We start from the raw sequence: 144,179 nt of genomic DNA on the forward strand, positions 1-144,179 counted from the left end.
CAGGTAATGCTTCACAATGGGATGTCTGAACCATAGTTTGAAGCTTGTTTTCTTCTGTAATCCAAGCTGAAATTTTGTGTAAAGAACACCTGTCCTGCTTGCTGAGCAAGGCAAGGCCTTTCCCCAGAATACTTTGTTGCTCAGGGGTGAAGACATGAAGACTTCTCTAGTCAGCCTGTGCAAGAAACACCAGTTTTCTGGACTGTTGTGAGTGGTGCCTGAATCCTTCAAGAGTCCTGCCTAAAAAATCTGGGGAATTCAGGTCAGCATTTAAACAGGTCAAAACTACACTTTTAAACAGAAACCAAAACCAAAACCAAACCAAACCAAACCAAAAAAACCAAAACACACACACACACAAAAACCCAAACCAAACCAAACAAATAAACACACAACAAAAAAACCAAACCAGAAATATTTTTGGAACAGCAGAGATTATGTCCTGTCAAGCGCTATTTTCCAACAAGATGACAGAAATACTACCTTCAAGACTACTAGCAGCAAGACTGGCATTCTTCCAACAAGTTTTTATTCCACAAATACGTCCCTTATGGTCTAATTTTTTTCTCTGTGCCTGTGTTTCATACTTATAGAACAGTTCGGGCTGGAAGGAACCTCTGGAATCTAGCTCCAAGAGACCTTCCATCAGACCAGGTTGTTTAAAGCCCTGTTGATTTAATGAACAAAAAATAACAAAAATAAACAAATGAAAGAAACACACTCTCTAATCCTCCAGATGTTATCAGCAACAGTTTAAAAGAAGCGGGAGATATTTTCATTTGTTTCTCTGGTTTCAAAAGCATTAAGGAAAGATCTTGTATAGGAAAAGGAGAGGACTTATGGAATCAGAAGGCATTTATGGACTGCAGGGAGATGTTCTCAATTTTTATTTGTAGAACATACCTTAATGGAACTACACTAATGTGGTTTTACTTGTGGTTCACAGATTGGGTGTTACTCATATGTGGTAGACACTATGAGGCTGACTTGGGCAGGAGCCAAACACTTCAGACTGCTCAGCCTCCTAACATGCACGATATGGCCATGGAAAGCATCTTCAGGTTTCTTCACAGTACCTAGACAGAGCCCAGAAGCTGTTTTGTTTCTGAGGAGGGATTTTCAGGCTTAGATATTTGTGGTTAGAAGCAGCACCAATGTTCCAGACTTAAGGTCAATGACCACTATTTAAAGTTAGAGGTTCAGCAACTTTTCTGGCAATAGTACTTGTCTGTTAATAACAAAAGACCTCAGAGTAAGATCCTGGGGGGAAAGAAAAAAAATAAAAAAGAAAAAAAAAAGTTTATAGTTGACATAAATCTTCAGGTATTTTTAAAGAGGACATAAGGGAATATGTCCTAATCCACTGTTTGCTTATACCTTTCTTTGTATGATGCGATTTGCGAATGCTAGTTCTTACTCTGCTCTTTGAATTCCCTGTGAGCTCAATTCATCTTTGTAACTGCAAGTATATAATTCTTGATTTTTTTTTTTCTTTGTATTTTGTTCCCAGCTTTTCAAGTCCCTTCTCAGTGGTATCTACAAGGATTGGTATTGTTGGGGCAGAGAGCAGGAAGGAGACTCAAGTCAGTGGTAACTTCCCCAATCCACTGTTCTTGAAGAATGTGTATTCTGAAATGCATGAGCATCAGCACCTGCACCCTGCACCTCGCAACAGAGCCCTGTGGGTTGGCTTACAGTCCAAAACCACAATCTTATCAAAAGGAGAAACAAAGAGCAGGGATGAGACTGGTATCTGTCCTGTAAGCTCATTCATGTTCTACCCTTTTTCCCATGGAAAGCTCATGGGCCAGATGTGTTGTGAAACTGCTCCTTAGATGTTTCATCTGGATCGTCACCAGTTCTGCTGTGATGTTATAGTAACAGCTCATTCCTACAGGCTCAGTGGTTGCAATTTGTTTCTCCCAGAGCTTGGAAGAATCTCATTCTGCCCCTTGCACTCTGCTTTGGGCAGGCTGCCAGTAACCCACCAGACTGACACAATGTTGGCTCCAGCAGCCACAGACCCTACTTCTAGCTCAGCCTGGCCTTGGAGCCACAACCCAGCATGTCTCCACCAGTGCACGACAGCGGTGTGACTAACCCTCCACCTCCACTATGATTCCAGTGGTGAGGGGACTGACTGCACATCTGCTGCTGACTCTGTCCTGTTTCACCCTTTCTTGCCCTTTAGCACCCAGGACCCCATTCTGCCATGTCCTGAAGACAACCCAGAGGTGGGAAGTGGAGAGGCAGGCACTTCAGCTGTTTCCATAGAATTGCAGGAAATGGAACAAAGGGGCCTTTGGAGGACCCTGAGTGTAGCATCACTTCTGGAGGAGGATAAGCTCTACCTACCCTGCATCAGTTAGGTGTTTAGCTAATCGGCTCCTAAGCTCCTGTGATGGAAATCTCACAGCCTTTGGCCCCCTTGCAGACAACTACAGGCTGAGCAAAGTTCCCTTGCGGATACGTAAGGAAAAGCATAAGGAACAGGTCAAGAACAGAACAAGCTTCTCAACAAATGCTTCCAGCTTCAGGCAGTCCCTGAAGGTTTCTTGAGCTGGAGATGGTATCCAGGTTCTGAGGTACAGTAAAGCTCAGTAGGTATCTCACCCCTTCTAGGACTAATACCTACATTTGGCTTCCCTAATAGCCTAAGGTAACTGGTCTCACAATGTACATGTTTATCATAGACGCAACTCTACATGTTTGTCTTAAACCTGCTCCCTGATAATTTCATTTGATAGTATGTGGATCTTATATCATAAAGAACACTTAGTAGTTTTGCAACCATTCTTTACAGACCATTCCAACTATTTTATAAGCTTCTATGATATAGCTGCTCAGTTATCTCTATTTCTAAGCTGAAGTGTTCCCCACTATTTGGTCTTTATTTGTAAGGGAGCTCTTCATTTTCTTATAAAAAATGCTGTTTCTCTTCAGTGGATAGTTGTACCTCTCATAGCGAGCTGATCAGAACTCAACCTAACATTCACAGTACAGGAGCTCTTGAGGCCTATGTACAGTGCAAATACTAATTGCTTTTTAAAATATTCCTCTCATCTCTGCTAACTTTGGACTATTACTGAATGCTGAATCAATGGTTTCAGATTACTTTGTCCAAGGTCTTTTCTGAATGCCAGTAAAGAGCTGACAGCTTACTGTTGTGACCCCGCAGCTGACTGGATTTTCCTGCCTGTCCCTATTACTTTTCAGAGCTGATGTGCCACTGCCATGTCACATCATGTCATGCTGACAGGTGTCACTTTGTTATCTATTCAAGTTTACTGAATTGTCCTACAGCTCTATGCAGCCTTCTTTATTTTTCACTTTCCTGGGTGATTATTTATCTTTCCAAATCAGTTACAAATATATGGAAGTGCACAGCATCCGTAAGAACACCCACATTCGCCACTTCCTGTCAGAGTAACTGCCTATTGACTGCCACCCCTTCTTTCCTGTCTGTAACAACTTAGGAACCCACCAGAGGACCTCTCCTCTTACCCCTGAGAACTGACAGGAACCAAGCCTGTCTTCCAAGCAAAATGCAAGATATAGCATTAAGAGCTTTTCAGAAAGCCAAGTACTTCGAATTGTTGGCATACTTATGGGTATCTCAAACATGGGACACTTTCTATACAAGGAGTTACCGAATAGTTCAGCACTTAGTCTGGAAAAGAGACAACTGAAAAGGGTTATGAAAGATATCTGCAATATCAAAAGCATCGTCACAAAGAGGATGAGAAGCAAACAGCTGCCTCACTGTTTCCTCAAAGACAACAGCTGGAATGAAGCTCAGGTGAAGCCACAGAGCCAGGCACAGCATTATCAGTAGGAAGTATCACAGCACGCAGTGGAAGTAGATGTGGAAGCAATAATCTACAGGCTTCAAGGGGTAGCTGGAAGAGTATACAGAAACCCTTTCCAGCTAAGGCTCTTTCCAAGCTGAATGGTGCTGGTAGCTTGTTGAGTAATAGGCAGAAGGTGCTGCTGCAGGAACATGTCACTTGTCCAAGTCAACATGGGCTACACCAAAACTATGCACTGCCCAAAGAAAAGCTGCCTGAAAGGAAAAACAACTCATCTGAGGTTGCAAATGTTCACAGCATTTTTGTCTCTCCCCAGGTGCTCTGTCAGCTTGCAATCCCATTGCCCTTGTCTAATCCTAAAACCATGGAAGAAACCTACACAGTCACCTTCAGATGCTGAAGCTGTTCTCTGGGGGAAATTATAAAGCCTTCTACATATAAAGCCCAACTACAAATGGCATTTAAAACCTAACTTGTTGCTGACTGTGGCTCCAGTCATCTTTGTGAGCAGGATCCACAGAGTTTCAAGGGCACAAGCCACACAAAAGTAGACTCTGCTGGTCTTCTTTAGCTCAGAAGTAAATAGAAGAAAAACAAACAAACAAACAAACAAACAAACAAACAAACAAAAAAACAACCCAGCATACTGTTCTGGTTTTTTATAAATATTTTTTAAAGTTTCTCTTTTAATCCTCACAATTTGTATCTTCCAGAGAAAAGGATGTCTTTGATTTAAATTTTTAGCAACAGCAACTGGGGACAGGGATGTTTCGACAAATACAGTCTCTATATCACCAATTTCAGAGCAAGGAATACACCTTTTTTCCCCACATTCTGTTTAAGGCAGAATTTATTTGCATTTAACCACCTTTCTGGTGTATGGTGTGCCATACTGTCAGGAAATCAAAGATGTGTAAACAGTCTTGTCCATCAGAGCCGACCAAAATTTCAGCTCCTTCCCACAGCAGTTAAGACAGCACTCTGACAGAAACAGTCTGTGGATTTGAAAACTTACACTTTCTAGAATCACTGGATCATGGAATGGTTTGGGTTGAAAGGGGCCTTTACAGGTAACCTAGTCCAACCTCCTGCCACAAGCCTGGGACATCTTCAACTAGATCACGTTGTTCAGAGCCCCATTCAACCTGACTTTGAATGATTCCAGGGATGGGACATCCATCATCCCTCTGGGCAACCTGTGCCAGTGTTTTATCACACTCATTGTAAATAACTTCTTCCAAACATAAAATCTAAATCAAAGCTCTTTCTGTTTAAAACCATGACCCCTTGTCCTATTTCCACAGGCCCTGCTAAAATGTTTGTCCCCATCTTTCTGCCTCTGTCCTACCTTGTTCTTCTGAGACACTGTCCTCATCTCATGTCTTCTGATTTTGGGACCCACCACAGCACATACATTGGGAATGTGTGCGAAGTGATGGAACAGCAGAAATCTTACACAGCTTTCAGTGTTTTCCTGAATCTTCATTCCACTTTGGGAAATTATTTGGCAACCAGGAAGTGGGCTTGTGAAAAGCATACAGCAGATCTGGTTTCCCAAGGGGAGCACCCTGCTGGACTTTGTCCTTTGAAGCAGAGTAGACACCATGGTCTGCTCTGCCCAGCCACCTTTAGGGGCCAGGGCAGCAGCTCTGAGAGCCAGGCAGTTCTAACACCTACACAGCTACGTCCCCTTACCCCAGCATGACAGACTCCTTCCCCTCAACAGCCCCCAAACTGACAGTAAGCCGGGCAGTACCTTGTCATTGTCACAATAAACATACAGCCAACATCATCTCAACACAGGCAAAGCTCCTCCAATGCCAGCAAGAGTGTGTCTTGCACCAAAGCAGCTGGGTCAAGCCCATTGTTTTGGAAGCTGTGTAGATGGAAAAGACAAGATCTGCAGGTGGAACAAAAGCCTGAAGAAAATGAATTGAAAAAAATTATTCAGTAACAGTTCAAAGCCTGCATGTGGGATGAAAGCTGGCTTATGCTTGATAATTCTAAGAAATGATTCAGTAATAGTTCATCCTGCACAATGTCTTCTCTGTAATGAATGCAAACAGCATCCACAGGAGCCAATAAAAATGACATACCCGTCATTCAGATTAGCTCTCTCTGCCTTTGGCTTGTTATGTACCCAAGTAAGAACTTCCAATCGAGAGAAAACGATCACATGCTAGTTTAGTTCACCCAAGATACAGGTCTGTTGTTGAGGGATTTGGAGCATGGCACCACAGCTCGCTCACATGTTATCACTGCTTCTCCAGTTAAAACACATGAGATCCCATTGACGTAACAGAATTTCCCTCCTTCAATGCTTGAAATCCACATGCAAAACAGTGTTCAAAGAAAATGGAATAGCTTTTAAATTTCTTGCTATTATCTGATTTAGAAACTGACTGAAGTACCCCAAAATAGTTACTGTCCCTTGTGAATTTATATCCTTCTGTCTTAGGGCTTAATACTCCTTTCTGAACCCAGTGGCCATCTTTACTTTTATAGACCCTTAATATTTATGGAAGAAAGTTAAATCTCCTATGGAAAGTTTTGATGCTATCACTTTTCAGCTTGGTGGTGAGGAACACTGCCTAGGATCCACTGGAAGCCTGTGGTACCTTGCTGAAATACTGAAGATATTTCTTGATACACCAGCTTTAAAATGCACTGACTTACAGAAGGCTTTCAAGAAAGAGCAGGAAGATTTCTCAGACAATGCAAGTAGAGGGAAGGCTGGAGGCACGGATGCTGCCAAAATCTTAGGACAGCCTCATCCTGAGGACTTCTGAGCTATGTTCAGAGTTTCAGTACATCTGAACTCTGAGCAAGCCCGCAGGCCAGTCCCAATTCTCATCTTAGCCAAGAAGCAGAAAATTTGACCTGTGGGAGTAACACAAGCTCATAAAGTGAAAGTTGGTTGGCTGTACAAGTACCTTACACAGTAACAGCTCCTTAAGCCCTTCTGCCTGTTTTGTATCTTGAAGTTAGTTGTATAGATGCCCTAAAATGCATTACTCAGTGCTCAGCTACATGAAGTGATACATGAAGTAAGCCAGAAGTAGAGATGTCCCAAATTCAGAAGCTCCAAGGCTTCCGGTGATTAAGAAATCATTTCCACTTAGCTCCTATCTGTTAGTTGTGGTGGTGTGCAATTGGTTTTATTTGTTTTATATGAGTTTAAACACATTTTTATGTAATGGTTCGTTCCTTGTACCCCCCCATCTTGTATAATGGTTTCAACTTGTTTACAGTTAAGAGGTCTCTGTTCCTTTTATGTCAATCATCCCTTCCCCCTTGTCCCGAGTTGTCAATCCCCTCTCTCTCCCCTGGGGCACCCTGTCTATCACTCCAGGACCCTTCCCTGGCTTCTGGAAAGCTCCAGGGAGGGCGTCGAGTGATAGGCTGGGGCCCTGGAAATCCCCTCCCTCCATTTTGTGATTGGTCCCCTGTTGTGAAGTTTACACCCCCAGTTGAGCCCATTTTTATGTAATTGGCTGACCGGTTGTCGCCAGCCCTGTTTACACCCTCCCTTATAAGCTCTTGCACAGCTGCTCTCTGTGCTCTTCTGGGCAGCAGGTGCAGAGGTGCAGAGCTCCGTGCTCCCCCTACAATAAACCAGCTTATACCCTGCACAGAAGAGTCGGCCCTTCCTTTCGCTGCCGCGGTCGCGTTCAACATCTACCGCCTGTCGCTGTGTGGGGGAAAAGACCCCACTGGGAGGAGGTGGCTTGCGTGGCTTGCCGCCCCGACCTTCGACTTTGCTGCAGTGCCAGGGGAACTGAGCCTGTAGTAGTGCTGGTCAGCGCTCACTTGTAGAAAGGCACTGCGACAGTTAGTTGTCACCAAATTCCAACTACACTAGGGAAAACCAGGATTGATAATAATTTTCATTCCTACTATTCCTACTTAGTGCAGAAATTGTTTTGCTGTTAAAACTTATCAGCTAAAGACAGACTGAAAAAATGAAGAGGTTGTCTATCAGTGGCAGGTTGACCTGTCTGGACACCAGGTACCCTCAAGCTCCTCTATCACTGCCCTCCTCAGCTGGACAGGGAGGAGAAAATATAACAAGAGGTGTCAAAAATATGTGTACGTAGGAGTAAGGGAAGATAAAAAGGGTTCAGACAGCCCAGCACTTTAGCCTTTGTGATTAGATAGTACCCAAATATCTAACCCCCAATAACTCCAGATGTTGCAGGGGAGGGGGGCAGCAGAATCAGAAAAAAATGTTTGAAAGAGTTTACATTACTATTTCTACCTGACCAGCTGTACCAACCCTGCCATTCTGGCTGGTAGAATCCAGTTTTTAAAAGACTCTGAAGTGCAAGAAACCACACCAGGTCAGGACAGAACTGAAAAAAGGGAAAATGGCAATAAAATTAAAACCTGAAAGTTTTCACTGAAAACCCCAAATCAGAGCAGATTAGTTTATTAGTTTCAGCTCTCGAAAATTTGAAATTTACATTGATAAGCTCTTTTTTTTTTTTTTTTTTTTTTTTTTTTTTTTTTTTTTTTTAAATTTGAAAACATTTTAAGAGAAACATTTGGCCAAATCTCAAATGATTTTCCACACTTCCTCTCTACCTTTTTTTCCAGCTGCTTTACTGACTGCCTTACTAAACAGTGACTTTTTCTGTTATTTCCTTCTATGAAAAATTCCTTCAATTTCATGGGAAATGGACTCTTTGAAGGAAAGAGCTCTGATTCCCCAGATCTTCAGAGGCAAGGGAAAACAGTATGTCAAAACTGACACTGGAGGTCAATTACTTTTCTGTGATTAAGAGGAAGCATGTAAACATCACTAGAGGCCAAGGCTGACATCTGCTTTTGAGCATTACTTTCTAGAAATGGTTTCAGTAGATATCATGTACACATAATTTAAGAAGGGAAAGAGAGATCCTCAAGAGGGAAGGAGGCACCTGCCTTGACTGTTTGGTCATTTCAACCTGCAGCACCCTGAGGCATAGATTTCTCTCTACATGGGAGTAATTCCTTCTTACTTTGGTCACATTACATATCCAGCATATCCCGGCAGCCCTGCCCTCACATCTATCCCAAATGCCATCACCGAAGCAAGCTTTCATTCCCACCACTCCAGGGACAACAAGCATTTCTTGAATACCTGACACAGCCTTGTGCCTCACCTCTGCTCTGGAGAAACTTCCATCTTCTTCCAGTTTTTAACTGGAACCTTTCATGTTTTGGGAGATGGAGTACAGGAATAAAGGATTGTCACATTCAAATTCTCCTGAATAACTGCCTCTAAAGTTACCAGTCAATCTAATGTCTTCCCTTACTGGCCAAGTTGCAGACGAGTGACACCATTCCCCAACCACACGCACACGTGAGATGTTACACAACGCTCCTGGTTGTGCCTGTACTTGTAAAGTGAACAGTGTCAGGCCCTGTCCTAAGGACTGGAGAATGATCATCTGCACTCCTCTTCTTCTAGTGATACTTAAATTGCAGCAATGCGGTTACTGTGACATTGTGCAAAAGTCATTTGTTGAAACCTGTCAAAATAATCTCTGATAGAGGCTATTTATTTGCTGCGGAGATCTGTTTAAAATATTGCCTCATTTTCAGTGCAACAGTGTCATAGTCCCATTGGGCAATCTACAATTTACATCTGGGAAAGGAGGAAAAAAAAAGTACCTATGATGAAACTTTCCTTTTGATTCAGTTTACAAGAATATTAGCAGAACCCCAACAGACAAGATAATTACTTTTCACAACACTGTCATTTGCATAAGTATTAAATCCTCACAGGTAGGCATGTGGTCTTTTATGACCCTTGCTGTATGCACTCCACTTGTGGCAATATTATAAAGGTTAAAAAACAGAAGAAAATGCATCTACAGAAGAAATGCTGGTAAATGGAAAGGACATAATATTCATAATTGAAATCAGAAAATATATAATTTGGATACTTTTGAATGCTAAACATTTAGTGTAATTGTACATAATGTAACTGCATGTATATAACTGTACATTGCAATTGCACTAATGCTGCAGGTAAAATTCTTTAAAAAATATAAAACAACCAATCCAAGTCAAAACACCCAGATCTTAGTGAAGGAGAGCTAGCACAGCAGTACAGATACATACAGAGCAGAAGTGGATTTTGGGGGGTTTAAAGCAACCCTGCACTGCCTATTGCCAGTAACATGTACAGGAGTGTGCACCAGCTCTCTGACTCCCCTCTGGTGCCACAGCTCCCTGTATCTCCAGGCTCACACAAATCCTTTCTGCTCAAGATGTGCCCATACACAGCCAGTCTACTATTACCATTTTAGTGTTCATTCTCAAATCTGTGCTCTATCTGTACAAATTTGTACCTGAGATCCTGATATTAACAGAAAAAAGTGGAGTGCAGAGAAAGGCACTCCAGAAGAAAGAGGCAGATGTTCAAACGAGATAATAAGTATGGGAGAGAGAGAGCAGTTTTGGCAGAAACTGCTGTAGGGAAAGGTGGTTCCAGGAATTGGGAGTATAAATTCTGATTAGGGCTGGGCTGGTATTTCCCACTTCAACTGCCTAGTTTTCTCTTTAATGAGGAAATGGATTTTTGCTTTTATCCCCTCACAATGAAGAATTAACTGGGAACAAGGAATTACCTTCCTAGGTAAGCTGACCCAAATCTCAGCATAACCCCACTGAATGAGAACATTTCAACTTGTACCTGATCTTACTGCAAAATTATTGGCCTTCGACTTTAATTATATATAGCTGTCAAAGGAAGTTCAGCACTCAACCCTTTTCAAAGAGTATGATAAAAATTACTCCTTTCTGAACATGTTCAGGGTGGATCTTCTTGGATATACTCCATAGTCTAAAACACTAAGCAAAGAACAGAAGATGAAGATCCTGAAAAACAGTCAGCGACAGGCAGACGTATTTCTGAATTCACACTAATATGGATGGTTGTTGTGGTTTTCATTCACTTGTACAAAAGCCCACTTATTTTAGCTGTGCTGATACATGAGTGCAAACTAGTCTGTACCACGGGATACTTACAAGTATTTTGTATGGAAATGCCCCTTACAGGACAAACACAGAGTAATGTGTCACTTTATCAACAGAAATTTGCAACTAGGGCCCATGTGGATTAAGGATCTGAGTCAAATTGAAAAACAAAGAGAGCCACTAAGTTGCTCTCAGGGCTGGAACATCTCTTAGGAAGACAGGCTGAGAATTAGGGTTGTTCAGCCTGGAGAGAGAAGGGTTGGGGTGACTTTAGAGCACCTTCCAATAGAAGGGGGCCATCAAAAGAGACACAGAGGGACTTTGCACATGGGCATGTAGTGAACAAAGAGATAGGACAAGGGAGAAAGGCCTTAGGTTAGATATTAGGAAGAAATTACTTACTGTGAGGGTGGTGAGACACTGGCTCAGGATGCCCAGAGCATATGTGGACTCCCCATCCCTGGCAGTGTTCAGGGCCAGGTTGTGTGGGGTTCTGAGTAACATGGTCTAGTGGAAGGTTCTCTGCCCATGGCAGGGGGCTTGGAACTAGATCATCTTTAAGGTCTCTTCCATCCCAAATGACTCTATGATTCTGTGACCTGGAGATCCTTTAAAAGTCAGGAATTCCTTTTCTTCCAGGTGTGTATACTTTAAGTGCTGCTAAATCTGATTATTTTCTCCAGGTTCTGTCGTGGTTTGAAAAGACAGATGTCTGCTAGGGAGAGGCAGGCCTCCCTAGGAATGAGGAATTCAAATCCTTCCCTCTGTGTTATTATAATTTGGAAGATTAAAAAAAAAAAAAATTCAGTCAGAGCTATGGGGAAAGGAATAACAGTCCTTTACTAGTAACTATAACAGGACAGACAAACAACAACAGCAATTATAATAACAGTAAAACAGAACTAAGAACTCTGAGGGGCAAATGGTGGGAACTCCGGCGCTGATGGCTGGAAGCGGTGGATTGTCCCCAGCAAGCAGGGGGTGTCTTGGCAGGCAAAGTGAGCAGTGCTGGAGAACCTGCAGCGGCTGGACCCAGGCTGACCCAAAATCCAGCAGGGCAGCGAAGAAACTCCAAATTCCTGGGCACTCCAACAGATGATAGAATTCCCAGGACCAGACTCCTCCATTAACCAAGGACTCCACGCAGCTACCCATCGCCCGACCGCCCTCCCCGGAAAAACCGAGAGCAGATGAGTCCACCACCCTCAGCTCTCGGGAGCCTTTTTCCTCCCCCACAACTAAGTGATCAACTTCCTTTGTCCGGGCTGAGCACCATTTAACTATCAGTATTTAGTCTCCTAGCAACTTATGGGGGGGGAAAAATTCTACAGGAAACTTAACCCTCAACATTATCCACCCCAAATTTTTTCCCATACCAACATAGTATATTGAATTTAAACCTTTAAATAATATACATATATATACATGTGAATATAAATACAGACACAGTCACAGTGTACACCGAAAAACAAGGTCCCCTTGGTATGCAGCGGGTCTCTCTATCTTTTTGCACATTACGGAGACTTTCATATGTCAGGGACTCAGTGATGATCTCAACCTCTGACTCCTCCCCGGGTTGTGAGGGCCCTCCTTTCTTATCCTTGTTGCCTGGGTGCTCTGATTTCACCTTATACTTCTTTGTTTCCACAGGGGCCACTGCTGCTGTCTGTGGCTGCCCCTGTGGTTCAGCTGGAACCTGGACGGTTGTAACGTCTGTGGGTTCTGCTGCTGCACCATCAGACTCTCCTTTGTCGGGGCAGGGGGAGGGTTTCCCACCAGCTGGGGCTAATGAGGCTACTACAGGGGAAAGGTACTCCCTCAGCACCTCACGGATCTCCTTCACCCAATCTGGGTGGTTTATTCCTGAGGCAGGCTGTGGGACAGTGTCAGGTTGTGGGACGGGCTCAGGCTGTGGGACGGGCTCAGGCTGTGGGACGGGCTCAGGCTGTGGGGCAGGGTCAGGCTGTGGGACGGGCTCAGGCTGTGGGGCAGGGTCAGGCTGTGGGGCAGGGTCAGGCTGTGGGGCAGGGTCAGGCTGTGGGACAGGGTCAGGCTGTGGGGCAGGGTCAGGCTGTGGGGCAGGGTCAGGCTGTGGGACGGGCTCAGGCTGTGGGGCAGCATCCTTATTCTCTAGGGTAGGTATCAGGGTGGTTATGCAGGTCAGTCTCCCCTTATCTCTAAATGCTAAACAGAACAGGCATACCAGCAACACCAGCCACTGTATGATGTCATTAACATTCAGAGATTTGAACCCTTCAAAGACTGGTGGGGTAGGCCCAAAGAGCTGGGTGAAGGGTTGTGAAAAAATTTCCCCCGGTGTCATTTCTTCACAGTAGGTACCGTTGTTAAAGTAACTCCAGAAACACACCGTTAGTGTATGATAGCCCTGAATCCATGTGCCTGCCTTCCAGAGGAAATTAAAAATCCACGATTTCCTCACTTCGTTAACCCATATAGCAAACTGGATGACAGCCACAGTAACCTTAGTTACAGGGCCCATGTTTAGAAAAGGGCCTGCAAATGGGAGAAATACGGCCACCACCACATGCCACCCAAACCAGGTTAAGCCAGACCACATGATATCCAGTACACAACAATGTAGGCACTTAAGAACTGTTATTCCTTTTTCTCTCAATGCCCTCGTGCCCCACTTTGGGCACCAAATTCTGTCTTGGTTTGAAAAGACAGATGTCTGCTAGGGAGAGGCAGGCCTCCCTAGGAATGAGGAATTCAAATCCTTCCCTCTGTGTTATTATAATTTGGAAGATTAAAAAAAAAAAATTTCAGTCAGAGCTATGGGGAAAGGAATAACAGTCCTTTACTAGTAACTATAACAGGACAGACAAACAACAACAGCAATTATAATAATAGTAAAACAGAACTAAGAACTCTGAGGGGCAAACGGTGGAAACTCCAGTGCTGATGGCTGGAAGCTGTGGATTGTCCTCGGCAGGCAGGGGGGTGGCTGGGCAGCGAAGAAAACTCCGAATTCCTGGGCGCTCCAACAGATGGTAGAATTCCCAGGACCAGACTCCTCCGTTAACCGTGGACTCCACACAGCTACCCATCGCCCGACAGTCCTCCCCAGAAAAACCAAGAGCAGATGAGTCCACCACCCTCAGCTCTCGGGAGCCTTTTTCCTCCCCCACAACTAAGTGATCAACTTCCTTTGTCCAGGCTGAGCACCATTTAACTATCAGTATTTAGTCTCCTAGCAACTTATGGGGGGGGAAAAATTCTACAGGAAACTTAACCCTCAACATTATCCACCCCAAATTTTTTCCCATACCAACATAGTATATTGAATTTAAACCTTTAAATAATATACATATATATACATGTGAATATAAATACAGACACAGTCACAGTGTACACCGAAAAACAAGGTCCCCTTGGTATGCAGCGGGTCTCTCTATCTTTTTGCACATTACGGAGACTTTCATATGTCAGGGACTCAGTGATGATCTCAACCTCTGACTCCTCCCCGGGTTGTGAGGGCCCTCCTTTCTTATCCTTGTTGCCTGGGTACTCTGATTTCACCTTATACTTCTTTGTTTCCACAGGGGCCACTGCTGCTGTCTGTGGCTGCCCCTGTGGTTCAGCTGGAACCTGGACGGTTTTAACGTCTGTGGGTTCTGCTGCTGCACCATCAAACTCTCCTTTGTCGGGGCAGGGGGAGGGTTTCCCAGCAGCTGGGGCTAATGAGGCTACTACAGGGGAAAGGTACTCCCTCAGCATCTCACCTATCTCCTTCACCAAATCTGGGTGATTTATTCCTGAGGCAGGCTGTGGGACAGTGTCAGGTTGTGGGAGGGGCTCAGGCTGTGGGGCAGGGTCAGGCTGTGGGGCAGGGTCAGGCTGTGGGACAGTGTCAGGTTGTGGGACGGGCTCAGGCTGTGGGGCAGGGTCAGGCTGTGGGACGGGCTCAGGCTGTGGGGCAGGGTCAGGTTGTGGGATGGGCTCAGGCTGTGGGGCAGGGTCAGGCTGTGGGGCAGGGTCAGGCTGTGGGACGGGCTCAGGCTGTGGGGCAGGGTCAGGCTGTGGGGCAGGGTCAGGCTGTGGGGCGGGCTCAGGCTGTGGGGCAGGGTCAGGCTGTGGGGTAGGGTCAGGCTGTGGGACGGGCTCAGGCTGTGGGACGGGCTCAGGCTGTGGGGCAGCATCCTTATTCTCTAGGGTAGGTATCAGGGTGGTTATCCAGGTCAGTCTCCCCTTATCTCTAAATGCTAAACAGAACAGGCATACAGCAACACCAGCCACTGTATGATGTCATTAACATTCAGAGATTTGAACCCTTCAAAGACTGGTGGGGTAGGCCCAAAGAGCTGGGTGAAGGGTTGTGAAAAAATTTCCCCCGGTGTCATTTCTTCACAGTAGGTACCGTTGTTAAAGTAACTCCAGAAACACACCGTTAGTGTATGATAGCCCTGAATCCATGTGCCTGCCTTCCAGAGGAAATTAAAAATCCACGATTTCCTCACTTCGTTAACCCATATAGCAAACTGGATGACAGCCACAGTAACCTTAGTTACAGGGCCCATGTTTAGAAAAGGGCCTGCAAATGGGAGAAATACGGCCACCACCACATGCCACCCAAACCAGGTTAAGCCAGACCGCATGATATCCAGTACACAACAATGCAGGCACTTAAGAACTGTTATTCCTTTTTCTCTCAATGCCCTCGTGCCCCACTTTGGGCACCAAATTCTGTCTTTGAAATTTGAAAAGACAGATGTCTGCTAGGGAGAGGCAGGCCTCCCTAGGAATGAGGAATTCAAATCCTTCCCTCTGTGTTATTATAATTTGGAAGATTAAAAAAAAAAATTTTCAGTCAGAGCTATGGGGAAAGGAATAACAGTCCTTTACTAGTAACTATAACAGGACAGACAAACAACAACAGCAATTATAATAATAGTAAAACAGAACTAAGAACTCTGAGGGGCAAACGGTGGAAACTCCGGCGCTGATGGCTGGAAGCTGTGGATTGTCCTCGGCAGGCAGGGGGGTGGCTGGGCAGCGAAGAAAACTCCGAATTCCTGGGCGCTCCAACAGATGGTAGAATTCCCAGGACCAGACTCCTCCGTTAACCGTGGACTCCACACAGCTACCCATCGCCCGACAGTCCTCCCCAGAAAAACCAAGAGCAGATGAGTCCACCACCCTCAGCTCTCGGGAGCCTTTTTCCTCCCCCACAACTAAGTGATCAACTTCCTTTGTCCAGGCTGAGCACCATTTAACTATCAGTATTTAGTCTCCTAGCAACTTATTGGGGGGGGGGGGAAATTCTACAGGAAAACTTAACCCTCAACACCAGGTTTTACCGTAAATTGGGCTTTGAAATACAGAGATAATGATCAAGAGGTAAAATGTATTAATAGATTTATGTGCTTTCATTCAGTTTAAAATCCCCATGCTTCTCAAGATCAGACAAAATATATTAGCTATGGACACATGCCAAAAGAAGTACTTAATCTTTAAGAAAGAGATAAAAAGATAAAACTAGTAAATGATTCAGTGGAAGGATGAGACAAAGGGGGGAAATTACTCCAGTTAATTAATGATACACATTTCCTCCTTATGCCCTACAACATTCATAAAGTAATGAGGCTGGAGAGGTCCTCTAAAGTTCATTAAACCATTCCTCTTTCTCAGGGAAGGCTCTGCTACACCTGAAGGTACACAGACATCTATACCTGCAGATGTTTAATCCAACATCACATGTCTTTTTGTGGACATTGTATAACGTCCCCAGGCAAGGAGATGCACTGCTTCACTGTACTCCTGCATCTGAAATATAGTCCTTTCTTCCTGGAATTAAATTATATTCCACATTTTCAAACCTGGAAACATGAAGACTACAAATATAAAAGGTTGCTGCAAAACAAGATGGAGTAATCTGAAAACTGTTCCATCCTCTCTCACAACTCCTCCTGAAGCTTGACATCTCAAACCTGCTTTAAGCTCCATACATACACTGCATGTGTACAAAAATGTGCATATACATTTTACACACACTTGCTATGTATGTAGGCTAATATTCTAAAATCACATTTCTTTTGTTCAGATATTAAAAACCAGTAGTGTGGGGAACATTTATTTTTTTCACTATTTTGTTTAAATTGGTAGATGCTCTTATTTTAAGACAATTATACCAGTCACAGGAACACAAAATGATTCTTGGCTTGGTAATAGAATTGTGGAAAGAACATTAGATAATTACTTTTGGTTCAATGTTGTTGAATGACTAATAGCCTGATATAAATCATATTACCTGTGGAGTAAAAAAGTACTGAAGTACAGATGACACATCAGACCTAGGTCATTCCTTTATCTCATCAGCATTTCACTCACATTTAACCACTATCTGTACATTTATTTATAGTGAGTTTTTAAAAATAGTTCTCACACATGTGAAACAATCAGGGTTTCCATGAGGCTACAGCATCTGATCACACTTACCTTAAGAGTATGAACCTTAAATGTCACAAAGGATCCCAGTAGCTGCTCAGCTTCTAGGAACTGCAATTCTGGATAAATACTGATTCCTGTAGTATGGAAAATGAAGTGACTGCTGACTGAAAAACATTAATGAAACTGAGGCTAACACTAAAAAATGCCAGCTGTGGTTGCATGATGAAGTTAATTCATTTGCAATAATGTTGCACTAATACATCAGCCTCTACTGAAAGGTCCAATCTTCCCCAGACAGCTGTTCAAGAACAATTTTAACCTGCTGTTAATCTGCTTAATCAATCTCAACAATCTAAACATGCTTCATGGCAGGTCCCTATATGGAAAGTGAAGTAGATTGAGAACTGGCTGAACGGCAGATCCCAGAGGGTCATAATCCATGGCACAGGGTTTAGCTGGAGGCGGTGACTAGTGGTGTCCCCCAAGGTTCAATATTTACCTTATTCATCAGTGATTTGACTTGGATGAAGGGGCAGAAGCCTCCTCAACAAGTTCCCTGATGACACAAAGCTGTGAGGAGCAGCCAACACCCCAGAGGGCTGAGCAGCCCTTCAGAAAGACCTCAACAGGTTGGAGAGAGAGGCAGAGAGGAACAGTTTCAAATTTAACAAAGGCAAATGCAGGATCTTGCACCTGGGGAGGAATAACCCCAGATACCAGCACAGGCTGGGGCTGTTCTGCTGGGATGCAGCTCTGCGGAGAAAGACCTGGAGGTCCTGGTGGACAGCAAGCTGTCCATGAGCTAGCAGTGCCCTTGTGGTCAAGAAAGACAGTGGTGTCCTGGGGCATATTAGGAAGAGCATTGCCAGCAGGTTGAAGGAGGTGTTTAAAGTGTATTCCAACTTTCTTTGAGGTGAAATAAACAGTATGCTAAAGGCAGTCTGCATGTGCCTTCTATCTAACATTATGAAGCATATTCCTGTAATCACACAGGCTTCAACCTAAATACATGATCAATACTATCACAATACTTACATTATGAATGTAAGTGCATGAAAGGCAAAACACTGGCTTAAACCAGTCAGTCAGAAGAATCTCAAAACACAAGAAATATACTAATTTTAAGATGAAAGTCAACCATTTCCAACTCAGTGCATTATCACCCCGCAGATCAACCACATTTAGTTTTTTACTGCTCTTGACAGCCCAAATCATTGCTGAAATACAGGTGCCTTCAACCATAAATGCAGCTCTAGATCAAATATAATGGAATGTAGGCCCACCATGAGAAGGAGCAAACTCTGCCAAATTCCTGCTCTTACAATGCCAGTCCACTCAGTCCCCAACTCTCTCTGCATCAACCATGATGGAGGCCAGTTTCCACTGTTAACCTTTCCACATTGCATACAGATAGTTTCTAAGGGATAACATAATGCTCCAGGGGAAAGGTGTTGCACTAGTACAAAGTTTGTCACTGCATTTGGATTTCAAAGTCTTGAATGTCAAAAGACAAGACTCCAACAAGAGGGACATACCCCAATGCAACCACAACTGCATTCACATTTTCTCAATGCCTAAGGAGAAGTAATAATGGTGTTTTAAAACACAAGTGAGACAGACATTGGAGTACTGAATAGTTCTGTGCTAAATAAAAAGCATGAGAAGCTTATGGACAATACAGAAATTAGACAGCTAGAGGTAAAAACCTAGGTATTGAGAGAGTCATCCTTTAGTTGAATGCAAGGGCAGAGGTGATGACTAAAATGCAAGTGTTTGAAGATAAAAATATCAGGTAAGATGGCCTTTTAAAACTAAAAGAAGCAATATAATTAAAGCAGGAAGGAATTAGAGCAGGTAAAATTAAGTCAAGGAGAAAAAAAATACCCATGTGGCTAATTTTTCTATCATCTAACAACAAAACCAAAAAATATCAAGCTATGAGAAACCAAGGCTTTTACTAAAGTAATTGCAAAGATTCTAAAAATACTGTCCAAGAGACCTCATCAGATTAATACCTCTCTGGTTTATAAAACAAAATACTTAAGAACCTATGAGTCTCTTAAAATGATTTACAGTGACAGGGAGATTCATTGATTCTTGCTGGATCCAAAGTTCAAGGCAATTTATAAAGGCTTTTAAAAAGCAATAAAAAGGTTCCTTTAGGATCAAAGGTAAAAATTAATTTATTTGCTAAATAGTGACCTACTTAGGTTCAAGAGGTTTTTTTTAACTTATTTAACTAAACTCTTTTTTTGAAGCCTAGGAGACTACTGGCATGGCCTTAAAGTGCTTGTTATATGAACATATACCACTTGATCTATGTTGATCAAGTCATGGCTGGCTTTCCAAAACAGAAACATCAGGATAAGGTTTTGTATTTACAAAATCTAAGCTAATAGAACTACCCTTCTGAGCTTCACCTTTGTGCACTGGTGTGGAAAGAGAAGTTTCCTTAAAAAATGACTCAGAGGAACCCAAATTAGGTGTTCTCAGTTGTCCTCCTGACAACCATTTGTACCATTTGCTACTAAAGGCAACCGAAGAATATAAAGCCAAAGTCAGTTTGTGAAAAATACGATTGTGCCATCCTTCAAGAACCAGAAAAAAATGTTGTGCCCTTGTAAAGATAAGCTTTTAGACAAAATAACTTACCCTTGATGTTTTATCTAATCATTCACAAAGATTTCAGAAACTGAAACTCACAGCTCTTAAGTTAAATAAAAGACAGGCAGCCTCGCTGTATTCATAAATTCTTATATAGAAAACATCCAGGGTTACACAATAACCAGTTTCTGGTCATTTCTGAACAAATACAGTTCACAATGGACCATATTCATAGTGTCCTTTGGTCAGTACTTTAACTTTCATAAACTTTTCAATAATTAACACAAGGTTTAGGAAGTCCTGATTTTGTGTTCACCAATGAATCCAAATACAAATCCACTGGTACTGTGTCCCAATTTGAAAAAGCCCCTTTTCAAATGAAAAAATGAGGTAAAAAGTTTCTTTAAAAAACCCCATAAATCAATGAAATAGTCGTCCTCTTCCACGTCTGCTCTTGAGATGACTGGCAGAGCGCCGAAGAGTTTTCCTCTCTTGACGATGTTGTTTCTCAGCTTCCTGCTGTTTCCTTTGCTGCTCCGACTAGAATATTAAAACAAAAATCGACTCAGGTTCCTATAAATTTACACATCACCTCACTGTCCCAGTATCAATATATCAAGTCAGAATTCCATTAAGTAAATTTGGAAATGTTACCATTAGTTGCCCCATGCTATTTTGTGTCAGACTGTAACTGTTAATTCTAGATATCCTTAGGCATTATCATTCCAAGTCTTTCAGAGCAAATGTTTAACATAAAGATGTTAAAAAAACAGTGAATAATGTATTTCGGATAAAAACCAATGCTTAACAATACACTCCAGAATTTATGTTTAAATACCCTTAAGAACATTGATCCTAATTTGTGGCTACTTAGTATCTACTTTGTCGAACTAGTGTTTTCAAGTTTAACCACAGAGTAGAATAAGCTGAGTTGAAGGGACCTATAGGTATCACTGAATCCAAACCCTGGCCCTACAGGAGTCTCCCTGGCCAAAATCACACTACGTGCCCAAGAGTATTGTCCAAATGCTTCTTGAAATCTGTCTGGCTTAATACTGCACAATTTAATTTTAAAAAGACAGAACAAGTAGTTAAATTTGCTGAAGCATACATGTTTCCTAAAATGTGTTCATAGGAGTTCTTGCAAGTGGTTGATATGCTGTATCCAATTCTAGAAGGACTTTCTACATTAAAATAATTCTAAATCTCTGCTCCTGTGGCACATTCTCTATTATGTTTCTTCTCTTAATCAAAAACATGCTGGAAGATGTTTTGATGTACCACGTACATGAAATGGCTCTTACAGCCACAAACTACTATTTTCATTGGAAGACTAAAACTCTTTAAACTAAGCATAAACTGTAACTAGCAGACTTGAACTAGCCAGGCTCAGGCAACTGTCCATGTCAAAAAGTACTCCAGCAATTTGAGTAATTTCAAGCAGCCCAGGATAACTGCACTACCACTGTGGATGCACCTGCTTCCCCACTGCCTGTCATTCTGCAACCAACAGCATTCATTTCAGTTCGTCTACCCCAGACTCCCATTCACACACCGTTTAAGCTGATCTAGAGGTTTGCTTGCATGGACAGCATTTTGGCTGAGGTGAGATACAAACCAATTTACCAAATCTAGTAATCAGCCCATACTGGTATCAAGGCAGAAAAAGCTACTGGTCTTTACACTTTGATGAAATTCATGAATTTCAATTTTCAATGCAAGTAGAGCAACAAGAAACCCACTGTTTAAAAATACAGGTAGATTGTCTCCAGATCTATTCTGAAAGAGTCTTGATGAATCTTACTTAAGTTCATGTTGACAGCTACTCATACTGTACTGAACCTGAATGACCTTTATCTTCATTAGAAATTTTAAGGTTTGGGGTTTTAAATGTCTTCCATACTGTCCTAGTAGTATAAGTGCTTTGGTATTTCCGAAATCCTGCTATTTTGTTAGATCTATTTGCTATGATAAAGCAGTTTGAAATTGAAAAACAAGCTGCCACACTGTAGGAGCCATATTCAAATTCCCTGAAAATGAAAATGTGAAATGTCCATGAGAAACAGATTCAGCACTGGATCTGTCAGTGGTAGCTGGGCATCAGGAGGCTGCCAACATACCACACCTGCAGGAGCCAAGTTCAGCCTCAGTTCCACTGACTTGGGAGTTGAAGTGACATCAACCCTGTGGAAGGACAATTCTCTCCCCTATTAAATCTTTCCTCTTGAGGAAAGGGCATCACAAAGTGGAGGCTGACATTTCAAGTGACACTAAAATCCCCTTCCTTGCTTGTCAACTCCAACTCTTCATCATCTGAAAAGGAGGATGCCAAGACTGCATAGCATGACTTCCTCCTAGCTCTCCCTGCTTCATTCCTTAGGATGTCAGAAGATATACAGAGTCTGTTTATTTGAGAGAAGACTTGTCTTACTTTGTTGTTCTCTTGATAGGAGAAAATATCTCCAATGCAGATGCATTATTTTTCTTTAAATTGGATTTTAAAAAATCGTTTTAATGCAGATGACTACAGCATACGTATTTCAATAAACCAATATCAGTAAATAGTCAGGAAAAGAAAATCCATAAATGTTAGATGCACTATAATTAAATAAAACCCTCAAAACTGTATCTTATCTGATGGAATCAAGTAAAATTGGCACTCTGAACCACTGCTGTGTCTGTCTTCCTGCAAGGTCTGTCTACCTTGCTCCTAAATCTTTGTCAGTAAAAGGTGACATGTTAGTGTGCACCACCAATTGCAAGAAACCTTGTGGCTTCAAGGAATCAAAAATCAAGATGAAAAAGGACATCTGCAAACAGATAACAATAAGTAAAATAAGGAAGGTAGAAACTGTCAATAAATCTGTTGGGTTTTTTTTCCTTCAGGCATATCCAATGTGACAATTAAATAATTACTTAGCCATTTTTGTGACAGTGTTTTACCAGTGAGAACAGTATTTGACCAGTGGTAAGGAGAAATGTGTATGGCAAACTGAGGAAAAACAATTTTAACCAAAATAAACTTTGTCAGGTCAAGTATCAATTCATATGAATCTTAAACTTTTAAGCTGAATCCTCTCTCCAGTTCTAAAGCCATTTTCTAGTAAAAAAAAATCCCTAAGTGTACTGCAGCAGTAGCAAATGCACACAGGCATTTATTTAACTGTCCCCGCACTATAAAGCAATCACCTATAAAATGCAATCTACAAAATTGTTTAGAATAGAAAATCAAAACCTTTGGGAAAAGTAAATAGGCAGCAGTCAACTATGCACATTCCATATGGAATTTGACAACCAGTATAGGATCAGAGCTTACTCCTGTGACCTGTGTTACATAAGGTCAATTACAAAGGTGGTTTGGAGCTCCGCTTCTATCATGCTGAGACCTCTCAACATACTAAACCAACAGAAAGCCTGAATTGCAGCACCCTAAATTGCATTTGGACCTGCAGCCTGGGACCTGATCAGTGCTGGCACTGTAGTCAGGCAAGGCCACAAGCTTCTGGTGGCACCTCTGCAAATAAACTATTAAAAGATGCAAGCCATTATTTTCCACCGGAACATAAGATTTTATGAATGTTAGGCCTGAGTTATATGGGATAAACACAGAGTACTACCGGAGGCTTTCATTCTCTTGGCAAGAACCTGAAGAGTTGGCAGCTTATAAAGAAATAAAGAGGGACATTTGCTTGACGGTTTTAAGTTCCTGTTCTTTCATGCAAAAACTAAAGCTACTTGTGCATTATCTTAAAATATATATATATATATATATATATATATATATCTATCTTACCTTCTTTAATTTGAATGTTGCCTGTTTGCTGCCTACTGTGGTATCAGACACATTGAGTGTGCCAAGTTTTTCTTCAAGCTTTAAACGATCTTCAAGAGTTTTCCTGCAGAGAAAAACTAACATTAGTCCCTATTTTTGCCATCTTTTTACTGTAATAAAAGTTGATAAAGCAGTCAAAACTTATTTAAATTTCTCTGAAATGCTGAAATGTTGTAACTAAAAAAATAAACATTCAGGAAACAAAAGGTAAGACAAATTCAAATCATTCCAACCAGATACTGCTTTCAGTAGAGACACTTTTAAAATTTATGTAAAGTCCATTGTTTTTGCTGCTAAAATAGTAACATGACTCTAGTTGAGAAAGAAACCACACCCTTCTATTGCTGTGGTTGTCTATGAAAAGTGTGAAAAAGTTGGTGATATTAAAGTGAACAAATAAAAAAAATAAGGCTAGATATATTCAATTTTCTTGAAATCTTATAATTTCTAAATTGGAAACACTTTTGAGGGAAGGAAGTAAGTTGACTATACAATGGAATGAATTAATCTCCAAACTAATCGCTTCACTACTTAATCCAAGCACAAATACCTGTTTGGACACTGTGCCCGCAACAGTGGAAGTAGCTTTCTGAATAAAAGAACAATATAAACAAGAGAATGTGCTAAAGACAGATCCTGGGCCCAGACAGGAGCTCCACGGAAGCACATGCCTTCAAGCACAGTGCTTATCACTGAGTTTCTGTAAGCAAGCTGGTGTAGAGCCTCTCCCTCAGGCACCTCCAGCATTTTTGTGGAGAAGCAGGTAGGTGGTGGGGTCAAAACTAACACTAACAGCTCTCTTCCACTGGAAGTTAATGCCCAGCAAAAGTAAGACACATGGACATGCCCCAGCTGCTCCAGGTTGTGAGCTGGTATTTAATATCATGGTTGCTGACTGCAGTTAAGGTGGGCTGTAAACTGGAACAGCTGAGAAGTGGAGAAACACCTTGTTGCCACATAGCCGCTAGCTCAGGGGGGAGGCAGGCAGGCAGGGACAGTGCTGGCTTCAGCCAGCCTCCCTAAAGGCACCTCTGAGTCCTAACATGGCACATCCTTCTCCTACAATGTGAGTCCTAGGAGTTAAGTAGCACCCTCTGAGAATCACATGGCTTGTACCACTAAGTTCACTCCTTATGTGCTTAGAAAACATTCTGCTAACTGTAAATAAAATTAGTTTCTGCAATATGAGATGCTATTAGTGCCTCATTAGCTCTCTCTGAAGAGGGCCAAGAGATTTTTTTTTTAATAGTGGAAAATAAATAATCATAAAAATAAATATTTTATATATATATATATATATATATATATATATATATATATATATATATATATATATATATCAGCCAGCAAAGTCAATGGCATTTACTGTGTGTGAAGAACTCGTGGCTGTGGCCCATGCATGAAGTCTCTGAAGTCCACTGAATTTTGGTTAATGAGCCATTTTATGTAACAAAGACTTTTCAGATTAACATTGAAAAATTACTGTCAAGAACTACTTAAATTCTCATGACTAGGTACTTTGTACTTTTTTCTGTAGTATATTTTTCTTTGAGTACATGTAAAAACTTGTTCCATCTGTGCGAATCGGAAAGACAAGCTAAGCCTTAGAGCTAACTGTGGCAGAAGATCAGTCGCCAACAGTGTAGTGGGATTTCTACATTCAAGTGAAGTCCCATTTTTCTCCCCTTTGAAAGTGAACTGGAGAAATATGGCTACTGCCCAACAATTATTTAGCATGACTGCCTAGACACTGCTTCAGTCAGGAGAAAAATTAAAATGAGTAGATACTAGCAACATGCCGTGGGGGTTGTAATCTTACTGAAAAAACATAGGTATGGCTCTTTATCTGAAAAAGTGTATACCTCAAGTGATAATGAATTGTACATACTGATACACAAACACCTGGGTTTTTTGTTTTGGTTGGGTTTTTTTACCTCTTCCTCAACAAATTAATTCAAGGGATACATTCACAGCATTATGAAAAGCAAATTCCCCTGCTCTAATGTAAAAACCAAACAAAAAATTACCCATGCATTTTTTTTTCCTCATTATAGAAGTAATATTTTCAGGACTTTTCCTGCTGTAAAACAGGAATACCTCTTTGGCAATACTAAGGAATATCAACTATACTTTTGTTGGCTTTCTTTGCCACTTCTGAAGACACATACATTAACTGTCATACTTTTTATAAAATGTGACTACTATTATTTTTGATTTTGACACATTTTAAGTTTAGTAACATACTCTTTAACGGACATCAAGTAAATCAAGAGAACTCTTAGCACACAGATAAAAATCCTTTCCTTTTATGGTTTCCTTTCAAGTTACTAGGTAGGAAACTTAGGTTGTAGGGAAAGAAAGCAAGGACTGGTAGGTTTGCTGTGCAAGCATAAGAGTACAAATGGGGAAAATTAAACATAGATGGATTTGAGAAAAGGTGTTTTATAGAACCATGAGTAAAATCTGTAGCCTTCTTGCACAGAGAAAATGTGTAGACTGTTGGTCTAGGAAGAAATTTATAGTACACACCACTGCTTTAAAAGCTGGGCTTGGAGCTGCGCTGAGTCAGGAACATGTCAAAAGAAACACCCAGTTTTATATAAGTCATAAACTGTTTCCTCAGGTAGAACATTATATGATTAGAGAAAAAAAGAACATCTAACCATTAAATACATAGTGAAGGTATTAAGGTACTTAATTATATTGGTCACAGACCATCATTCCGTAATTTGGATATATCAAATCAAAGACAAGCATGCCAGTCTCACCAGATTGTACATGCCACTACAGTCTTTCCGATTTTCAGTATGCAACTTGAATTAATTACTTTTACGCAGACTACTTATCACTGAATAAGGCTACCACAAAATATATTTATTTTCTTCATAAAATTCTAATATGTAAAAATGTACTAACTAAACAAGTTAGCTTACAACACAGGCTAAATCATTATTACTACAAAATCATATCAGGTATGCATTATATGAGACAGATATCAGCTATTGATTTTTAAATTTCTTCTAAGAATTTGAGGAATGCCAAACTCCATACTGAGAACAATGCTTGGATGAACACAGAGGGGATCAGTGAGTATAGAGCTAATTGCTTAGACAAAGATTAAGCAACTCAGAAGACAAAGGAAGTGATGCAATCACATTGATTTTCTGGTCATCCTTTTCTGTCCTCAAATTTCTCTCCTTTTTTTTTTACATTTTACATGATGTTCTATCAGTGGATCTACCAGAGACGGTAACTATTAGCAGCAAATCTTAAGACAGATTATCCTTTCTTTACAGTCTGTTAAAAGCCTTCTGATGGTTTATGCCATCACAGATATTCCTTCATCTACAGGACAGGTCTGTGGTATTTGCTTTTGCTTTTCCTGGGGTGAAGAAATTATTTTTTTCCCTTAAATCCAGATGAAAGCATTTACTTTGTCTCATGTCACCCTGCATTATTTTTTTCTAAATGTTTCTCTTCCTTACAACTGTCTTGGCTTATTTACTTGAATTTCCACACTTGTTCACAATTAAGCCTTCTACGTTTGAACAAAATGAAATCTTTATGCTTCAAATTGAGTGTCCTTGAGAATTTGCTTTAGAACTTGGCAGCTGAATTTGTGCAAAAGAACAGTATATGAGTAGGCTGCAATCTTTTAACAAACAGTATATGAGTAGGTTTACAGCCTTTTAACGTGGTATTTCACTTGCACTGAGAACACAGTGTCATTTGACCAGCGTTTCACGCTCCTTCCAAGTTACAGCTAATATGACTATAAACCTAATCACAATGTAAAAAAAGGTATTTTTTGACCTATAATACTTTGTCAGAGTATCCAGAGTAGATTTTCTCCTGACAAAGAAGAAAAACTGATAAAATTAAAAAGTTGCTTCATCTTCTGGAACATAGGAAAAAAGAAAAATAATCAGAAGAAAATTAATGGAAATATCTAAGGAAATTAAAAGTTTAGAATAACTGGGTATATTCAATAAAAAGAACAAAGAAAAATCCCTGTGTGAAATTAATTGCTGATAAAAAACAGCTAAGGAAAACAGGTCTTACAGGTACAACATGGAAATCATAGACCATCTGACTACCATAGGAACACTGTCTTAGTAAAACTTAAAAATCCATTTCACATGATCATTCTAGTTAAAAGGTTGAATTTTTATCAAGTACTTCTTTATGTGTCTCCTGAAAATTTCCATCATAAAACAACTAGATTGTAGAGGAGTCATTAGTGACATAAAGAAACAGTTCCATTATATTATTCACTTTCTTTTCTTTGAGTGTATAATTTCATTCTAAATAAAACCAAAATGTTTATTATGAGATCCATCTAGCCAAATAACCCATTTCCAATATTAGTCAAAATTCTGTTCTGCACCAGCTGTGCTGCAAGAACTTTAAGCCACTCTCTTGAAAGGTTTAATGAGTGTCTGTGCTCCAAACAATAAAACACCATTAAATCTCATCTTCTGGAGGGCTCAACTCACCTCTGAAAAAAACCTATATCAATGAGATTTGCAGCCATTGCACACCTCAAAGCCATGCCCTTTAATTTAATGTGCTCTTCCCCTAGTTTGACATGCTTATCCACATACTCATTATTTCAGATAATCAATTTAAGGAAATGAAAAATCCAAACCAAACTAAAAAAACTACACTTAACAAACACCCTCCTAGCCTGGTATTTTGAATTGCAAAAAGAAAAACAGAAATAGTAAGTCCTGACATAAGAACTGTGTAAATTTTGAAAATTTCTAGATGCCATAAAAACACCCAGACAAAACGCTTTTTTCTTTTACCATGTTGACCCATATTGATCCTACTCCCAAAACAGGAACTATACACATAACATTCTAAATTCTTTTAGATAGTCAGATGAAAAACACCCAGTCTGTTAACTTCACACTGACACTGGTGGAGAAATATAACCAGTCTGAGAAGACATCACTGTTACCTGCGAGAACAGCACTTCACCAACACTGAGTAATGGATCCCCCAATCTGACTCAGTAATATCTTACTTGTTTCATTTGTATTGTGTCACTGTCCTACTTCAAATAGTGTATTTGTTTACCTATAAAACAAAGCTTTCAACAACTATGTCACTTTAAGTTATACCCTTGGATCACCAAATGTAGCTTTACTAGCAAGCGCTTCCAAGCCAAAACATCATGGGGGATGTAGGGAAATACTTGAGAACCATCCACCCCCACCTATTAAAATAGGAACATTAGTCTTACTTCATTAATTTTTGTTTTTTGGCAGAGTCTTTGAAGCTTCTGAATTCTTCTCCTTCTTTAATCTCAAAAAACTGAGGTTTTAGTAATGTTTGCTGATCCTCCTTGAGCCTTTCCTGCCGCTTTAGTTTTTCCTCTTGGCGTAAAAGCTTGCGCTGTTTCCTGACCTCTTCAACCCAGCCTTTTTCATCATCTGAACTCTCAGAACTTTCTGCATCACTTGCTTTTCCTTCTGGTTCTTCCTCCTCTTCCTGCAGACAAAAATGGTATAAGTAAGAAATCATCAACTAATTTTCTTTCCAAATCATTCCTGCAATTCGAGTACGTGACAGCTTTTACATAGATACAGCTGAAAATAACTACAATTTTTGAACAAAAGCAGTAATAGCAAATGTAGCTGAAATACATTACAAAGTTGTTACCATCCACATATTTATTGTTTTTCAAATCTATATTTTTGCAAAGAAAATATTACATCTAAAAACTAGATTAAAATTATAAATTTCACTTAATTATTGTAGCTGATAAGACATTCTTGCATTGCCTCCATCTTTCTGGGGTGAAAAGTCTGAAAGCTTGAAACAGAGGAAAAAAAAAGTCCATGGAGTTTTCTTAATCCAAATTAAAAATATTTTACCTGTCCTTGTGCTTCCAGTTCTTCTAAGATCTTTAGCTTCCTCTTTCTTTTCTCACTTATTTTGGAAACAAGTGGGTTAAGTAGCCTAAATTCTTCACTCTGCTCATCCACCTGGAAATCTGGATTCTCAAACATGACCTTAAAACGATCATCTTTGAGAAGGCTGGGCAGATTCTGGAACAGAAGCAAAGCATGAGCAAGTTAGACAATTCTGAAACAGACATTAACAAAATAAGTAACACTTTTTCTTAATTAAACAAAATTAATAACCAGCATATGGAATGCCAGCTGCCTTATCCTTCCAGGTCAAATAAAAATCAAGATTTATGCTTATTGTACTTTTACAAAGACTGTTTTAAGCTACCTGTAAGCAAGAGCTGTTTTAATGCACAGTACAGACACTTAAAATACACAATTACTAATATTTTCAAACACTTTTTTCTCATACATTCAGCCAGCTAGTCTGGAGACACGTTGATATCTACTGACTAATCAGCAACACCTCCAAGGCAAATATACTGCCTGATGGGGATGAGTCTACAACATGTAAAACAAATTATAAGGGTACATGTCTTTACGCAATGCTACTATTATTTTGCTGTAAATACTTAAGAGGAAATGTTATTATACATATTATAACACTTTTTCTTCACTACTTTCACATACAGAATGGAAAAGGCAGTTTACTTCATGCCAAAGTAAAATGAACTCAGGGTAAATTATGCTACTGGTGAATTCAGAACAGTTCAAGCTACTAATTCATCTTATGAGAAGACCAGTTATTGTCATTTTAAAATCATTGTATATATAGCTTTTTATTAGAAAATGTTTATATTTTAACATTGCTCAACTTATACCAGCATATTAATCCCACCACTGCATTAGGTTTTCATTGCTACTGAAGAAAAGGATGGTGGAACTAAGGATACAGAAAACAGGAAGAGTAAATTTCAAACACAAAATAAAGAGTAAATTTCAACCACAGTCAAAAATTGAATCCCAAAGCCTAAAATAAATTGCTTGTCATAGGACTCTAATACTGTTTCAGAAAAATAACCTGAATGTACATTTTTATATACACTTCGTTTAGTCCACTTAATAACACAATCTCTACATACTCCAAGACAAATCGGTCATCATCTACTGAACGCTCATTTTCATTGTACCATTTGCTTAAGTTTGCATATAAGTTTCACCACCACCTTTTTAGTAGTTCATCCTTCCTACTAACACACACTAACACACGAGATTTCAGTATTTATTACATGCAGCTACTGTCTGCCTTTTGTGAATGCTATAGTCCTGTGAGAATGAGCACCCATGAAGTGCTACCAATAAAAAGCCTCCCCTCCCATTAGATAGTAAACATTAACCGTTTCTTCAATTAAAACTTCTCTTAGCAGAGAAACGGATTACTTTTAGCATCCAGAACTCCTGTTGCATAAAAGCAAACCATTTTGGCTATTCTATATAATATATTTAACTGCATACATAAAAAAAGGCAATTGTATCCTTGAATTTTATAGGTAACATCTATCCTGTCATAGTCACCACCAAAAAACCGAAACCAAATGCAAACAACAGGTCTTCTCTCAACAGCTGTGGTATTGAGGCTGCATTACCCAACTTTTGGAGTGCTATGACACCCCTATTATCTTCACAGTGAGTATTTAATCATTTTTAGCTTCAGGTTACTACATGGTCTTTTTTGTGCTGCAGCTACACTCAAATCCATCTTAAAGCCACCTACCAGAAAAAGTTATTTATAAGAAACAATGGTATTTTGAATATGTTTGGCCAAACAGCAACAAAAACAACAACAAAAAAATCCTGTAAGCATTGCTAGTTCTATGCTTCCAGCTAGAGAATTCACCAAAACAAGAGCTCACCTTTTGTTTTCTTTTTTTACTAAACTGTTGCTCTTCTCCTTCTTCTTCAATCAGTTTGAGTGCGAGTTCTTTATTAACTTTTGGAAGTTTCTAAAAGGAGGAAAGCAATTAATCAATAAATTAGCCTTTTACACATGGCAACCTATATGCTTTACATTCTTACAACTATTGCAAAAAAACTCCTTGACTGGTTCCAAATATCTCTCGGTACTAGTGGAGCAACTGCACTTAGAGAAGATTTAAGAACTTGTATATTATTTTTAACTTCAAATGCATCAGCTTTAGAACTTCAAAAGCAACTCTTTCTCCTTTTATGTTGAACAGATCCAATCTAGAAAGTTACTAGTTATAATAAACACAATACAATTTTCATGTATCTCTTTCCAGAGTACCATGTTTCAATGGCTTCAGTAATTTAATGATAGAAGTAGAAAATGCAAAGTTTTACCAGTGGATTATCTGCTTAAGGGCCAAATGAGATGAGAGCTGCTCTTTTAGTTTGGTATCAGCCTTTCAAAATCACATGTATGGGAATTTTATGTTTCCATTCAAGAAGTTCTATAAATTACTTTGTGTGTCCAATGATACACAGAATCAAATCCTAAGTCACCACATCTCTAAGATACACCTAGGAATATATTACTCTTTATGAACAGTTTTCGCCAAAGCATACTATTTGTTTCTAGGATTTACCTTCAGTTGAACTCTCTGTGCACGTGTTTCTTCTATCTTCTGCCTTATTTTCTCTCTTCTATATTCTTCATAGGCAAAGGGGTTGGCCATCATTTTTGCCTTTGAAAAAGCAAGAGAAGTAAAAAGAAAATACCATTAATACAGGACACAGTTCATTATCTGAACAGAAAAAATCCCAGCCAAAACAAACAAACAAAAAAACCCACAAAAAGACAAAGAAAACCCTCAGCACATATATTTTACTGTTAAGAATAAAAATTGACAAGATTCAGCCTTGTTTACCTTATGATAAAGTCTTATGTCCATGAAGAAGCCATGCATATATGCCCTGAGCAATGATGACCCAATTAGATGAGCAAGGCCTAGGAAAAAAGTTCCAGAGAATTTCAAAGAGCTTTCATATATAAAGAACTTCTATTCCAAGCCAGCCAGCTCACTTCCTTAAGAGAAACAAATACTTGTTTGTTTACAAAAATCAGATGCGTAAATGTTCAAAAACTGAACAGGGATGTCAGCCAAAAAGCAAATACAATTGTTTTACCTAAATTTTCAAGGTCTTTTCTGGTAACAAATTTGTAATCATCATAAACAGTGCTTTCTGGATTCTCTTCCAGTTCTTCAGTCAAGTTGTCCAAGAAGGAACACCATTTTGGGGCAGGTCCTAAAACCTGTGGATATTATGGAAAGTTATAACATTGCGTTTTCTTACACAAAAAGCCTACAGTTAGGCTCTTGGCTACTGTGCTGTGTAATGGAACAACAAATTAATCCCACAGCACTTAGAGAGAACACAATTAAACCTATTGCTTGCATTACCAACAAGGAGTGCGATAGATTATGTAAGTGTTGTTTTAATTTAGGTCATTTGAGACCAGCCAGTCTGGTGGTTTCAAGTTTAACTGTTTCAAGTGGTCTCAGTCTGATTAATTTATTAAAAGCTTAGAGCCAAACATTATAGAAGAAATTACAAACCAATGGCATTAGATAGCAACTTATTTGTAAAGTGCTGCTAGATCCTAAACTTGTTAGATTCACTATGCAATCATGTCAAATCCTACTCTGCCCTATTTATCTTAATTATACCACCACAGATATATTTCATGTGTTTTATTCAGGGATGAACCAGACTGTATGAACAGATAATATGAAATATTAAAAATACTTGCATATTTTCATGATAAGGCAAAGGATTTGTTTGCACAATATTAGGCAGCACTATCAATGTATTTTTCCATATAATCTTCGTCCAATTTCCCAAGTTAAAAATTAGCTCCCTTTACTTTTCCCTCCTGCAGTTCTGATTGGAATTCCTTTCCATCTTGACTCATGCAGCCACTTTCAGTTGTTCCAGCAGTCTTATTTTAGTAGGTGAGTTAGCTGCATGGAAAAATCTAACACTGCATTTGTCTCTCTAGTGTAAATCAGCTGACGTTTTAGAATGTTAAGTGACCAGTTAAATCCTATAGTGGGACTTTTAATGAGGTTTCTGATTTGTTTAGTAAAAATTCACATTAAAACCTCTGCAGTCAACCACAGGAATGCTTGTGATACAACAACATTTTCAGATCCTATTCAATAATGGAAACAACTAGAAGTGATTTTATTTATTTAACATATACACAGTTTGTTTTAATGTGATTGTGTGTTAACAGTATGAGGTAATGCTGTTCATTTAAAAAGTGTATTTCTTTTAATTGATGTCTTTTTTTGAAGACAACTCCACACAAAACAACCTGTAAGACTGTGCTCTAGACCACAATATTCTAACATATTCTTGCCTGTAACACTCCAGAGAATAGTATTTTATTCTAGCCCACTGTTGTCTCTATATTAAATATGATTTATCTTCCTAAGATTTCAGGCCTAGCTGAGAACCACTGCATGCCAAATGAAAAAGTGCACTTTTTTATACCATGCTGCACATGTCATTCCAATTACCAAGAGTTTCCAAGGAAATACCCAAAATGTCACTAACAAGAATCATTTTACCTACTTAATTAACCAAAATCCCCATGTTTGCTCCAGGAATACATGGCATATATAACATTCAGATTGACTTCTTGCCAACATTCCAGAAGCTTTTGTCCTCATCTTGTCTCCATCTTGTCTCCATCTAGATCTTAATTTTTTATTTTATTTCTCCCAAACCCACTTATTTAAATGCCAAGCTTTTATATTAGAACGAAAGCAGTCTAGATCTATTAAATGGCTTCGTGCCACCTAAGAAATCAGTTTTCTGTGCCTCATTACCAGACCATCAAAGCATGACTGGTGTGGAAGAACCTTAAGTTACCTATAGTTTTGTTTTAGATGAAGCAGTTTGTCCTTATTAAAAAAAACCCTCCCAAACTGCTTACTAACTAAACAAAACTTCTCTTACAATAAAATTTAAGGACAACGTTCTTTCTTATATTCAAAACATGATACTGAGAGTAAAACCTTTCAGGGGGTGTAATCTGTGCCATGAAACATAAAGCAAAAAAGCCTGATTATTCACAATAGTCTGTGGAGTGAGTTGGATGATCAGATCACAGAAAACAAAGTGGGGGAAATGAGATAATTAATGGAAAAAAGCAGTGGCAGAATACCAGGAAAAAATAGAAAGTCCAACCATTATTCAAATTTCATATGTTAACTGACAGAAAGGAAAACCCTACAGAGATGTCCCTGTATGTTTTATTACCTTATTTCCCCTTCTCTCACCCCACTGAAACCACTTGCCTACCTATTCTAGAACACCTTAGGAGCTCTGCTTCGTGCATCAAAATGAAACATTTTTTTAAAGCTTAGGAAGAAATTCAAGAACAGAAAAGGCAAACAGTATCAGCCACAATGACAAGAACATAAACAAGAAATGCCTTCCTTTTGCAATGGTAATCTTTCACAGAATTTAACCGCTACTCCATTTTTTACCTGCAGAATGTAATGCTCTACTGTCAAACAACAGCCATCCCAGGATGATGCTAAAAGCACTCCAGAATGCCAGGCTCCAAGGCTCCACCATTCCTGTGCCCAGGTACAAAAGCAACAGTTGACAGCGTTGGTCTGCACTGGGCCTCCAGGGACAGGTGGGAGAAATGAAAACAGCCTGTCTTCCCAGTTCATGACTTTCCATACAGTAGCCACAGTGCAACACAAGTGGGACCCCTTGGAGCTGCTGTCATCCAGCACTGGAACCACCTCAGCCTGGCCTGCAGTCCCTGTCAAAGCCACCACAACAAAACAAAGCTGCGGAGTTTGTGTAGGCCAATTAATATACTTGCCAATTTAGAGTGGAAAGGTATTAATCTACCACACCTCACAGAGAAAAACCCACTGAAATTCACAGCACAAATACGAAAATGTTACAACGTGTGTAACATTTACAACTTAAGTGACAGATATAATTTTTACAATATTCATGATATACCAAACAGGTTTCTCTGCAAGGTTCAGAAAGGTTGCACACATCCAATGCGAAAATCATTATTAAATGAGTGCATATCTATGCTCAGCTTTTATCCAAATTATTTTTTGCACAGGAAAACCAGACATAAGCACCAACAGCGATCAACCCGACATTTTTTGCTGTTTTCATTATTATTCTGCTTTCTGTAGGATAATCACTTCTTGAGACAATTTCTGCCAATTGCTACTGCAAGTCAGTAAGATTGCTTTCAAAATGTTTTTGCCCATCAACAGAGGAGCCTCACCCACCAGTGGGGCCAGCTGGCAGGGAGTGAGGGGGTGCTCCATGCCCTGCTCCCCTCCTCCTTCCCCGGCTGGGAACAGCACCCATGAGGTGACCGAGCATAGCTGTCCCTCGGCGTCCCACCACCACACTGCAAGGCAGAGTGACAGATGGCTCACACCAGTCCCCTCCTCCCCACAGCAAAACTTACCACCACGATGCTAATGCAGACACCTCACCACCACCCTTCATCTTATTCCAAGCCACAGGAAGTAAAAACGTGGACTTAATAAATATTAGTACTGTGCTACCTAATATCAAATTTTTCTTATACACATTAGAATATTTCTTGACTTTACACATAGAGAACACAAAATATGATGAGTGGTCTAGCATGCAACTGAGCAGAGGAAACAAGTCTGAGACCAAACTGTCCAAGAAATAGAAGAGAAAAATGTTCACAGAAAAATATTTTTTTAAATATTATAAAATAACTTCAAAAATCACAGTTCTTTGTACTCTATTCTACAAGATGTTTGACTTCATAGTCTTGTGGCACCGCAAGTCTCATATGATATAGCAATGTTCTTATGGCCATGCCTAATTCCTGAGCACTTCTGTAGAAAATATCATGCTGTCATTGGTCTTTAATTCTCCTAAAATTAATGAACCCTAGGACAGCATAGGTATTATTCCTAGCACAGAACAGACATTCCTTATCTTCACCACACAGCACTTGTACACTTTTAAACACCACTCAACAGTTTGACAGCCAGCTCTGCAGAGCCCTTACAGTCAAAAAAACCTGCCCTAATCCTAACTAGTATTAAACATGTTCAACATCTTCAAAGAAGCCCAGGATGTGCAGAAGCTTCCACAATCAGATGTCAAGAGATTTAAATTAAACTATTATGAATGCACATCCAGATGAGTATTGTTAAGTATCTGTTTGAAGGTTTCTGAGACCAGTTCTACAGGAGTGACTGAACAGATGCTCTTTTCTTCTCAGAGAGTAAAAACAGGTTCCAAAATCTGTTTTTCTGGATGCTAAACAGTAAGTTCCTGGAAGATTTCAAACAAGGCAGTGATAAACTCTTCAGCAATAAACAAGGTGTCAAAATATAGTAAGACTCAACCCTCCCAATCTTCACTGGTTTATTTTAGCAATCAAATATATGCAAAACATTCACAGACAGCATTAATTGGATTTGAAGGTTATTTAGTATAATTTGGAAAGTCCGAATTCCCTCTAGAAGACCAGCTAAATGTATGTGGACATCATTCAACTGCACAGTTCCAGAGGCTTTGGAAAGCAGAGGCATTATTCGATGTGGCTGCATGAGACAGGAGCAGGCAGATTCACAAAAATTTCAGTTTCACAAAAATTAACTGTAAGGGTGCATCATGCCACACCATAGTGATGTAGTTAGTAACAAAAAGGCATGAAAATACATGCTATCACCATGCTTTTGTATTTTAGAAGTAAAACCTTCTGTCAAAAATCTATGTGTTGTAGTACCTTCTTATGCATTTTGATTAAGACCATTACTAAGTAGCAAAAATGTACTGACTAAATAATTCACTGCCATATTATTTGAATGGTGATTACAACAAAAATAGCATATATTGGAAGGTCTTCAACAGATCTCTAGATACAGTGTATTGTGTAAAATTATTAATGAGTTGGTGGAGACATTTTGTACAACTCCAGTATATGTGAATGCAAACTGTAGCAAGGACTACGAAAGGCAGCAAGGAGGATTTCTGAAACAGCAATGCTTGCACAAGAATAAATACATCACAGAGACACTGCAAACTAGAGCTGAGCTAGGCATCAGAGGAGTGTAACTCTTACCAGCCTTTTAAGTGGAGATAATGGGGAACAACTAACAACTAATTTTCAGATGAAATCTGAACTATTAAAGGAAAACATTATACAATCTGAGTGCTTGTGATAAGATGGGAGTTGACTTCACAAAGCAAGCCAGCTCCTTCAGTTCTCCATCACCATTAAAAAGCTAAAGCAAAAATAAAACTTAAAGCACTTCAACAAAGAGAGATTATTTTTTAGACTATCATTTCTTGAAACTAAATATATTTTATATATATGACTCAATGACTTCACATACATATTTACCTATAGGAAACAAAAATAATGCTTTGGAGAAGACATATAATAATATTAAAAATCTTAATTTTGTTTGTTTTTTAATGAAATGGCACAATATAAAGCATTTAAAACCTTTAACAGGATATAATTCCTGGAGAAAGCAAATGCACATCTATGCATGCATATTCTCAGTTTCAATCACACCATTTAACAGGAAAAAGCTATTACAGAAGATCTTATGAGGGAGGTAAAAAAAAAAAAATTATGATCCCCAGGGTGTGGGCAGTGATTGAAATAAGCCATTGCATTTTAAACATAATTAGCTCCCTAATTGTATAGCCAAGTTTAATTAATGTAATTACATGAAATATTAATTACTATTCATTTTAAGAGTATTGTTTTCAATGTTTTGTTCTCTAATTTTAGGAATTAGAGAGATCTCAATATGTAATAACTTTGAAAAGTTTCCATTGAGATGCATTGAAAAGTCAAGAGAAGAAAGAATACCTCGCTGCACCTTGTTAACATTGAATCAATTGCAATTGGTAACTCTAAAAACCCAGATGGATTATTTCTAGCTTGTAGATGTGAAAAGCTGCAGCTCTCTGTTCTTGTTACTGTGCTTTTGGCCCTCAATCACAGCCAGTCCAAGAGATCAGCTCGTGTTAGGAAGGAGCCTCGGGATCACATTATCTTGTTATGTTTCTGTGTACTACGTTTCCATATACAGCGTCTCCCGTAGCAACCAATGTGCTCCAAACAATTGGTCAATTTGGATTCCGCCATTCTTTTGTAATCTTCATTCTTCCTATGAATGCTCTACAATCAACTCTAATTATGCCCTGTTAATCTCATAATTCTACTTAATGGACTGAATAAAATTCTTTGATTCCCTAAATTAAATTGGTTTGGGGAATAAACGCCAAACAAATCTCCCATAGATTCTTCATAATTTCATGCTTTCGTTCACCCTGCATCCCATGGTATAGATTTGGTGCTTTTAAAGACATCAAGTCGCTTAGTGGAGTGCAGACATGACCAAGAGAGACTAAATAGCACATTCTCCCTTTTTGGCATAATACTGAAAGCAGCACTGCAGTTGTTTTTAAGCCCACACACTCATAAATTTCACTGAACTATACAATGAATTGGCTTTTTCTCTCATCCTAACTCCAGCACATCCAGACATTTTTGGCACATTCATTAATCAGGGAGGTTGAATAGTTGGTTTTCCTACCTTTCACTATGCTATGGAAGCTGCCAAATCAACTATTTGGAGGTTTTACTCCTTAGAGAGCATGTTAAAGGAAACACTGCTTTTCAGATCTTCCCAGTGTTAAACAAAAACTGCTGCAGGAACTTGCATGAATCTTCTAGGAATGAGATACTACATCTTTCCGCCCTGGTAGTTATCAGATAGTAAGTACTTCTTTTTCTAATTCTAAGCAATTTGGCTTTATAGTGGTGGTTAGGGGTTTTGTTGTTGTGGTGGTTTTTTTGTTTGTTTGTTTTTGTTTTTTTTGAAATCTCATATTCCCTGATCTGACAAGTACTGAAGTCAGTTAACCAGTCACAGGCCTGCTCTCACTGTGAGTGTTCTTGGTGAAGCCACCATCTTTTGAAGGGGACAATGGTCCAGTTGTTCATGATGCTGGGAAAAAACACCCTCAAGCAAATAAAGCGAATCCTTAAAATTGTAAATAAGATTACCAGAATAGCTCTTTTCCTCACAAGACAGAGCTAAAAAGGGTCTTCTTAAGTTATCTGTGACTAACATGGCATTAAGAATGGAGTCTGATGCTTCCACCAATGTCCTTATCATGTTCTGACATACATAAAACACTCATCAGTATTGCTACAGATCTGCTATTTATCAGACTCCCTACAGGCTTTAAATATTGAGACAATGTGAAGTCAGAAAGATATATTAAAACTTGAAGTACAAAAACACACTACTTTCATGTTAAGTCAACTAACCAAATGAAGCTCAAAAGATAAAAGGAGAGTGGCTCCTCAAAGCATGTGTTACAACCATGACCTGCATCAAGCACCTTCCCAAAAAAATCAGCTGGAAATAATTCAAAAGTTACCAAAAGTCTGTCATTATTTTAACACATAAGCTTCTATAGCATTCCTGCTGGAAAAAAGAGAGGCAACTAGGTAAATTGTCTTAATACTGTACAGTAAGATCAGCTGGGACTTCACAGGTTTGATTTACTTAGGAGATGGCTTTCTTTATCCATGAAAGACAAAAAAAGGTGCAGATAAGGTATGATCAGCTGATCAAATGCTTTGCTGACAGTAAGTCAGGAACCACATTTTACTTTGGCTGTCCACACCTTCCATTCCCTACCACATTTGGCTAAATGTTCTTACCAATTCCTCTGCATAGGTTCTGGTACTCATTAGAACCTTCATGAAGTCAATTTACTGTTCAGGGACTCCGTGCCACTGAACCAGCACAATCTCCATCACAAATGACACCACCTTCACGGTTTACACAGTCTAACATAAGACTCCACCCCATCAGGATACATTAGAAAGAATAAATTCATCACAAGGAATTCCTCACAAGGGTTCTTCCCTTGCATTTACAATTGTGACCGCAGGACAGGCAGACATGGCAATGGTAAGTGGGAAAATTCCTAACTGTCTTGGCCTTCCTTTTAAACAAGGAAAGAACTTCTACATAGCTTCTAACTGTTCCAACATTTCCAACTGTTCACAAATCTGTTTCTCAAAACATAACGGCACTTCTTGCACTACTAAGGGCGTAGGCCATCAAAGGGCAAAACTTCCACTAGCACAGATGAGAGTAATACATGCACTGATTTTAGTACGTATGCAATAGCCCCTGATGGCAATCTAAATTAACAAGAAGCACCAAAAAGAAGATAGAAATGCCAAGTCCCAGCACATCCCCTTCTCAATGTCTCCTGATGGGATAGGAAAATTCCTCAACTGTCACACTGTGGAAGATCTTGCCTCTTGTACTTTTAAGGGGCTGGGAACAACAGAGTCCTTACAGTACACACCATATGCCAAGGAATGTTACAGGATAAGTATCTTTACAGTCATTAAAACAAAACATATTGGAGAATGACCCGTATTTTAGGGAAATTTGAGGAATGCTACAGATGTAAAGGTAATGGCAAATCCAGCTCTTTGTCTACCTTATATGACTGACAAAGCACTGGAAATCTAGGAATGTGTGAGTTTCTAATAACTCTCTACCACTGCAGCTTAATTGCTTTTTGCAAAACTGGGAAGACTTCTCTGTAAGTTTATGCAAGTACTGCCAGACAACACAAAGGGAAGGAAAAGCAACTACCTGTTGGGAATGTGCAGCTCCTCTAGACAGCTAATGAAGATAAGCTCAGCATAAATAAACTTTGTTGCAGAGCGTAATGCTAAAGAAATTTTGTGTAACTCAGGAAATAATTTTAAGTAGAAAGCAGCTTTCAAATAAATATTCAAAAGCTTTCACACACATGATAGTTTTATTTACTTCTAAGGTTTTCTGTGATAGAAATCTCAGATCTTCATAACTTTTACTATTTCTGCATAAAATAGTCATAACTCACAAAACGTTTCAATTCTGAGTGCAACACAGAAGATGACAATACCATTACCCTGTACTTTCACATGTACTGAAATAGACTCAGTTGAAATTATTACATGGAGAAAATTCTCACATGCTTTGGCTTTTCTGATACAAAAGCTAAAACACTCTAGTTCTTATTACATGCTGATAGACAGTACAAAACTTCCTTTCAGCAATTACACATTTTTATTATCTGTGACAGCCTCTCTCTTCACTGACTGAAGCTAGGCAACTGCATTTCTAGATTTTCAGAAATCAAGTGAAGAATAGATGGCCCAAAGCAAAAAACAAGTGCAAGTTAAGAAACAAAAAATATCTTTCATATACTCAAGGTTTAAAAAAAAGGGAGCACACTCCCCCCTGAAAACATGTTTCTTAAAATAAGAACTCAAGAGTAGGAGATCCATTACCGTTAACTGCTTGAGAAACAGTCACAACACTAAAAAGCATATGATCCTTCAGTGGTCAGAGCAATCACCTGGTATAATTCCATACAACTCCTGCTTTTAAGAGTTTTCTCCTGTGCTCTGTGAAGGGTTTGACATAAACTACAGCTATGACTCTACAGTCAGCGTGCTGCTGTCTGTTCAAAAAATACTGAAGTGCTGCCTAGTACACTAACAGCCACAACAGCACTAAACAGGGTTCATACACCTCCATAATCTAGACATGATGTCAAGATCATGTAGTACAACATCAGCACTAGAAAACATCTAAAACAAGTTTTACAGGAAGATCAGAAATTGTTTCCCGATTATCACACACTGGTGTTTCCCTTCTATATACATGTGGTAAGTGGTACTGTGTCTCTCAGCCAGCACATGGGAAATGGAGGATATCCTTTGTTGGGAATAGGCCCAGTGTGCTATTTTTCAGTTTGAAAGTGTTTAGGTTAAAAGTAGGAAGCTCACATTTCTGCTTGTGGAGATAAACAGCTTTTTTCCTATGTTTGTAAATACTGTGAGATAGGTAATGTAACATTCACCAGACAAATTTTTTTGTGTAGAGGATTAGACTGTTCTGGATGGAAAACACAATTTTGCAAGATTGATATATCAAAACTCAGAATTAGGTTAAAGGCCAAAGATGCACTCAAGTATCTTTTTATTAATGGAAACTTTCTTCTTCTGACACTTGGCACCCCCAAAGCTCAAACGTAATACATTACTTCATAACAACCCATCTTTAGTCATTTCACAGTTTTGATCAAGACCAAAATTTTCCATTCTACGTCACAACTACCATTTTATTTTGCAATATTTTTTCCCAGACTATGAAATGTTTTTCTACATTATTTATTGTTTCAGGATAGAAGAAATCTCTTACCATAAGTCAATTTCACAGTTGCTTGCCACTTTACCAAAAATGTGCTAGGGAAGGGCTGTATTGAACAAGATGAACAACCGTCTCCTAAAAAACACAGCCTCATCATAATCTTCAAGACAACATTTAAGGCAGCACTTACGTAGAATGACCTAATACTGCCAATCAGAAGACATGAAAACATTCTGAAAGAAATCAAAACCTTGCAGTCTACTGCTAATCTGTTTTATTAGTGTCAAAATGCCAAACAAATATATAATAAGAATTGCATCATTTGATTCATAGCTTTTTCTGCACAAGCCAAAAATCTGTACAGAAGGTCTCACTGTAACTCTAACAGCACCCACAAACCATTTGAATGACAGCTGACTATACAGAACACTGGCCCTAAAGGCATGAAATACAAGGTGTGGACAGGTAGGTTTGTACTCCTATCATATAAAGACTTAGAAGAGAAAGAAAGACAATCGGCAGATCCCAAAGGTGTAAGAATATAAGTCTCAGAGTGATAAAGCTGTTGTGAAAGGCCGGGATCACAGAGCTAAGTGTGGAGAGCATAACACAGGAGAAACCTCCCACACCTTTTAAAGTGAAAAATGACAGACTGTAAAGACAGGTATCTGATGGTCATAACATCCTGTACAGAACTAGCGAGAGCACCCTGTCACAGACTGACAGAAAATACCTACCTATTTCAGACAAATGCTTTTGCTGTCTGCGAGTGAAATGAACACAACTTTGGTCAACTCAGCCATTTAGAAACAGCTCATCTCGACACCTATGATCAAAGCATATTCATCCCCAATTTACATTCTACACTACTCCAAACAAATATCCAGAAATAAATAAAGGGCACAAACTAAGGTATTAAAAAACTGCTTTTGCTTTTATTTCCTTCAGTATGAGTTCCCTCTAGAGATTTGTTTCACCAAATATCCAGAGCATTAAATGAAAACATGTAACCTAATAGGATTTGTTGCCTTAATCAGTCATTATGTTATTTCAGGGTTAACCACTATGGAAAAAACTAATTTTTCTCAGGTTTCCTAAAACTATTTTAAAAGGAAAAAATTCATGATATTTCTAGCAATAAGGACAGCCACATGTCTAAAGTAGATATTGTATTAGAAACCAGAACCCTTATACTCTTGGAGAAACTGAATCATTGTGTAGGCAAGAAATACTTGCTCTTGAAACATTTCCAGTTTATAACTCCAACAGCCCTGAACTAAGAGAGTGCTAAGATATCAAATTATTTTCCAAAACCACCTGAAAAGAAGCCAGAGACGCTCCAGGATTTATTTTTTTTAAGAGCTTAATATCTTCACTACACCAAGAGTACATTGCTTCTAGCCTCAACAGGGAGTGTTCTGCCAAGAGTGCAGGAAAGTAAAAAAAATCCAGAACACAGAATATTACACTCAATTAATTACATGCTTAATTGCTCTCTTCTTTTAACAGCCTAATGAATACAGCAAGTTTCAGTTTCAGTATGTTTGTGCAGCCCAAAGTTCCAAGTCCCATAAATGAGACAGGACTGATTCGCAACATCTGTGCTAAGATCAGACATGTTTGTGTAAGCAGAAGTAAACACTCACACTAACACCTATGCCCCTTGCTCTCCACCCAGAGCACCCAGGAGCTGACATGTAGGGGGTTTTCTGTACAACCTGCAAAGAGAACGTTGCATGTCATGGAACATGACTGCCTCAATTAAACATAAAGAGAATCTGACTCATCTTAGATCCCAAGCCAGTGGACCACCATGTGTCAGTGGAACTTCTGCCTCTCTTTGCTTCTTTGGCCAGGACCTGGTTGCACTATTGAATCAATTTAAGTTTCTGAGTCAGTAGTCTAAAAACTATCCCAAGGCACACACAACTTTCATTTCAACCTTCCCAAGGCACACATCAAAGTGATGTACCAGGAAGCCAGCTGGCAAGAAGCAGGTTCCAAATGTTTGCATAAACTGCAAGTTAGCTATTAAACTAATGGCAAACGGCCTAATTCCAATCAGAAATTCAGAGGCACTTGCGCTCATTAAAGCCCAACAAAATAAAACAAAAACAAAGTCTCTAAGCTAAACCACTCAAGATGTTACCTATGCAACACAAACATTTCATTTCAACAGTCAGGTTCAATTTGCTTTTTGCGCACTCTGCACTGTGTACCTATATGAGGTATCTTTTCATTTAAAACCTGCCTGTCCTTTCTAGAAAACCAAAAAAATCACCTTGTATTTCTTCTGTGTACAGCTTTGAACACACAAAAGAAAAAACTGAAATGAGATTTTATATTTTTATAAGAAAAATACAGTGTTCTCAGACATTCCTAGTCTCAACTGTCATACCTATCCTGATGAAACTTCTGCAGGAAAAGCTGATGCGTGCCATTTCTTTTAAAGGCAATATTATGATACTCATTGTCAAATCTTTTATAATCCTGAAGTTCAAGAGACAGTAATTTTTTGGGTTTGAAATGGAAATTTAGCTTTGGCATTAACAATGGAGAGAACGGGCACACGTACACAGATAATTCAGTCAGACATGAGCTCAGTCAGAGCACATTCCAAGCTGGCCGGACATGAGCCAGCTCCAGTTCACCAGTCATGAGCTGTGTTAGCACAGCACTGTGCCCACACTAATAAAACCTGCTGAGAGGCTGGGTATGCTGGGCTGGGCACAGTCCTGCACTGTCTGGCCAACTCCAATCACGGACAGCGGATACTGGGTCTGTCTGCACCCATCTATGCACACACTGCTCTGCAAGACCCTCACTGCTGTGAATTATTTTCTCCTTACGTAGAGCACAGCACCATACATTTGGGATTTTAAGTATCCTCCTTAATCATAGCCATGGCAATTCCTTTTAGCTGTTCCAATAAGCATTTAACACAAGAGGAAAATTATTAACACTACAGACCAATGGCTGGGCACAGGCAATTGAATGGATTTTATTTACATAACTGTCCTTTACAGTTAGTAGCATTTCTCCCAGGCACTTATTCTGTTACGGAATTCAACAAGACTTATAACTCAGTTCCTGTCAACGTTTCAAAGACAAAGGACACATTTTTAGTAGTATTCAAGTCGACCATAAAATAAACAAACAAAGAGAAAATTAAGTTACTTATAAAAACTGTGAATCCTAGTTCTTAAAAAAAGATAGAAAATGACACCATGAAAAGAGATCAAGTAATACAGTACTTTAAAGTTTTACTCCAAAGATCCTTGTAACTAAACTTAACTGCCTGTGCAAGGAAATTACTAAGTCTTCCAAGGATGGAAAAAAAACATGTATTAATCATCTACTGACAGAGAAACCAAAGGACAGGTGCGCAACTGAGCTCAAATAACTAGCCTGGAAGATCAAGGAATAAAAACGTAAAATGAACACGTTAATAACATTAAGTTTTCCTTAATAAAAAATGCCCTGAAGCTGTTGAAGGCTGACACAAGTCCTCCATTTTATATTTTCTTCATTTAAAAGGTAGATTAGGAAATAAACAAAATAGCCACCAAAACAGCTTTAGTGAGCTACATACTTGATTTTTAGGAAATGCAGTAAAGCGCCCTTCAATTATACAACAGTGGCTGTGCCAGCCCCATCAGTCTTGCCTGTAAAAGGCACAGGATAAGAAAGCAAGACCAGAGTGTGAGATTTCTGTCTCTATTTCAAAGTAACTTCTTCTCACTACTATTTAAATTTTCTATTGTCTAAAGTAAGTATTACATGTTTTGAAATGAACTACAGAGGGTCAACTAAAAAACTAACAAAAGCATTTAAGATATGTTCAACAGCCTTCAAACTCAAAGCCAGTGACACAACCTGGAGAAGTTTAGCTTCTTTGAAAAGCAAATTTAATCCGGGCCGTAGCCTTTGAAATATACAACATTTCAAAAATAGAACTCATATTTGGATTTAAGCTTTAACATTCATCATTTGGTTCCATTTGTATACTCATATCACTGTGAATGTAAAACCCATAAAAAGGTACCATCCAAACAAGTTTAGGCAGACTCAGGTAACAAAAATCAGGGAATGGTGACACAGGAAGATGGTTTAGGGCAAGATATGTTAATCTTCATTAGAATACCCTGCATGCTGCAAAAATACTAGACAGTATTATTCAGTATGTAAGTTTGCAATATTGTTTCTAGGTATGATCTGACATATAATAGAGTGCTTGTATTTCTTAACTAAAAATTACTTGTCTGACTTCAGAAACATGAATTCAGTACTCACAAAGGATTCTATGAGAGTGAGATTTTTGAGAGCAAAAAGAAAGTATTTTTCATCTTGATTTACAGTATGTGCAAGAATACTCAAAGTAATACTAGCTTGAACAAGTTCTAACAAACATCCATCACTGGTGACAATCAAGACAATGAAATAACTTTTTGGTTAAGTTGGATGTGAACCTCTAATGCACTACAGCTGTCAGGTTCATGTATCATGCACACCTGCATAAAAAAATAATCTCAGTGCACAATTTTCAGAGAGAAGCTGAACCTTACCTTTAGTGACAGAAGGAATGCTTTTTCTATCTGGATTATTTAAATTGACTAACTAGTCCATTCCAGTTTTTAAAACTCATCCGACTTTGAAAATATGTGAGTTTGTGTTCCCTAATTCATTAATTAAAGAAGACAATAGAGAAAAAAACGCTTGGAGAGCTACTCTCTCAACCTCCCAAACGATGAGGTAAACAGAAAGAAAGTGTTCAGCTGGTAACTACAGCTAATATTCTGTCATAAATACAAAGATATTTGTTGTCCCCCTTTGTTATCCAAAGCATGGAACAGCACAGTTAACAAAACGTGAGTTGGTTACAGCTGAATTACAGAAACAGGCAATTCACATCTGAAGAACAACCTGACATAACTCATGTATAAATGCCACATCTCTTTAAATGCAAAAATCTAATAATGTAAGTAAATATATTAAACTGCAGGATTGTTCAGAGGGGCATATTATTGTATTTAAACACACAAATACAACATGTATACATATTCTATTCCACAAAGAGAAATGTAAACTCATAAATCTCCATCTTGAACATAATCAAGATCATACACAGTTGATATGACCAGAAAAGAACTGAAAAAAAAGATATTTATTTTAAATTGATTAGCTAAATGAAGACTCTTTGGCTTGCTTAAAAAATAGGTAAATATATATTTCAATATTAATAAATTTTATAGTTTGTCCAAAATGTGAATACAATTAATTAAGAAGTGTATGTACTTTTAGAGTCTGGTCAGCTATTCTGCATGCAACATTTACATACATATTTATCTTCTGTCAGGACAAGAAAACCTCTAGAGAAGGCACCGTAGAAACTAAACAGTAGCTTCTGTTTTGTTTCAGACCAGTAACTAAACAGTAGAGTGAAGTGCAGCTGTAATTTTCTGTACTATTCCCTGACACCAGAAGGCTTGCTGCTAAGTCTCCCTAAAACTAATCTGCAGAGATAAAACATATAGTTAAACCTACAGTTAAGCCTTTCAGGTGGAAAGTTTATCCCATGAAAACCTGCATTTGAACAATGGCATTGAGCAGAAGTTACAGTCAAGAGCCACACCTGAAGTCACACAATATCATTTCTACATCAGAACAGAGAAGAATATTTACTGCTATGACTATGTAACTGTACACCATGTATTAAAGACACTAATGAAATATTTCACAAAAAAGCAAAGTTATTATCTTGAAAAACACAGTCCCTATATAGGAATTCTTTTTCATCAGTTATCAAAAAAAGCTACACCTGAATTTTCTGCAGGCACTAACCAGTTTTGAAACTAGTAGCAAAAGGCAAATTACAGGTTGTTTCTTAAATAATTCAATGTGTTACATTAATAAATTGTGGTTACCTAAATTTACTTTATTGTGACAACTCAAGCAATATAGATATGAATTTCAACTGAAATACCTGAATGGCACCAAACTGTGTCTTTAGGAACAATATCAGCAACAACTTGTATTACTTACCGGTATGTAAAAGATATTCATTTTAGGGGCTTCATTGGCAGTCATTAGCATTCCTAAAAAGAGATTTCCACATTTAAAAACATTGATCAGAAGAGGATAATACTACTTTTTTAAAAAGCTCATAAAGTACATATTATTGGCTTGCAATGGACATTAATCAAGACCTGTAAAAAATTGTTGCATCAAACACCATTGAAAGAAAGGTGTGATATCAGCATAATTAACAGAGCTTAATTTTCTATATATTCATTCCCTTTTGTCCTCTATCTAAATTGTTTGGCACCACTTTAAGCAACATTAAGCTCTGACAAGTGCAGGCTGCCAACTTTCATAACAAATTAACAGTTCATCCATTAATACTGTTTAGAACAAGTCCAGTTAGTATTGCAGTTAAAAACTACATTGGACATAAAAGCGCATTATTAATACATTGGTATTAGTACATGTGGTTATTTGTTTTATTTTTAAACACACACCTAAATAGAGCCATTAATCATAACATGGTTTAGACCTTCATTCGTATTTCATCTTGGGAAATAAACACAACAGCAGCTTCTCAGCTCAAAACAAGATATAGGATACTTCAAAAGGAGTAATAGTAGTGCTATAACCAAGCAGGGCAAATGTAGAATTTGAAGTATCTACAAATATACCCAAAAACCACCATGAATGAGGGTTTACATACTCTGAATATAAAAAAAATACTACAGGAATACTAAAATCTGTGGAAAATCTACTGCGACAAGACTTCATATAAGTTCAAAATGAAGAATACTCTTTATTTCCTTCTACATAAAAGAGTAATAACATCTGCCATATACTTTTACGTTTATGTCAATATTGTCTTTCCAATGTAGCTGATCAACAGACAATACAAGAGATTGATTATGAAGAACAAAGTGCCATCAAATTAGATAACATTCTGATGTGAAAGAACTGTAACATATGCCACTGAGACTATGAATAATTGGGTCAATTATTACACACCCAGAGGGTAGAAATATAATTTACACCCAACTAGAGGAATGCAATTAACATGGGTGGAGTAATCCTTCCTACCTAATCCTTTTATTATAAATACACAATGCAGCTGGACTTATAATGTCAGAAAAAGGGAGCTTGCTTTCCCAGCAAAGCAAGATATTTCTGAAAGCTTAGTCAGCCAACAGGCTAAAAACTGTGCCTTGAAAGGTTTGCAGGCAATTTAAGGAAAAAGCAAGACTTTATAGCATATACTTGAATACACACACACAGAGTACTCCCCTAACAGCACGCTCATTACTGTTTCATAAGACAAAGCATCTTTCCATTGGCTGAATTGGAATCATTAGAAATAAAGACAGAAATTAATTCTGCAGGTGCTTCAAAGATGTCAGTAAAGTAAAACCTCCTCTTTGAGAGTCTTCCACCAATATTTAAAGGAGGACAAAAACAGACTTCAGAACTGTGTATGAGCATATACTACAAGGGAAATAGAAGAATGAAAGAAAGTTAACTCTGAAAGAAGTCTACTCCATGCATTTTTATTGCTTCAGCTTGCTAGTTTTAATCAAATTTTATGGGAAGAGAGACCACACCCTAACAAACTATGTAACAGCCTAGTTTGATTACGGTAGAAGGGAAATAAAGGACAGCCTTTTTTGATAAGTTTTAATAAGACCCTCTTTAGAAATGGTCTGCAACACAGTATCATGAATGTAAAAGAATGAAAATGGGAGTATGAAGTGATAGCATGTGGGAGCAGCAGTTTTGGAAAATGCAGATTTTTACCTGTTAATTTTTCTTACAGTAATTGAAACAAATGAGACACAGATTTCTATACACTGAAGATACTGTCAAGTTTCATTTATATTCTATATTTTAAATTGACTAAAGGCTACTTGGTATGTGGTAAACCTATTTTTCCGCAGCCACATTCTGTTCATGTGTGATCAGAAGAAGATATTCAACTATTAAGAAACCCACTAATGTCTGTCATCATGTAGGTTGGTCAAAGATACACAAGGGTTTGCTTCCCAGGAAAGGTACTAACACAGAAGCTGGTTGGTAAAATCGTTTCATTAAAAATGCCTAACTATTACAAAACTACCACCAAAAAAACCCAGTTCACAGTATACTGATCTTGAGTTTACCATAACTGATAGAATTATAGAATCTTAAAACAGTTTGGTTTGGATGAGATTCCCATGGGACCAATTTTCAAGCTTGTCCAAGTACCCCTGGGTGGCATCACACACTTCAGCTGGGTGTTATCTGCCAGTTTGCTGAGGGTACACTCAGTCCCACTGTCTATGTCATTAATGAGGATATTTAATAAAGCTTGTTCCAATACAGAGCCCTAAGGGACACCACCGGTCACTGATTTCCATTTGGACATTGAACTGTTGACCACTACATCTTCTGGATGAGACTATCCAACCAATTCCTCATCTCCTGAACAGTCCACCCATCAAATCCTTATCTCTCCAATAAGGGAGAAAATGGGGTTTTGCCTTTCTGAGCACCAGTGACACAAGAAGTGTTTAAACAAAAGCAAGGCAACGATCTGGGTTTCCTGGGCCGTGCATCTAGCGGGGCTCTGAGGATGCTGAGGCACCAGTAGGAGCACTGAGCCAAACCCACACTGATACTGAAAATCATGTCGCATTTCCAACTTTTCACAACTGCAAGCCCATCTTACTGGAAGTATTTCCTTATTTTCAGATCTTTAGTCATGATTATTTCTTAAATTCTGAAGCATGAGGTGGTTCTAGGCATCTTAAATGCTGGTCCAACAGTATTTATGATAAATATGTGATGCACCACCTCTTGCCCTAGATCTCTCAATTTCCATTACAACATGCTCTACTTTTTGTCCCACTGTCTCCATGTGACTATAAAATACAACCCAGTTTTCTTCCCACAGCAGCTCTTACCAAAACCATCAACGTGTCCTCCTGCAGACAATAAGAAAACCAGCACTGATTTAAGCAGGAGATGTGGGACACAGAACTGGACTGCACAATCTGGATCTCAATCAAAGACACGTGAAAAGTAATGTCCAATAGCAACATTAGGGAGACGCGTGCATTCAATTCTTTGTGCTGCAAGATTCATCCTGCAGAGTCTCATGAAAACCATTTCTGCAAAAGCACACAAGGCATGTCCACATACCACAAAGGCTGTAGAGCATCCACAATTGAGTAATGACCATCCTTGACATATTCAAACTTGACTTGACCTGAGCAACCTGATCAGACTTCAAAGCTGGATCTAACTGCAAGGCAGCCCTGCTTTGAGTAGGAAATATGCAACTCCCAGAGGTACCTTCCAACTTAAATTACACTATGATTTTACATGGACAAATAATTTTTTTCTGTTCCACTCCCCGTGGTGAGCTCTTCATTGATGCTGTATTGATGTTAATCTGCTGCCGGGTTCTCTTTTAGAGGAAACCAATAAGCTCACAGGTGAAACCTCGGTGAAATGCTGAAAATAATTCACTCCAATGATCTCTCTCTGCAGCCACCAGGGGTGAGGGTTTATCCATCTCCAGGGTGCACAGTCCACCCTGTCACCATGTAGTAATTCTCAAATACACCCACATGAACTCCTACATTCAACCAGGGCACATGGGATGTACTCTGCTAATAAGGTCAAAAATGCCCACCATCTTATGAGGGAAGAGTATTTAATTGCTCACCTTACAGAAAAAAAAAAAAAAAAAAAAAAAAGAAAAAGAAAAAGCAAAAAAACCTCTCCAACACATTCTTAACTGAAGTTGGCAGAAAAGACAAAGATAAGTTTTAACTTGCTAGAAATCTCACTTATCTACAATCTTAAATTTGAGCTGCTAGTATGAATCAAAGTCCAAGTTGCTCCTCTCTCTAAAATTAGGATAATAGCAGTTTGCAACCCAGGCACTGTTTCAAGACTTTTGCTCTGTGCCATGGTAGTGGCCCTAACTTATTTCATCTTTTTCAGTACTGCTTTCTAGAAAGGAAGTAGGTGTCACACTGTACTTAAGAACTAAAGCAACTCATATTAAGCAAGAATAATCAAGTTGCAATCAAGTGCAACCAAAGCACATATGCACATACAACCACCATTTTGTAAAATACTTTTACTCGTAAAGTCCTGGAAACCTTGGTTAAAAGTGATCCTCAGTTTTGCTCTCTAAACACAACATTATAAGACGCAACAAATCTGAAAACAATTACAAAAACCATGCAAATTTGTGCACTTAGGAATCTACGCTTAAAACCAAATTATTAAACCTAAGGGACAGCACAATTTAAGTGCTGTATCTAAATCAAGGAAAGATCAAATCCTTGAAACACTTGAAAAAAACCCTCTAAATTTGCTGTAAAGATATTTTTCCTACTTCTACAAAGCAAGCTCTAAGTCATCTGGGACTTAGTCAACACAATAGGACAAGATTCCTATTCTTATGAAATGAGACACTTCAGATATTTGAAGGAGTAAAAGAGGTCAATGACTCAATTAACAGCACAGCAGCTTCTAACTGCAAAGAGGCTCCAATGTAATACAGATGCAGAGGAAACAAGGACACTAACTGACAAATAACCCTTTATTCCAAGCTCTGCTATAATGAGGAAAGTAGACCTAAATTTCATCAGCTAAACAAAGACCACACCTTGGGTTAACAAGCTTTTCCTTTTCAATTTAGCAAGATATTAATATACTTAACATACCTGAATTTGGATAAAGGCATACATCATTTATATCATGTTCTGGCTCCATTGAAGTAAATATCTTTCCCTGAAATTGTAGGAAGAAAATAAATCATAAAGAACTCCAAATAATATAATTAAATTCAGTAAATCTAAACATTAATAATAGCTAATATAGAAGCTAAGAAACATGTTGGAATAAAGATGGAGAGCAATAAAATGTTATTAATATCTGAACATAACACAGGGAACTCAGTATTGTATTTTATCTCTGAATCAATCTCTTACAAGGAAGTGCAGCAATGTACAATTGAAGACACAGCAATGTACAATGGCACCTCTAATTTCTCAGCTTACACCTCTGTGTTGAAAATCTATATCAGATTTACTTTATTTTATGCAAAAGTGGGGCTGAGATCTACAAGTTCTGGCACATTGTCAGTGTAACCCTCACTTTTTTCAATTCTGAATGTAGTAGTTTTAAGTAACTTTACTTTGCTAAGTATGATTAGCTGAAAAAATGGATTAGGAGTGGAATTTGAATCTGGAGCTTGGTTCTGCTAATGTACTAATGCCTACATGAAATGAAATATAGCTTGGCACTGTATTTATGATTTATAATCTCATCATTAAAGAGATCTTGATATAAAAATAAAAGTAGCAAGAGCATGCAGTGGTATCTAGCTTAGATCAGAATTGAAGTTATAAAGGTTACTTAAGAAAGAGATAAAAGCAGGAAACAACATTCTCAAAAGAATAAGAATTGGACCACAGTCTGAAAAACCCAGACAAAATACAGGTGCTCTTATAACCCAACACACAAAACAGCCAGTAAAGGAAGAGTCTCTAAAAACTGGACCACATAATCTGAAGCATGAGACTACATGCCTACACAGCTCTAAACGAGGGACAGGAACAAGGCAAATTTTAATCCTGTTCCTCTTTTTTTTCTTTCCCTGCAGCAATCCCACCTACCTTTCTGGGCCCTTCCTTTCCCTCCCAGTTACATGCTGTTACCCCACCCACCTCTGGTCTCTCCCTGATGATTAAGAAGAGTTCTCCTCCACCCCGGCCTCAGCAGACAAAAGCCTGGTGCTCCCCACCCCAAGGCACGTCTCAGCATGGGGCTATTCTGGTATCAAAGCCATATGCTCTCCACCCGCAGTCTGCCTCTGCACTTGGTTCCTGGCCAGAGATAGTCAGGAACCAGCATCTGGGAGAGGTGGAGCCAGCTGGAACATACCCTAGGAAAGAGTCCAAAGCTATCTTTGCCTTCCAGTGGTGAGGAACCCTCCCTTTTCCCACCGGAGGCCACCTGACAAACCCTACAGTGTTTCATTCTCAAGGAGGGAAGTATACATATCTAGGAAAAATGGAGAGAAGCCACTGCAGATGTTTTAAATAATAACCAATAATTTATTTTCCCTTTCAAACAATAAAAATTAACTGCAGAGGAGCTCGCAAAAAACTACTTGCGATCACAGAAAAAATAAGAGGCTGTTGAAAGTTCATGAAGCAGCACAGTAACACTGAAGTGACTGTCTGAAATAATTAGAAAAAAGCCTCTACTACAACTCTCTTTATGTTTCACTATAAAGTTAGAAAAGCATAGAAGGAGCATGTTTTTTTAAAAGGAACACAATGACTACAGACATCCCCTCAAACCAAAACAAGTTACAATAGCGTTACTATGAATCTATGGGGTAACAAAATATGTTTCCCTATAGATTCATAGTAAGGTTCATTGACTGAAAGATAAGAAAGAAGACAGCATGATATAATGCAAAAAGTGCTATAAAAATTAGAGATTTCAATTTCACTTAGAGGTGCAAAGGGCAGGGATAAAGACATTGCCCATTGCAACATAATCCCCTAATACAGTGTAAGACACAGTTATTTGGCTCCATGCATAGTATCTGCTTCATTATCCAAATAGAATCCTGTGAAAATAAGCAGCACCTGATTTTAATAGGTCCTTAACTAACTGATCTACCTTTGAAATTAACCCTACTTTGATCAGGGAATTGGAATGAATATGTTTTCTCTGGTGAAAAAGCGTAACTGGATGTATTCAAGAACACTGCGAGAAACACACAAACCAAGGCAATGGCTAAGATACTACTTTTTATGTTTAAACCTTTCTCCTGAAAGAAGCCTCTTGGCCAGATATGTAAAAACAGCTGAAAACCCCCTAAGACTATAGCTTTATACCTGACAGACTATTGAATAACTTCCCAGATGTTGATTTAGTCAGACAGGACAAAATGCTAGGTAAATTAAGAGATATTAAAATCTCAACTTCTTACACTGAATTTCAGCTTAATTAATCAAACTGCACAAAAAACACTCCAAAACAACAAACAACCACCACCACCAAACAAAACACAACAAAAAACTCACAACCCAAATAAAGTAAAAATTAAAAAAATTTGAATGCAGGAACATAAAACTACTTACTGTATCTTTGTTCCACATTTTTATGATGCGAGAATCTGCAGAGATAATTAAATCCAACTGATGATGAAACTGAATTGATTTAATAGGCAGGCCATAGTGGTGATCTTTGACTATTAATGGATTACTAGACCGGAGATCATATAATAGGACCTTGAAGAATAAGAGACAAATTAAATGTATAACATCGTAAGATCATGAGGAAATCATGCCCACCAGATTTTCACTAAACATTTAACTAAACTTCAGATTTTACTTAAATACATAGGCAGGATTCACATAAAATAAATAACTTTAAATTCTGAAAACTATTTATTAAGTGAGCCCAGTTTATTCCAATCAGATATTTTAACATTTTCCATCTAGAAAAATTAACAAATTTAAGACCTAACCATCTTTCTAAAGATTTTTTAATTTCTATTAAAAAAAACCAAACTTTTTTTTGTTTCAATCCTCCTAGAATTTCATAATTAGTAATATTTCACTTTCAGATTTCTGCATTGTTGTTACATGATTTAAATTTCCAGACTCCCATCCAGTTTCAGTGAATATAACTGTCCCCCAGTGAAACATCACAGAACGTTATTTTTTATGTTAAGGAAAGTAGAGAGTACAGGCCCTATCTTCCAGAAACCTGTATTTTATCTCCAAAATTTCCTACGGAACTTGAGAAAGTTAAATCTTTCATATATAAAGTCTGAATAACAATTTTTGGGAAAAAATAATATCATCAGTTTATTTAATCAGAAACACAACCTACAATAAGATTTGTCTGACTTGTACATTAACATAGCAAATACAATTCTCACACACATATCTGTTCTTGAAGAAGCTACGGTTCTCTAAGCCCATGAAAATACTGGCAAAGGCAGGAAACAATTCCCACACTTCCCTTTACAAATATGATGGTAGCAATAAATTAATTTAAATGATTCTTCATATCGAGACAAGTCACTAAAAATAACTGTTGAAAGACAGTAATTTCTGGTTTTTCAGGCACCATCAAGACAAGGGAGAGCACTTATGTTGCATTGAGGTGGTACTCATAGTCCCAAAAAGCAGCAGCTTCCCCACACGCTTGACTCAAGCCATAAGAAAACTGTGAATTTGAAGTTATATAGGATGTAGGTTATGATGATTTAAAGTAGTTCCTTACAAAATTCTGAAGAGCAGAAGCATTTGATAAAATTAAATTGCAGTTTGACTATCACTACTCTACACACGTAATTTATGGTCCAATAAATACTTTCAGTAATATATATATACTGCACACAATGTATGATAGACTTGGATTGGGAATTGCAAGAGCAGGATCTCCTAAGAGCTGTGGTAGATGGAAGTCAAATCTACCTGACCAGTAGATGTTCCAACAGCCATATTCAAAGCCCCATCAAATTTCAGTGCTGAAATGGATGGTAAACCTTCTATCCTGCAAAGCACAATGCTTATAGTTAGGCATTCTTTCAATAAAGCCTGCAAATAATTTTTTTGATGTTAAAAAATAGCTAAATAAATTCTTAGCTAACAGTAAAATAATTTAGGTATCATTCAGAAATACTGCTTCAAAAAGCTGCACTGTTTACATTCACAACGTTTATTTGTATACAAAAATAGCTACTCCTACTTAGATCAGTGTCTACACCTTTATGACAAAGAATACCCTTTATTCACACTAGTAATGACAAGAGAACAGAAAGGTCACTTTAAAGCAAAGTGAGATTTATTTCTAAAACCAAAACTTCTGAAAAATCCAGAGCAACACAATTTGAAAAGGTAGCTGTTACTCACTCTGTGTCTGCTGTCACACTGCTTAAAGCACAGTCCAAGAGCCCAACTCGATTTCTAGTTCTAGGATCCCAGCATTCCACTTTACCCTAAACAGTTTAGAAAATATGGTTTGAGCTTATGCAGCTGATGCCTGGTAGTCTGAAAACATTTAAACAAAATTATGAATTATCTAATCTAATGAATAATTAACAAAATTTCCTAGGTTGACATGAGTTGTTCTAATAATGACATACAGGTTGTACACATTTCATTTCTAGTTTTTTCAATGCAATCTAAATCAAAATCACTAACAGTAATTTTCTTAAGATTAATAGGGTACACATGCCAGCTAATTTCTACAGATGACTACACTGCAAAATGAGAGAACATTATTTTTGCTCCCGTCTGCAAAATCTCAAGCTCTCAGCAACCAAGTAACTCTGATATTTTATCTGCACTACGCTCTGAAAAGTCATCTTTAACATATGTATACCTAACATAGCAAATGAGACCAATTTAATTAATTAGGTTCATGGTTTCTTCTTATCCTCCGCAAATTAATATAAAATTGAAACAAAAACTACTGCCTTTTTCATAAAAGGAATGCAAACGTTTACCTCAGCCGTCCCCATGGCAAACAAGAAGTGTACAGGATTTATGTCACAGACATTACTCTCTCTACAACAGAAAAAGGAGCAAGTTTAATGACCTCAGAACAATTCAACACATGAACAACTAGTAAGATCTCTGTAATCGTGTACACTATTGCTCAACCCAGAAAAGTAAGAGTTGGAGGAGGGACACATGGCCACATAAGAACAGTTTCCCATACTTAAGGGGAGATATCTAACAATCTGGAGCCAGAGACAGCACTGATTACTTAAAACAGTTAAGGTTCCAACTGGATATAAGGATAATATTTTAATGCTTATAAGGATAATTAAGCATGAGAATTTGTTAATCATAGAGGCTGGGAAATTTCCATCTTTGGAGTTTTCAAGACCCCCCTGACAAAATTCATTTGAATTCATATGACCGTGCCCCGAGCAGGAGGCTGGGCTCTGACGTTATCTGCATTCCCGTATCCACCACATACCACCAAGCCCTGCCACATCATTCTGCTCCACTGTATTCTCAAACAATTCAATAGGACATGAAGAAATGGTCTCAAAGTATGCCAGGGGAAGTTCAGACTGGATACTAGGAAAAATTTCTTCACTAAAGGAGTTGCCAAGCGTTGGAAAAGGCTGCCCAGGGAAGTGGTCAATAACCATCCCAGGAGGTATTTAAAAGATGTGTACATAAGGCATTTGGGGATGTGGTTTAGTGGTGGACTTGGCAGAGTTGGGTTAATGGTTGGGCTTGATGATCTTAGAGGTCTTTTCCAACCTAAATGAACCTCTGATTCTAATTACGTCAAAAGATATTTATGTTACTTATGTTCTAAAGCTTACATCTCTAACATGTTCTGTCTGACCAATGGTCTTCTTTCTCTCACCCAAATATCCTGTTTCTCAGCAGGGCACCAAAGAGCCCTGTATTTTGACAACAATTCTTCCAAAGTACAAATACTTCTCTCTACACCACTTACCCAGCACTTTCCAACTTCTTCCATTCACAGCTCTCTAATTCTGTAACTCATCCAACTCCCTCACCTCAAAACCTTCTCACAACTTAAGCCTTACCTCTCTAATCCAGATTTTACTCTACACCCTTACCTCTCTCATGCCAGGATTTCCCCATTTTTTTTTCTCCTGTTGCTCAGTTTTTTATTGTGCCTTCCCAAATACTTCTTCATCCATTAAGCTATTCTACCCACTGAACACCAGCTGTTGCCCACCAACAAGCCACTGTATCTAGTGAAGTCTGTCCTCATCTGCCTCTCCCCACATGAAAAAAGCTCAGTTCCTACTCTGGTAGAGCTTTCAAAAGAATCAGACACATGCTGGAGATATAAAAATTCTCTCTGGGCTACTTCAAGAGCAGAAGGACAAAGACATGTCTGGGAAAGTACATACCCTGTGGGTAGATCTCTATATGATGGCTAAATTGAGTAATAATGGCAAAGTTTTAATGAAATGTTCTCAGATCAAGTTATATAATACCTATTTAGTCCATATTAAGCAATTTTAAAACATACACAAAAGAAAATTCAATTAAACATAAAACCTAGAACAAAAAAATTACAGAACATAAAATGAAATGAGACAGACTCAGCATATGTTCGTTTCCACTCTGCAAAGCATTTGGGCAGCATTCAGAGACAGTACTGGTGGTGAGCATGCTAGAAGTCTGCTTCCACCTGGTGGAAAGAAGGCAGAGGTCTTGCATTACACAGAACTTACGAAGCTTCAGTTTGCAGGGAGTTCAGAAATCTTCCTTGTTCCAGATTTAGCCTATACACTTCAGAACTACAGAAGAAAAAGCCAAAATCACTCTTGTGCCTTACAAATACTGAAAAACACTGCTGTAAATTTGGAGGCATTGTAAAGATTCTTATTCACAACCTAATTTTGCCAAACATACAATTTTCAGAATTCACAGTTTACAACAAGACAAACATATACTTCGGTGTTCAAAATACAGAGACAAATGTGCACGTTCACCACTTATTTATATCCTTCAATATCCTACCAATTACTATTTTTCCAGGCAAAAGATGTATTAATTCATTTCTCAAGATATTTTCACTTCCTGTGATTTAAGGTACATCTTGAATTTCTACTTAGTTTGTTTGAAACCCTAAGGATCTAATTTTATTTTTACTATGTCTTTTCAGAAACCCAATTATATGATTTAACTCACACTTCACAGCAATAAAACACCACCCAGGACAGGAAAAGTTATTTAATTTTCGTTACTTATATGCTTATTTTTTAAAACAATACACTGACCTGCCATTTTTCATACAAATTTGCAAATACATGATATACATGGCTTAAGAAGCAAAGAAAAAAACAGCTTAAAAATAGCATGGCAAACTGAATTAAGTTTAATCTTTCCAGATTTTCCACTTCTCACCATCTCCCTTATTAACTTGGAAGGAAATGCCACCTCTTCCAATTTTTAACTTTTCCAGTATTTTGATGTTCATTTTATTATTGGAAAACACTGCTAACAAAACTGAAACAAAATATTCCACTTAATACCTTGCTCCTACGAAATACAGGTCACATGATGGGTAGTGGTAAGAGAAATCTCTACCAAATTTTGGTATTCTTGTCTTGTAGTAATGGCCATGTTGTGAATGGAACTCCACAAATCTGCCACACTGCAAGAAGACAACCTGAAAATAAAATAGAAAGCACTGAAACATACAGAAACAGGAAAGGATCTCCCCAGCTTGTCTTACCACACAAACTTCAGTGATTTTTTTAAAAACTCATACAGGCTTATCACAACTTATTCAAATAATTTCTACTGAAATGATAGAATCAACTAATGCTTCATCATTCCCACTAGCCACAGCAAAAAGTTTTGTTAATACACATTATATGAATATTCCCAAGAGTAAATGAGAGACCCTGAAACTGACTCTGCAGTCAGAAGCAGCACAGTTATCTCGTGTTCTGCTGCACCAAAATTAACATTTCTACTTCCTTCAAGACACTACAGTTAGTGATTTCTTCCAGGTACAACGCTGTGCAGTACATCCACATAGTACTAAGTACACGAGCTACACATCCTGATGCACGGCAGTATTCCAATACATGACACCAATGATCTTTCTGCATTTTTGTTCTTTGCCAACTGAACAAGAACACTGATTGTTTCTGAAACTTAAGACAAATATCTCAGTTCTGGAAGAACCTACAGGGAGGCATTACCAGAGAGCTCAATCTACCTCAGTAAATAAAACAGGCTAAGTCCTGCTGTTACACTCCTTAAGGCACATAGTCACAGGAAGGGACTCTTCCCACTCCAGAGACAGGATCACCCACATCACCTGTTGCACCCATGCTGTGCCTCAAACCATTTTCAGGCACTGTGCAATGGAGGAACAGCTGGCCTGGCCCAAACTCATACCATGTATGATAATCACAGCCAAATCTTTGTCTCTGAGGCTCATCCCTATTTAGCTTGGATTAGAAAAGTGATACTTTAGTTTAGACTGTACGTGCATCTTCTAAAAACAGTAGATAGTGAATATTTAAAATTTTCTACTGATGAATTACACTGTTAGCAATGCAAATAAGGACGAGAAACTTGGAGAAGGTGAGGTACGTAAGTTATTTTACATCTGTTATCCTTATTTATAAATCTGTATATTCTTCCCTTAAGTGTCATGGACAAACACCGACCCGGGCTGGCACTTCATGCTTATTTATCATTAAGTTCCTCCTTACTTGCGTGCTTTTTCTGATATCAGAAACCCTAGTGCTTCAACTTTTATTCATGGACTTACTCATCTTGGTCCAAGACTAAGCAGAGTATCATATTTCAGAATTCTAACTAAAATTTCACACAAAGTTAGATACAGTTGCACAGCTAATGTTACACAATTATGTTGTTTACATACATCACATTTAATTCTTTGTGTGCCTAATGCCTTTATGCTTTTTCCTGGAGGCTTCAAACAAACAAAGTTCTTTACTTATCTGTTTGAAACAATACTCAGACCAAATCTTTTCCCTACTATCTTTGCAGAAAAAGGAATGTCTGCATTTTCATGCAGTACAGAAGCTACATAAACTATAAGAACACAAAATTAAACCATATTTAATTTAAAAATATCAGTATCACATGTTCTTAGTTCACTACCAGTAAGTCATCAGACACCTGTTTCAAGGAAGAAAGAAGTTGCCATTTACTTTCACTAAGAAAAGTGAATTTTCGTCTCACCCACTCTGCCTCCAAAAAGATTTTAGGGAGCCTTTTACAGCTGCCACAAGCATCCAAATATTCTCCTAATAATTGTCTTACTGCTAATAATTCTCTATTTAAACACAAATTTCTACAATATTGGACTTGAATATATTTGTGTTCTCTTTCAGTAATAGTGGATACTGTAAACTGTGTTAGTCTTTTCATCATACTAAATGGATTTTGGTCACCACCAGAAAACTACAACCTGAAGGCAGCAAAAGCATTGGCATTGATTTGTGGCAAAAATACTTTGTGGAAATACAAGGTCTCCTGGCAAAAGACCGTGGGGAAAAAATACACCACTCTCTCCCAAGTCTAAAATTTAGTCCAAGTCTAAGACTTTTAAGCCTAAAACTTAGAAAAGCAGAGAAATGTAACTGGTCTTATGGGTACTAATCTGTATGAAAGAAAAGAGGTGCTCTCACTGTGAAAATGCAAAGCCCCAAAGCAACCTTACAGGGATAGCAGGAACAGATGTAGAGAGACACTATTTTCCCTGGCTATGAAAGGATGCTGAGAGCACCAAGAGAGCTGCCAAGACTGACAAGGGACAGAATATAGACATTACCAAAAAAAAAAAGAAAAAAAAAAATCCCTCTCTGCAGTAGCAACAGTAAAAACTTACGATTTTCCTGGGCAGGTTTGACAGGAACTAAAAATTCTTTATGACAAGGTACAGCAGAATTGCAACAATCTATTGAGTAAATCCATGGAACCACCATGTCTGCAGATTTTGACGGAACTGTTCAAGCATTAAAATTATATTTTAAGGTCCCATTCCAATCAATACTCTATGATTCTAAAAATTTCAAGTGTATTTTCTCAAATATCATTCCCCCTTTCTAACATCTCCACAACATTATGACAGCTACTTGAAGTTTATTTTTCTTTCTGATGATTTCTTAAGTTTTAGCAAAATAAAACTGAAAACATAAAGATTGTATGAAGTTGAAAATGTAGGGCTTCAGCCTGAAATAGAGCACCCATTTCAGCTGAAAACACACACACCTTTCTGTTCGTAAGCAGACAGAAACATTTGGGAACACAGCATGTTCCTCAGTCTCCCAAATGAGTATTTGGTATGTACAGCCAGAAACATCTTCCACCAGACAGACAAGTGGGAAGCTACTGTAAAGTATCAGCCATTACCTTCTGCTACTTGAATTGGAAATATCACAGGAAAAATGTAAAAAAGCTACAAGGCTAGATGGTCATGTCTCTGATCAAACAGCAGTATTTACTAAAACAAACCTATACCTGAAATGGTAAGGTCTTTTCACAGAAAAAAAAGTGTAAAATAAACACTGGGGTGATTCCTTCAGGTACAGCACTTCATTTAAAAATGAATAAAATTAAAAATAAGACTTAAAAAATAAGACATTACTTCTCTCCACAATTTTGCCTCATTCATATGGTCATAATCATCATGCTATAACACTGACAAATCAGGTTGTTAACTTAGCCATGGATACCCTACCTTTCAAAAACAGTGTATGTGTGCATCACCTGTCACAAGGGATTGTGATTAAATGTTAGCCCAGAAAGAACAGTTAATTCCATTTTTCACATTAGTTTGCTTATAGGACAGATCACTATTTGAAGTTTTTCTTTCCAACAGACAAAATACTTTAAAAGTGGTAAAGCAATTTATAGTACAAAGGCACAAAGAAAACAAACAAAAATTTAAAGGTACAAAAAGGTTTGTAGGTTTGTAAAAAAACATTTTTGTTCCAAAAGCTGTGTTGATTGACTGCCTTCACTATATATGAAAATGCATTTTAATATACATACTAAACAATTTTTTTTCATTTATACACTGAAAGCTATTAAACATACCTTTGAGTAATCATCTGATAAAATCTCAAACGTAACCACTAGAGGAGAGAGCAAGAGAATTTTGAGTTAACTAAGCAAGCAAACTTATTTGCAAACATTGGTATAATCCTGAAAACATTTACGCTCATGCTAATCTTTAGTCATTTAAGTATTCCCCACAGGTGTCAATGCATAACGCAGGCATTAATCTTTAGCAAGATCTCTAATTATGTAACTTGATTTGCAAAACCGTAAGTAGTTTTCTAAAACTTTAGAAACATATGAAGCATCCTGTAATCTTTTTATTGTTCTTGTATACTTGACACGTTCCTCAACACAATGCTCAACCATGTATTTTATTGCTGTGGGAATGTCTAATCAAATGGTTTTCAGCGAGTGTGTGGACCATGGAGCTTTGGTAATCCATCAAAGATGATAAAAAATTAAAAGAGTTTGGACAAATATGCATAAACTTGCATATGCAGTCCTTCCAAGGGGTCAGCACTTCCACAAAAGAAGTTCTAAGGCTCAAAAAAATCACAAGTGTGAAAGCCACTACTCATGCTGAACACTAACGTATTGAACTCTGTCTAGTTTTAACTGAACTCAGCTGCAAACGTTAGGGAGTAGCTGCTTTGGCTAAATTGGTTCTATTTAAATGAGATAACTCATTTAAAGTTACCTGAAGTGACTCTATGCTAGACTTCAAATTAAACATACTTCTGCAGTCTACTAAGATGCCAGTTAAAAAAAAAATTACTTTAAACTCTAATGAGCAGCAAGCATTTATGATTACAATGATTTCTACTCTTTTGAAGAGGGTTTCACTCTTGCCATATTTTCCTTTCCCCAGCCTCTCTGAAACCCTGCCTAACAGTGTTCCTTCACCCTACATGACTCCTTGTAGTCCTGAGGCAGGGAGCAAAGAAACACCCCCATGCTCTTATTACAATTTTTATTTTTCACTTCACTTTCACATACATCAAAGTTAGACCAGTTCAATTCTTCTGTAATGAATGTGCTCATCTTCTCATTGTTTTGGTCATCCCTATATCCCAGCTTTCAGCCATCAGTTTTCTAATATCCCAGTCTTCAAACAAAAAAACCTGAAATAACAACCCTCCCACACACCCCCAAAAACCAAACCAACCAACCAACCAATTCCCCATAATTCCTTAAATTTAAGCACCCAAAAAGCTCAGAGCTGTGGCAGCTCCTGGCCTGCTCTAACTACCAGCTGATTCTCCCTTTCCCATTGTCTAGATGGCTCCTTATTTTCCTCACCACAGTTGTTCTCCCACCAAACTAGTAGCAAACAAGGTGTAATTAGGGCTTTGGCCATGCTGCCATCTACATCTAAGTACCTTGTTTCAAGAAAACAAACAGAAAACCAAACCAGTAAACAAACAAACCAACATCCCCTCAGAAAATTTTCTTTACCCTGTAATTCACCTACTGAGCTTGGGCTCCAAAGAGAAAACAGAGCAACCCACAGCGCATTCTCCTACCCTACTGCTTCACAGAACAGGTATACCACCACCCAGCCATAGTACCTTTGTCACATTCACCAAACAGAACACAGATTTCAGACACATTCACTCTCTGAGCCCCACAAGTTCTGGCTCAAGGTACATCTTAAACCCTTTTACAAGCAAGGAAAGAACAGAATAAAAGGGAAGAATTCAGACATGAAGACTAGGTGATTTTACTCTAGATTCTTGTGTTCCCCTGAAGTACATTCTGTCTCCTCAGCACAGGAAGCAGAATCTCTGCCTGAGTCCAACCTGAATTATGTATGACAGACAACTTATACTAACAGCCATGGCTTATACTAACCTTCAGAATCTAAGCATCTTTCAAACTTCTGGGATAACTGATAGGTATCAAAACAGCGGACCCTGGGCTTGTAAGTTCCTGAAAGAATAATTTGATGTTTAATTAAATAAAAAAGTTAAACAAAAAGATAACACAAAAGCATTTTTTTTAAAGTATAATGTTACATATACAGGCTTTACTGTGTTTCTACTATAAGCCTTCTCATCTTCCCAAAGCCTCTGTGACTGGAAAAACATCCCTCTTAGTAACACAACTTTACAGCCTGGTTTCTGTAAGCACTCCACTTGTAAGCAGGTTCTCCTAACTACCAGAGACGTAATACAGAATCTAGTATCACCTTCCAGTAAATCTGAAAGACCAAGGCTCCTCATGTTATTAACACCCACTCAAGTATTCGTGTTTGGATCCCATTTTGAAAATTTCTAAATGCAGCATTATCCTCCTCCTATAAAACAATACTCAAACAATAATGTTCAGAAGTTTCTTAACATACATGCAATAAAAGTAATTCAGAACTTAGTATTTAACTGTACTATAGACAGATTTTCTTTATTAGTTGTTTTTTATTTGTATCATAAACCCTGGCAGCAGGGGGGTTGGATTAGATGATCTTCAAAAATGCCTTCCAACCCAAACCAGTCTATGATTCTAAGAATGTATGTATTGTAAACAAGTGTTCCACAGCACCACTCCCAAGACAGCTGTTCTATCACATGTTAAGAGTAAGCTTCCAGCAAAATGTTCAGTTCCACACTTTAAAATGAACTCTTACCGATTCTACCTGAAACACTAAGTCACTCTGGCATCCAAGATTACCTAGGACTTTTGGCCTCTGTTAGAGAGACAGTTTGTTAACTCACCAACTGCCATAATATACTGCCCATCTCTTGATACCTTAATCTTCGTGCTAACTGTGGGCATTTCAAAGTCTTGAATAAGTTCAATTCTTCTACGGATATCTGTAAAGGAAAAAAAAATAAGGTAGAATTAGCACAATTCTATCAGTCAAAAAAACTGTGACAGTTTCCTAAAGAAGCATGTTGAGTTAATTGCTGAGTACAAGGAATATCCTTTAGAGATATTGTAACTAACGTATTAGAAGCAGATTAACACAGTCTGCTAAACCTGGGAAGCAGACTACCTCCGTGGCAAAGTAAATTAGGAATCCAAGGCAACTGTGTAACAAAGTATTATATAACATAGTAGCAAATACCCCTAGCACACTTATACAATTAAGGCCTTGTAGAAGGTATTCCATGCCCCATTACCTCTATGCATTTTTATCTTGGTTAAGTTTCTTGTATAACACTTCCTATGGTTCCAGATAGCCTTTTTTATTTCATGTAACAAGCTTAGGTTAAAATTATGTTATCCTACTCTCTAAGATTAGCATAGCATCACAGAGGAGTTTACGGTCTGATTTCAAAGTAAGGGACAACATAGAATTCAGCCATCATGTTTCTGTTACAATCCACAACCCACAAGCCAAATATTTAATGTCTAAAATTTAAAACACCACTGGTTATACAGTGTCCATGTGAAATAATACAAGAAGCTGAAATAACTATCTGTAGTTTAATTCCGTAGCTTTTATATTATGACTTAGGGATAACTTCTGAGTATCAGTCAGTGAGGAGTCTCCTCTGGACCTGCATGTGATGCGTGTGGAGTAGCCGAGTATTGCTGAGCACCCTGCGAGGGGAAAACTCACCCACATCTTTCTTCTGCAAAGCTCTTTTCTTCCTGTCAGAGAGCCACTGCAAGCAAAGGTATACATCAGTCTTGAGCTCTTTATTCATACAGGAACACGAGAATCACTTAAGTTTATCCAACTATTTGAAATATAAGACATTTAGGCCGCCAATTCTTTCTTTTTCTTGATTATATTCCAATTTCCATTCCACAGTTTAACCATTCCACACCAAGAAAACTTACAAGTTAGTGTTGCTTACGGGTCTGTGGACCAGTACCGCTACACTCAGAGGTTCACGCATTCAAACTGCATTTCTAGTTTAAGAAACACTCAGAGCTGTTTCTCGACAACGATCCCAGCACAAGCGCACATGGAGCGGGACAGCTCAGCCGGGCCGGGCCGGGCCGGGGCTCGGCCCCCGCGCCGGCACCGCGCGGGCCCAGCTCCCGCCGCGGGACCCGGGCCGGGCCGGGCGGGTCCTCCCGCCGCCCTCACCTCCGGGAGGCTCCTGCCGGCGCTCAGGCTGTAGATCTTCACCTCGTTGAGGCTGGAGACCTGCATGGCCGCAGCTGTGCCCGCCTCTTCCCGGGCAGACGGGAAACGGAAGGCGAGGCGCTTCCGCCAGCTCGGCCTGGCCCGGCGGCGTGCGGAGCCCGGCGCGGAGGGCGGTCCGGGACTGCTTCTCTGCCCTTGCCTCTGCCTCGCACGGGAGAGAACGGGGGAAGCACGGCAGACCCGCGGGACAGCAAGGTCCGCTGGCTCCGCAGCTCACAGCAAAGCAGCTCCGCTGCTGCCTCCTCCCTGGGCGCTGCCCAGGGTCCCCGCGGCCCGGAGCGCGGCGCTGCCAGGAGCCGGGATGTGGGGAGACGGCAGGAGCCGGGGCAGCCGTGTGCCCTCTCCGCAGGGCCCGGCCCGTGTCCGGACACAAAGAGCCCTGGCTGTCCTTCAGGAGTGTCCGTCAGGCAGGCTGTGGTGTCATTCTTCGTGTGAGCTCAGGAAGGCAAGAGTTGTTCTGGCTGCCTTGGTTAGGAGGTTAATTTTCTCACCCTGTGGCAAACCGTGTCCGTTAGCCATGGAAAACAGCGAGCCCGGGATTTGCTGATCGGATCCTTGCCAGCAGCCATAGAAAGACACATACTTACTGCTTTGTAGCATCGCTGTTGAAAAAAAACAAAAAGAAAACCAGACAACAACATCCAGAATTCCAGCCATTCTCGTTCCAATTTACAGGACCAAAAACTAGGACTGAAATAATGACTATCCTCTCTGTTCCCATGTTGAAGAAAATGAAAATCAAAACTAAATTTTTAACAATGCGCACAAGGTGCAAACTGAAGCAGTTTCAAATAAGTCTTATGCATGGTGTTCCCTGAATGATGTATCACAACAATGATGATACCAATATCATGACTAAAAAGTGCTCTGTTCTGGATTGTACTAGAGGGCGTTAGAGCTGAGATTCCTGGAAGATGAGCAAACCTAACTATAGGTACCTGTAGGTTTAAGCTAGGTGTTTCAGCTTCCATTTCAGAGAGCTAAGACTACTCGCTTATATGGAGGTTGTCCAGTAACATTTGAGATGCCATATAGTATCCAGGGCACCTGGATGGGGCTGACACATGACCTATGGAAAATCCAAACCTGCAGTGTAATCTGGAGGCAGGCAGGATATGCAGGGACATCTCTGGTGACTAGAAACTCAGACAACTGAATCTCATCCCTGGTAAATGCAGTTAATGAAGTGTGAGGAGTATGGTGCAGCAGCCACTGGGTGTCTTCTGTGGGGTGAGTTTGATCAGGTTCCACAGTCTAATTAGAGCATCATGAGCTGTTATTAGACATTTAAAGCTGAATTGCTAAATTCACTTGTCCACAATTCTGGATATTGTAAGGAATCCCAGATGTTCATGGGGGATTGGTTGATGTGACTTGAGATGTGCAGAAGACACATGTTATCCTAGAGCAGCAGCTGGAAAACCCAATAGGATTTTCCAGGGCAACTCAAAAGGCATTCAACAGCATCAGGTGTCTGAACCTACAAAGAATCCCTAGAGGTGTAGAACACTGGAGATAGCAGCTTTCCTTCTAGTGTCAATGTCATAATTGTCTAGGTAATTAATTCTGGTTATCTGTTTGAGAAAGTTGTCTTGGGAGATACTTCACTAGGGCATCTCAATACTCAATGATTATTCAGAGGCAGAGTTTTGCTCCGTCAGTGTGGAATCTGAAGAAATGCTCACAAATACTGAGAGAGGCAAAGTCACAGAAAAGTTCATTGCTTTGGTGAATCAAACGGAGCAGAAGGACACGTGATGATCATGAGGGAATTAGACAGCTCTGAGATCACATGGCACCCCATGCGGCGCCAACCAAGGAAATGAGCTGGCAGAGTTTTGTTACCACAGACTGCAGCACAATTATTGTCCCACAGCTTGTGCTGCCTGCTCCTTCCCCTCCACCTTCACTGCTGCCTCATCCTAAAAATATGCCATGGGGTAAAAAGAAAAAAAATTTGAAAAGTCAAACGGAGAAAGTATAATGGAAAACATTCAACAGGATATTGCTTAGACATGGACTCTGTGTTTTCTTGATAATTTTCTTTTAAAACAATAAATAAGCATAAAATATTTCACTTTAGTAATAGTAAAAAAGCCATATGAAGAAGAAAACAAAAAAGAAGAATGGTATTCCTGCTATAAAAATGTTCAGGAATTAAGCAGTGTATATGGTAGAATTCAGAAATACAACAACCCTAGAGCTTGGATTTTACTTTATTTGTTAAAACATCCATATGTACAGAAAAACATTATTAAAATCTAGCACCACTGCAGCAAGAAACTTTTCTCATGTTAGCATTAGTTTCAACTTACATGATTCTAAATTTAAGAATATGAGAATTATGAGTAACATTTCTAAAATTAATCATGCAGAACATTTCCACAGCTTGAGACTGCAGAAAGAATCTGTACAGAAAACTGTTCTTGGTTTGAGATGGAAAGACCTGCCTTATCTAGGTGGTCAGGGCTACTGTACCTTTCAGAGCTGTAAGCTGTGGGTAAAGATGTAGCTACTTAAACATCAGTTAAGTATGCTTTCATTATTAAAATGTATAGTCTAAAGAAACTAACAAAAAAAGAAGGATTAGACAAAAATCACTTCTTCTGTGGGTGCCATCTCACAGATCAATATGTTCATTTTTTTTCCCGTAGCTTCTGGAACACCCTTTGTCATGCCCTAGGGGACACTATGATTGGAAAGCATTAGAATCATAGCAATTATGAAAAGTGAATGTTTAATTAGCCCAGAAAGAAAAACAAACAAACCCCAAAAACAAAGAACCCCCCCTCAAAATGGTAATTTCAGCTACAAATCCTCTCAGTGTCTTTTCCTAGAGTGCTTTCAGTAGAGAGTCTCCTCCTCCACACATGTATTGCTTTTTTATATATCACTAAAAATGTTAATGAGAATCTGTAGGGTAACCTAAAGAATCTATAAATGTAGGGCCTAAGACCTTGGACCTGTACATTAGCTACCTAAAGCATGATTTACATGGCATCATTCAGGATGCCTTGCATCAGCTGCTTCTTCCTAGTGCTGAAGATATTTAAATCTCTTAGGGGTCTTCATTTAAGGTTCTTGGAAGTGTCAAGAGCTCTGCTTCTGTGCATGACCAGACCTGCCTGGCCCCAGCATCTCAAACCCTCTAAATTTATGGCAGGTCATGTGAAAAACCAAGAGCATCCTTCTGTTTAATTTCTTGTGAGGGCTTCATTTAACTTTGTTACAGAGAAACATGAGTTAAAAATACACCATTTTTTAAAAGAAAATAAGCCCCCAGTAACAGCAGAAATTGCCTAAGCGCTGTATGACAGCACAGGAATTAGACCACTCGACTGGAAGATGAGAACTGAATATAACTCTCATCGAGAGGGCTTGACTCCCTCTTGCAGAGATGTCTCTCAGAGGCAGGTACCGAGTGTTTAGATACTTGTTACCTTCAGAGCATGCCTGGATTAGAAATGCCTGGACAATATTCCACTCAACCTGTGAAATACTCTCGATGTCTTAACGAAGCTTCAGGCAATGTAAGACAGGCTCAAGATTTGGTAAAGACTAAAGGCACAGCTACACGTGAAGGAAGAAGCATCGCCAGGAACGCAGACTCCTGTTTTGCAGACTCCTGCACCGCATATTTGTTAAATGAAGCACTTAGGAAAGTCCCGGAAACAAGAGTTTCCTAGGAGTTCCTTTAATTATTCCAAAATTTTCAGACTTGCTAGTCAGTGTTTAATAAAAATAAATGGCGTCTGCATTATTTGCACCAGTTTAAAAGACAGAAAGAAGATGCACAGCTGCCCTGGTCAGAGCTGTGACAGAGCTATTAGGTCACCAGGAGCAGCAGCGCGCTGTGCTCCAGAAGGGAGCCCTGGTCCCCTCGCACACACCCGTGGATGCGGCGGCCGCCCCACACCCCGCTCCGCTCCGCCCCGACCCTGCCCGTGCGCTGCTCCGGGCATGTCCGCGCCGGGAGAGCCGGGAGCGGCCGGGAGCGGCGCGGGCGCGGGCAGCGGCGCCCGCAGGCACGGCAGGGGCAGGAGAGGCGGCGGGCAGGTAAAGCAGCGGGCAGGAGAGCCTGCAGGCAGGAGAGGCGGCGGACAGGTAAAACAGCGGGCAGGAGAGCCTGCAGGCAGGAGAGGCGGCGGACAGGTAAAGCAGCGGGCAGGAGAGCCTGCAGGCAGGAGAGGCGGCGGGCAGGTAAAGCAGCGGGCAGGAGAGCCTGCAGGCAGGTAAAGCGGCGGGCAGGTAAAACAGCGGGCAGGAGAGGCTGCAGGCAGGAGAGGCGGCGGGCAGTGAGTGCCCCGCCGGGCCCCGGCAGCCCCCCACAGCCGTGCTGGCAGCGATGGGACACGGCGGGGCCCGGCGCGGGTGCCGAGGGGCGAGTGCCGCACCTGCCCTGTCCCGCGCACCTGAGAGTGAGGGCGTGTGGCGGGGATGCTCCGCGGGAGCTCTCGGGAAGGAACGGAGGATTGCGGTGCGGTGCCAGCTGCTCGCTCTCCTGTCCACATCTCTTTGCTTCCCACCACAGTAGTTGTCTTTCCATTCTCTCCACTGTTCCATCTGTGTGGCTCTGCCAATGCCGTCCCTGTACGCCAGGACTTGCCTTCCTCCAGCTCCCTCCTATCCAGGCTGGGAAGAGAAAACACAGAGGAGAGCAATATTCCGTCTTGCCAGTGGCATCTTTTGCAGCCTCTGTGTTCAGCAGAGGTCTTGCTTTCATTTTTCTTTGTAAATGTCCAGCAATTTGAGAGAGAATATTTATCAAGCAGAAATTCTTTATTACATTTAGGTGGTTCGGTGAAGCCCCCAAGCTCCCCAATAGGCACTGAACTTAAAGAGCATGGCAAATGAAACAGGCTGGGAGGAAAAAGGGGAGGAGGAAGCTTCATTTCTTAGTGCAGAAACTGGATGGAACAATCCTGAGAAGGAAGGAACAGCCACACTCTTTCCTTGACATTCTGGAGAAGGTCATGTTCCATTTCAGCCTGAGACACACAACTGACTCACTCTCCTGGTGTTTCTGAAGAAAAGAAATCAGTGATCTGTTCTAACTCTTTCTGTTCTTAGGGAAGAACACATTTTCTGTGGTGCTCTTACCTCTTTGAGTTTCTGCAGTGACCAGCAGTGAAGGGAAAATATTAGATCATGTCGGAGTTCTGGCTAATTTCTGCCCCAGGAGACAAAACGAATCTGCCGGCGTGGGAGAGAATGAACACTGTGACATCTAAATCCAACCTGTCCAGCAACAGTAAATTCCATATTCCAGACTTAAAGGTAAGTGAGGAAGGGGTTTGTGTACAGGCAATACAGCAGAATTAGCCAGAGCTAAAGACTTTTTGGGATAAATATGGGATTTATTATTTGGGATAATAGGCATACAGTAGAAGGAGACTGTGTTTGGGAGATGACCTGTGTTCAGTCAACGGAAAATTGATCAGAGAGAAATAAACTGAGCTTCATATTGAAAGGGTACATGTGTAAGGAGTGAACATGAGTGAGATGTTAAATAACTGATCTATTGCATTCCATGTACAATTTGCTCCTAGTCATCGAAGTCATACAGCATGGTACATCATGGATTGCTAATGCAAAGGGAGTAGCTGACTATCCACAGCCGTAGCAGCAAGACTACTGACAGAGAAAAGAGTGCTGCTTTTTTGTATGCACACCTGAGATTGATATGATTTTTATCATCCATGGACCTTATTTTTACCATCTGTGGACCTTACCCCACTGGTGGTGGTGAGAGTCTGCTGGTGTTAAAGGAAGTAAAGCATTTGGAGTATCTGAAGGTGCCCATTCGCATTCTATTTGTTCTACATAAAATTTGTTTCTTCTCCCTTAGATTGACCCTGTATAATGTTGAGTTGGCAACATTACGAGAAAAGGTTTGGCAATATGCTGCAATACCATGAATATGGGATTATGACTGACAGTGATTCAAAAAGCAGATGTTGGTCAGAAATGGCTTTGTGAGAGACTAGCTTTGGTAATAACAGAGAACACAGTCAGGCCCCCCCTTTTAAATAAGGGCTGCTTCCTTTTGTTCTCTCGGTACATCTGACATGTTTGTATATGTGCATTATTTGTGTGCGTTTCTAGTCACTGTTTTGTCTGGTTAAAGACTATTCTATGCAGCTTGATGATAGAGGACAAAGTGAAAACAGGAAGAAAGACACTGACGTGTAATCTTGAGATTACACATACTTTTTTCCTTTATTGGAAAAGGCTTTTTTATGTCCTAGTTCTTGGGTAAAGGAATTGCTACTATTTTCCACCAACTAAATAAAGTTTTGCCAAAATGTTAAATTCACATGTACAAAGGACAAGTCAGTCTCCTTAAGGCTCTGCCAACAGCAGCCTTAGACAGAGTTGTGCATCTTTCACCTAATTCTCATCTTTTGCACAGGTTGGGACACTGGATGCTCTTGTTGGTCTGTCAGATGAGTTGGGAAAACTTGATAGCTTTGCTGAAAGGTAAAATAGATCTTATTTACCACCTACAAATGAGAAACAGACATTGTTTTTATGGGATGGTATGTCCTTGTGTTCACCTCGGTCTGACTCAGTTCAGCCTGGACTGCAACTGGACTAAAGTGGATAGGCTTTGTTTTACCCTTGTGTTGATTGTCATGTCACAAAGAAAGGATCATTCTTTAAAATTTAGTTGAATCATATCCATGGTAGCTTTGTCAGCACAGCAATCCATTCAAGTGGCAGTGCTAAGGAAGTTGTTTTTCATAGGGAAACTGCTTTAAATGGTGGGTTGTGGGGTAATTTTGTTTTGTGTTGTACTTTTGTTTTTGTTTTAAAGGACATCCTCCCACCTCATCCAGAAACTTGATAAAACAACATTTAGAGAATGTGAAGCCCTCCCTGATCTTGTTTTGACAGAATATTTCTATTGAACCTTCTATCCCTTTTCAACCAGATAGAGGACTTCTAAGGATTATATCCTTTTGAATGAATGAAGTCCAGACCTCTCCCTCTCAGACTTTGGGAGTCTTTTAAACTCCTTAAAACTTTAAACTCCTTAGAAACCAGAATATTGATTCATATTGCATCAAACCTACTTAAGCAAAGACTTACATGATCTACTTGCTGATAATGCCCAAGTTTGCCTTTTGGAACAACCTGACCTGGATGTACAAAAGAATAATGTAGTACAGCAAGCTGAGAAAATGCCAGGTTTTAAGCTACTTCATGGCACAAAGTAGACTTTGAGGCAGTGAAGGTATAAGCTGCTGGGTTTTTCTACTGTGTTCTATTTTTTGCTTTGGCAGCTTGCCTCACATGTAGTTATGGTCACAGAGACATGCATTTGCTCTGGGTCTTTTTGCCTTTTTTCTCCCAGTCTGGACCAATAAGCATTTTCTTGTCTAGATGTGCTCAATCCTTTCAATGATCTTTATGTGGCAGTTGCAAAGATATACAGAAACCCTGATACAAACTGTTTGCATCTATGTTAGGCAGTTTAGGTAGAAGTTAGTCTGCTAGAATATATTTGTCCATAGCAATTTTTTTTCTGATTTTACTGGTGCTACATAAGGGTTGTATTAGAATGATTGCATCTGATAACTCTGGGCTCCAAGACTGATCTTTTAGAATCATTGAATATGATTCACATCCTGAGTTGAAATGAACCTATCATGATCATTTAGTCCAACACCCTGCTCTTCACTGGATTACGTAAAACTAAACCATACTGCTTTTTCAGGACTTTAAGCAAGACAGAGCTGTGGCAGAGTGGTGTTTGATGGTGGAGCTGCTACCTTTTTCCCAAGAAGCATCTCCTGTGGAAAAGCTTCTTGGGGAGGATTCAGACAAAGCAGTCAGGTTCACACATTACACACGCTATGGCTAGCTAAGCAGAGAGAGGCAAGAGGGACCTTTTGTCTGATAAGTTCCAGCAAGGCTTTATTCCAGCACACCAGAGGGAGTCAGGAACAAGAGACCCAGACCATGTGCTGCTCAGGGGTTAAGTATGGGGTCAGCAGCCAATGGTCTGAGGACACGGGGGTGATACAAAGGCAGGGGAAAGGGCAGCAACCTATAGAGAGGATGGGGGGATGAACAACTGGGGTGACAGGGTCAACTGGCCAATGGGGAAGCAATCTAAGGTAGATTTCAGAGCACCATGTGAAGTCTTTTCTTTCAGCCTAGGCAGGGAAAACTCTACGGTAGATCTTTCCAGGGCAAAGCCTGGAGGTTTCCCTCCCTGAGGGGTTTTTAGGGTTCCCACACAGAGCAAATTAATTTATCAACAAAACCATCTCTATCGTGGCCCTGCCAAAAATACTGCCCCATATTCTTTGTAACATATTCCAGCTTCTTCTTCAATTGCAGAGATTCTTGAGGAAGTGGAAATGGGGGAAAGTTTGGGGAGAGACAGTGCCAATACCTGCTATCTGTTCTATTGGAAAGTGTTCGACGATCCTTGTGGATCTCTTCCAACTCAGAATATTCTGTGATTCTGTGTCTCTAGTCAGGGTAGCAGGTAGGAAGCAACTGTGTGATCTGGGTTTCAGGGCTGTCAGAAACCATAAAAACTGATTTTTCAGAAAGGCAAAACTAATTCCCAGCTTTGTGAAGAATTAGGACTTCTGAAAATCTGCCTGCAGAATCCATGTAAGATCACATTAGAAATGAAAAGTCAGTAGGAACTCCTTAGGCTCACTGACTCCGTCTGTTATCTTTGTCTTCACTTGCCAGCACGATACAGCTGCTTGTTCAAGCTGAACACCACTTTCCTCCACTAATTGTCCCTTTAATTCCAGTCATGTCTCTTACCCTCTGATGGGCTCTAGGCACGGAGCAAAGGGGTCAGTGAGACCCTTCCACTGTAATCTGCTGAGGCAAGGACTCTTCCTGTTTGTTTCACTTGCCTGTCAAGATAGGAAGGATCAACAAGATTTAAAAATAAGAAAGATGTTTTGAGAAATAAGAAAAATGCATTAGAGTAGTAACATTAGAGTAGTAACAGAGAATAATAGAATAATCAAAAATATTAGCAGATTCAGTCCTGCAAGGACATACAAAATCATTTTGCATTAAATAAATACCTGAGGTTTTATGTCTAAATTGTGGTTCAAGGGTTAAAATGCCAAGCACTTGCACTTGGTTGAAGTAAATGGCATCCAGAGGGTTACAAGCCTGTTCAGATGACCTGAGCATTTATGTTCCTGGTCCTGTGAAAGAGCTGCCTGCTGAACTGTTGCTGGATAAACACAGCTGCCAGTAAAGGCAGGCAGTGCAAACCTGTCAGCACTGCCTCCTGCCAGGACAGCAGAGAAGGGGCAAGAGTTTGCAGGAGCTATTGTTTCCACATACTTTTATTATTTATTTACACAGGGAGGAGGAGTGTTTTTCCATGTCGTCCTGTGGTAGTATGGAGCTCTCTCAAAAGCTGACAGTCTCCTGGGTCACTCTTACCTGAGGGTTCTCTGCTCCTCGGTCAGTGGCATACTTGGGAGTGGCCTCAGATCGCAGGGCTTCTGCTCCCTGCAGTGCTTTGGAGGCCTGGCGGGCAGCACCCTTTCTTTCTCAGTATCACTTAAAGAGTGTTAGACTTTTTTTCTTTTTTTGGAAGTTAATGGCATTGCAGCAGTTGCAGAAGCCAAACATCAGTCTCAAGATATAATAGTCGGTTAAATGGAGTTGTTCTCTTTACATATTTTTATTACTACTTCTTGAGCAGTTTTGCTGAGAACCTCTCTTTTTATAATGCATCATTTGATCACAGTATTTGATCAAGGTGGGATTCATCTCATCTAAAGACAGAGATCTGATGGTTGGCTGTGAAAACTGTCCATTGTTGGATGTCAGTGTTGTCAGTGGGGCTCCTCCAGGGGTCTGAATCCTGACATTTGCCCCAGACATCAGCAGTGTGGAGGGGATGGGTGCTGTCTTTACATGGGAAATGCATTGGGTGACTGAATCCCACTTACATTTCACTCAAGGCACAGAGGCTAAGGCAGGACTGGAGAACAGTCCTCTGGCACAGTATATTACACACCATGTGGCTGTATCCTGCTGCAGGGACCACGGGATGTGTGGACAGGAAGGGAGCCAAGCCTTGCCCAGGCTTGCTAGGACTGTCAGGTGCATGAGAGCACACACCTGTTCCACCCTTTGTATCCACGGAGAGAGGCCAGAGCTGTCTCCTACATGTCAGGTCACCACCAGATGCACTCAAGAGCAATGAAAGAAGCTCAGCCCTTTGTGTTATACAAGTCCCCGTGAACTGCTTTCTCTATAATATCTTCAGCCTCCTTCTATGCTGGTTTTACCAACTGCTGTCTTGTTACAAATTCCTTTGAGTTCTCTGAGCATTGTGGAGGAGATAAAAAACAACTCTGTCTACAAGCTGAAGTGTGCAGAAGTGCTTGGCAAGGTTGCAATTGTCAGGGAACCTCAGGGAACCTCAACCCCCCACACAGCCTGAGTATGGGCAACACATGCTGTACTCCAGCAACCCTCGGCTGCCAGTCCCTATGGGACTGCAGTCAGGTGGTGAAAAACTGCAGCAGCTCTGAGAAAGGGATGTGAACTGGAGCACAGCGGTATAGATTCCTCCTACAGGCACTCTGACCTGTGCTTGTCCAGGGTCACGAATGATTTGGGTTGAAATGGTACTTTAAAGATCCTCTAGCTCCACGCCCCTGCCATGGGCAGGAACACCTTTCATTAGACCTGTTTGCTCAAAGCCCTATCCAACCTAGCTTTGAATGCTTCCAGGGACTGGGCATCCACAACTTCCCTGGGCAACCTGTGCCTGTGCCTCATCACCCTCACAGTAAAGAATTTCTTTTTTATGTCTAAATCTAAAGAGTAGTCTAAATCTAGTCTCAGTTTAAAATTGTTCCCTCTTGTCCTGTCACTATAGGCACTGGTAAAAAGTCTCTATCTAACTTTCTTACAAGAGCCCTTTATATACTGAAAAGTCACAAGAAGATCTCTTCTTCAGACTGAATTGACCCAAACAGCACAAATTTCAAGTACTGCATTCTTGGCAGCATCAGCAATCTCAGATATTTCCTACCTGTCATAGGACTGGAAGACCTTTCCCAGGACTCTAAGTTTCTTCACAGTAACAGAGATAGATACTACTGCTTTGCAGCACATGAAAGAAAAATTCTCTTTTCTGATGCTTTCCTGGTATCTATACCAGGCCCAAAGTCTCTTTCCTGCTCTTGAAAACCATTGGGTTGGTAACAACAACACATTGTCCAATGACATATACATTGTCTAAATACTGTAGACGCCCTTTCAGTCTCCAGCTCATCTGCAGCTGTAGTAGTCTCCCCTCAGTAAGGAAAGAAAGAGAAATGAAGCAAAAATGAAGCCTGCTGTTACATTCCCTGGCACAATGCTAAGGATTGTGTCTACTTCCTGTCTCTGCCAATTTAATGGTCAGGCAGTAACCTTGTAGCTGCTGGGTTTTTTACAAGGTGTAGTCAACCTAGGACAGGGAACTTCAGGCCAAATGCTGTGAATATTTTTGAGTGTTGAAGGATACTTAAACAACCAGAAAATCTCTCAGCCTGTATGAGACGGGTACCTTGACTAGAGACAGAGGGAACTAGTGATAGAGGAATTTGATTAATCCATTTCTTAAAATAAGAAAGAGTAAGTGGCACAGTGGAGACAATGTTCTCTAGGAGGGTCTCTGTACAAATCACTACTCTGAATCGGACAGAAGGGTTTGAATCTCCTATACCTTAAAGGAGTGTCTTGTCCACCATGCTAAAAGAGAAGAGAGAAAGAGTCCTGTAAAAATAAGGAATAAGAAAGAAAATCCTCATCAAGCAAGATAACACTCCTATTTTCCCCTGAGTATTTTCTGAGAACTTTTTCTTAGTAAGCCCTAAGGATTTCTTTAGCATGCTATGGAACAGATCTTCAGTCAGTGTCTGTATGTAGCCTCCTTTGCCTTTATCACCTTGGGGGATTTAAACATGAGTTTCTTGCCTTTCTTACCTTTTGGCTTCTGCTATGTATATAATGAGTATACAGAAGACTGAATCTTGATCTTCTGTAAGTCCAGAGCACAGGCAAAATGACATTACCTATGCTTTTGCAGAGATCAGTGTATTTGGAGGCAAGACATTTAGTTCTGCATTGTGTCCTAGATATTTTATTATCATTTAAATTGCAAATTAACCTGCCTTGCTTCAGAGTGTTTTGTTTGGGCATTTCTGTGTTTATCATATCAGTGTGAAACTGTTTTGTCATAATTTTGTTTCTTCACTAACAAAGTTTCTCTTGTTACACTTAAGCGTAATAAAGAAAATAGCCCAGTACATAGGAGAAGTTATGGAGGACTCAAAAGATAAAGTCCAGGAAAATCTTCTGGCCAATGGAGGTAGGTGTTGTGAATGTGGGAGTTTAAATGCATTGATGCTGCTTTTGCTTGCTTCAGAATATGAATATGTGAAATCAAAACCCTTACACTTTAGAAAGGACAACCATCAGCAACATTTGATAAGAACATGTCTAGCCTGCTCCCATTTTTCTCAGCAGAAGCTAGCTTTGGAGTGAAGATGAAAGTAAGAGACATCCTTGTTTGCTCCTAACATGACCTAGCACACTTCTGTGCCCTGCCTGGGCTCGATCTCTTAAGGGCACCTAAATCTCCTTCTGTATGGCTGTGTGACAACTGCCAGTGATCAGTCAGTAATTTGCATTCCCCAGCTATTGTGGAAAAATACAACAAAATTGGATGTGGTATGCATGCTGATTACAGATTTGCAGCATGATGCTTTTGGATAAACTAAGAGTGCACACTCCATCTCCCTTTGTCTGCAATGTTGTACTTCAGACCTGTATTAGTAAAGGATGGGGAGGAAGTTCTTTTAGAAATGTCCTTGAAAGATATAAAACTGCTGTTTGATGGGTGCAACTGTTCGAGAAATACAATAACCCCCATTTACTGTGTTTCAGGGCTAAAGGATAAAATGAAATGTCTCCAAAGTATGTTGAGGACTGATGGTTGTGGTGTTGTTACATGCATGCATTTGTGTTTATTAGTGCTAGACACAAGTCTTGGTCTGGTTGTAGAGATACAGTGATCAGGTTACGATGGATTTCTCAAGTAACAACCTCGTAGCTTGATCACGATATCCCTATGACTTGAGAAACAACAGGTTTCATTAACTTCCTTTGTTTCCCCTTTTTACACCATTTTTCCCCCTATCAGCTCTGCATGTGTTGTATTAGAAGGAGATGGAAATTACTTGCATGTGTTACTGATTTCCTCTGTCCAGGTTTGGTCATCCAAACAAATAATATTGAATTAGGACATTAACCTTTTTAGAATTATTGACTGCATCTTAAAAAATGAAGTCAGCTTTAGTATAGGAGGATTCCCCTAATATATTCCAATGTCAGTCTTCATAAGCATCAGCAACTTTACTGTACCAATTCTTCCTCCTTCTTTTTTTGATTAGCAAAAGAGCTGTGAAGTTGAAGACTTCTTCGCAGTTGTGAAATCAGAAACAAAATTATAAGACATGATTTCTTACTGCATGGTCCTGTGTATACTATTTGACTATCCCAAGATAGTTTTAAGTAACACTGACTTTAGTTCACTTGTATATAACCCCAATAGTAGTTCAGGGTGGCTGTGTGTCTAAGAAGATTTTTTGCTAGACATGTAGGAAAAAAATTGCAAAGTAGTAAAAAATACAGCACCTTAAGTTACATGAACTTGTGCACACATACATACACACACACTTAACTTTCCAGTGGACAATGGTTGAAAGCAGCCACATGCAAATTTCTCTCTTATAGAGGGAATTGTATGCTTGTGTAATATAGAAACTTTTAATATATCATGACAGCATAAATAACCTTTCTTGAAATGTATGTAAATATTTTCTTCAAAGATTCATTTGAAATTCTCATCCATTTATGGATATGTTAAACTTTAATGAATTTAAATATTTGCTAAGTGGTGGAATAACACCATTCTTTTTAGTGAGCCCTAAACAAAGCAAAATGGGAAGCATAACGATCTTGAAGAATTAAGTGTTTTGGAGAGGAAGTATTTAACATTGCATTTTAGAGCTGGCTGTGTAAGTTAGATTATGAGACATTCAGGCTGTGGGTCAGCTGTGAACTGGTAGGAATCATCTCTCCTGGGTGGGCAGCTGTGTGAAGCCTTTTTGAAGTGATACAACAGGTTCCATAAATGAGGGATGCCATTGCAGGAGCATCAGGATGCTGAGGCTGCTTGGCATTTTCAACACAGCTCTTCTAGTGTGTTCACAGTAGTTTGTGCCATCCCATAGATTAGGCTGCTTAACTAACCTGCACCAGTGCCAGCTTGAACTGGCAAGCTCACTCAGGAGTGAGCTTGAAAAACTGGGCTGAGAACTCGTGCTGTGCTCAACTGCCCAACGTTTGGATACTGCTGAGATTGAAGGAATGTGAGGATAGAAAGGGCATGTGAAGTTCTTCAGGGAACTTTTCAATCTCATCAGCTACGAATAGGTCAGTGTCTTTAAAGAGCCTGTGTCTGCAAAGCCTAAGCACACGAGCATAGAAGAGAGGCAGCAGGGTGAAATCCTTGTGTTGTGTACCCTGTGCTGAAAATGCTGTGTGAACTTCGTTGCTGGAGTATTTTTGACCTCTCTGCCTTCCCCACAGAGTTCACGAGCAAACACCAATGGAGAACGTGCACGCAGCAGCTGTGTCATAACTCTCCAAATCTTCAGCAGTTTTGCCCCATTTCTACACCTCTTTGTGCAGGAGAATTTGCTCATTCCTGAATTTGCTCATTCCTGATCAGATATTAGCAGGAAGGGTTGGATCTTTGCCCTATGACTCTTGTCCATTGGATGTGGGGGACATTGACACAGCTGTGGTTTTGAAAGAGGGGGAGAAAACTGCCATGTCAAGAGCTCTTTGCCTTCCAGGAAGTTTATCTCTTGCTAAGAAGCCTATTTCTCCTAACATGAGACTTTCCATGCTCTGGAAATCTAATAGGTAAACTGACTCTGTTGTGGGGTGAGAGAAGCCCATGGAAAGGATAGTGCTCTCCTGCCAAGGGTATTCAGTATCACATAAGACCGTGGAGTACCCTCAGCCTGGTACTATGGCAATTACACAGTTTTTCACATTCCTCCTCATGCATCTTGGTTCATAAAGTTTTCCCCTAAACCTCAAAGTCCAGCCCATGAGAAATTGTGCTCAAACTTTGTTGTGGGACTGAATTTGTTCCCTGAACAAGGCAGCAAAGAACAGCTGCGTCCCAGCTTGTGTGTCCTTTTACTTGGCACCTTGAGCTTGTTTTGCTCCCTATCACCTCAGGGCAACTTCTCAGATATTCTCCATACTTACCCTCCTGGTCTGGAAGGAAGCTCACCCTTTAGGTGACAGTGCTTCTGGCCTATTTGTCTAGACCTTGAGACCCTGCCTGCTGCCTTCCCCTTGTCTCCCTAACCTTCTGGGGAGCAGTCCCAGCACTTCTCGTTGTGGCGGGATGCACAACTTTACCCCATCCTATAAAGGTCTGCAAGAACACTATGAAGCGGTGTGTTCAGCGTCCAAAGGCCCTCAGACAAAGAGCTGTTTGATTTCATGAGCTGCTGGAGAATTCCCTATTTGGTACCATAATGTACTAAGCTTTAATGCTTTTTAACATCAAGAACCCTTAATCTTCAAACAGTGAAACAGGAAAATCTTGTTCTAGGAGCTAGGTGTTGGATGTGCTCATTTCCCCTTCATTCTGGAAAGAAGGCATGGGCCCCTGTGGTCCGAGGGTGCCTTGTTTTGGGGGTTGCATGCACAGGTCCTTGCTGTGAATTTCTTGGATGCTGTATCTGGGTTTACCTGTTATATAAATAGTCTATAGCTTTGTGTGAAATGGGGACCTTTTTGTGCAAAGTCAATGAGGAATTCTTCATCGCACCTGCATTTGTTTGATTGCTAGTGAGCATTTGACTGAATCACAGAGAAGTGACATCTGCTATGCTCTTAATACCATTGATCAAGCTCTCAACAACCCTGAATATTACTTCTGATCCTGGGCACAAAGTGTTTCTCTGATAGGTGTTGCTGGGATTAAATTCAGGCATATTGCAGAAATCAAGATTACACGAAACTGTTTTTACTGTGAAGGAGAATATCTGCACACTGCTGTGTCCCATTGATACAGATAATTTTACACTTTTTCTGTACTGTTACGTGTAATGCAGAAAAGATTTTTGGTTTAACTTTTAAGTTTGGGGATGTTTAGAAAGTTGATTAGATTGGGCATAGGATCTGTGCATATTTGATCTAGATCAAATTTCTATAAGAATTGAGAGGTGGACTTCTGGTTAATGCTCTAAAGTTAATCAAAACTAAGCCTAAGCTATAGCTGGGGACTACTCCCCAAACGTTGACCTGCCATCTGGTACACTATCTGCTTTCATGAGTCTCTTTGCATTTTCAGTTGACCTAATTAGCTACTTGACACGGTTTGAGTGGGACATGGCCAAATATCCCATAAAGCAGCCGCTGAAGAATATATCAGAAGCATTAGCAAAGGTAAAGTGTACTCCAGATTTTAAGATGTCAGCATGGGGAAGCATGTCTTTTGGCTGGTTGTCATTCCTCCTCTCATGGCAGTCAGTTGGGAGCATTGCCTTTGGTTTGGGCAGGAACAAGCTCAGAAGCACACACTTTGTACTGAAGCAGTTGATCTTATTTTAATTTCTACTGCAATAATAATGACACATATATTGAAACCTATTCAATCTGTAAGTATGTGGCACTTTACCAGATACACTAGAGTACATTGATATGTTTTCTGCACTTTAATTCCCTTTATTGTAATTTTCTTTTTTTTTTCTTCCTTTTTTTTTTTTTTTTTTTTTTCCATATACTACCATATTATTCTCCACTTTGGAGGTGTTTTTTGTGAAATGGTTGGTCTGACATTAAATCAAATGCCTTCATGCTGAATGAATTATTTACACTGTCAGTTCATTCAGAAAGGCATGATGTGTTGTTGCTCAATGCTGTTAACAAATAAAACCATGAACTTGCCCCTTAGGTACAGCTCTAGCACACACCAGCAGCAGCTGACCAAACCCTACTTTCTCAGAGGCCTTTGCCGCAGGGGAGCTCTGAGCGCGGCTCTCTCTGGGTGCTTTTAGGGGAGCTGGCAGCTGTGTCTCTGTGTTAAGGCGATAGTAGCGGGACAGAGGTGAGAACAAGGCCTCAAGCACTGCATTGACTCCCTTTTTTTCACTTTCCTTTAGCAAGTGACGCAAATAGAAGCAGACCTAAAAACCCGATCTGCTGCGTACAACAACATTAAAGGAAATCTGCAAAGCCTGGAGAAGAAAACGATGTAAGTATTTTGCCCTGGGGATGTTGTTACATGGCTGAAATACGGGCGGTGTGTGCTCACACCCACTGCTGTGCAGTGCACCACGTGTTCTGGTGGGAACAACTTTTCCAGCTTTGGGACATGCTGAGCATTTAGAGACCCAGTCAAAACAGGTTGTGGGGGAGCTGGTGTATCTCAAAATCAGCTCAGTGAGACTGAAGTTCCTAATAGGATTTTACTGACAATGTGAGAAGGCAGTCTTGGAAATAGTCAACTGTTGTGCTCTGATGGGACTTGGGAGTCAGAAATTAGATGAGCTGTGTCAGCTGGTGGATTCCTTTGCCACATGGAGCTGTGCCTTATGTTCTGAACAGCATTTGCAAAGCTCCCATAGGAAACAGCTCTGTCTTGCTTGATCCTGCACCTCACCAGCATCCCACTTATATTTTTTTTTTTCTTTCTTTCCTTCTGTTGGTTCAGGTAATGCAGTTTTAAGGCTTCCCAAGTGTTCTCTCTCCTGTCTTCATCTGCTTATGGTCTTTGCCTATGTCAGTGCTGATACCTGGGGTTTTTTCTAGGATATCACTGGGGAGAATGGTAAAATCCAGTAAGTAGTAAATTAAAAGCAACTTAGATGATGCTGTACAAGCCCTCACCCAACACATACTCATATGCGCCACTGTTCCTACTCAGGGCAGGGCACAGGGCACAAGTGGCTGCCTGACACTGCAGCCAGCCAGGCTGGCAGCCTGCTGGCCAAGGCTCCAGCAGTGGGAGGAGGGAGAAGAATGGAGATCTCATGGCCAGGGACAATCTTCCCGTCACCATTCCATCCACCTTTAAATGCTGACAACTCTGGTGTCCACCAGAGTCAGATAGCTTGGGTTGAACAAACATCTAATAAGTTACCGGCCAGTTAGTTATTATTTAGACTGGCCCAGTGAACCTCAAAACAAAAACTACTAGTTTAGGTCCTTCTTTACTCCTGCCCAGTGACAAGGAGGGCAAATCCTCTTCACACCTGCTGCTTTCTAGCCATATACAGCCAGCTCTGTCTATCTACACGTCCTAGGAATGAATGTGATCAGGTGGGCTTAGTCTGTGGAGACCTCCTGCAGGTCCCACCTGTGTGTGAGACTGCTGCTCTCACTGCTGTTCAGCAGGAGGTGTCTCAGTGTGCTTGTCCACAGCAGTCCAGGAATGCCAGGTTGCTATGATGCCTTAGGTCTGTGCTTACATGGCTCACTGCAGGCAGCATGGTCACACAAGCAGCTCAACAGCTTTCCTGAGAGAGCAGGTGCTTCCACGAAACGTGGTGATGACTGAGAGCAGATGTGCACTTCCCAAGTATTTACACCCTGACTGTAAAAACAGTAGCAGCAGAATGGTGTAATTTTACACAAAAGGCATAAACTGGCCTCCTGCTAGTCACCAATATTGTATCCTTGGTATTCATTACTTTTTGACTCTTTTAGTTGCAGTAAAAATAATGAAAGAGCCATTTCAGAAGTGTAGCTGTGTCCTCCAGCCACCTCCTTCTGGGCTTTCTTCTACTCCAGTATATACTACTAGCATCTCCACCCACAGCACAATGCCTCCAATGTTCTGCTGCTGAGTTCCTGCTACTGTTATTTTTGTCTTCTTCACTGTAGGGGAAATCTGCTGACCCGGACCCTGGCAGACATAGTGCACAAAGAAGACTTTGTTCTGAATTCTGAGTATCTTATCACGTTGCTCGTCGTGGTGCCAAAGTAAGACAACGGTGTGTTCACACACCCCGTGTGGCATTGAGTCCCAGGCCGGAGCACCGGAACCAGGTGATACCGGCTCAGGCTGGGGCAGCTCATGAGTGCCCTGACTGGGACACAGGTGGAGCCCTTAGCAAAGAAAAAAGAACAATTCCTGCCCAGAGTGGTACTAGCACAAAAGAGGGAGACAAAGACTGCGCCAAAGCTGGAGCAGGACAGTTGGCATGTAGGTTTTTCATGGTTATGAGTGGGTTCTCAGTCTCCTGATAGGAATAGTATAAGCTAAAAGAAAACTAGAATCTTACTGCATCATAGCAAGTTTCTAAAAGGAATTAGACCTGTTCAACTCACAGCTTTGTCCTTGTAAGTGCCCATACATAGGATGACTGCTACCAATAGGGAAGTGACACCATGCTCTCCTCAGAGCCCTACACAAAACTTTTCCTCTCCAAATAACTCTGTCCCAACACACACATACAGCACCATCACTCTTCTGTCTCTGAAAACCAGGTTGCAAAAAGCTATCTGAGGTAAGTTTGTTGTCTTCATTATCTTAGTTTATTCATGCTAAAAAGACTTCTCTCTTTGCAAACTCTTACCATCCCCCTTCTCCCTTTCTCACAGTGCTAGCATTTGCCATGAGTGCAGTCTAGCACCAGATCAACTCTGGGATTGCACATTGCAGATGTAGCACACCTAACCTTGGACCAGTGCAGGGGTCCTGGAGCATGGGACACTGTATGGCAGCCTGGAAGTATATGCCACGTTCTTCCCACCATCAGCTTCCTGATGTTGACCCTTCCTCAAGCTAAGATCCAAAGTGAAGACTGAGGGTGTGGCATTGAGGGAAAGCATCTCTTCAGCTGGTGACTAGGAGAGGAAAGGATAGGAGGGACTTAATGTATCTCAATGACCTAACTCAGTGCAAAGAGCCCAACCCTTCTATCCTAAGTTATTAGCTTAATTAACTACATATATTAACATTTGCTTTCCAGTATATAGTATTTATTTACTGTGCTTTGTTTTGCTCAAAGGTCAAGCTACCTACAGTGGCAGAAAACCTATGAATCACTCTCAGATATGGTAGTACCTCGCTCCACCAAGTAAGTGAAATTCCAAATTAAACTCTGCATTTGTTTCAGAGATCCCTGTCGTGTTTCAGTCCCTCAGATTGGTGGATCCTGGAGGAAATCACTAGTCTAATGCATAGGCTCCACATTAACGTATTTGCAATTCAAATAGAAATTAGTTTGTTGAAGGAAAGAACAGATGAAAGAAAAACAAGTCAGTTTTTTTTACCATTGGCTTGTTCCCTTTTCCAGTAATCTATTCCTTTTTACTCCCAACCAGGCTGTTGCTTCTTTTTGTGTAAAACAGGCAATTTATTACATTAATTGAGGTTCATACACATGCAATCACAAAGAGCTTTATGGAAAATACTCATTAAAAGATGAAACACAAGATCTGCATTTTTAATTGCTTCCTGTTGTATCATAGAATAATTCAGCATACTGTCATTTGCACTAGCAAAAGCCACATTAACTCATCCTTTCACTTAGGGTAAAAAGTCTTTCCTAGAACTTAAATATTCCATTGCTCAGCTCATGCAGATTATGAGATCCAGTCCAGGGTACAAGAGCTGACAGTGGTATTACCTGAAATGGAGAAGGTGGAAAGCACAGAGAAAGAAACAAGCTGTCTTGTCTACTCCCTGTCTCAAGAACACAAATGCATTTAAAGGTTGGGGAACGTTATCAGGAAACAAAGAGAAATCAGGCAAGCAGAATATGTGTGTATTACAGTGGGTTCAGGAACCAAACCAATTGAGTTTTACATTGAGATAGCGTATCCAGTGCAAGTAAAGTCATTGTTCCCCGTTTCTGTTGCAGCAGTCTTCAAACAGGAGGGTATTGTTCAGTATCATAGATGCAAATAAATAGAATTGCAAAAGGGGATGTTGAGGTGGGTAAAAAAGGCATGCAGGATTTGCCATGTCAAATCACAGCAGTGGATTTCCCTCCCACAGAATGATTGCTGAGGATGCAGAGGGAGGACTCTTCACTGTGACCCTATTTAGAAAAGTGATGGATGACTTTAAGGCTAAAGCCAGGGAGAACAGGTAAGAAGCCCTGACTGCTGGGCAGAGCAGGCTAGGAGACAAGGATCAAGTGAGGCTTGTTATGTGTGCAGCATGCTGAATCCATCATTGGTTTTAAGACTTCTGGACTGCTTGTGTTGCTGTTGGTCCTAAAACCACTGAGAAAGCAAGGTAGGAAGGAGCTGTGGTAGCGGAACCAGTGACCCAGTTCTTTAAGCTCCAAATTACAGAACCTGAAATTGCCCTTTCTGCTCTCATTCTGCTGACAGCAGGAAGCTGGCTTTCAACTCCCACCCTCCACATACTTTAACTCGTTAAATGGCTAGCAACTTCCCATACCTGCTTCTCCTGGAAAAAAAGAAATGAGTGTGCATATCACCTGGACTAAGGCTTGTGAGAGCAAATGTCATTCAATTGTAGGTTCATGGTTCGAGAATTTTATTATGATGAGAAGGAACTGAAATGTGAAAAGGAAGAGCTGATGAAACTAGCCTCTGACAAGAAACAACAATATGTAAGTAGCTCCTTGTCGGTTGGTGGCCCACATAGTGGCAGCCTTTGCTACCAGCATGCCTAAGCACCTCTCTCAGAAATGGCTTTATTGTTCCAACAGCCTCTGGTGAGCTCTGGAACTGAGGCATGGGAACAATAACATGATTTGCTCAAGGTCACTTGAGTTTCTGATAGGCTGGGATCCGCTATCAGGCTGCCTGGGAACTGTCCCAGCCTCAGTGGAGTGTTGGCTATGGTGCTGCTTCACTCAGCGATGGGATCGCAGCACTGTTCTGTTCTCACAGGGCCCCTTACTGCGCTGGCTGAAGGTGAACTTCAGTGAAGCATTTGTGGCTTGGATTCATGTGAAAGCCTTGAGAGTTTTTGTTGAATCTGTCCTGAGGTGAGTAAACACAGAGCGCAGGCAGAGATTCCTGGGGAAGTAAAAAGGTACAGCTCTCTTCCTGGTGCAGTTCCTTTGTGGGAGGAACCCTTACACACCTTGTTTTGTCTTGCTCGAGGTGTGTGCCTTGCACACTTCACTCCAGGAGCTCACAGGACACAATACAGATGTCCACAAAAAAGGTGACATATGAATCTGATGAAAAACAATTCTTTGGGGGCACTTACAGGGAAGGGGAAACCAGAAATGCACTGTTTAGTTGACTTTTGGCTTCAAAAAGAAAATGCTTTCCAATAAGGAGGCAGCATTGTTTCTGCTACACACCACCAGTGGGCAAGCCTGGAGGCTGAGGAGGGAGAAGGGCATGAGCAGACAGCTGTGCCCCTTCCCAGCAGATGATCATGTGTGTTGTGTTCCGAGGTATGGCCTACCTGTGAATTTCCAAGCAATGCTGCTGCAGCCAAATAGGAAATCTGTGAAGCGCCTGAGAGATGTCCTGAACCTGGTCTTCAAACACCTGGATGAAGTTGCAGCAGCAAGTATAATGGATGTATGTATTTCGACTGCAAAAGCACATGCTGTAGCTTCTCTCAGCTTAGCCAAATGAACACTTCACTGTCCTCGGGTTAGCGCAGCATCTCCTCACATCTTGTGACGACAGGAGCCCTGGATGCAGCTCTAATCCCAGCTGGTTACAGACTGGATTAGGGTAGGCTCAGATTATGATGCAGATGCAGAGACTGCTTACATTTTCTGTTGAAACATCTGATGTTTACACGTACCAGAACAAAATAAGTCTGCTCAATTATGTAAAACACTTAAAATCTACTATAAACATTCAGATCAACACAAGCAAGAAAAATTAATTTGGAACTAAATCCTGGGACTGTGACACCTCTGTCTCCTGTAAAAGGCGGTCATTCATAAATAACCTAGGCCTTCAACAAGCAGCAGTACTTGCTTTCTCCTTCCCCACATCTTGAATTACAGTTCAAAACAATTTAGGCTAAAGCAATAAATGAGCTAGCAGGCCTTCAAAACAACCTAAAACCAACAAGCACGGGTCCTACTACATGAAGGGAGGACAAAGATGAGTTGCTGTAGAGTTGAAGCACACAAAAATGCTACAAGTTCATAGCACAGGCGTGAATTCTCACTGCTAATTACAACAGGCAACCTGAAACAAGAAGCAGAGCAGATTTTCAGTGGTGAATTCCCCACCTTAACTTAAGCATGGCATATACAAAGCTCCATGGCATCCATGGGAAAGGAGCACAAAAGCAATCCCCTGGAGCTTGGAACTGCGCAGGTTTACTGGTTTAACCTAAAGCTGTTACTTCCTTTTGCAGCCTGGTATGGACATCCCTGGGTTACAACTGAGCAATCAAGAATACTATCCTTATGTCTATTTCAAGATTGACCTCAGTCTTCTTGACTGCAGTTAAAGAAGAATTGCTCAAGCTTCATCTGTTAATTTTCAAGACTCTCATGTTACCGTAAAACAATCTTTAGCTGCTGAAAATCAAATGAAAATGCAGATGCTGTAGCAGGATGGTCTTCCTACCACTTCTTGTAATTTTTACAGTGACTACAATATAAGTTATCTCTTATTAATAGTTTTACAAAAATGTATTCCAGAGGCAGAGGTACTATGGTAGTATTTATTTTTTTTTTTTTTTTTGGTAAATTACAAAGATGGAGTATCTACTGGACTTGAAATAAAACAATTTAAAAAGTGTGGTGGCTAATGGATCTACTAGGTGTATACAGCCCTCTTTTTCTAACAAAGCAAACTTAAAAAAATCCAAACAGAAAAAGTAGAAAGCATCAGAGCAAAGCCAAAAGTTCTTTTAATTTAACAAAAAAATCCAAAAGCTTAAGAGGAAAGATCCTCCAAAGTGCTGTGGAACTTATCATGACATACCGTCCCAAGTACTCATGAGTTTAGTATTTGTAAAGATATTTCAGTTAGAACAGTTCCATTACAGCTCTTCTGCTGGGATGATCTAAGAGTTGAAGCACATCTCCAGCACTGCTGGCTGCCCATGGTTCAGACACTGCCTTTCATGGGAATGAGCTACGGGCAATCTCTTACAGACACCAGATGACAAATATCCATATTACATTATTTCCTTTAAAGAAGGGGAATCTTACAGCTCTTTCTTTCCATATTTATAAACAAGCTGATCACATTAGGGTCACTTCACTAGACACCAATACACAAGACATGGAGAACAACAAAATAGTAGTATTTTTATTTAAAAAGCAGCAGTAAACACCTCTATTTGCAGTCCTGACTCCCCTTCCAAAGGAAATAACAATTTCAAATTAAAGCAATGCCAGATGGGAAGCGAAGAAATATTACCCAGTTTGCTGGAGACAGCACCAGGGTGGTTTTCTGTTAGCACCTGGAAATCCTTATGCTCTAAAACACAGATTAGCTTCATCACTAATCCAGGGGAAAGACCAACAGCTCCCAGCATCTCTCACTGCAGCAGCAAGCCCACTTCCATTGTATTAATGATCTTATGAAGTCTGGCACAGAGAAAGCCCCTGAGAAGGAATTGGAAAAGGAAGACTGAAGAGCATTTCAACTAAGATTGTCCATCTTATCAGGCTTTAGGCTAAACTGTCAAGATCTCACAGCAAGGAGGAGGTGTAGAACTCCCCTCCACACACGCCTCTATTTCTACAGTTCAGTTTCAAGTGTGATCCAAAATGGGACTGCTTGTACTATGTGCACCTTTCTCGCCCTATACAAGACTAACGCTGTGTGTCAAAAAATATTTTATTCTTTAATTGAAACAGAAGCTGAGCAAGTTCCACCTCCATGAAAAAAATTACAGTTAAAATTGGTTACACTAACAGCCTCCAGTAACACTCAAACAGCACATTATCAACAAAATAAAACCCAAGATGTTCCAAAGAAATATCCATGTTGTCCTCAAAATATTTGTTACACAGAATACAATCAAGTTTACTGGTTATGACAATTCATAGAATTTCTGCAATGTTTTCTTGAGATGCGTACAGTCCACTGCTGCAGTGCATCCAATAGCACAGTGTGTCATGTGCTACTTCTCCATAGAAAGGCCACTGAAATATCTGATTGTGATCCAGGCTGCAAACTGCTGCACAGGCTCTCCCAAGAAAAGAAGTTTCCTGAAGATCTCACAGCTCATCTTTACCCAGGTCATCCAGATCCACATCACTGAGATCAATGTCATCTTCAACTGGAAGCTGTTAAAAAGGGAAGGTTTTGAGTACATGTTTAGAAGTACTTAATGCCAGGAGATCCCCGAGTTGGAAATATTCTTACTTCATCCTGAGAGTAAAGCTCCCGCCTGTCATCTCTTTCATTCAGAAAACTCCAAGTGCACTAAGCACAAGACAAGTGATCAGAGTTTAAACTAGGAGGTTGGTTTTTACTAATCAAAATATTCCAGATGAAGGCTATACAAATAAACTATGTAACAAAACTACTACCATATTCCATGTTTTTATCTATATGAAGTAGATCAAAGGACTGCACTAACTTTGGTTTTTACAGTAGTGTTGAATCTTAAGAAGATAGACTTGGTCACCATGTTATTTATTATACAGGCTTTCCCTGATAAGTTTTCTGGCTTTAAGACCTTGATGGCAAGGTCAGCATACTGCAGAACCCAAGTCTCCACAACACTGGGGTCCTGAGTGCATGCACTACCACCTCGCTTAGTCGGCACTGGTAATACATTTCTGCCTCAAGTGATCCAGCTTTCAGATCAGATCCATCAGTTAGGCAGGAACATCTGGTCCACAATGTCAGATGATCAATGGTACCATATGGTCTACTGGCAGGATTAAGATAATGGGAAACCATCAACACAACTTGCCACAATCTTTTAAGACCAAGAACTTTCACACTGACAGGTGTTCGTTACTCTATCCTGTCACTTCAGAACACGGCAATTCCTCAGCACTTTCAGAAATGAAGCACTTCTTACCTCACCATCTTTGCCATCCCAAGGTTCAACTGAATGGATTTTGGGGAAAGCTCCACCACCCACTGGTGCTGTAGAACCACGACCAACAGAGAGTTCCCTTAGAAAAAACAAGTAAAAGTTAAATTTAAGAAATTCCTCCAACCTCCATCCACCTTGAACAGAGCCTGCTTCAGATAAGAGGAATACAAGTCCAAGATTTCATCTCTTTAAGTAGATCTAAACTGTCAGGATGAAAAAACTTCAAGATGAAGAAAATGACAGAGCCCTTAAAACAGCATTGAAAATTTACAACTGGATTCAAAGACATGTGCGATACACTATTTCATATTTCAGCAGTGTAAAAATCACAGATAAGTGGAGCCTCTTTAACAGTTTATCACTTAAGGCAACTCCAAAGGGAGCTTGTAATTCTAGTTCTGGAAGTCACCTGCAAATGTTAGTTGAAATCACCAGTGATTTTCTTTAGTGGAGACAGCCTCCATGGGTTCCGAAGGGTACAAGATAACCAGTTTCGTCTGAGACACTCCATCCTGAACTTGCTAGTTAGGCACGCTCAAAAAGCCCAGCATTAAAACCCCGAGGAGCTAATCCCTTTACATCTTTCAGAGGCAAATAAGGCTGAATTAGCCTTTCTCTCTAAGTGGAGTTCACAATTTTTATGCTCTTCACAGTGCCAATGTCCTTACTTGTAGGCAACACTGCTGAGACTGCCTGTTAGATTGCAGAAGCTGCCTACAGCAGCTGAATGAGTGGCCAGCCACACTAGCTGTGATTATAGTGCTTTCTCTAGGCAGCACAGCTGAGCTGAAGTGTCAGGAAGAGATTATTCTAGCAAGTAGTGCTGCATGATAAAACAACATCAAACAAATTACCTTATGCAATATAAGCTGTTAAATTGGTTGTTGTGTCCTGGAAGCACCATCCAGGCTCACCCAGGAGAGGCTTCTCTAAGACAGACTTTATAGACTAAGAAAATTTGCCACATCTGACAGACACTTTCACGTGCTTAGTACAAACTGTCTGGTTTTTCTCTGCTTGCATCTGTACCCTGAATTTAACTTGATGCCCTAAGAACGTTCCTTTTTTTGGCATTAAGAAGTAAGTCTGATCACTTTTACAGGTAAGAATATAGCACTGAAACCATTAATCCAGTAGGAACTGCACTGAACTCATGTGCTTATTATGGCAAAGAGGGGAGAGGCTGTTGCATTTGCTTTTGCAATTCTGGCTGTTCTCCAAGGACAGATGTGGAAATAACACTTCTAATGTAAGGTCTCAATGGCTCTTGCATAACTTATGGCAGCTGGTACTTTATGTGGAAGCAGAGTTCCCACTTCACTTTGACCACACTGAAGTAACTGTTTAAGTTTAGCTGCTCTGTTTCAGTGCTGCTGCCACCTTCTGTCATCCTCTCCATTTCCTCTCCCTATTCCATTCTTTTCAGCACTGGCTCTTGCCCAGGTACACAAGAGGCAGTTTCACAGGCACTTGTGCTGAGCAGTGAGCCACTGACTTTTTGGATGTATTGTTTCACCTCTCCCAATCAATTTATCAAGTGCCAGGAGAATGGAAAGGTGGGAGGAGGAAGACAGGACCAAACTGAATCAGAAAGATGAACAGCAACATATCAGAACTCAAGAACTTCAACAGTACCCATGAGGATTCCCAGACTGGGGACTTTTCAATTACTAATAACTAGTCAGAATGCACCATTTGAATTAAATGGAATTCATTAATAAGTTATTTTTTAAGTTACCAGAGAAAGAGAATTTTTCAACATCAAAGTCCACTTCTGTTTTAAAATAATGTACTAAAACTACCGATCTAATAATTCTAAATGGCCAACTTAATTCTGCACACCACAAAAAAGGTAATGACTGCTTTATTGCAATCCCCATTGAAACCATTCCCTTACTCCACTGAATTCTCATCTTAATTCTCTTGACTGTGGCAAGTCTTGTCTGATGCAGCAGTCTGCTTGTGGTCTAAAGAGTCATAGCTCCAGATACAGAAATTTTTAAATCACTTAAAGATTTCATACCTGAGAAACTCATTAATCCCTTGCTCACTGAATGATCCTTTCAGAAGGGCAAATTTCATCTTCCGAGCATTAATAGCTGCCATTGCTGGATATCCAAAGCCTCCAATCCCCAGAGAGCTCTCAAGATCTGACTGAGCACCTGCTTCTGTCCACAGCCACCTTGAGGAAAAGATGAAATAGAAAATGAATAAGGAGGATAGGCACTACAATAATTTTCAAATTACATATCCTGCAACCCTGCAGAGTTCAAGTGTGCCTCTGTATTACCCTTGACACTTTCAAAGTCAGCAGAGAAAGAAGAGTCCTGATCCTGTACCTTGCAACAGAAGAAAGCCCCCTCTAAGCAGCACCTCTAGGCCAGTCCCACCCACACAGCCACACAAAGCTGGGTAAGAACCACCACTAAACACAGCGCAGGGCAAGAACTATGTTAGCAACCTGAACACACTGCTACACTTTAGCTGGTATTAGGGGGAAGATTTAAAAGTACCCAAGTCACAGATCTAAAGATTATAAAGTCCTGCCCAAATATCACTGTGGAGGACTTCTAGCTAAGGACACTCAATCTCAGTTCCTCTCATCTTAGCAAGTCCCCTGAGGAACCTCTGGAGTGAGTCAATCTCAGCATTTTCCCCCAGGCTTCCATGCCATTTTGCTCCTCCTCATAGCAGTGACAGAACAGCTCTCAATTTCCTCAGAAGACCCAGAGATCCTAACCTGCACCTGAGAGGAGGAGTAAAGGCATAGCCTGCTGACCTGCTTCTTTGAGAGCACGAAAAATGTTAATAAACTGCAATTTACTTGGGGGTTTTTTTGAGAATTCAACAGTCACAGTGGCAGATTCACCAACCAGCAAAAGATGGTAAAAGAAACCTCCCTAAAATACTTGAGTATTCAGGACAAGAGTAAAGATGCTTAATCTCATTAATGCTTAGATATCACTTGTAAATGCAGAATTTGAGAGGTGGATGAAAATAAAAAAAGGGGTTTTAAAGTCACAACATTCCCATTTCCAGTAATTAGTGAAATACCAAGACATGCTACCCTGAAAAAAGAACAACTCTTTCAGCAGCTAAACAGGTATCACACAAATTTTATCCCATTACCCCCAGAAATTCTCACATCTTTTCCAAGATGACCAGCGGACAATAACACTTACCCCCACATTTTCTTTTTGTATTTTTCAGCCATTTTTAACATGACATCCAGGTAAGAATTTCTCCCTGAAGCTCCTGTTTGTTAAACAGAATTGGACAAGTTAAAATACACAACTACATACTTTAAGTGACAAATTCATACAGAAGTCTGCTTGCTTGTATGTGTACCTGTGTCAAGAATATGAGGCAGGACAGAAATGATGCAGAGCTGATGAGCATCACAGGTACTCTTCAGAACATCCTCATTAATTATCTAGAAGAAAGCAGCATAAAGTCAATGACAGTAAGACCTGGTTCTTCAGTTGTGACTGTACTTCCCTCCAACAGCCGAATGACTCCATCCTGCAAGGCAGGAAACAACTTGACACAAGAGCTTACAAGTCTCTTCTACTCTACTGGTTCCTCAGTACAAGAATGATTTACAAAGAGTTCACAAAGTCTTCTGTTGAGACTTGCAGCAACTCCCAGGCCCATGCGAATGCCTGCGAGCACAAGGACAGCCAGCAGAGGCAGCCTTTGCTATGGACGAGGATGTTCAAGCAACAGTAACAGCAACACTGGTTTTGTGGGATCAGTCTTAAAAAGGAATTGATCCAGTGACCTACACCAGGGGTCTCCAACCTTTGATTGTGCATCCCACTAATAAATAAATGTCTAAGCATGCAGCCTTTGATATATATAAATCAATTGTATGCATATACACATATATCAACATGTATTGCTGTATCAATATTAGAAAGCATACAAAATAAAAAATTTAGAAGGATGAGCGAGATGAAATAAACAACATATAAAAATATCTTTATGTTTATTAATAGTACATATATTTTTTTGTTTTTTCCTTCCTGCATCCCAATGCACTGTGGAGACAAGTGATCACCATTTCAAATCTAGCAACAGTAAGCTGAAAAAGGAAGGCGCCTGACAGAAGGTGGAGTTTTTTGGACAACAAGCAAAACTACTCATCATTCATCTCCTCATGGACAGCTTGCAAAGGACAAGGCCCTGCTCTCTTACTGCAAGAAAAGACAGATCACAGAACTCAACTTTTTCAATCATTCCTCAAGAGCAGATTCAGACACCCTGGCACCATCCTGTCAATGCCTTCACTGTACAAACTCTGATCATCTTCCAGACAACAACAAATTGACAGCAGAAATGAACATTCAGCTTTTTGTTATTCAAAGCTTGTCATCCTTTACTTTCTGGGGGAAAGCAGTGCAGAAGCACTACCCTTACACAGTTTTATTTAGAGTTCATATAGACCTGTAAAAACTGCTGCCAAAAGTATGATGGAAAAGCAATTTGAGAAAATGATGCATAGGTACCTCCAGGAGCTCAGGTGGTGGTGCATTATCAGAAAACAGATCCAGAGCACGAGCAATGATATCAGATCTAGTTCTCCCACCATCATAATCAACAGGGTCTTCTCCTTTCTGGAAGATTTTAATGGTGGGAAATCCACGAATCTGCAACACAAGTTTAAACCATCAGCTCAAATAAACCTGTATATTTAGGGTGGAAATCATCTGCTTGTCTGATGTCCTCTAGACTAAGAGCAAGGGAGAAGATTCAACATCTTCATGTATCGAGTCTCACATGTTCTGACTCAACTTGAATTTTGTAGCCTCCTACCTTTACAACAATTCAAAACAAGGTTAAGGTATACTAAAATGCTGCTTCGGGGTTTTGGCCTGATGAACCAGCAGTGGTTTCACCTCAATTTAGATGCAGCAAGCACTGCAGGTTTAAGCACCATGAGGACTATCTTAACCCTTGATATTTATTAAACATTCATTTCCTGATTCCTCTGGGGGCGGACAACACTGGGCATACGTGGCAGCAAGTGGACCTTAAGCTCCTTCTGCTACACTTTCAGTAAATCTTCCTCAGTGCCCCCTCTACATTGTCAGCCATGTGCACTTACAGGGAAACCATGTAGCACACTGTAAGCTCCGTGGACTGTACTAAAAATGCAAGAGTACACATTCTCTTTTGGTGAGCAACACACCTGATCTGGGCAGCTGATATTGCCAGAGTGATCCCTGATAACTGGCTCCAAGAGTTCCAGAGATGCCCAGCCTACAGTCTCAAGAAAGAGATCTCTCACTCCAGATGATAAAGGTATACAAGATGTTATGGAAATAAACAGCTTTTCTTCTCAGCAACACCAGATTAATTATTTTCTTCTTTCTCCATTTATTTATGTTGTTACTGACATTCATTATTTGTGGGAAACAAATTGAATGTGTCACTGAATTTTAGCACGAAATATTTAAGTAGTACCAGACTAAGGCACTGTTCAGTAAGGATTGAAGAGAAAACTGACTTAGTAGAGATGGAAAGGAAATTGTAACCACTGCAGAGCACACTCACCCCATATCGGCTTGCCAGCACCTGATTGACTGTTGCATCTACTGCAGCCAGCTTTACTTTTCCTTTTGTTTGTTCCTTCACCTCAGTGGCAGCAGCTGCCCATTCTGGCTCCAGGCTGAAAAACAGAGTACAAGTGTCCTAAGCTCTCTCAAAGCTAGCAAAAGTAAACCACACTTGAACATTATGTAGCATGTGTTACTCAAGAAAAAACGTCTCTTGCTGAGAATGACAGCTAAGGGGGTTATCCAAACAAGACTGATGTCCTTCAGGAAGGAATGGAAAGTTTAATATAACTTCCAGATCTTATTTCCACTGATAATTGGAAATTTTACTGCTAAGGAGGAGTGCAGCCAGAGCAGCATCAAGGGGCCCTGAGCAGAACCCCACAAATTTTTGTTAGATTACCTTACGAAAAAACCCCTCCACTTCTGATATAATAGAGATGCAAGGTCTCTTTTAGGGGATTAAAGGTATTACACAAAACAGGCACTAACAGGAACTGAATCATTAAAGTAAAACCTCATTTACTTTTTGCAGTGCCCACACCATGGGGCATAAAACTCCACCATCCACACGTCGTCACTATTTATGACATTCTTATCAAAGCTGTCATCAGTCAGCTCAATCACATCCTTCTTATCTCCTCCTCCGCTCTCCCGGCTCTGTAAGAAACAAACAGACCCTCATGTAAGAAGTAACCAAAACTGATCTCCCACACAGGCCAACTCCTGTGTTTATCACATTGAACCAAATGATCTTTATTTGAGCAAGATACAAAACAGGCAGTGTTAGGTCAAGAAACTTTCCCTTTTTAAAACTGAGAGTACACACAGCCTACTCCCCACAACATTTTCAAAACACAGAAAATGAATCCTCCCTTGAAAAAAGAGAAATCGGGTCAAACTGACTACCAAGAAGATGTGAAAACACTTTTCCAGCTCTTCATGCACTGATCTGTCCAGGAACAAAGTGCTCTCCAACCTCCACCTCCATCTGGAAGCAAGTCCTGGTTTCCAGGCAAAACAAACATGTAGGAGTTTGATACACACTACAGGGTAGAGTCCACCCAGGTCTTCTATGTGGCCACCCTGAGGATGTCAGAATGTACTTGCACCATGACTCAGAAATAGTAGTAGGAGCCAGGAGCTTTTCAATTTACCTTCAGGGAGAAATCCAGCAAGCCAACTTCAGAAAAACACTACCAAGTTAAAAAACCTAATCTGCCTAATTTAGATTAGGATTAGGCAAATGATACCTCTGAACCACCTGGAGAATGGGGCTAACAGGAACCCCAAAGTTCAAAGGGAGATGCACCTGGAGAGTAACAGCCCCATACACCAGTACACACTGAGAACTGACTAGCTGGAAAGCAATTTTTCAAAGAGGAACATGAGTGTCCTGGTGGACAAGCTGAACATAAGATAGCACTGCAATCCTGGCAAAGGAGGCCAACAGCCACCCAAGCTGCACTAGGCAGAGTGTTGCCAGAAGGTCTGAGGAGGCAATCTTTTCTTCTGCTCAGCACAATGTGAAACACCGGGAGTGCTGGATCTAGTTCTAGGCTCCCCCACAGAACATTAGTGCACACACTGGAGCAAGTCCAGCCAACAGTCAGAGCTGACTAAGGGCTTTGAGCATCCGACATGTTATGAGAGGGTGCAGGAGAGTAAAAAAATAAAGGTAGGCTCTTTGCTGCAACAAGAGACAAAAGGGATGAAGTTGAAACACAAGAAATACCATTCTATGATTCCATAACCCAGAACATAAGAGGAAAGATTTCTACTTTGAACGCAGTCGAACACTGGAACAGGAGAATGCCTGGAGAATGCAGTCCATTTGGAGTCTCAGTTCTTGGAGATACAACTTTAGGGACACAGCCCTGAGCAATCTGCTCCAGCTATCCCTGCACTGGGCAGGGCACTTGGACTAGAGAAAACTTCAGACACCCCTACCAAATCTGTGGCTGAGTTGGGAGCTTTGGTCTCCTGTACAAGACAGTCTCCAACTGAAAAACAAACACACATTCCCTCAAGTACCTGTCTTCCAGAACTGTATCCTCCGCTTCTGCCACTAAGACGTTCTTTCACCAGGGACCGAAGAGCACTTAGAGCAGCATCGACAATAGCGTCACTTGTCCTGCCACCTGCAGAGCAGCAAAATAAGCGATCAAACCCTCAAAAGGCCAGTTTAAGGTATGCTCCTAACTTAATTACAAACTTAATCCTCCCTTCACCCTAATGATCTTTCAGGAAAAGCAGGACTGGGCTATGAGTGATACAGTACTAGTGGTGGGACATCTGATTTAAACACAAGCAGCAACACTGACTTCACTACACCTTTTTATTACCTGGCTTTTCCTGATGAGGAGTGACTCTAGCTCCAAATAAACAGGAAGAAAGGAATAATTCCTTGAAACTCCCTATCAAGCTCCAGCAACTCTGAACTGCAGACAGGACTGTTAGACAATGCTAAGACATTTGGTCAAACCACTCCCATCCATCTGTCTCTCCATTACTACAAGGACTAGACAGGAAGGAAAAACCACACAACACAGCATTAACAGCTATCATGATCACTGCATTCAGGGAAGTTTTTAGGCATGCAGCATCTAAAAATTCATCACATTACCCTGATAATCCTCTGCTTTGTTTTTGTTGGCTCCAAATATCTTGATAGTTGGAAATCCTCTGACTCCATACTGTCCACCCAAGGACTGATGTTTATCTGCATCTACTGCACCCACTTTCACTACACCCTGCAGAAACAAAACAAAAAATGACACCCAAAACTTCTACAGCAATTAAACACCTTTTATACTCTCTGCTGGGGGCACAAGGGAAGGGAGGAAGAGAGAGAGGCAGTTACTAGGACTGCGACAGAACAGAGGTATTTTACCCCACAAGCATTAAACTACAGAACACTATAAATGTCCGCTTCTTTTTTCAGCGTGACAAAATAAATTTTAAATTGTTTGGGTTATTATTTAGTTGGGTTATTTTGTTTGGTTTTCTAAGAAGGAGGATATATATTTTACATAGGCAAGAGTTCAGTTAATCACAACATGACTAATTTTTCTGTCATTAAAAAAATAGTAAATAATAATGGCTTAAAAGGCTGTTTTCACTCCTATAGAATAGTAATGGAATTCACAGGGAAGGAACTGACTTTCCTCATCTACAAGTCAATGACTTCTTTTAAAAAGGATACAACAAACCAAACCAAACAAAAATCCCAAGTTTTCAAGTGCCTGAATAACACTTTTCTGGCTAGAAAAGTATGATTAAAGTGATAATGCTTGTAAGGACCAAACCCCTCCACGTTCCCAGTCCAGATGTCAAACAATCAAACTCTCTCCAATTCATTTCCACAAGCACATTTGAAAGGCTAAACTTACTTTTAAAGCTGTTGCTGCTTTCTTCCACTCAGGAGTTAGTCTTTGACAATGACCACACCTTTTGGAAAAAACAAACAAAAAATGGTAAATGTCATTCAGATCTGACAACTACTTCAGTCACTTACAGTAAACTGTAGGAGACTGAGGATTTACTCATGAAGAGGTAAAGAGCCTGTGCCACAAGATTACACCATCACTCAGACTTCTAAAGAAAAACTTCCACATTATAGAGACTGCAGCAACACTAGAAGAGGCACAGCAAGGCTCCCCCAAAACCTCTCAGTCCAGACAGAGTCAAGCTGTTACAACAAAAGGCCACTTTATCCAGAATGTGGAGCTTTGGATGACAATATTACAGAGGATTTGTACAAAGAGGGAATATATATATCACCAGAATTTAAATGGAATAGACTCCATACTCTGGACCTGAGCAGAACAGAAGAGGGATGCTAAATTAAGACGCACAAAGCCAGTATTTTTAAATGGAAATTGGAAATTCTAAGTGTGAATTCAGATGTGTGCCTTCACATCAGAATTATTCTCAGAAACACAGAAGTGAGGGACTTTATCACTTGCCTACGGCACTTTAATCAGTCAGAAAAAATCAAGTGGAAAAATGGCATAGGTTTTGCTATCACACCCCATTTGCCAACTTGAAATGCTAATTCCTGCCTTTTTCTCTCATGAAAATATTTAAAGCAGGAATCCCAAGTACACCTATTTTGCTAGTCATGAGGCCATCAAACTGACAAGTGCGCTGCCAACAACCGAAGGAAACCTTGAGCTGATCATCAGCAGATTCCTGTGCTGCTCCTCTGTCACAGGAGCAAGCAAGAACACAGCTGCGGTTCTTACCATGGGGCATAGAACTCCACCAGCCACAGGCTCTCACTCTGAATGACCTCCTTGTTGAAGTTAGTTGGTGTGAGCTCTATCACATCATCACTGGCTGAATATAAACCGTTCACTGCCAGGAACAAAGTGCAGCTCACTGTACCTACAAGGAAAAGCAAAGACATCAGCAGTCCTGTTGAACATTTATGACTCTCCTGTTACCATAGCTAAATCATCTCCCCACTCTTCGCAAATCAGCAGTGGTGGGAAGGGATTCCAGTTAGACCAGATTAAAAAGGAAGTTGAGGCAAGATATATGCTCTCCCTCCTTGCTTAAAACATGATTCCATAGGATCACGTAAAACGGAGTCTGTTCCTAAAGCAAGCTGGAGTTGTGCCACTCCTGCTATGGCTCTCCAGAGACTTGTGTCAAAGCTCCTGCCCTAACTCCTGCTGGTACCAGACCACCAGAACTTCTGCAGGGATCCCCACTATCAGCTATGCTTTCTCTCACTTCTTATAGAAACTCCTAAGCCAATTGTTCAAACCTCTTGCACAGCAGGCACTCAAACACATCTTTTATAGGATCACATAATGCAGGACTGTCCCAGCTAGGCTTGGCACAGTTACACTGATTTTAGGACCAGCACTTGATGCAGTGGTAGTGCATCATTCTTGCTCATGAGTATCTTAGTCTACCATTGATTTGTGTCTTTAGGAACAGATTGGAGAACAACAGCTAAATCTCTCTGGTTAACAACTCAAGCACCCTGAGAATGCTAAAAAAATAACATTAAAAGGTAGAAGGAAATTGCTTTCTCTTATGACTTTGTATTTCTTACAATTTCTGAAACTTATTATTGCTTGAGACTTTGTACATAAAACCTCATAATCCTTCCTTCTATGTAGCCAACCAGGGACATTGAGACATGACTTGATGAGAGATGACAAGCATCTCTGTAACAAAATCCGCCCAATGAAAGACTTTTCTTAATCCACTTGAGACTGGAGGGAGTAAGAGCTCAGACATCCAAGCCAGAAACAGACATAAAAAAGCTTTGCTGCAAGTGGTTAACAACTTGAATGGGAAGCTGCACATTCTCTCTCAAGACTCAACATGAGAGAAAAACAGGTCAATGATGCAGAAACTCTACAGCACATGGCATACTGACTGCACAGCATCACTTGCACTTAATCAGTCCCACACAATAAAAGCCAGTTTCATCACCCCTACTCTGCAGGAGAGTGAACAGAAGGAACATTTTCCAGGTTACTCAAGCAGAGATCAGGGCTGAATTGCCATACTATAAACCAATGCCCCTCTCCACTGCACCACTGCTCCATCCTACTGGTCTCTTCTAGCACTAGGACACAACCCTTTTCTTCTGGGGTAACCGAAATCAGTTTCCACCACCAGATGTATGTGTTAGATTGGCTCTGTCTCTTCACCATGCCCATACACAAGCAGCACTTTGTAAGCATTGATCAACTGACTTCCAAGATCTGTGGCTGTCACAGCATGTTACAGTGACCTACAGTAGCAGCTGCTGCTGGGGTAGAGTAAGAAAATAAGAATGGGAAAAGCTCCTTGAATGTTACACTCACTCTCAAGAGGAAAAACCTCCTCTAGACAGAATGAGACCATTAAACTGAAATCAGCATATTCTCAGTTCCCCTTTTACATCATCTCTGGCAGAATACATTCAGAAGACAGAAATCACTCAGCCACTTCTGTCCCTTGAAAGAGATAAGTTCTAGCTTATGGAAATATACATGTTAAAGAGAACTCACAAAAGAAAGTATATGGTGAAATTCACCTAATCACCCATCACTGCATTTTTTTTAAACTATGAGTCATGAACTGGTGTAATAACTCTCCTTTCTGTAGTGAAACATTCAAGGTTTAATTAAACTTCAGCAAAGAAAAGGATAATTTTCCCACAAGTATCAAGCCAGGTAAACACAAATCTGTCCTTGTTATTAAGCAAAAAAAAAATAGATAATCTGATTTCAAAAGTTGTTTCCTATTGTAAGCAAATCACACGGACAGAAGCATCAATAAACCAGCTAAGGCAGCTCCATGCTGGTATTACTAGTCCTAATTGAACAGCAAAGTCCCAAGTCGGGAGGTCTATTTCACAAAAAGCTTTTGTCACGAGATGATGATAATTATTCTGTGAGCTTCCTCCTACAATTATCCCCTCCTGCAGCAGCGCTGGGTGAGCCGAGGCCCACACATCCCAGCACACGTGCGCTGGGCGAGCCACAGCCTGGGGCATGGAAGGGCCCGAGTGGGAATGGTTTACCGATTCCTCCGGCACACAAGAGGCGGCAGCAGGGGCAGGGGACGGGAACATCAGCCCCGCTCGGACTCCTCCGTCTGACCTCGGTCACTGCTCTCGTGCAGATCGCAAGGCAGGGCTACTCAAATCACTCAAATCAAAGAAGGTCTTTGATTAGGGTGCGAGATAATCATCAGATTTTTTTTTTTTTTTTTTTTTTATCTGCTCGGATCTTTAAGATCTCTCTACGTGGGCTTCGCTAACCCATCGAGCAACCCCGCAGCAGAGACCGGCCACAGCTGGACCCACAGAAGCAATGGGGTTGGGATCCCTCTGAGATCAAGTCCAGCCCATGACCGATCGCCCCTATGTCAAACAGACCACGGCATGAGTGTCGCGTCCAGCCTTTCCTCAAACACTTTCAGGGACGGTGACTCCACCACCTCCCCGGGCAGCCCTTTCTAATAGCTAATCACCCCGTGTGTGAGGAAAATCCGTCATAATCTGCAATCTAAACCTTCCCTGGTCCTACTGCAAGCTGCCTGGGAGAAGAGACCGATCCCCACCTGGCTAACAACCTTTCAGGAGGCTCTCCGCTCCGCCCGCCGCCCCGCAGAGCGGCCGCACGGCCCCGGGCCCCGCTCCCTCCCGCCGCGACCGGGGCCCGCAAAGCCAGGGAAACGGAAGTCGCATCCCGCCGTGTCCCGTTGCCCTCTCACACCGCCCCCCGGGCCCTCACGGCTCCTACCCCACCACAGCCGGCCCGCGCCGCGCATCCCCATGGCTGCCCCGCTCCCTCGGCCGCCGCCGCCACGGCCTGCGCGCTCCGCCCCGCCCCGCCCGCGCCACGCGCCTCGCCGTGGCCGCCGCACATTGGCCGCGCCGGCGCCCGGGCAGCGCCGCAGCCAATGGGGAGCGGCCGCGCCAGCTGCTGCGGCGCGCGGGGGGCTGGGGAGGCGCTGAGGGGCGGAGGCGGAGGAGGAGGAGGAAGAGGGCGGTGGCGGCCGCTGCTGGGCAGGGCTTGGGGTCTCGGCGCTGCCAGGGGCACGACCGTGGTGAGCGTGGCCCCGGTGAGCTCTGGTGCACGGGGAAAGCTCTCTCAGTCGGCTTCCAGCAGTTTCCGAGGATCTTGCCCTGTCCAGAGCGCCCCCAGCCGCTCCGCCTCAGCGTTGGCGCGTGCCCGGGCCTGGGCCAGAACTCGCGCAGGCCTTCAGGGAGAAGGAAGGCAGGCCAGGGATTTGTCTTGTTAGGTGGGCGAGCTGCTTTGCTACAGCCTCGGCCAAAACCGAGGCGGAGATCTAGAAACAATGTTTTCAAGTCGCAAGCTCGCCTGTGGAAATCAGCCCGGCTGAGTCTGCTGCAGTCTGGAGAAATACAAGCAGGGGGAGGGGACTTGTGCATGCTGATAAAAGTGCTGTTAAACCCTGGGTAACCTGCCTACCTCCGACAGACGCTTGGAAAGTTTGGGTCCAGCAACACAGCATGTATGACTTATTAAAGAAATATGGATATTGATCTAGTATCGATACCCAACTGTGACGGACAAAAACTCTCTAACAGTTTAAAGTTAGAAAGTGTATGTTTATTACGGCCGGGCAGCACGCGGGGTATTTCCCTAATTCACACTGTGAAATTCACAGGTAATTACAAAACCTTTTATTTACAAAAGTGTTGAATACCCAAAATACAAATACATATTCATACCCCTGTCACCTCCCATTCCTTGCTTCGTATGCTAATTGGCAAAAAAGCTATTAAGCATGCGTACTTTGTCTCCTAAAATGAGTCGGGGGGTCTATTCTGGGGAGGGAGTCATCCAAAATGAGGAAGTAAGATGAGTCTTCCTCGTCCTGACCTTTCTACCTTTTCAATGCATTCGCAACAAATGAATCCTTGGTAGAACTTATAGTTTCCTGTGTTCAATGGGTCCTTTAAGCAGGAAATCTGCAGCTATCTTATGTCCTATTTACCACATTTTGTTTTTCATTACATGCACAGCTACATAAACATGAGCAACGAGTTACTAAATCTGGGCTATCTCATCTAAGATCCGGCTTCTGTTAACTCTGAACAAAGCTTACCCATCTACTTCAGCTATTTCAGCAACTTATTATCTTAACTTTCCTAAAAATCCCTAGTTCTTCAAATTTAATGTCTCATGTAGGTGGCTCTTTAGTATGAAAATTCAACATCCCAGTTCAAAAACACTGGAAACAACTAATTCGAAAAGCTGGTATTCTGTCCCCCCCGTTCCCCCGAGGATTGCATATTGCAGGTGGGCCCTAGAGCGTGGGGCTATATATTGGGCACAGATCCAGACAAAGGCTTTTACAGAGTCAGGATTACACGATCAAGTGAACTGTGAATTTTGTCGTGTAGTTATAGTAGCTGAATTTAATGTACCATTGCAACAGGTTTTTTTTCAGCAGTTGAATGTGAAATTATCTAAATTTTATCCCCATCCACACCCCCACTGCTTCACGCTCACAAATAGCACTTTTCAGTATGATTCAGTCCTGTTTTTTGAGAGAATGAAATTGTTGGCGTGGTAAGAACAGACTGCCGTTTTCACCCTCAAGTTTTTTCAGAAATGGGGACACAGATACATAGAATAAACACATTAATCAGAATGGCTACAAAATAATGACGTCTTGGCATTTTCATCCGTAAGTGGGCAGGCTGCTGAGCAGGTAGGTTCAGGTTTGTAGCACTTGGTAGGTCTAAGACAAAACATGTCTATTATTTTACTTTTTCCCAAAGCAAACGGGAACTGCTTTGCAGTCCGTCAATGAGTATTTCTCAAAAGAGTCTCCTACGTTCCACTGAGATGGCGAAAAAACGAAACATGAGGGTCAGGGCACTATTGAGCAATTAGCATGATGTTGGCTCCAGGTACAATTCTCAAACCTAGAAATCATAAAAGAATCATTTAATGGCGTGTAAATTAGCAGAGAAAATCGAGAATTGAGGGCGAGGGGAGAGAATGGCTAATAGAAGCATCTGCATAAGGATAAGAGTGATTTCTCTTCAGTGCCTGCTACAGTAAATCGAATGGTTGTATTTAACGTTTCTATAGCACCGGGAAGCATGTGTTAAAGTACTTATTGCCGAATAAGAACCTTTTAAGACAGATTTTTACTGCCTCGTCAAATTCCTACAGGGTTTCTGCAGGAAACAGTTCTACAGGAACGATGTTCTTATGTGTGTTCTTATGTGTGGGAAATACGCATAAGATAGTGCCGACGAATATTAGTCGAGTGATAAATATGATGAAAACAGGGGAACAACAGAGGATATGTGATAAATGAATTGCCTTCAGACAAAACACATTAAGTGGGGTAACGAGCTCGCGTGGAGCTTCACTATCTCAGTGAAGACAGTTCTTGAATGGAGTCTCGACAGGGATTTAGATGCTGCTTCTCCATTGCAGCACGAACTTTGACGAATTGAGACATTAAATTTGAAGAATTAGGGATTTTTAGGAGAGTTAAGATAATAAGTTGCTGAAATAGCTGAAGTAGATAGGTAAATTTTGTTCAGAGTTAACAGAAGCCGGATCTTAGATAAGATATCCTGGATTTAGTAACTCATTGCTTGTCAGCTTTATGTTTATGTAGCTGTGCTTGTAATGAAAAACAAAATGTGGTAAATAGGACATAAGATAGCTGCAGATTTCCTGCTTAAAGGACCCATTGAACACAGGAAACTATAAGTTCTACCAAGGATTCATTTGTTGCGAATGCATTGAAAAGGTAGAAAGGTCAGGACGAGGAAGACTCATCTTAGTTCCTCATTTTGGGTGACTCCCTCCCCAGAATAGACCCCTGACTCATTTTAGGAGACAAAGTACGCATGCTTAATAGCTTTTTTGCCAATTAGCATACGAAGCAAGGAATGGGAGGTGACAGGGGTATGAATATGTATTTGTATTTTGGGTATTCAACACTTTTGTAAATAAAAGGTTTTGTAATTACCTGTGAATTTCACAGTGTGAATTAGGGAAATATCCCGCGTGCTGCCCGGCCGTAATAAACATACACTTTCTAATTTTAAACTGTTAGAGAGTTTTTGTCCGTCACAGTTGTGTATTGATACTAGATCAATACCCATATTTCTTTAATAAGTCAGTATTAGTGCCAAAAAGTCTCATGTGACTCATGGCACATGCAAAGGGGAATAGAGGAAAAATACTCAGTTTGCAGAGGTTAATGAGATAAGTTATTGAGTCTACATTTAAAGATACATAGATATTTGCAGTGACAGGATTAGAAGGGACTTTGCAGATTTCCGAGGTCATCAGGCTGAGGAGAATTCGTTGTTCCATGTTTGAGCCTATGACACCTCATGGATGTGTGCAGGGGAGCCAGCTGACACCAAACCTGAAATCGGTTACCAGACAAAGGAAATGCTGTGTTTGAAGAACACTTGTACAGGACATTGAGATAATCAATATTATAAATGTAAGGAATAATCTTGTGTTCCAGGGGTCTTTTCTGATTCCCACCTTGGCAGATGAGTATAAGGAAGGTAGCACAGAGGCATTCTGGCTTTATAAGTTCTGGTTGCTTTCTGACTTCCTAATTGAGATAGGGCTGAGTATTTCTGTGGTGCAGTTCACATTAAAACATGCTTTGCCTGAAGGAACATTTTTCATTTGTGTTATTAACATGCATTTAATTTTAGTCACTTGGAGTTACCAAAAAGCTGGAATCAGCCATCTGTCCTCTTCTGTTGTTTAAATGGAGCATTCACCTATTCAAATCCAGGCCTTTCTCTCTCAAATCTTTACTATTGTGGTTGTTCCAGTTCCCAGGGGACCTGTCATTCCACTTCTTTTTATCATAGTTTATTTGGGATTAGCCTCTCACAGCCATTTTGTCATCACTTCTGGACTCTCGAAATGGCATCGAAAAACCAGTAGTTTTAGGAGCACCCAGTCTGACCTGATCATACAGCCACAGCTCAGACTGCTGCAGTATGAGGTTTGTTCTTTATGCATGACAACAGAAGGTATCATGTTTCCTAGATGCCTCCTCTCTTAGGTTATAGCCTGATAGCAAGCAAGATAGGTAACAGTGACACACCTGATGCAGAAAGTCTCCTGCCATTCATCTGGGCCACATGAGACAGGGAGATTGCAAGATGAATCAGAAGGATTTCTAGTGGCATTTTCTAGAATATTGTTTGATGCAGGATACCTTTCAGAGATCCCTCCCTTGAACTGTGAAGCCTCTGTTCTCCTGGGATCTGAAGATGCACCCACTCCTTCAAAATAGCAGCAAGTACTATTTTTTAGTACTTCTAACATTAATAGGTGCCAAACCAGTTTTACTGTTGCCCATGAAGAATTTTGGGAGGAGTGGCCATTGCTGATGGAGGTGTTACTAGTGTGACCCTATTTCATTCTGGTGCTGCTGGAAGCAGTGACAGCAGAAATGTGGGGAGACCCAGCTGACAGCTCATGGCTTTGTATTCAGCAGTTAAATTTCATCTATCTAAATTCCCTGAAACATCTGCACAAGGGAAGGGGCAGGTTCAGAGGCAAGAGTCTGGCAGGACCCTGATAGTTAATGACTTCTAGTAGCATAGACTGAACCCTCAGATTTCAGTGGCAAAAGGAAAATAGTCTATAAGAATCTGGTTTATTGAGGATGCCTCTGTGTTGAGGATGCTGCTGAACTTCTGAGAAGCAAGGGAATGCATGATGCAGGAGGAGATGTCTCAGATACTGAAATATCAGAGAGGATGCAAGCATGAGCATCCAGTTTAGAAGCATGAAAACCTTTCAAATTCAGTTAGTTACAGGAGAGAGGAGTTCCCAAAATTTGTCCCAAATTTGACAATAATGACAATTCTTCCTGTCAGAAGAGGCAATAGGAACAAAATGGAAAAAGAAATTATTGTTTTGTTGAAAAAAAAAAAGGAGTTGCTTCTGGGTCCATTTCCCTGTTTTCTTCAACTTGATCAAGCAACTTGCAAGTATGGCAAGTCTCAAACCTTCTAGCTTGAAGTATCTAACAAGGCCTGACAGCACAGAAACAGTATTTTCAGCAGCTAAATAAAATCCTTTGCATCTTCTGGCAGATCTACCAGAATATTCTGCATTAAAAGAGAAAATTATAAAAAACCATTTCAACTAAACCAATAAGATTTTCAGGAAGCTACATGATGCTTGGTGCAGAGGACTGTATTGTGGTTCAGAGGATCCTTTAGGAGCATCTCCAGTTGAGCCTCACTTCTGTGCTAAATATAGAATGAGTCCCCTCATGAATCTCAGGGCTGACTAGGTCATGTGTAGTTGTATGGCAGGCCACACTATCTGTCACTTTGGAAGTCACCCTGGGATTGTTAAGAAAAGACAGTTATAGTGGATAACCTAATAAGTGTCTTGACATTTTTCAGCGTAATGACTGCCTTGTTTAATTTGACCATTTGTGACAAGGAGAAAAATCTATTGTAATAAAGTAAGAATAGCCATCTTTCATTAAGACAAGTAGGTTTGACTTGACTGTATGACATATAGGCTGACCTGTTGTATAGAAAAGCCTTGGAAGTCACTCTGAATGCCCATGAGCACAGGTTGGTGCTCACAGCACCTCCATAGTAAGGAGGGCCTCCTCAGAGCCTCCTCAGCCTGAATTCCCACAATATCTTGAGAAAGGACCAGGGGAAATGTTTCAACCAAGGAAAATTCCAACAAAGGAAATTCTGGTTACATGATGGGAAAACATTTTTCACTTTGGAAGTGACTGAGCATTGGCACACAAAGATTTTGCAACCTTGATCCCTAGAGATATTAAAACTCTGAATATGACCCTGAGCACCCAGACTTAACTTTGGCTCTGAAGATCACCTCCAGTGGTCCTGACTCTACAAAGGCCCATCTCTGCCACCTACCTCTCCAGTGAACACAGCATTGCTAGCAGGATTAATGCTTTGTTTTGCATGACAAACTATTTCTGTGCAAGGCTTTCTGCTGAGATCAGCTTTTGCCACATAAGCTTAAGAGTTCTGTGTAGTTCTACACATCAAATCACTGAAACTCTGCTAGACAAGCACTGCATGTGTTTGCAGCATCTGTGTGGCCACTTAACATCTCTGCTCAAGAAAGTCAAAGCATCAGCTCCTTGAAAATTTAAGAGCCAGCACCACAGACCTAATATTCCTGTCAGATTGTGTTAGAGGGACTGTAAATTTAAAATCAGTCAAATGTTTTCTAGTTGTCTCTGAAAGGCTGAAGCTGTATGATCTTGTTACATGTTTCAGCAGAAATCAGTGTTTCCAGATATCTCATGTATAGCTTGCAAGTCCACCTCAGCTTCCCCTCTTGGTGTCTTGCTTTACTAAATCATTGAATATAGAAACCTTCATCATTTAGCTTCTCTGGGCTGCACTGGTTCTCTTCTACCCCTGAACAGGACAGTTTGCCTTAAACTCCAATAAACACATTGTATGAGGCCAGCCTGGCTTTGCGTGTGTTTTGATGAAGCTTTCAGAAGTGTTGATTCTAACGATATTTGAGGAGTGGTGGAAGAAGATTAAGACAGTGTATATTGAGGGAGTTGAAAAGTACAGCAGTGTATGTACACCCAGGGAAACTTTAAAAAGAAGGGGAAAATAAAAGGAGTGGCAATGAAGGGGTGTATTTATTAGGCATTATAGATGTAGATCTCTACTAAACAAACTCTACTAGTTTGTTTGTTTGTTTCAGGTTGGTGGAAGCAAGTCTGGCTGGAAGGGGGAGCCTGCACATCCAGGCAGCTCTAGTGGTACATGCATCCCTGGGGCTTCTGGCTGATGAGACAAGGGTCTGCAGCCCTGTCCTACTCCTCTCCTTTCAGCTTGGTCAGTCTGGGATGGCAGTGCAATGCACCAGAGTATTTGTACACAATGGCAGGCAGTATTTTTCTTCCAAGGTACAGTCTGGTTGATTCTTTGGCCTGATTTCATATTGCTGTTTTATTTTTTCAAACGCTTATTTATCTTTCATTAAGGAATTGAATATTTTGAGGATGGGGTTGGAAAAAGGCTTGTGTAGAGCAGTTACCACCAACTTTGTTTGCTTTTCTGGAGTTTCTTAGTCTGAGTTGCTAATGGACAATGTAAATTCTGTCATTATCTGAATAATACATAAGCTTGCCTTTATTTGCACCATGACAAAAAATTGGAGCTGCTTTGCTAAGAAAAATCCCAAAAATAAATTGAAATTATTTTAGAGAAGGGCATCAACAGAGTTTTAGAGAGGTTTAGACAGAGGTTTAGAAAGAACTGGACTGACCTGTTTCCTAGTAATTAGTAAACAATGAAAATAGATGACAAATAACCTGCATAGTACAGATATCCATATGATCAAGAAGTTTTTTTGTGGAATGCGTGGAAGCAGATGAAAATGAATTGGGAAGAAATTAAGGATGAGTTAATGAAAGCTGTTTGTTGGAAGAGCTATTGAGAATGGCCAAACCTGGGGGTGGCCTCTCCTGCCAGGGGATTTCTCTGCAGGAGGGAGGGACGCAGAAAGACAGACTTCCAGACTTCCCCTACCCTTTAGCTTTTGTATTTTATAGTTTAGCTTTTATAATCTTACAGTTTTTATATTCCCCTGTCTCAGCACTGGTGCAGGGCATGGCCCTAATGAATCAAGAATTATTGTTGCTTGGTATCAGCTAAGGCAGTGATAACCACTAGATGCCACTGTGCCATTTCTCTGTGTAAGACTACATGCCTTTTGCAGACCCGAGCACAGTATGTTCCGTTCAGTGGCAGCTCTGATGCCTTTAGCTCATGGGGATCTCAGCAGAACACTTGGAGTTGTGTGTGAGTGGCTTTGTGTACATACAATCCAACAGAGACTTATGACAGCACTGACAGAGAACACAGCAGGGAAGGTTATTCATCACTGAGGTAATGCTAGAGGTTCTAGTTCTTATACAACAGAAAACAGCAGTGGCCATTACTCTGTAAGAAATGTGCAATACTATTCTATAACTTCCTCTTGATCAGTACTCAGCCTGAGTTGCCGCTTGCCTGTGACTATGAGCTTGGGGACAGTCAGTAAAACCTGCATTTAGGGCTACTGAATAGGCACACAAACACGCAAGATCTTTGTAATGAACCTACACATTATTAAAACAAACCCCCCTCTAAATGACACCCTCTACTATGTTGTAACAAATTCCCTCATGTTGTAACAAATTGCTCATATTTGTGACATTATCTCCTAGTGATGTTACCAGTGCTGTTGTATGCAACTCCTTTAATCATTATTACATCAAAAATGTTGGTGAGGTTTGGAATGTTCTGGTGAGAATAAACCACACTACCCCTAAAGATAAGAGCTTCCTCTGGCCTGAATATTCCTTAGAGAAGATTTAGGGCATTGGTCCTTAGTTTACTTTGGAATATACTTTCCTGGGTCCCTACAGCTATAGTTTTACGCTGGGATTTTCTCTTAACCTGACCCTAAACCTAATCCTAGAGTGTCCCTTGGACATGGTTGCCCAAACCTTCTCCCACTTACACCCTGTCCAAAGGAGATACATTTTGCAGTCCTTTCTGTCATCTTCCAGCCCTGCTCCTAGTCTGTGGCTCTCAGATCTAGTCGTGTCCCAAGCAGTAAGCTAAGCCATATGCCAGTGATGCTTTCCAATCAGAATTCTTTAGATACGAGCTCTGGTGATGCTTTACTTCAGTGTTGGGTTGAGAGAAAGCCCAGAGCTCCAGGAGCAGGGCTGATGGCACTCTTCCAAAGTGCCTTCTGGCGTCACTCTTTAATTTACTTGGAAAGACACCTTCCAGCCTTTTAACAGGTGTAGCTTTGAGTTTATCTTTTTCTCTGTACTGAACTGTAATCCTTGGCTCGACCTTAGACAAAGTGCTCAAGTCTTTCCTCCAGCTACACCATCCCCATGAGACAGATCTTTCTGCAGCTCCAAGCTTTCTTCGGCAGCCCCTTTCCAGCTGCACCCCAGCTGCATCTCTGGGATGTCTCAGCACCCAACGCTAGGCTGAGCCACTATCCAGAGACCACTTAGATACGGGGATGAAATCAGCATCTCTCATTCACTTTAGTTGGTGGATCTCTGACAAGAAGCATTTGTAATAGACTTGTGAGTGTGCACGTGTGTGCTGAGTTCCAGAGAATTTGCAAAACTTGGCTAACTTGCTAAATAAATAAAACAACCCCAGAAGCAAATAGTGTGGGTTACTCATTATCAAGCTCATGAGTATCAAGAAGTTGAGAATATGTACATGTTATACATTGGAAAACAGAAAAGAATTTGCTTTTTTCATGTAAACAGTCTTGTGACTTTCCCCTATGTGTGGCTAGCCTCTCTGTTGGAGCCCCGGCTCCGTTTTTGCCTCGGCTAGTTTGACAGACAAACCACAGTTGGAAGGATTTTTCCTCAGGGCCTCAATAAACCCCGGGAGCAGCTGTGAGCCTTTTCCTTTAGAGAGAGATCAGGTTCCCGTCGATGGCAAAGGAAGGTCTGCACTTGATCCGGGGGGAAATCAGGGCTTTATTCAGTCTTCCTCCTGTGGTCCTGCCCCTGCCTGGTTCAGGAGCCCCTTCCCTGTCTCCCAGCCAAAACAGATTTTTGCGCCCTTTTCTGACTTATATCCAGGGAAGGGGCTAAAGCCGGGGACAAGCCACTACCCAATCAGGGATAAGGTGGGAGTGAAACAGAGTTGGATTACATTCCAGTGTGGGAGAATGGGCGGGGAAAAGGAGTAGGGACAAACTTCGGGATGATACATTTTCCAGGAGAACAGGGGAGTACAGCAGAAGCCATTACAAAACCCAATATAAAAATGAAATACAATATAAACCCAAATAATACACAGCAACACCTATGCACATTCCATTTCACATTTAGCTTATTTGCTACATGCTCATCTTTGTAAGCGTATGGATGGTGAGGGTTACACTTGCAGGCACGTCTATATGGCAGCCCTGTGCACCTGACAAAGATGTGAAAGATACAGAACCTAACAGGAAAGATGCTAAATTATAACAACAGCCAGTTTCACTTCAGTCCTTCTAATACCAAAACATTTAATTATAGTAAATTGCATGCTAATAACATTGCAAATTGCAGGATTCCCATGGAAAGAGAGGTTGAGCATGAGCAGGGTTGCAAAGGAACACAGAACCACCACTGAAAGCCACAAGGTGTCCCTTTTGTGTTGCCACTGGCCAGCCTGGCCAGGTAGGTTGTGTGATAAGTCAGAAGCTGGTCATACCAGATGCATATTTTTTGCCACTCTCTGTTTTATTTAGTATTTTGCAAGCTTGATTTATACTATATGAGTAGATCCAGCAACCAACTCAGTGCTGATCCTCTGCCTACACTTGTTGGTTTAACGTGGAATACTGGCTTTCTCTGGAGTGTTGCCCTCTATTTTTCAAATATTGGCTCAGTCATCTTGTGAGTTCTGCAGTTTTTCATTTGAGTGACAAATGAGTGACAAGCTAGAAGTCAAAACATCTTATCTCCAGACACCAGCTGGTACTCTGTCTGGACTCAACTGATGGCTTTTAGAAATATGTGAAGCCTGTATTAAACATCTGAAAAAGCATGTGTTTGCCTTGTGTTAGTATTTTGGATCCTCCTGGATTTTAGTTCTTGCTGCGCCACATGTTTTCTGTGCCAGAATCTGCAAATCTGCAGACTAACTTATCTTCCTTTTCCCTCACTCTGTCTGCTATTGTCACTAATTAAAACATGTTATCCATCAGAAAGCTAATTCCCACTACTATACAGAAGACACAGTCTGAGGAAATTATGTTTCTAGGCGATTCAGAGCTGTGCTATATGTTTATTCTTTGGAAGCTAGAGGTATGAAGAACTATCTTGGTTTTAATTTTTTTTATCTTTTATCATGGAGAATGGCTTGGATCAACTCATCCACAGAGGAGGCTGTTTTCATAACTAACCTGCTTGTATACTACCAGAAAAAGCATTATTTCCCAAAAGTTTCTTCAAAAAGAATATTTGGAAAGTCTCTAGCCAGTTGTCCCTGTGCAAGAGGACATATTCATTCAGATACTCACACATCTGGAAAGGGGATGGAGAGCAAATGAAGGGAGTGAAAGAATAGAAATGGGTGGACTAGAGACAGTCCCTACACTCTATTATAGAGATTTTCTGGGGCAGAAATTAGAGGATCATCTGAGACAAGAGAATATTGGTTATATATGAATGCCTGTGGTTGGGTCTCTTTTGGTAGATATCTATCTTGGACCTTAGGAAACTTTTCTCCCCGAAGCCTTTAAATTAAACTAGCATATTACTTTGAATGCTTTTTAATTGCAACAAATCAAAATGTTCAGAAAATTTGTTGTAATTTGGTGTATTTCAAAAAATCTTAATTAGTTTGAGTCATGAACTGACTCAATGGCACATAACAGATATCTCTACTCTAGAAATTTATATAGAATTGAGGAATATGTGAGAAATATCATCTTTCCTTTTCTCACCCATTTCTACTGCAGGATTGTCCAAGTTCGGTGCAAGCCTGCTGCTCCTTGCAGTGCTCTGAAAGAGCTGGCAGATGGTGCTGCTTGCCTTTGACATGCAGCATATTTCATCATTGTACTGTTGGTACTGTCAAAACAGTCTGTTCATGAAAGTATTGTATACTCGAGACTGGAGATCAAGGGAGGAGAAGAGTAAAAAGAGTTGAATAGAAACAAGTCTTACAGTCCTTAAGATTTTGATGGAAGCTGACAGAAATAAGATTAGTTTGAGCTACTGCATTAAACATGACAATTTGCACTGTTTGCTAGCATTAAAATGGAAAATCATATGTGCAAAATCAGACATAATGTGTTGAGTTTTTTAAGTTAATGTAGCTATCAACTCTAGGGCAAGAAGGGTTCATTCATATAGTCTGGCTGACCTGGGTTAAAACAAAGGTCCTTGGGCTTTCCCTGTCTGAACTTACTCATATCTTTTAGACAAGAAAATAATAGTAGTTTAAAAATGAACAAAAGTCACGAATTGGGTCACTATTAATTTATCCCATCTGAGGAAATGTTATATTAAATTTTGTGTACTGAATTTTACAGTGCTTTTCTGGAAGAAAAAGCTCACGCTGCCACATATTGCATCACATCATTGTAGGAAATAATGCCTCACCATTATAGAAACAATATCATAAAGCTCAAAGGCAGATGATATATGAAAGGAAAGGTTATCTCATTTTCTCCCATCCTCATACCTGAATGATCTCAAGCACTAAAGACACATGTGTCCAAGTCACATGTCTACCATTCAGTTGTCTGTGATGATCAAGTTGATCAGGTAGACAAGGTAGTCTGGTCCATACGCATTGTGGAGGAAAAATGTACAAAGAACTGATTACTGAGTATTCATCAAATTTCTGGGGTTCTCCATAGTTTGATGACTAGTTGATAGTTTTGGATAAGCATTTTTGCACCCACAGAAGCTCATGGTGACCTTGATCTTGTCTCACTATCCCATTGCATCTCATTCAGAGAAATTGCTCATGGTTATTTGTCTCCTTAAGGTTTTAAGGATTCAGCCCTGTTAGAATCACAGAATGGTGGTGGTTGGAAGGGACCTCTGAAGATTATCTAGTCTAATATGCCTACTCAAATCAAGGTTAACCAAAGCAGCTTGCTCAAGACCATGCCAGGTGTGGTTTTGAATATTTTCAAGAGCAAAGACTCCAGAACTACAATTTTTGAACATCCCTTCAGGTAAAAAGTTTTTTATGTTTAAATGAAATTTCCTGTTCTTCGTCTTCTTAACATAATTTTGTAATGTCTCAAATCTTTTAGTCTTGATGTAGGATATTCTTTATTTTAGGCTCTCCTTTTTTAACCCAGCCTGGGTGTGAGACATGCAGAAACTGTTGGTAGATATTCTATGAACTTGATGATGAGCTAATCTAGGTGCCAACACATGCCATTCTTATACCCCACTTCTTCCATGCATTATGGTGCATCTGCATCCAGACATTTTTCTTCTTTCTCTACTGGGACTGATCCTAAAGTTTCTGTTCCAAATCTTATCATCAGTGTCATATAGGGACATTCGATTTAATGAGGCAAATGCTAATGCAGAATCACCAGTTATAACAGAAATGGGTGTAGCGGAGTAAGACATTTTTCTTCTCATCCAGCTTAGAGAAATAAACTTAATTGTGGGGAACAGGGCAATATTTTGAATTAAACCCCATAAATTGTCCTGTCACTTCTGTCCATGACTTGGAAATAGGATCCTGAGTGTTAATTTAGGAGGCTGACAATATGGTAATGAAGGGAAATGCAAGAACATTTCCTTGCTACATTGCTAAAGCTAAAACGAGTGGCTTCTTGAATGTCGAAGGACATTTATTTAATGAGAAGGGTCCTGAATGGATGCTAAGATGCTCAGAGGGAGGACTCGACACTGAGTAGGTGAAAGTTCATGTACATGAAACAACCAAATTGGTCTGTATTCCTATTGTGAAATGTGACGTTTTAGGACCACAGCATTCTTTGTTGCTTTACGAGAGTTACTTGGGAGAGATATAAAGACTTTGCTGACTTTTTCCGATACTGATGGAAGCAGGATCTTGAAGGAAACTTACAGAACATTTCACTACTTGAGACCTGTGTGCCACAGTTGCTCACAAAATGCTGATTTTGTGTTTATTGGCACATATTCACCTTTGGGCTTCATAGAACTTTGCAGTTACTATGCTGGGTCTCAAGTGAGCAGCCACCAATATACTGTCTTTCAGCAGGGCAGAGGAGAAAAGTCTGACTCTGATTTAAGGTGTCACAATATCTACTGCACTTGGATTCAAGTGACTCAGATGTCAAGGCTCCAGTACACTGAACAAAAGCCTGTTTTTCACAGCTCTTGCATTGATAAAGATTCTGAAATCACACTGAGAGGGCAGCAATAGAGTAGACAGACCAGATGGATTTAAAGGCCTGTCTTATACCATCCACATTTCAAATTTAGGTCCTTAGCCTCTGGAGGTGCCTCATGAGAAGTAAATAGTATGATCATACCAGCTGGCCACACATGTCAGTGTGATTAGTGAAAGGTCAGTGTGCAAATACACATTATCAGGAGGCAAGATATGATTTGGGCAAGTATCACTATTGTTAGAATCTGTGATTGAACTTCTGAGCCTGTGCGGCTCTGGTGTTACACCCCAACTCTTTGCTATCACTGTAATCTGCCCAGATTATTTCAGTTAAAACACTCAAAAGCCCCAAAGACTTTTGTTACACTGCTGCATGTGAAAACAGTGACACCAACAGTGAGCACAAAATCCAGAGTCTAGATTTCACCAAGGGGATTAATTTATGGTTAGTTTTATGTTGTAATTTTAGCCTTAAACATGTAATGCCAGCTTTCCTCCTTTTACCACCAATTAAGTTCAATGCAATTTCAGCAGAATGGTTAAGGGGACAATATGGATCTTTTGGTTTCATTGCTTTGGGCTATTGATACACTGCAGTTATAGTGCCAGTGGTAAACTCAGCAAAACCTGGAGCCCTTTTTGGCCTTGGAGCCAACTGGTCTTATCTAGCCATTACCACACTATGGAGTTCTTTTAGCTTCTGAAAAAAGTGATGTGTGTTTATTGATTGATCCCTGTCTTGCATTAACTCCAAAAATCCCTGGTTTACATTAACTCCAAAACTGTACCTGGGACTTGTGTAGAAAAATGCTAGTTGGTCTGAGACAAAATTATGCCATGAATTATTCTAATGATGTGTCCCCTCTAGAAAATCCAGTGGTCAGGCCTATGCTTCTAGCTTAATTTGTTAATACAAGTAGAGTCCTACAGGTTAAAGCATAGTGGTTTTTTGCAGGCAGTGTAGTTCATCCATGACTTCTAGAGCCAGGAGACAAGATTAAAAGATAAATTTCTATGTTACTCTTTTCCCTCCACAAAACCCAATAACTTTTTTGTAAGAAGATTTAATCTGTATTTTAAAGCTATTTGTCAGAGTGATTAGAAAAGCCTAGGGGACAAATGTGCAAAAAGAAAACATCTAGAATGGGAGCCGCCTGCTTGACTTCTATGTCAAACAGTTATTTAAACCATGACAGGATCTTAGGCTGCCTTTGTAGTTAAGAGAGATAACTGCTAATCTCACTTATGTCTTTTCTGTCAGAAACTGTACGAAGAACCTGGCTGAATGGCATATTGAGCCTTCAGGCAGATGAAATGTGAGCAAGTGGGTTCCTGCCCATTATGGCTAGTATCAGCTCCTCCAGATACTTTGGCACCTATGGAAACTCACCTTTTTTTTTTTTTTTTTTTTTTTTTTTAACAAACAAAAAAACCAAAACCAAAACCAACCAAACAAAAAAAAGCAAAACAAAAAACCCACCAGAACAGGTTGACAGGTTGCCCCGAGTCTTGGTGGATGCCCCATCCCTGAAAGTGCTCAAGGCCAGGTTGGATGGGGCTTTGAGCAACCTGGTCTGGTGAAAGGTTCCCTGCCCCTGACAGGGGCATTGAAACTAAATGATCTTTAAGGTCCCTTCCAACCCAAATCATTCTATGTGAAATGTGAAATGTACTAGTAGAAACATCTACCCCTACTTAATTCCTCAAGGGTATTACAGACATCACCAGAGCTTTGTATGGCTGTCACTTTTCCTTTTGTTTTACATAAGCTGTACAAAGAGAGACCTCAAAGTTGCTTTAGTAATCAGTGATTCATATCCCCTACTTTGTGTCAGAAAATAATTGACTTGGGTTTGCTAATCTGCATATCTCATTAATGCAGACTCTGAAGACAAGGAAATAAAGAGATGTCATTCAAAATTTCTTCTTCCTGTTCATGCTGTGAGGAACCAAGAAAGAGAGCTCTCCAGCTGGGCCAGGTGGGCAAAGGGAGCTGGGGGTGGGGTTCTGCATGGCAGCTTGGCTGCAACCACTCTCACCATCCCCCTGCCCATGTCTTTCTTTCTGTCCCTCCTAAGACACATCAGTGCAAGAGTTGTAAGCTGCTATAGGCTGAGGCTGCACCTGAAATAAGACACAAAGATGGGAGAATGAGTAGTTTCTAGTGGGGCAGAAGTTAAATCCTGACGCTTCACTGCTAAATTCCCTGAGGCCAAACAGGAGGGCAGCACAAGAGAGCTTCTTGTGGATAGAGAGGTCTCAAAATAACAAAGGCTATTGTCCTGGTTTAGAGACAAATTTGGGAGAAAACCCCTAAATAGGATCCCTCTGGGAAGCAAACCCAAATGGCCCCTCCCTCCAACCGGTCCAGGAAAAATCTTCTTTGGAGAAAAGTGGAAAAAACTATTTTACTTAACAAACATATTGCATACAAGTATAAAGAATGAATAATATGAAACAATAAAACCTCTTGTTCTGAAGTGAGATGGCAAATTGAGAAAGTCCTTGCCGTGGGTGTAGCTCGGCTCTCTCTCAGTGCCTCTCCTCAGTCCCAGTCCCTCCAGCACTGCTGGGAAATGCTGAGATCCAGGCCCCGGTGGGCCGCAGGTGCAGCCCCTAGTGCTCCCCTGGGTTTTCAGTCCAGAGCAGGTTTAAACAGTTCCAAGAAAAAGGAAAAAAAATAGTCCAGGGAACTTTTCTGTCCTAGCTAGCTGAAACTAACTAAAAGCAAAAAAATATCTCTGTCTTGCAGTCTCTCCAAGATTCTGCCAAACACCCCGTCCGGAGAAGAATGTGGAGGTGTCAGACAGTTCTCTCAAAACAAACTCTGCTCTTCTCCTTGCTCTTAGAACCAGTCTTAAAGGCACAGAACTCAATATACAGCACAAACAGAACAGGTGATTGGGGATACAAGCATTCTAAAGTTACCCTAGGACAGCTATGAACTTGATGCTCTGTTCTGTCAAAAAGGGAATGTTTCCCCAGTCTGAGCTTTTTCCGACAGGGAAAAGTTTTTCTAGAGTTTGTGCCAGGTAAACATACAGAGGTCACATTCATGTGGATGAATTTTAAAATGATTTATATTTGAAGAAGTGGTATAAAAATGCATGCAGCTTGTGCTGCAGATGATGACAAGAAATCCTTAAAGTTGAGACTAAAATCCAGGAGAGAGAAATTTAAATAGTTTCCTAGCAATAGTTGGAGGAATCTTTTTCTAAAATATGATACAGATGATTTTACAGTCCTTTGAATAGTTACTGCAGGGGTTATGGAGAGAAAATTTAATCATAAAGTATGAAATAAAGGTGTTTTAGCTCTGCATTAATAACAAATTTCAGTGAAACATCTGCTAGGACGTTGCTACCAGGTTGCGTCACGGTGTTTGGTATGTTTGAATTGCCTTTCTTGAAAACATCAAATTATACAAATTGAAAAATCATATTAAAGACTATTTTAGGGATTCTGTAACCAGTGGCCCAAGGTCACCTCCACCCTCAAAGCATAGCTAAGTAACTTGCTGGAAGGCAGAGAAGCCGCAGTTATGAATATATCATCAAGATTTAGGGTACCCCTGTCAGCCTTGTACACCACCATGAGGAAATGACACTTTTCTTATTGGGTAAATGACCGAGACCTTTGAGCATAAACCCAGCTTTATCTGTACCTTGGGTATCAAAGACTTAAATCTTTAAAACTCCTGTGGGGTTGTCAGAGATTCCTGAGCTTCACAGGCTTCACAGTTTTCTATAACAGCTCCAGCAAGAGCTGGGACTCAGTCTGTGCATGCCAAAATAACCTTGTTTTCTACAGGGCTGTGCAGAGTTTTTTATCTCATACCATAACCTGACAAGACCCAGTAATTCTGCAGATCTAATAGCTGCCCAATAGAGCTCAGTCTAACCAAAGCAATAAAACAGGATGTGGGATCTTATTTATTCTGTTGTCTTCTTTGACTGAGCAGCTCCAGACCTATGCTGTATGTATGGAAACAGCATTGAGCCGGAACATCCATTGATCTGGATGAAAGAGAGAGGGTGGTGGATCCCTCCTATTGAAGCTGTTCCTCCTTGTACAAGGGGTTGGAAGGTTTGTCCGTAAGTGGGCAAGTTAAGCAGACAGCAGGTTAGTGTGGGCAGGGAAACTCTGCTCTGGAGAACAGGCTGTAGAACTGCTGTGGATGGGGGATCAGTAAATTTTTTTGGTCTTGTATGGAAATAGCAACACAGATTAATGCTTTTTGCCTCAGTGTGTGTGTCTTTGGGCCCCTCATTCTCTCCAGGCTTGGGCAAATATTTAATAATAGATGAAGTTGTTGAAGTTACTGGGTGATGGCATGTGATACTAAACTGTGATTTGTCTAACAGTAAAGCAGTTCAACAAAGCAATACAGGCTGTGAGAAGGTGTTGATCCTGAAAATTTCTATGTGTCCTGAGAAAAGAGAGAAATAGTACAGGTACCAGAATTTCCTGGTCCTAAGTCTGTTTTAGCACCTAAAGCTGAGAGAGAAACTTGCTATCAGGACTCTGAAGCTATGACACTCTGGGAAATACATTAAATCAGGAGTGCCAAGGAGTGCCAAGCCATGGACCAGGGACTGGGAACTTGGTTGTCTCTGCTGTAAACTTGCTAGAAAAATCATTGGTAGAAAATAGTTTTGGTCTCACTCAACTAGTGTTACCTCAAAGAGCTCATGAGAAGAACTGAGGAGGGATCCCAGGCTAGGGCTTTTTCCCATGGGCAAGTCACACATCACCATCCTTTCTTGGAGGTGGAGAGAGCATTTGTCTGGCCTGCTTCTGCCACCTGGTCCTGATACTGTTTACAACATTACTATGGATATTACTTCTAGGTGTTTGTATCTTCTACACTTAAATCACTGTCAGCCTCAACTCTGTGGTGAGAGAGGCAGTTTTAAGATGTGATTCATGTCATCTTAATGCAGACATCTAAATAAATCAGATGAATCACAGCCTAGAACTTCTATATGCCATTGATGATGGCAGCTCAGCTGACTGATTCAGATGGAGGACCACCTGCATTAGTCCAGACAAATTCCTCCCTGTGTGTGCACACATCCAATGGCCATAGTGTTCAACTGCAAGCAGGGCCTCTGAGGCCAAGGAGAGAGACATGACCATGGTGTGAGTGGAGCTGGAATCTTGTCCCTACTGCAGAGAGGCACTGACAGCCATGAAGGCATTCCTGCTCACTTCAAAAGGTAAATGTCCTATGATTTAATACCTAGGTTTTCTTGTATTATCCTACTGTTCAATCTTCTTATCACTGACATATTTTATTATTTTTTTTCCCAGACCTAATACATGAACACTGCTACTCACAGATGTAGTCAGACTGGAACTGAACAGTGTTATTCCATAGTTATAGCTGAAAAACTGTGATAGTCTTTTGTGAAAAACAAAATCAAATATCCAACTGTCTTGGACTTTGGACACAATAAGCTACTTTCCAAGGCATTGGGCAGCATGGTAAAGTCAATTGCAAACTAGCATGATCAATCTGTGATGGGATCAGCAGTGACAGAAGTGGTTACAGGTTAAACTATGCCAGATGAAGGCAGCAGGCCACAAGGGGTGCAAATCTGAGCGCTTGAAAGAGGGACATGAGAGACAAAATCTGCAGGTAGGATTCTGGTGGGCACTGGGTTGCACAGTTTTGCAGTGTGTTGCAAAATATTAAAATATTGAAACAGACTGGGAGACTATGACAGCCTTTCTTGTTAGAGGAAAGGAGTAGGAATAGCTTAATTTGGGAATGCGGCATTCACAGCAAATCTTTATGTAATAGCAAATTGAAGACAAATTCTTTCATTTTTAGTCCTTTAGGTGTCCTGACAAGATGAGTGTTACATTTTGGATAAGCTTCTACTAAATTGCTAATGCTGATTAGACAGTCACAAATTCTAACAGAAATTAAGGTGTTGCAATAGGAATAAATTTTGAAATTTTTTGAATTTTTTTGAAATTTTTTGAAATTTTCTGATAATAAAGTAGAGGGTCAAAACCAGGGAAAATGCTGACACATTTTTTTCACATTTTTTGACACAGAAGTTTTCAAAATCTTCCTTGTAGTGAAGTCTATGAGGGTGATAGAAAGAACTAAAGAACTGGTCCCTTGACCTATTTGCAAGACCAAGAAATAGGAAGTTTTAGGTCTGAAGGCGGAGGGCACAGACTTAAACGGCAGGTTAAGAGATGAGGAATTAGCAAAAAGAGCAATGCAGATTTTAGCAAATGCAGGAAATCAGGAGGTTAATTAAAAATCTCTTTCAGAAAAGACCATCTTCAAATGCTCTTTTAGCCATTATGGATCTGTCTTAGAATGAACTTCTGGAGCAAAGAAAAATTATAACCCTTAGCAGTAGGGAGTGTTGAATTGCTGTGTGCTCACAGCTGCGAAACAAAGCAGTGCAGGATAGGGGCTTTTTAAAGCTACCTGTTAAACACCCAAAATATTGTGAAACTCATATTCAAATATTGGTGCATTTCAGTGGAGCTGAAAAGTAAAGGAGAATCAAGGGGCAGTTGTTCCTGTCAAAGGGCAGAAATACTGGAGGCAGCCTGAAAAATAATCAAGGACGCAGCCTAGAAAATAGTTGTGCCGGCTGGAAACCCAAAATTCTTACATATTGAAAACTGTATCAATATGTAATATTATCTTTACATCCTGAATGGTAGATGTAAGGTGGCACATAAGGTGACATACATCTCAACTGTCTGAAAGGTGGTTAAGTCAAAGGTAATTACCAGAGACACTCCTGTAGTCAGTGGATAAAACTGGGCTTTTCCAGAAGGCAGTTTCTCTCAGGCTGAGATGGGTCAAATGAATTGCTCTTTGCAGTTGCCTTTTGATTATGAAGTGACCATGGCTGAGCAGTTGACACAAAGGCAACTAACTTTCCAACATCTAAAATTGCATAATTTAAATCCTACTGCTTTTACTCTCACATGGTTTGTCACAGCTGGGATCATCTGTAATTGATTTCCTAAATGGTAGGAGATGGGAATGGATCTGAGGGGAAGTCAGTTGCCCTTTGTGTACTTTTGAAGCGAGCTCAAATTTGAATATAATTTCCTAGGAATCCTTTGAGTTAGGCCAAGGCAACAGCAGAATCTCACATAGATCACAAAGTTTCCCTTTTCTCTAGTATCCACTAAAGATTTGCAAAACTAGACAGAAAAACTGAGAAAGCCACAGAAAAGATCTTATCCATTCAATTCAGCTAGATTCAAGCCTCATAGAGGGAAAAAAATAAAAAAAAAAAAAAAAGGGCCATTATAATCAGCATTTTCTTGGGAAGAGTGACAACCACACACATTGCCTTCAGCTATTATCCTGAGTTCCACACAGGCAGCATTTACATTAGCAATTTCATCATTCACAGTGACAAACACTGGCCTCAACACAAGTGTGAATAGGTGATTTCTAAATGACTAACTTGCTACCAGGACAGAGCATTTGGATATTGATCTGCCTTTCCAAGTTGATGAGTATGGCAGTTAAGAATTGCATGGTTTTGCTTTGGAACCCAGCAAATAGAGCAGTAATCATGTCATGTCAACACAAAGCAACTCCTTTGACCATAAGAAGAGTCAAACCTGAGTAACATGGGGAGATTTTGTCCTGTAAAGATAATTGTCCCTTATCAAATAAAGCAGTACGAAGATGACAATTGAAGCTATATCCTGTGCCAGTGCTTCTTGTTCAGGTGTGAAGTACACTCCTGTCCTTATTTGTGACAGTAATGAATGTGATATGGAAATAATGCACACTATTTCCAAGCAGTGAGGCACCAGTTAATTAACAATATCAAGCTAAAGCTGTCAGTTGATTTTTTTGAGGAGATGACCACATGCTTGTTCAATTGGATATCATTAGGTTTCAATTTGATTAGTAGATTGTATTTTATCCTCTTTTGTTCATACTGTATGTTAGAATGATAGGCAAGTGCTTAATGAGGGACTGTGGTTAATTAGCAGTAGCATCTCTGCTAAATTTAATGTTTCATTTCTACTTCCTACTGTTTAATGAATTAGGGAATGAGCAATTTTTTAAATTGGAACAAGCTTGACGTATATATGCAAGTTTCCTTTCTGCAGGTCCTTTGACCATACTTGCTTTGATTAGCAAGGTAATGACAGGCCCTGCTTTGTGGAGGGGATTGTAATTTGTTGTCAGATTCTTTTTCAAGAGACTGAGCAAGTGTGCCAGCACCTTGGGTTTGAATGTTTGCAGAAATCTGTGGGAAACCAGGAAGGTATGATTACAGCAAACACCAGAGACAGTTCCCAAACCAAGAACAAAATGGATTTTGGAGCTGCAAAATTCCTGTGAACTAGTGCCCAATGAGGAATATCAGTAGAGGACTGTGAGGACTGTGTTCCTTCTAGCAGATAAAAAAACCACTATGGCACAGATACAAGTACTGCAGCACAGTCATCTGTTCAGTTAAATTGTTAACAAGTCTCCTGATCCAGTTTGATGGTGGGGACATTGCAGTGCCATTCCAGTTGTTTAAGTTGCCAGGGATTGGTCTCCATCATTATGTAATTTATTAATGCAGCCACAAAGTCCCGCATCCTCAGTTCAGAGTTGCAGAAGGCAGCTGTTCCTTACCAGCTCTTCATCACAGTGGACAGCTGTGGGTGTAGCTGCTGCAGTCATTCCCACTGTTTGCACCACTCTTCTTGCAGTGCTTGGTGTCCCTGGAGAAGGAGAAGATGAACAGGATGCTCGTCCACCTCCAAACTCCAGGAGTCACAGCCTGAAGTACCAGTTGTTGTGTATTATTTGGGTTTATATTGTATTTCATTTTTATACTGGGTTTTGTAATGGTTTCTGCTGTACTCCCCTGTTCTCCTGGAAAATGTATCATCCCAAAGTTGCTCCTTTTCCCCGCCGATTCTCCCACGCTGGAATGTAATCCAACTCTGTTCCATTCCCACCTTATCCCTGATTGGGTAGTGGCTTGTCCCTGCCTCTAGCCCCTTCCCCCTGGAAAAAAGCCAGGACACCAGGCGGAGTTGGTCTCTTGGCTGAGGGATGGGGACCAGGTTCCCGGACCTGTGGGGGCAGGAACACAGGAGAAAGGCTGAATAAAGCCCTGATTTCCCCCCGATTTGAGTGCAGGCCTTTTCCTTTGCCATCAACGGGGACCTGCTCTCTCTAAAGGAAAAGGTGCACAGCCGCTCTGGGATCTTTAGGGCCCTGAGGAAAAATCCTTCCAGCTGTGGTTTGTCTCTCAAGCTAGCTGAGGCAAAAACGGAGCCGGGGCTCTGAGAGAGAGAGAGAGAGAGAGAGAGAGAGAGAGAGAGAGAGAGAGAGAGAGAGAGAGAGAGAGAGACCACAACCAGCTCTGTGCACTTCAAGCCGTGCTGATACACAGAGTGATGCTCATGCTGCTCTGCACAAGTGGGAACAAAAGTGCTACCTCACTGCTCTGCTCTGTGGGCAGCAGCCCCTGGGAACAGCAGGGCAGGGACTCTTTCATCCATCCTGGCTAAATCCACCTGAAATATGAGTCAGTCTCAGGCTTTGCTCAGGCCTTACTGCTGAGAGAGCTGTCCATGCTCTCACTGGGACAAAACTCCTACACAGTGGAAGGAAACCCAAAACGTCCTTGGTAATTATCTCCCAGTTTCTTTTAGAGGGGAAGAGTCTGTTTTATGAGTAGTTAGAAAGTCTAGAGTCAGCCTAACGCCAGTGGGCTTGGATTATTTCTGCCTGGTATTTGAAGTTCTGTTAATGCTTCATCATCTCTTTCAGTGTTCAGGCTGGAAGCTCATCACAGAAATGAGTTCTCACCTCTAGCAGTACTTTGGAAGGTGGGTCATCTACAATAATTGCTTTAAATTTAATGGCTGAAAAATCAGTCCTGGGCCAAAGTTTTCCATAGCAAGGGGCAAGACTAACAAGCATTTCAGTGCCTAACAATGCAGATGGGTGCTGTGCAGGTTGTGTAGGAGGATGGAACTCCTGACAATTTAATATACTTAGATGCTTTTGGATGTCTCAATGAATGTCTAATACCTTTGCATTTACACAATGCACACTCTTGAAAGTATTAAAACCAACTTTCATACTGCAGGATAATTAAATCATGTCCTGGGTGTACAGTTCATAGTCTAAGGTATAGCTGAAACCCATTTGTACAGAGACTGCAGTGATCCTCTGTTAGAGCAGCATGGAGGAAATATAGGTAATAAGCAATGGTTTATTGCTGTTGAGCTTATGCAACAAGTTCTGGGTACAAATAAGAGGAAATATTACAAAATGCTACTTAATTGAATTTATTTTAATATGTATTTCTATACAAGCATCTGGAATAATGATTGCCTAGTTACTTTCCAGTCATTAAGACTGTGACTCTGTTATTGTGTGCTTTGAATATCCTGTAAAATCTGGTAATTTAAAACATGGAAGTGGAGTGAAGTCACTCTAGAAAGTACTTTGTGGAGAGGAGGATGTCCTGAGGAAGCCTGTATGTCTAATTAAATTCAGGGAAACAATTTCCTTAGATATCTGGTCTTTTTGTTAGTTCAGCAATTTATTTAGATCTAGTCAAATGAGATGTACATTAAAAGATTTAATGGAATTAACTAAAATGTTCTGAAACTGAAGTTTTTTTATTAAAAAGGCTGAAATGAGTAACAGCTAAAAAAAAAGGGAAAGGAAAAGGTGATGAAAACTGAAAATTTTCAATTTGTTTGCTGGAAAGAAGCCAAATTAAATTCTGAACAAAAGCAGCCATTTTGCTTTTCCATATAAATACTTGTATAATGTTATTTGGAAATACTGTTATGTATATATATAATTAATTATAATGAGATTAAGAATTTTGGAATGCTCAAGTTCAGAGGAATCAAGTAGTATTGTGGAAAAAGAGAAAGATATATATTATTGCACTTCATTTCTGACAAAAATGAAACCTGCTTCTTCATTGTCAATCTCAGAAAATAAAACACAAACTCATACAACTCAACTGAACACTTCTGCAAATGGAATCCTGTATATTAAGCAAATCCTAGTTTTAGTCTCTTTATATTTAACTGTGTGCTCAAAATTGCCTTCTAAAGCTGTAACATAGATCAATTAACAAATGTAATTCTGTGATCTTTTTAATATTCCTAATACATTTGTGTACCAGATACAAAAAGATTGTTGAGATACAAATATAGTTAAATTTATATTCCTATAGGTCAAATTACCTACATTTTTCTTTAAGAAACACACATGAAAAGTATAAAGTTTATTTACATGCCTGGGTATGAGCTATGGCCTGTTGATGATTAATTTTCTTGCCCAGAAGTGCCCAAGCACTGAACACTAATGGCAGGGAAGTCCATTGCCAGCACAAGCTGGAATATTAAATGCTTTTTTTAATAGGCTGTGAAGGTGCATTCTCATGGGCTTGTTACATCCTGTGAGCATACATATAAAGTGTGCACATGCATACAGAGGGTTAAATATATTTTATTGAGTATGGTTTTTGTCCCAGTGCTTGTGCACTGTTAAATATCTGGTTGATCGATCTGTTTTCTTATTATTCCACAGAGACTTTAATAATTAAATAGAACCTGGCTTCCACATGGAGAGCCTCTACTTTCTAAAGCCATCTTAAAAATTTAGTGCCGTTACAGCTGCCAGAGTTTGTTGTTTCTGGGATTTATGGTTGCTCACAGAAACGTTTTCTATTTTTCCTTTCTGCTTCTGCTATGTATAGCATTATATTGTCAGGTGTCAATTTTAAAAATTAACACACAAACCAAGATTAATATTGGCTGTTTTTCTTCCTAGGGTGGCTCAAAAATGCAACCTCTTTTGTATTTATTTCACTTCTTTGAAAGCAAACAGTTTTGCTCAACTCCTAGGGCACCTGCAGTCTACCTTTGGCAGAATGTCCCTCCACGAGCCATTTCCAGATTGCAGGTATGAAAGTCACAGCAACCACAAACGACTCTTTGTGGTATCAGCCAAAGCCTCTGTGGAGCTGGTGCCCTCTGTCTTGGATATAGAATTTTCCTGGTACAGTCTCTAGTTTCTTGAGCAAATATGGACTGAATGCTCTCTGTCTTGAGATTAATATAAAATTTAATCAGTACTTAAGGCCCTCTTAAGGTCACTGTTAAGAGCCTGGGAAGTATTTGAACACTGATCTTTTGCAGGGTTGGAAATTTCATCTCTGGTAAGATAAAGGGATTTTTAAATTGTGCTACCAATCAGACAGCTGAACAGCAGCTCCTTTAGAGATGAGGTGCTGTAATGCAGTGTGCTTTCGTCCTACTATTTTCTCTCATTTTCACCCTTTAGCACACAAATTCAGTTTGTTTTCAGTTTAAGTTTTTGAACTGGTGTCCAGAGTTCATCTTGCAGTGAGAATTTCATTATGCTGGCTGACCTGATAAGAAAACTATAGGTGAAATTCTATCAGTGACTGCAAGTAATACACAAGGCAGGGAATGGCCCTAGCTAAACCAAAACACATGACTTAGCTACCAGCACTCAGAGAACAGCTGATATTCAAATTCAAATGGGAAAGGGAACATTAGGAATACTAAGGAAAAAAACCTGAGAACGAAATACTTAGTCATTTAGGTGCTGTAGACATAAATGTCCACAACTCCAATACTACCTGCACCCAGTGCTACCCAGTGGATTAAAATATTTCCTTAACTTCAGAAGTTAAAGCAGAAGGAGACAACAGAAAGCTGTGAGGGAAGGCAGGTGAGAGGTGTGCTACAAAAAATAGCGGTCACTCCTGTGACTTTGTCAGAGGCATTGCACAGAGATGTCTTCCTAGAGCAGTTGGAGTTGTGGAACTCATTGCTGGAGGACATCATGGTCACAGCAGTTGAAAATGGGTTCAGAAAGGCATTGCACCTATTAGCAGAGGCCAGGTCTATCAGAAACTATTAAATGTAGTTGTCTGGATGTAGCCTCTGGCTCAGAAAGTCCATAAATACCTGCCTGACAGATATTGTGAAAATAACAAATGTATACACTCCTAAATCCTGTCCACTCTCTCCTTTCAGGAGACATGTTTCTGGATGACAGGGATATCTGATCCAGGCAGTTCTCCCATTTTTGAGTATTTAAATGTGATTAGGTTTTCTTCTTTCTAAATAAGCTTTAGGTTGGGGAATTCCCCTTAATTCCCTGGCTTTATATGGTTTGTGGGCACAGAGCAATGATTTACAAACTTTGCACAAGCTTTCTGTATCTGGAGGCAAACAGCTACTTAAATGGGTTTAGCTGTCAGTGAATCATGTCTTTTTCCAGACACACAATAAGAACATATATTTAAAAATCTGTGGGGCAGAAAACAGACTTCAGAAATAGAGCATTAAAATTCAGGTGGTGACTCGATGCACTTTATATGATGAGCTTGTTTGGTGTTTTATTTAGAAATTATTAGAAATACAAAACTTCAAAGGAATGTACAGACTACACAGGGGTTATTAAATAAAGCAAGCTGTCCCACTTCTCAGTAGAGTGCCAAGGGGGAGACAGTTGACTGTAAAAGGTTTATAGGAAAACAAATGCCTTTTCTTTCTGCAGAATTTTTAATGTTGCTGCAATAGAAAGAAAATGTTATTTATGGGGATAAGATATAAGTCAAGACAAATGGAGAGGTACAAGTGTTTTCTCTCAAATTTCAGCTTCCTAATACAAAAAAAAAAAATAATAATAAAAAAATTACTATCACACAAATCCTCATAAATATATCTTACCTGCAAAGTTCAAATTTTGAATTTTCCCACGTAAGGTCACGCAGTTCCCCTTGGCAGACCCAGAGGATCTGCATCAGGGTTACTAAGGTAAGGAGAATGCAGAAAGTCCTTCTTTTCCCATACTACTTTTAGAGATTGTTAGATGCATTGACAGCTGTCACCACTTTTGGCAACCTTAGTTGCCACCGCTATTGGGGCTACAGCAGCTCTGCAATGGTGGGGACTGAAAGGGGTATGAGAGAAGTTAGGAACAAAAATGGATATCAAATGAAATAGAGGGTCTTAGCGCATTGCCAATGAAGGGTAAATATTGATTTGGGTGTTGGAAAGCAGAGTGTATCAAATGAAATAATGTTTTTGTCCTTAGAAAAATAAGGGGATTCTTGAAAAAAATGAGAGGAGGCATTTATGTGCCTACTGGAATTGCAGTATATTGTCTGTTTTTAGGAAAAAATAAATTAGTAATTTAATAATAATTATTACATTAATAATAAAAAATAATTACAGGCAGAAATGTCACAGTTCCATTTAATTCTCTGTACCTTGTGCAAACCCAGTCTCTTGGTAGGTAAGCCTCTCCACTCTGACCCTCACCAAGCACAGCCTACACAACTCTGTTTTCAGATCAGAAAGCCTGTTTTAGGCTTCTGATCTTCCCTCAGCCGTCCATGCCATGCATGAGGGTTTTGAGCAGCATTTGGGGGTGATCCCAGCAGCCCCCCCTGACCAGAGCAGTGCCGAGTTGCATTTCAGCATATTGGTCTCGTAGAAATGCTGCCTTTCTTGTGGGAGCACTCAAGAAAACATAACCCTGGCATTTCTCAAATGTCAAATAAGGTAAGTTGTTATCTGGCACATATCTACATACAGTAAACATAACTAGAAAAGGAAGATTTGTTGGGGCATAAGAGAGCCCATCTTTTTAAAGTTCTGCTCAAGGCAGCAATACTATGTCATGTAACACATATTTGTTTAGCTCACTGGCTGTTAGACAAATGCTCTAGAAAATAGTGCAATTAGAGATCTGAACAATAAAATCAGAGTCAATAATGAAGGGTAGGACTGGGGAGAGAGGGGGAAAAATTAGCACCATATAACCAGGCACCCATGACACTGGGTTTGTGCAGTGGTGTCTGTCTCTGTTTCTACCTTTGCTCTCCCTGCAATACTGTGGGGTATGGCCTTTCTTTATGTTGTCCATGGGCTCTCTGTCTCTGGAGAGAGGAGGTGGCAGGGAGATGCAAAGTGGCTGCCCTGGATGGCAGCAGATGTTAGAGAGGTGAGCTGGTCCCAGCAGGACAAGTGGTGTGGAGGGGCCCTTCCCATGGATGGGCCTCCACTCTTGCTCCTCCCTGATTGCAGTCCCCCCTCACTTTCCTCCCAGACCCCTCTGGCCACCCTGGGATCCTGCCTCTTGCCTGCAGTCCTGGTTTGCTTCTCATTATTGGGAAAATGCCCTCTGAAGAGAGAGTGGCTCGCAGCAGGCCATGATAATTCCAAGCATTTTTACTCAAATAACTGCTACTTATTTGTCCAAAGATACAAAGCAGGAAAAGAGGTTAAATGCCTAAATTGCTGCTCATTTAAGTCTTCATTAAAATATGTAGTTTTTCTTATGAAGTGTTGACATATCTGACAGCCTCAGACCGACCCCATAATCTCAAGATCTCACAGGCTTGGCTGTGAGAGCAGCTCCTTGGCAACTTAATTAAAACCCAAACCCTTTTTCTGTGGAGGAAGCTTGTGATCTTCTTCTGCCTTAGGAAAATGAGCTGTTTAATTATAGCTGGCAGCTGAAAATAGTATCTTTCTAACCAATGGTTAGAATGGGTTGCTGTTCCCTGCCTCAGAAAGTCTTATTTAGAGATGTCTTATATCTGTCTCTTTTTTTCCACTTCTATTTCTGGGCAGGCCTTAGAGACAGCTATGTGGCCAGATGACACATGAAGCAGGTAAACCACACAGTTTATAGGTCTCCTCTGTTTTCATAGATACATAGAATCAGAGACCAGATTTTTTTCCTGTGGATTTAATTAAATGGTTTCTGTTCAAGGCAAATGTGAGAGCGAGAAGTTTGCTCCAAGACATGAGGCCAGATGTACCAATCCCTGCACAGCTGTGCAAGTAGAGAAATTACAGAGGTACTTCTCCCCCATCCTTGCATGAAAACTTGGTAGTGATGCCTTGAGAAGGCTGACCTGGAACAGAGACTAGACAGAGCTGAGAATAAAGTAGGTATTTCTTAAAATGCCTTAAAGGATACAGCTTGGGCAGTATAAGAGGCTGGCCAGGGCTACACCAAACATGGACCTAAAATGGTCACAAAATGGACGACCAGTCACGAGGTTTCACACTTTTGTAAGTTTTGGTCCATTTGCATATCAGGGTTAATTGTCCAATTATAGCTTCAGGTTATGAAGTTCCATCCTCCTTGTTCTATCTTCAGTTCTGTGTTGTTTATGCTTTTTGGGCCTGAAGCTTATAATGGTTGTCCTTGGTTTCAAGATGGAAAGGGATTGTTTTATCTGCCTACTCTCTGAAGAGAACTTACTGACACTTAATATGAAGCTCAAAGCTACACACCTAGGCAGCGCAGAATCTGAAAAAGATGAAAGCTAAAACTTAAGGCATCATTTCCCCCATTTAGAGGCTGCTTCCTCTGGCAGCACTTGTTGGCTGCCCAGCCTTTCCCTGGCCACCCCTTCAGTTACACCAGACTCCTTGTGGGAGATGCTGTGGCTGAGGTGGGACTGATGGCAAATACTCCTATGAGAGCTGATAGTGATTTCTGTGAAGGGTTTTACAGCATATTACGGAATTTCATCAGATTTTCCTGCGAATGGGATGTCTACAAAATGCATGTAAGAACATTAGCTGCACCTCAAGTGATCTAGGAACATATATACCTCATGCCACTTATATGAAATATGTCTTTCCTAAGGAAGGTAGGAAAAGGGTTTTCCTATATTGTAAGACATTATGTTCTGGCTGTGGTGATTCTTAGGAATAGCTTCTGCTGCTTCAAAGAAAGTGGGAGAAGGGATGAACCACCCCAACTTTGCTTTCCATACCTAATTCCCACTGTGCAGGGCTTTAGACATCTGCCAGCACTTGCTGTGCAATTTCCAACAGCAATCTGTTGTATGGATCATGCACACTGTGCAATCTGCCTGCATATCAGCACAGCCAGTGCCATTTACTCTGAACCTGCAAGTGTTTTGTCTTAGTACATACAAACTTAGTTGTAGGTTTTTGAAGGTGATTTTGAAAAAAAAAAAAAGAAAAACAAAACGAAAACAAAAACACGGGGAACAGCCAGAGTCAAACACCTTCTTCACAGAAGTAGTGGTGAATGCTCCATTTATTGAGGGTACACAGGGTTCTTTTATACATATATCATTCTTGTGCACAAGCTGTTCACATGGCATTTTACTACTCGCTATTGGCTAGTGTTATCTGCATAAGCATTCCTTTGCAGTTACCTGTTTACACTTTGTTGAGGGGAAAAAGCTGGTTCTCAGGCTCAGTATCCTGGTTCTCAGGCTCATCATCCTTGACAGTGCTAAAACAACAGAACTTTCCCAGCATTGTCAGGCCTCTCTGTGTCTGTCTCCAAAAATCCTGCTACAGGTTTTAGCACTCTTGGTTAAGCTCATGTGCAGTGACCTCCTATAGTGCCTCAGGAGCAAATTATTTTGGTAGTAACATCCTGTTGGATGGCCAAAGTGCCAAGAGCAGCTTACAAATCTTGTTTAAAGTTGCTGTGCTTGAGCTGCTGAGATACCTGAGGTTTCAGACAGAGCATATAGGCCATAAAATGGTTTTAATGTCTCAGATATTGTTATAATTCAGCTCTCTTAGGGATTTGTGTAATAAAACCATAAAATGTTAAGGAGCTGGAATTGATCTTAAAGATTACCGAGTCCCAGCCTCCTCTGATATGGGCAGGGACAGCTCCCTCTAGAACAGGTAACTGAAGGCCTTGTCCAGCCTGGCTTTTAACACTTCCAGAGTTGGAATATTTCCAATCTACCTGGGCAACCTGCTCCAGTGTCTAATCATCCTGACACTAAATAATTTCTTCCAATACGGTTACTTAACTACATTAAGAAATCCCATAAGTGCTCAAAGCTTTCAAATGAAATTGATGTCAAATGTTTTAGAAGTTGTTGCACTCTGTATGAAGTGCAGCACTAAACATTTATATGTGGTATGTTCTGTTTTGTATTATGGTTTGCTGCCTCCTTTCCTGCTTTACTATTCTTCCAGAATATCTGCCAAAGAATGAACTGAGCACTTAACACCATATGCTTTCCCAGTTCTCTGAGTTATAGAAGGTGAATGTCTGTAAGTTATTTGTATTTAACTGCTCCATTTATTTCATTGATTAAACAGGCTATTTTGATTTGGCACGCAAATGCTAAGGGAAGATTTCATTTAAGAGACTGAGATCTTTGTCCCCAGTTTCCACGGTAAAGCAATGTTATTGGGACACTAAATTAAATACACACTTTGAAATCTCAGCTTTACCCATTATATTGCTTTCTGTAATGGCTCCACTGAAGATAGTGGAAATATCCCTATTAAAGTAGAGAGACTTGGGTTAGGACATGAGTTGAGGGCATCATCATAGGAGTCAAGAAGAACCATATTGTCCTTGCAGCTGAGATAGCCAACTGTGTTCTGAGCTGCGCTAAAAGCATTGTGGGCAGCAGGGAAAGGGAGAGGATTCTGTCTCTCTGCTCTGCTCTGGTGAGACCACACCTGGAGTGCTCCATCCAAATCTGGATCCATCAGCATAAGGAAGACATGGACCTGTTGAAGTGGGTCCAAAGGAGGCCACAAAGATGAACAAAGGACTAGAGCACCTTTCCTACAGAGACAAGCTGAGAGAGTTGAGGTTGTTCAGTCTAGAGAAGAGTAGGTTCTGGGGACACTTTAGAACACTTTCCAATACCTGGAAGGCCTAAAAAAAAAAGCTGGAGAGGGACTTTACAAGGGTTTATAGTGATAGGATAAGGGAGCATATCTTTAAACTAACAGATTTAGATAATATATTAAGAAGAAATTATTTGCTGTGAGGGTGTTGAAGCACTGGAACAGGTTGCCCAGAGAAGGTGTGGATTCCCCATACCTGAAAGTGTTCAAGACCAGGTTGACAGAGCTTTAAGCAGGCTATTTTTTTTTTTTTTTTAATACAAAGTGTCTCTGTCCATGGCAGAAGCCTTGGAACTAAATGATCTTTAAGGTCCTGTCCAACCCAAACTATTCTGTGGTTCTGTGATCACAGAGGTCATAACATTTCATGATACAAAATATGTATGATGAGAGCAGAATCCAGTCCTTGCAGGGTAACTTAATAAAAGTAGCATGAACATTGTGGTAAGATTTTTTTCTCTATCCCTATACTCCTTTGCAAAATATTTTCCTTTTGTAACTGTATGTGAAAGTAGTCCTGGAAATCAGAGGGTTGAGAAAACATTTTGATTCAAGATTTCTGCAGACCCTGGCTCCCAGGCTGTCGCTTTCATTCCTTCCAAATAGCCCCTTATTCACACCCCATGGAAATGTCTTTTCAATATTCAGACTTTTTGCTCAGAAAAGTAAATGTAGCTTTCCTAAGGACAAATAGGCTCTGTAAATCAAGCCTGTCTGGATCTGAAACAATGATTATCTGGTAAATCTAAATGCTCCCAACAAAACTGCATCCATCATTAGCTGGAGCTAACATAGTGGAGTTGAGTCAAGCCCCTTTTAAAATCAGCTGCCTCTAATGCCAGCTGATTATAAAAAGAGTTTTTGCATGGACAAGACTTCTGCATGGTCAAAACCTGAAACTTCATTTAGTATCTGATCATATTAAGAATGCTTATTTTGGGGGGGATCCAATGCAGCATAAAGTGAAGGAGAAGTGAGGTGTACTCAAAATATTTCCACTGGTCTCTCTCCTAACAGTAATGGCAAAGCTGAGTCGTGAAGTAAGAGACCAGAGACTAGAATCAAAAATGTGATTGCCCTTTATTGCACAGAGTAAGAGCCTTTTCCTGCTGTTTAGTCCACACTCACTTTTTAAATACAGATAATTGCATGAGGCAGATTCTCCCCCACCTCCCGACTGGTAGTCTAGACTCAATTCATCAGGAGTACAAAGATGAGTGAGATGCATTCAAGTTGCTGCAGCTTAGAGAAATATCTTCTATAGTTAAAATGAGGATGTCTGCTTTTGGGGAGATTGTTCTGAGGTAGCACAAATGCAGTTGTGATGCTGATTAGGTATTTTGTTCATAGTTCACCCCTAACCATCTATTATACACAAATATTCTAAAAACTGCAGCTGTACTGGGAAGTATATACGCCCTGAAGGTTTTTAACTATCATATGAGTATATGGAAGGATGGATAATGTTATCCCTGTAGCAAGAATGTCATGGTTACAATACTTATGTTAGCAAAGATATCACAGTGGAACAACAGACCCTTCAATCTGCCAGAGCCTCAAATTCATTTTCCTTATCTCAGCTTCTATGCCACAGACGTCACCACGGTGATTCAGCACCTATGCAGAGAATATTATGCATTAACCAGTGACTACTAGAATTTCAACAAAAGCCTAAACCAAGGAAAAAAAAAATCGTCAGGATGCCTTCCTTGAATTTTCTATATTTTAAAATTTCCTTGAGAATACACAAAAATATTTAAAGTCTACTCTTCCTTCTCATTTTTCCCTACCCTTGAGGAATGCTGCTATATGAGATTTTTGTCCCTAGAATGAATTAAAAAAACCTCAATAGCTAGTTTTGATCATTTGTGCAGAATCCCTGTGTTGAGTGGCTTCTCACAATATAGAAAGATGACTTCAAGACCATCACTTCACTGTAAACTCATTTCAGAGTAAAGGATAGGATAACTGCTACAGGTCTGGTGAGGCTCACACTGAAAATATAAACTGAATATGATGGTGTTGCATTCTATATTTTGGAATTTTTGCAACCTTCTAAACCAGTAAATTATTCCTTGCAAGGGTAGTTAGTAGTAATTTTGTACCAAAACCTCTGCTGAACATGAAAATTTCACAGATGCACTATTGATATTGACTATCTGCACTACAGAAGGCTGCCTCTGGACTATTCAATTAAGTAGGCGCAGGCCATTAAGACTGAACATTTATGGGTTTGCAGAGAAAAACATGGTGTAATTTAATCCCAGACCACCTAGAACTCTCACAAAGGATTCCTGGGCATGGCCTAAAAAGTGCCATGAGCCAGAGACTTCCCCAGTAGACAGCTGGGATGTGGTCAAACACATTTGTTTTTGACAATAAGGACTCCAGCCAACAGTATCTGTTGGCATTATGGGTAGAAGAGGGGCTCTGATATTGTTAGTTCATCAGTATAGAAGACAGCCATGAAACATGAAACACAGCTCTCAGTAGTGTGTCACAGTTGGCAGGTTGTCCTGGTTAAAAGGATCTTAATATTTTTGGCCCGTCTTCCAGGAGCATTTCACTTAGGGGATGTGACTCTACAGTGTGGGCTCAAGGGCTAACAGCAGTTATGACCTATGGTAGATACCAAGTGACTGTTCCCACTAACAGAATTCAGTATTCTCATCTGCAGAAAGCTATGATGAAGGGGGTTCCTTAGTTCAAGTGTCCTTTTGGAATCAAGAGGCGCTGGAAAATGTGGTATCTGTGACCCTGAAGACCAGGGATTCACAGGGGTGGAGCTGGACAGTGCTGCACAGCACTGGCTCAACCCAATTCCCCTGGGATAAACAAGAACAGCAGGAAACCTTCCTTTTCCCAGCTCCTTCTGTAAGAAAAGCAAACTCAAAGCAAAAAAAGTTTCTTTGGTCCCTCTGAAGTCAATCTCTTTTCATCTTAACAGCTCCCAGCTGCCCATTTTTTTGCAGGGTTTCAACCTCCAGCTCATCTGTGCACCTCTGAAGGATATTAAGGAAATGTTAAATACTTCTCTGCTTGCCTCTGAGTTACTCTTAGCCGGATCTTTGCGAACTCCATGGGGAGTTGGCTGGCAATGTTCACTCTTGTCTCCAGCCTGATGAGATCGCAGCCAGCATTGCTGGAGCTGGTGTAGTGGGCAGGTTCATGTTTTTATCCTGTCAATATAGCAGCTAGTGCTCACTGCGCTTGATTGATTTTAAGAGCAGCAAATTACTGTGCATTTTTAATGATTCTGCTTCTCTTTCTGAGATGGTAATAAATCAGCTTTTGAAAAGGGTAGGATAGTTTGCTTTCTGATACTGCTGAGATACAGAAACCTGTGGTAATATAAATGTACAGGAGGAAATTGCATCTTAGCCACCTGTGGTGCTTATGTCCTTAAACTGAATGGTTGGGTAAGAGCAGCTGAGGATTTATAATACATATGAGCAAACTTCATATTTTAAGACACAAAACCGAGAAAGGATAGTAATAATTATCAGAGTCCCATGTCTCATTAATTACTGTCTCTGGTAACTTCTGTAAAATTAAAGAAAAAACCCAAAATCCTACGAGGTTGTGGGGTTTTTTTTGTTTGTTTGTTTGTTTGTGGTTTTTGTTTTGTTTTGTTTTGTTTTTTTCCTCCCTACAATACTAAATTTCTTTCAGGGGAAAAAATAAATTAAAAAAAAGAGTCTAGAAATTAGGAAAAATATTTATAGATGAGTTTTCTAGATGAGTATGTGAGTTTGGAAATATAGTGCCCAAAGCGTCTGGATGAGGGGAATTTAGAGGAAAAAAACCCCAAGTCCTCATACAGTTTCTTTAATGTTAACTGCCTTTCTCTGGTTTTCCTGCATCCTGGCATTGCAGCCCCCCTGGATAGCTGCTGCCCTCAGTTTCTCTGTCAACACACAGCTCATTTCTTTCCTGTGCCAGAGCAGGGCCAAGGAGGGAAGACAGAAGTGCTTGGAACTGTTTGCTCATTCCTTGCTCTTCCTATGCAGAGGAGAACTTGGTACTTAG

General features: G+C 40.5%; 3 protein-coding genes across 5 annotated transcripts; 1 reads left to right on the forward strand and 2 right to left on the reverse strand.

Moving 5' to 3' along the window:
• Positions 1 to 19,921: 19,921 nt before the first annotated feature.
• Positions 19,922 to 68,489, reverse strand: NOL10 (nucleolar protein 10). Of its 2 annotated transcripts, none has more exons than XM_040059873.1 (21): positions 68,384 to 68,489; positions 67,907 to 67,952; positions 67,056 to 67,154; positions 66,196 to 66,273; positions 64,381 to 64,418; positions 60,828 to 60,964; positions 60,024 to 60,089; positions 58,296 to 58,356; positions 57,700 to 57,785; positions 57,262 to 57,340; positions 55,915 to 56,064; positions 53,479 to 53,545; positions 48,785 to 48,837; positions 32,625 to 32,751; positions 32,366 to 32,445; positions 32,084 to 32,182; positions 31,391 to 31,480; positions 29,502 to 29,675; positions 28,868 to 29,115; positions 23,581 to 23,683; positions 19,922 to 20,327 (listed from the first exon to the last, which is right to left on the reverse strand). In XM_040059873.1, exons 1-21 carry the CDS (start codon positions 68,447 to 68,449, stop codon positions 20,208 to 20,210), a joined length of 2,067 nt encoding a protein of 688 aa, XP_039915807.1. In that variant the 5' UTR covers positions 68,450 to 68,489; the 3' UTR covers positions 19,922 to 20,207. The 2 variants fall into 2 exon arrangements, with proteins under 2 accessions (XP_039915807.1, XP_039915808.1); XM_040059874.2 differs by lacking the exon at positions 68,384 to 68,489 and adding an exon at positions 68,131 to 68,244.
• A 3,941-nt stretch (positions 68,490 to 72,430) lies between these two features.
• ATP6V1C2 (ATPase H+ transporting V1 subunit C2) lies at positions 72,431 to 92,161 on the forward strand. 2 transcript variants are annotated; one of them, XM_040057903.2, is made up of 13 exons: positions 72,431 to 72,499; positions 73,514 to 73,720; positions 74,856 to 74,923; positions 80,725 to 80,810; positions 84,885 to 84,979; positions 85,696 to 85,787; positions 87,419 to 87,517; positions 88,549 to 88,617; positions 89,541 to 89,633; positions 90,033 to 90,126; positions 90,410 to 90,507; positions 90,928 to 91,057; positions 91,857 to 92,161. In XM_040057903.2, exons 2-13 carry the CDS (start codon positions 73,592 to 73,594, stop codon positions 91,950 to 91,952), a joined length of 1,149 nt encoding a protein of 382 aa, XP_039913837.1. In that variant the 5' UTR covers positions 72,431 to 72,499; positions 73,514 to 73,591; the 3' UTR covers positions 91,953 to 92,161. The 2 variants fall into 2 exon arrangements, with proteins under 2 accessions (XP_039913837.1, XP_058275616.1); XM_058419633.1 differs by lacking the exons at positions 72,431 to 72,499; positions 87,419 to 87,517 and having other exon boundaries at positions 72,833 to 73,720.
• Positions 92,155 to 107,403, reverse strand: PDIA6 (protein disulfide isomerase family A member 6). The gene is made up of 13 exons (XM_040057902.2): positions 107,326 to 107,403; positions 104,317 to 104,458; positions 103,462 to 103,519; positions 102,696 to 102,822; positions 102,104 to 102,210; positions 100,596 to 100,729; positions 100,068 to 100,182; positions 99,020 to 99,160; positions 97,860 to 97,944; positions 97,694 to 97,766; positions 96,535 to 96,693; positions 94,494 to 94,590; positions 92,155 to 93,747 (listed from the first exon to the last, which is right to left on the reverse strand). The coding sequence occupies exons 1-13, from the start codon at positions 107,357 to 107,359 to the stop codon at positions 93,679 to 93,681; spliced, it is 1,341 nt and encodes a 446-aa protein (XP_039913836.1). The 5' UTR covers positions 107,360 to 107,403; the 3' UTR covers positions 92,155 to 93,678.
• Positions 107,404 to 144,179: the final 36,776 nt, after the last annotated feature.

The sequence above is a fragment of the Hirundo rustica genome, chromosome 3 (assembly GCF_015227805.2).
Source record: "Hirundo rustica isolate bHirRus1 chromosome 3, bHirRus1.pri.v3, whole genome shotgun sequence".
In the NCBI taxonomy this organism is placed as follows: Eukaryota; Metazoa; Chordata; class Aves; order Passeriformes; family Hirundinidae; genus Hirundo; species Hirundo rustica.

Coding starts and splice junctions, on each gene's coding strand:
- NOL10 (XM_040059873.1), bottom strand. CDS start 68,449: ATGCAGGTCTCCAGCCTCAACGAGGTGAAGATCTACAGCCTGAGCGCC. Junction 57,786..58,295: donor TTGCCATGGGGACGGCTGAG/GTAAACGTTTGC, acceptor TAAACTGTTTAG/GGTAAAGTGGAATGCTGGGA. Junction 56,065..57,261: donor TTGGAACATCTACTGGTCAG/GTAGATTTGACT, acceptor TTATTCTTCAAG/GTCCTATTATATGATCTCCG.
- ATP6V1C2 (XM_040057903.2), top strand. CDS start 73,592: ATGTCGGAGTTCTGGCTAATTTCTGCCCCAGGAGACAAAACGAATCTG. Junction 84,980..85,695: donor TATCAGAAGCATTAGCAAAG/GTAAAGTGTACT, acceptor ACTTTCCTTTAG/CAAGTGACGCAAATAGAAGC. Junction 85,788..87,418: donor AGCCTGGAGAAGAAAACGAT/GTAAGTATTTTG, acceptor TCTTCACTGTAG/GGGAAATCTGCTGACCCGGA.
- PDIA6 (XM_040057902.2), bottom strand. CDS start 107,359: ATGGGGATGCGCGGCGCGGGCCGGCTGTGGTGGG. Junction 100,183..100,595: donor TGGTGTGGGCACTGCAAAAA/GTAAATGAGGTT, acceptor TCTGTTTTTCAG/CCTGGAGCCAGAATGGGCAG. Junction 99,161..100,067: donor TGCTGGCAAGCCGATATGGG/GTGAGTGTGCTC, acceptor CTTGTGTTGCAG/ATTCGTGGATTTCCCACCAT.